General features: G+C 40.7%; 3 protein-coding genes across 9 annotated transcripts; all 3 read left to right on the plus strand.

The window, feature by feature from the left end:
• Positions 1–8,946: 8,946 nt before the first annotated feature.
• On the plus strand, positions 8,947–23,009 carry LOC102933024 (C-C chemokine receptor type 6). 3 transcript variants are annotated; one of them, XM_037895144.2, is made up of 4 exons: positions 8,947–9,054; positions 15,275–15,364; positions 17,784–17,859; positions 18,527–22,999. In XM_037895144.2, the coding sequence occupies exons 3-4, from the start codon at positions 17,851–17,853 to the stop codon at positions 19,610–19,612; spliced, it is 1,095 nt and encodes a 364-aa protein (XP_037751072.1). In that variant the 5' UTR covers positions 8,947–9,054; positions 15,275–15,364; positions 17,784–17,850; the 3' UTR covers positions 19,613–22,999. The 3 variants fall into 3 exon arrangements, with proteins under 3 accessions (XP_037751072.1, XP_037751071.1, XP_037751073.1); XM_037895143.2 differs by having other exon boundaries at positions 8,953–9,054; positions 15,275–15,375; positions 18,527–23,009; XM_037895145.2 differs by lacking the exon at positions 15,275–15,364 and having other exon boundaries at positions 8,995–9,054.
• Positions 23,010–32,100: 9,091 nt separating this feature from the next.
• Positions 32,101–84,419, plus strand: CEP43 (centrosomal protein 43). 4 transcript variants are annotated; one of them, XR_006289670.1, is made up of 14 exons: positions 32,101–35,094; positions 43,054–43,107; positions 46,256–46,310; positions 47,048–47,136; positions 49,828–49,962; positions 53,790–53,870; positions 65,790–65,849; positions 70,179–70,399; positions 77,006–77,118; positions 77,402–77,470; positions 80,677–80,716; positions 81,337–81,430; positions 82,353–82,783; positions 84,034–84,419. XR_006289670.1 is itself a non-coding variant. In XM_037895148.2 (14 exons), the coding sequence occupies exons 2-14, from the start codon at positions 37,379–37,381 to the stop codon at positions 82,425–82,427; spliced, it is 1,092 nt and encodes a 363-aa protein (XP_037751076.1). In that variant the 5' UTR covers positions 34,783–35,094; positions 37,287–37,378; the 3' UTR covers positions 82,428–83,796. The 4 variants fall into 4 exon arrangements, 3 of the variants coding, with proteins under 3 accessions (XP_037751074.1, XP_037751075.1, XP_037751076.1); XM_037895148.2 differs by lacking the exon at positions 84,034–84,419 and adding an exon at positions 37,287–37,384 and having other exon boundaries at positions 34,783–35,094; positions 82,353–83,796; XM_037895146.2 differs by lacking the exon at positions 84,034–84,419 and having other exon boundaries at positions 82,353–83,796.
• A 34,985-nt stretch (positions 84,420–119,404) lies between these two features.
• On the plus strand, positions 119,405–133,482 carry LOC102942346 (C-C chemokine receptor type 6). 2 transcript variants are annotated; one of them, XM_043543202.1, is made up of 4 exons: positions 119,490–119,538; positions 125,946–126,046; positions 128,455–128,530; positions 129,198–133,482. In XM_043543202.1, exons 3-4 carry the CDS (start codon positions 128,522–128,524, stop codon positions 130,281–130,283), a joined length of 1,095 nt encoding a protein of 364 aa, XP_043399137.1. In that variant the 5' UTR covers positions 119,490–119,538; positions 125,946–126,046; positions 128,455–128,521; the 3' UTR covers positions 130,284–133,482. The 2 variants fall into 2 exon arrangements, with proteins under 2 accessions (XP_027688979.2, XP_043399137.1); XM_027833178.3 differs by lacking the exon at positions 125,946–126,046 and having other exon boundaries at positions 119,405–119,538.
• The last annotated feature ends 3,869 nt before the right edge of the window (positions 133,483–137,351 follow it).

The following is a 137,351-nucleotide window of genomic DNA, read 5'->3' on the forward strand; positions in this document are numbered from 1 at the left end:
TTTTGGAATATTACCCTGATTATATTGATTTCCTTCATATTTGCATTTTTTTCTCATAGACTACATGGTAGAGGTTGTTATAAAACAGGTTCTATATAGACATTTATTGATAAAATAGTTCTCTCATTTCTGCTTTTCTATTGTGATTCTCAGTCATTTTATTTTGTTGTGTGAATCTTTAGTATCCGATCTTTATGAGAAAACTACAGTGATTAGTTATACCCAAGAAAGCACGCTAGATCTCTATTTTATATATTTAATAATTGGGGCAGTAAAAGGGTTTTAGCCCCATGAATTTGGGTTGGGCACTCTACTCATAAATGGTGAAGTGAGTAAATTATGCAGATTCAGGGCTATTCTAAACAGGTTCCAACAAAATCTTTACACCACACCACACCATCATAATGTATTCTGTATATGCTATATATGTTACAAAAAAAACATATTGCAGAAATATTTGAGAGATTATAAAAAATGTATTTGGTCTTTTAATTTATGTCTCTGACAGTACTCCCAGGTGCCTTATTCACCATGAGTCCAACTGTGCAGGTCTCAGAAGGAATCATAAAAGCCTTTAAAAATAACCTACAAGAGTTTTTCTATTCCTGAAAAGGTTATTGAAGTCCAGTAGTGCAAGCCATTTCAGGGCTGGCAGTAAACAGTGAAGCTAGGACTCTTACCCCCCTCAGAAGTATAAAGTTCCCTTCTCTAGTCCTGCAACACATGATATATTTGACTTTGAAATTGTGACATTTTTATCGATTGAAAACCCATCACTGGCCTGAGATTTAATCTTGTCCATCTCAAGACAATGTAGTTTGAAGGGAAATTCCACACTTGTTTCAAATGAGGCTGATTTTTATTATTTGTATTATTGTAGTGCCTCTGGTCCCTAGCCCCATTGTACAAACACAGAACAAAAAGTCAGTCCCTGGCCCAGAGAACTTAGAGTCTAAGCATGAGACCAGAGACAACAGATGATACAGTACAGACAGGTGGGGAAGTACAAGGAAACAATGAGACAATACTGGACAGTATAATAAGCAGTGGTCTCAGCACAGCAGTGGCTAACCATTATCAAGATTTTTTGGAGGCATCATAAAGAAGTAGAGTTTTACGGGAGGTTTAGAAGATAATGAGGTAGCTTTGCGGATATTTACGAAGAGATACTCCCAAGAATAAGGAGCGGCATGGGAGAAAGCATGAAGTGCTTGTCTGAGCATTGAACTGGGCAATGGAGGTTGGTATCATGGACTGATCAAAGGTGAGGGTCAACATCTCAACAGTACAAAAGATGTTAAGTAAGGTGGCTGTGGGGATAGGCTGTGAAGTGTATTGAAAGTGAAGACAAGTAGCTTACGTTTGATGCAGTAGAAAAGGAAGAGCCAGTGGAGAAATGCAAACAGAGAGAGCAACATGATCAAAGCAATGGGCTAGGAAAATGATTTTTGCAGCAGCATTCTGAATGGGTATCAGTGGGGGCAAGGCTGAATGTGTCAAGGCCAGAGAAAAGGTTGTTATAGTAACGGGGGTGCAAGATGAATAGATAAGAGTTTTAGCTACATAGATGGATAGAAAAGGTCATATCTTAGAGATATTGCATAGAAAAGATCTGCAAGATTTAGACATGGACCTCTCTCTAGGTTATCATACCCAGGCTGAGTCGAAGATGATGACAAGGTTGTGGACCTGAGTGACAAGCAAGTTATTGGTGGTGTCCATAGTGATTGAGAAAGGAGGTAGTGCGGAGGATTTGTGGCAGAATATTGAGATCTGTTTCAGCCATGTTAAGCTTGAGGTGGTGGCTAGACATAGAGTTATGGAGTTTAAGGCCAGCAGGTACCATTAGATCGTCTAATGTGACCCCCTGTATAGCACAGGCCACCTACACCCACTCAGCACCCACATGCTAAACCCAACAACTGAAATGAGACCAAAGTATTACAGCCCACAGGAGATTAACTGTTATGTGCCACAGACAGAGAATAGGAGGGACCAAGGTACACCAGTGCCCAAGGCCCCCCACCCGGGCAGGGAAATGTTTAAGTGACATATACCCTGATAATCCTAGCAAGTGATCTGCACCCACATGCTGAAGAGGAAGGTGAAAACCCCTTGTCACGCTCATGACTGAAAATGCCAACCTCAGGACAGACTGTTAAAAAGCATGGCAGACACCCCAACTGGTGGTATGTTCTATAATTAGATTTCATCAACCCAGTAACAAACATGAACTTCCACAACAGTCTTATAATGGAGTCACAGACTGTCCCCTTAGATACTCTAGTCTAATTTGCCACCCAGGCAAGCTGGACTATGAGATAAAAGGTCACTAACACAAAAATCACAAAATATTTTGGTTACACTCAGTCCTAAGGGACCAGTCACTCACCCAGGTAGATTTGCATCCTTGATCTTACACTAAAGACAATGCTGGTAGCCAATTTTATGGTAAACTAATTAAAGGTTTATTAGTTAAGATAAAGGAATGAGAGTTATTGAGACATTAAAGCAGGTAAAAATGTATGTACAGGTGTGTCAGTCTATAATTTCAAAATGTAGCAGAAATGTAGTAATCTGCCAGGTTCCCAAAAGTCTTTTAGGGCTACCCAGAGTAACTCTGGAGATCTCCATCTTCTTGCTCAGTTATTCTGCCCTTTTAGAATCCAAACAGTGCAGAGACAAAGAATTTTTCCTTGTGTCCATATTTATAGCTTCTTCTTCCCACACATGTCCCTTCTTCATGGGATGGCGGAGGAGGGGGAGAGAGGAGGAACGCACTTAAAGTCTCTGATTCTTGATCTTGAACAATGGCTCATTTGAGTTTAATGAACAGGATTTAACACCTTCTTGTTAGAGATCATCATTTGCATTACAGAAGGATTTTTCCCTGTTTGATGATTTACATAGTCACGGAGGTTTACAATGCAAAAGGTTGCTATCACTTTATAACATGAGGTATAGTTGGGTGAGAACAATATATGCAGCATCCTACAAGCATTTTATAAAACACTAAACACATTCTTATCAGTTTAACACCTCATATTTATTTTGATAATGCTACCATACAGGTAAGCAAGACTGGTTTCCAGCTATGCATTTGTAAGCGTTCAGTGAGGCCTTGGGCCCTGGCATGAGCTGGCATCTGGTGTGCCAGCATTATACCCCAGTAGTCACTGCCAATCAGACTTAAGGGAAAATTCCTTCTCAACCCCATATATGGTGATCGGTTAGAAACAAGAGATGTTAGAGAGACAGCCTGAGATTTTAATTTAGATAGAAGACAACAGGTCTGGAAAGAGAGGTAGATGTGTTATCACCAAAGAGCTTGTAGTTGAATTTGTGTTGTGGATAAGATTACCCACAGATATGGTGTAGAGTAGCGATTCTCAAACTGGGTCTGAGAGTACTCCAGGGGTCCGCAAGTCATGTCTGGGACTGCCGGCCCCGCTGATTAACTCCTCCCACTCCCTCCCAGGGCCTCCTGCATGCCACAGAACAGCTGGTCAGCAGCGTGCAGGAGGCCGTGGGAGGGAGGGGGAAGAGCAGGGACTGGGTGCACTCGGGGGAGGGGGCAAAAAGAGGCGGGGAAGAGGAGGGGCAGGGTGGAGCGGGGGTGGGAAGAAGTGGGGTCTTGGGGGCAGGGGTGGAATGGGGGCAGGGTCTGGGGCTGAGTGGGGATTGAGCACCCTCGAGGAAAAATAGAACCTGGTTTGGGGGTCCACGAAAAATCGTAAATCAAAATGGGGATCTTCTGGTTGCTAAAGTTTGAGAAGGAGAAACAAAGGGAGCACAATATTTCAAGAAGAAGAGCACGATTGATGGCATCAAAAGTGGGTGACAGGTCAAGTAGGATGAGGATGGAATACTGGTTCTCAGATTTGGCACAGAAGAAGTCACCAGAGACTTTGGCAAGAGCGGTTTCAGTGGAATGCAAGTGCCAGAAGCCAGATAGGAGAGGCTCTAGAATTGAATTAAAGAAAAGTAACTCGAGAGGGAAAAGAGCCAGAGGAGAGCAAGATGTTAAGGAGAAGAGTAAAGGAGGGGATGAGAGTGGGCATGAGGAGATCAGGGGATGGAATCAGGTCACTGAGACAAGTGGAGGGGTTAGAGGAGGATAGCAGATGAGAAACTTCCTCAACTGTGACGGGGAGGAGGAGGAGAAGAGCACTGTAGAAGAAGAAGTGAGAAGGAAAGGCAAGATGTGAGGAGAGGAAGGTCACATCTTTTGTGAGTTTTCTCTTGGAAGAAATCAGTGAGATCCTGTGCAAAGAGAAAAGTGAAGACAAGAAAAAAAGGGGGAGGGGGTTTTGAGGAATGTGTCAAAGGTGGCAAAAAGGCCGCTGTGATTGCAGGTGTGGGATTCAATTAAGTTGGAGTAGTAAAATGATTTAGTTAGGAAGATGGCAGAACTGAAGGAGGAGAAAACAAATGTATAGTGTAGGAAGTCAGCCTGATCACAGGATTTCCAGTAGAGATGCTCTGCAGTGTAAGAGCAGGAATGGAACAAGCAGAGGTAGGGGGTGAGCCAAGGCTGGGGGTTCCCAGGGTGGACTGTGCAATGGGAGAGAGGGGCAAAAGGATCAAAGGCAGAGGAGAATGAAACATGGAGAGAATCAACAACCATATCAACAGAAGAAAGGGCTGAGAGCACATGAGAAGTAATCAGTGCTGATGGACTGGAAGTCAAGGAAAGGCCGAGAGGACAGGGAATGAGTGGGACTGGTGGGCTCTGGGAAAGAGACCACATGGTGGTCGGAGAAGGAACTCAACAACAGAGAGGTTAGAGAGAGAGCAGTGCTCACAAAATTCAATGCCTAATTTTGGGCTGCAGGGAGGTGCCTATCTCTGCTAGGCTGTTTAGGGGCCTAAGTTGTTTCTTTTGAGAATTACTTGGGTGTTTGCCTCACTCCCCACAACACAACTTCAGGAGGAGGTGTTACTCATCTTATCATTCTTAACACAGTGGTTAGCGCACTCCCATGGGATATGGGAGACCCAGGTTCAATTCCCCCTTGTACCTGATGGGGAGAAAAGAAGTAGGATTTGAACAGGGATCTCGTAAGAGAGTGCACTTACCACTGAGCTATAGACTAGTCTGATTGCGGGGGGAGATCCACCTCAGTCTCTTCTATTGAAGTTGTTCCACTTTGGCTAAAGAATTACAGCCACTGGATCAAAGAGGACAATGACTCTACAGCCTGGTGGTTAGGGCATCCACTGAGCAGGTGGGAGACCAGGAGCTAGTCTCCTTCCCCAATGACTAATTCTTTGTACACAGTGGAACAGCTTCAACAGGGAAGATTGAGGGAATCCCCTGAATATTCTATAGCAGGGGTGGGTCTTAAGCCGGCCCCGTGAGCTGCAACACCCTCAGCTCAGCCCCGCTCCGGCCAGGGCACTGGGTCGGGGGCTGTACACATGGCTTGACCCTGCTCCGGCCAGGGTGCTGGGTCGGGGCCACACCACGCGGCTCAGCCCCGCTCCGGTGCTCCAGCCGGGGCACTGGTTCAGGGCTGCACCATACTGCTCGGCCCTGCTCCGGCCTGGGAGCTGGGTCCGGGGCCATACAAGTGGCTCGGCCCCGCTCTGGCTGTGGTGCTGGGTCGGGGGCCGTACATGAGGCTCAGCCCCGCTTCAGCCGGGGAGCTGGGTCGGTGCCGTACCACGTGCTCCAGCCGGGGCACTGTGTGCTCCAGCCGGGGCACTGGGTCGGTGCCATACCACGTGGCTCGGCCCTGCTCTGGCTGGGACGCCGGGTCGGGGGCCGTACACTACATGCTGGTTGGCCCTGCTCCGGCCGGGGTGCTGGGTCGGGGCCGCACCACGCAGCTCAGCCCCGCTCCACTGCTCCAGCCAGGGCACTGGGTCAGGACCGCACCACGCGGCTTGGTCCCACTCCAACCAGGGAGCTGTGTCGGGAGCCGCACCACGCTTGAGGTAAGCACCGCTCGGAGCCTGCACCCCTGAGCCTCTCCCCACGCCCCAACCCCCTGCCCCAGCCCTGATCCCCTTCCCGCTCGCCAAACCCCTTGATCCCAGCCCGGATCACCCTCCTACACCCTAAACTCCTCATCCCCAGCCCCACTCCAGAGCCCGCACCCCGTCCCACACTCCAACCCCAATTTTGTGAGCATTCATGGCCTGCCATACAATTTCTATTCCCCATTGTGGCCCTTGGGCCAAAAAGTTTGCCCACCCCAGTATAGACTCTGTGTGTGTGTGTGTGTATACATATATATATATAGAGAGAGAGAGAGAGAGAGAGAGAAGCACTATTAAAGAACTTATGTTTTTTAGTGGATCAATATCAAAATGTACCCCTGATAATTACTTAATACATTATAGAAAAATAGAGCCAGAAGCAGGCACACTAACCAAATGGCTGTTCAGAGGCCACTAAAAAGAACTTTATATCGCTGTGACAAAGTGAGGTTATATTCATCTTGGTATGTTGCATGTGAGTCTTACTATCCTATACTAATACTGTGTGTACCTTAGTTTCCCTGTGTACTGCACCAATACATAGGTGGTGGGAATTGGGTGTGTGATTTTTGCTGAGGCCCTCAGGGCAGGTGAGGCTACCCAGCTGTTTGCACCTATGCAACCTGAGACCCAGGAGGGGGTATGCGACCAGGTGACACCTTTTGCCCGGAAGCGAGACAAAGAGAAGGAGGAGGAGCATCAAGGAGGGTGTTGGAGGTCGGGTAGCTGGAAGTAGGCCGTCTGCGTGGGGGGACTGGAAGAGGGGGAATCCAGGGTGTCTGGACTTGGCTGAAATCACTGATGTCTGTAATAGCAAGCTCTGTTCTATGATGTGTTCCTGTTGACCAGTAAACCTTCTGTTTTACCGGCTGGCTGAGAGTCACATCTGACTGCGGAGTTGGGGTGCAGGGCCCTCTGGCTTCCCCGGGAGCCCCGCCTGTGCGGACTTGCTGCAGGAATCACACAGTGTGAAAAGGGGATGCTGAATCCTCCAAGGTCAGACCCAGGAAGGTCGAAGCTGTGTAAACTTCTTGCCCTGGAGACAGTATGCTCAGAGAGAGGAGGCATGCTCCCCCAGAGTCCTGACTGGCTACTTATGGAGTAATTCCAGACCATTGCCTGGTGACTCCGTGACAATTGCCACCTCTGATTTTTTTTGCCTGGGGGGCACGGGGCTGGGGGTCTTTAGGGTCCCTGGAGTTTGAGAATTGAGAACAGACTCACTTGCAGATTATTCCAAAATCTAAGGCATGGGTTATTTTTTTAAATTGATGTGTATGGTCTGTAAATACTTTGAGCCATAACTATTTCTATTTACTCTGCATGCAATTTTTCAATTTATTTGTTGTTAAATGCATTTTACAACTACTGTGGTAACAGTGGTAACCTCACTGGCACCTGATCCAAAATGACCAATAAGGGGGCAAGATACTTTCAAATCTGGAGTGGGGGGAGAAAGGGTTTTTGGCTGTCTGTGCAATGCTTTTGCCGGGAACAGATCAGGAATGCAAGCCTTCCAACTCCTGTGAAGTTAGTAAGTAATCTAGCTAGAAAATGTGTTAGATTTTCTTTTGTTTAATGGCTTGTAAAATAAGCTGTGCTGGAGGGAATGTGTATTCCTGTTTTTGTGTCTTTTTGTAACTTAAGGTTTTGCCTAGAGGGATTCTCTATGTTTTGAATCTGATTACTCTGTAAGATATTTACCATCCTGATTTTACAGAGGTGATTCTTTTACCTTTTCTTTAATTAAAATTCTTTTAAGAACCTGATTGCTTTTTCATTGTTCTTAAGATGCAAGGGTTTGGGTCTGTGTTCACCTGTACCAATTGGTGAGGATTATTATCAAGTCTTCCCCAGGAAAGGGAGTGTAGGACTTGGGGGGTGGGGAGAGGGATATTTTGGGGGAAGACGTCTCCAAGTGGTCTCTTTCCCTGTTCTTTGTTTAAAATGCTTGGGGGTGGCAGCATAGGATTCAAGGACAAGGCAAAGTTTGTACCTTGGGGAAGTTTTTAACCTAAGCTGGTAAGAATAAGCTTAGGGGGTCTTTCATGCAGGTCCCCACATCTGTACCCTAGAGTTCAGAGTGCGGAAGGAACCTTGACAAACCCCCAACCCTTCCAGAAGTATGTGTCTGTGAGAGCCATGGATGGATATGGGAAGGGCAAGAGCAGAATGTGTGTGTATGACAGTGAGAGAGAGCGAGCAAGTGAGCAACCTTTACTCAAGGTTGGGAGTAAAAAAAAAAAGAATTTGAGCAATCTGAGAATAAAAGGCAGCAAGTAGGTGGTGGGAGGGCTATTTTGGGTGATGAGAAAAATGTGAGAGAGACTAATGGGGAAAAGACTGAAAGAATACAACAGAACGAGGAAGGAGTGGGATGGAGGGAGAGAGAAAGATGGGAAAACTATGCACTCTAGAAAAATAAGTTTGAGAGGGAAACAGAATAAGGAGATGGACAGAGGAAAAAGGTAAAAATATAACTGTGAGAAAGTACAGTGACAATATGTGTTAACTTGCATATAATAAACTAAATATGACTGTGTATTTTTTAAATTCTGTGCTCTTAAGGAATGACAGGGAGCCCAGAGCCTGTGATGAGTGCCATTTTGTGTATATCTATTTTATAAATCAATATATGTCAATCTAAGTGTAAATGAATTCAAAACATGGGATGGTACAAAGTGGATGACACGTGCTGAAGTTTTCCTAGAGTTGCAAAAAAAAACCCAGGATCATCCCAGATTAAGCCTATGGGTTTCATCTGCATAACATGCACAGTATTTTTCTTACCTTTTATTTTCTCTTTGTTCAGTTCGTGGTGGCAGACAGCTCACCGGTGGTGAGATTTGACAAACCACAATAACCATATTAGCAAAATGAGAGTAAGTTTCTTTTTGAGCTGAAATATAAGACTGTGTGGGTGCCTCATTTGCATAGCATGCAGATTTTTAGTAAGATGTCTTAAAAAGAAAAAAACCCCTCTCCTTACAACACTTTGAAGAAGTCTGGTGTCTGCTCAAACGGCTGTCTGGACTTAATAAATGGGTCAAAAGAAGATGTGCAGTGGTGGTAAGTCAGACTAGCTACCTTAGCCAGTTAAAATTGAGTTAATTCTTCATTTTCAAAGTCTCCTTTTATTGCTGCTAATTGTGTCTATTACAGACTAAAAGTAAAAGCTACACTTTTTAATTAGGGAATATTAGAATACAGAAAAGAATCAGCAATGGTTTGTATAGTGTCCAAGCTGAACATCTGATCAGTCTACTTAGTGGGCAATAACCATCCCTCTTATTTTACCTAAATGTGTTTAGGGCTCAGATTGTAAATCTGTTATCTTCTCAAATAAATGTGTTAGTCTCTAAGGTGCCACAAGTCCTCCTTTTCTTTTTGTGAATACAGACTAACACGGCTGCTACTCTGAAACTTTTCTTTTTCTGACTTCTTATCTCCACCACTGTCACCGATTCCTTGTGTGGCTTTGGGAAAGTCATGGAACTACTGTGGGTCTGTTTTTCTGTTCGTAGCACAATGATGATGATAATACTTAATTACCTCTCAAGGTAGTTATATCATTGCTTTGTAAATGCTTAGAATGTCAGCCAGGACCTCATAGGGACGATTAAGCCCATTACTAGCAGCAGAATTCTTCATTTGGAAGTGAGCATCTGGACTGAAAACTAGCACATTTATTGAGTTATGTATCCAGGTTAGAAGAATATAAATCATTACCATATCCTGCTTACTTTACTCATGTGAGTAATCCCACTGAAGCTGATCAGACTACTCATACCAGTGAGGTGAGCTGGAGTTGGCTTTGTGTAATGAAGTCGGCTCTGAAAGAATTACAATCACCTTTTCATTCCCAAAGCTGTCAAAAGTTTTCTCATGGCAAGAAAGAAATGTTAAAGGCCCTGATCCTGCAATGCACTCTGTGAGCCAGGTGTCTGCCCGGGTGTGGCTCATGGCAGGACTGGGGCCAAATTTTAATGTGGAAAGCAAGATTGTTATGAATCAAGGGATCTGCTTTAGATATTAAGAGAAACTGCTTTTCTCTTTAGTAAGTTCCTTGAAGACATGCTATCACCCATAATAAAGACATGGTATAAATAACTGTCTGTAACTCCGTTTACAAATGCCTTGTAACAGGCAACAGAATTTCTTATTCAGGATTTTTAAAATATTTTATAATAATTTATTAGAAAGAAAATAATTTCTATCAGCATTATGAAAACATTTGCACATGCTCCTTTTATATAAAGTGTTAGTGAGTGAGGAGGTTATATGCTATAGTTTGATACTTCAGAAGCAAAATAATTTGAAATAAAACTAGTATTTATACCTCCAGAACAGTCCAGAAACCGCATTATAAGCCTGATCCAAAGTCCACTGAAATTACTGAAAGACTTCTATTGACTTCCGTGAGTTTTGGATCAGACCCTTTGGAAATGCAAGTATTCACTAGACAGCAAAACAGAATAAACAATCTAAAGAAAAAGTATTAGCAAATATGATCTTAAGGAAAAGCTTTTTTTTAACCAAGCTGCGTAATTTTTTGATTGTAATAACTGCAGGTTTCATTTGTTCTTAATAAAACAAGTTCAACAGCTGTTAAAACAGGCTTTTGGGGACCTAATTTACTTACAAGATTGTGAGAGTTTAATGATGAGTGCATTTTTATACATCATAAAACAAATACATTATATAGAGTAGATTATTGTATCTACAATTTATTTTTGTTTGCAATAAGTCGAAAGCACCCATCTACAAGTTCTGGGTACCCTGCCAGTTATCTAAACATACAAAACAAAAATGAAATATGCTCAGCTCATGAGTTCTATCTACCACACCATTAACACGTGCTTAAGTACTATTCCTCGTCAGACACTGGACAGTATCTCACTCCATCCACCCCTCTTCAAAAGCCAGATGAAACAAATGGGCCCTGACGCATGCCATGAAAGTCACTAAATCAGACTATTTCAGAGCCCTGGAGCCCTTCGGAATTCTGTTCGCCTGTTAGCCACCTTCTCTGTTATATCAAGGGTGAACTCACATCAGTACCTATACCGACCACAACTGTGGCAGTGTTTCACAGCAAGAGAGACTGTCACTCAGCTGGACTGACTCTCGATCATTTAGGGCTATCTCATTTAAAACCAGCATTGTTAAACCTATCTGTGAGCTCACAAGTAACCAGTGCAGATACCATTACACAGGCGTTACGTGCTTTCTGAAGGACACTGTACTTACAAACCAAGCAGCCACCTGCTGCACCAGGTTGTAGCTTACAAACGGTTTTAAGATGTAGTCTCATGTGAAGCGCACTGCAGTAATCTAACCTGGAAGTGACAAAGGCCTGGATAGTGGGAGCACACTTCCATACCGTCACAGCTGTCAAGCCAGGCATAGATGGTAAAATACCTTTGGAACCGCTGCTCCCACCCGATTTTCTAACTGCAGCTGTTGGCCTAACAAAGCCCTATGTTATAAGCTCAGGTGACTAAAGGCAATTGAACTTAGAAGCAGATATAATCTCTGCCACTTTTTGCAGTTGTTTCTCCCAGCCTACCAACATCACCTCTGTCTTGGCTGAGCCTCAATCCAGACATCTTTCTCTCTTCCATGCCTCAATCTCCACTAGACACTGGGTCAGTCTCTCAACTGTTTTATGACTTTAATAATCTGCCACAGGCCTATCCAAATGGAACTTTGGGTTAGGCAATACAGTGACAAGCATCTAAATTCATCCCCCAAATGATTCCGTTGAAGTCAATAGAGTCAAATCACAAACTAATTTCACCCCTTTTTTGTTCAACATGCATATTCACACACCAAAAACTGAAGGAAATGTTTTATTAGGTCTGTCAATTAATCGCAGTTAACTCACACAATTAACTCAAAAAAATTAATTGTGATTAAAAAATTAATTGCGATTAATCGCACTTATAACAATAGAATACCAATTGAAATTTATTAAATATTTTTGAATGTTCTTCTACATTTTCAATATTGATTTCAATTACAACACAGAATACAAAGTGCACAGTGCTCACTTTGTATTATTATTTTGATTACAAATATATGCACTGTAAAAATAATAAACAAAAGAAATAGTATTTTTCAATTCACCTCATACAAGTACTGAAGTGCAATCTCTTTATCATGAAAGTGTAACTTACAAATGCAAATTTTTTTTTGGTTACATAACTGCACTCAGAAACAAAACAGGGTAAATTTTAGAGCCTACAAGTCCACTCAGTCCTACTTATTATTCTGCCAATTGTTAAGACAAACAAGTTCGTTTACATTTACGGGACATACTGCTGCCTGCTTCTATTTACAGTGTCACCTAAAAGCGAGAACAAGTGTTTGCATGGCACTTTTGTAGCCAGTGTTGCAAGGTATTTACATGCCAAATATGTTAAACATTCATATGTCCTCTGGAATGGTGGTTGAAGCATTAAGGAACATATGAAACTTTATTGCACCTGGCACATAAATATCTTGTGACATCGGCTACAACAATGCCATGTAAATGCTTGTTCTTGCTTTCAGGTGACATTGTAAACAAAGAGCGGGCAGCATTATTTCCTGCAAACGTAAACAAATTTGCTTGTCTGAGCGATTGGCTGAACAAAAAGTAGGACTGAGAGGACTTGTAGGCTCTAAAGTTTTACATTGTTTTGTTTTTGAATGTAGTTATTTTTTGTACGTAATTCTACATTTGTAAGTTCAACTTTCATGATAGATTGCGCTGCAGTACTTGTGTTAGGTGAACTGCAAAATACTATTTTTTATTTTTACAGTGCATTTATAATAAAAGATAAACATAAAGTCAGTACTGTATACTTTGTATTCTGTGTTGTAATTGAAATTAATATATTTGAAAATGTAGTAAACATCCAAAAATATTTAAAATAAATGGTATTCTATTGTTTAACAGCATGATTAATCACCATTAATTTTTTTAAGTGCTTGACAGCCCTATTTTTTATCAGTAATAATGAAAATGTGTGCGTGCATATCTAGGGGAAAAAACTCTATTTCACTTGAAGGCTAATAAGAGAGTATTTGTGCTTGTGTCAGTAATGTTAGCAAAGGATTGGATTCTATCACATAATTCCAGTCAGGGCCTTTCATGCTGATATATGGAGAAAGGGACCTTAGAAACAGATCTAAGATAGTAACTGTAAATTATTATTGACTTTTGACATAATAGTTTGATCAGTTATTTAATGTTTGACACCATGCAATGTGTTTGATTCTGTGGGTTTGTCCTGTAGACAGCAGCCTGGCATCTATAAAATTATTCCAGTCAAAGAAACTCAGGTAGGGAAAAAGAAAAGGAGGACTTGTGGCACCTTAGAGACTAACCAATTTATTTGAGCATGAGCTTTCGTGAGCTACAGCTCACTTCATCGCATGCATGCTGTGGAAATCGCACAAGACATTTTATACACAGACACCATGAAACAATGCCTCCTCCCACCCCACTCTCCTGCTGGTAATAGCTTATCTAAAGTGATCATCAAGTTGGGCCATTTCCAGCACAAATCCAGGTTTTCTCACTCCCCCACCCCCATACTCACACAAACTCACTCTCCTGCTGGTAATAGCTCATCCGAAGTGACCACTCCCCCTACAATGTGCATGATAATCAAGGTGGGCCATTTCCAGCACAAATCCAGGTTTTCTCCAAATCCAGGTAGGGGGAGTGGTCACTTCGGATGAGCTATTACCAGCAGGAGAGTGAGTTTGTGTGAGTATGGGGGTGGGGGAGTGAGAAAACCTGGATTTGTGCTGGAAATGGCCCACTTTGATTTTCATGCAGGTTGTAGGGAGAGTGGTCACTTTGGATAGGCTATTACCAGCAGGAGAGTGAGTTTGTGTGTGTGGTTTTTGGAGGGGGGTGAGAGAACCTGGATTTCTGCAGGAAATGGCCCACATTGATTATCATATGCATTGTGAAGACAGTGGTCACTTTGGATGGGCTATTACCAGCAAGAGAGTGAGTTTGTTTGTGGGAGGGCGGAGGGTGAGAAAACCTGGATTTGTGCTGGAAATGGCCCAACTTGATGATCACTTTAGATAAGCTATTACCAGCAGGAGAGTGGGGTGGGAGGAGGCATTGTTTCATGGTGTCTGTGTATAAAATGTCTTGTGCGATTTCCACAGCATGCATGCGATGAAGTGAGCTGTAGCTCACGAAAGCTCATGCTCAAATAAATTGGTTAGTCTCTAAGGTGCCACAAGTCCTCCTTTTCTTTTTGCGAATACAGACTAACACGGCTGTTACTCTGAAACCTGTCAGGTAGGGAACCAACTTTATTGCTGTATGTTCAACTTCCAAAAAGAACTGTCACACCCAATATCTAGCATTTCTCCAAGATCTAGCCTCCTATTGATTTAAACAAAATTTGTAAGGCCCACTGAAATAGCGTCATCTGGTGAAAGCCAATAATATTACAAACTATGACAACTTTACACTCAGGACATTGAGTAAATCATTCATATTTGAGCGATTTATTTTTTGTTTAATTTCGTGTTACTGCAAACATTTGAATGAACATAAATGAATAATAAAATGCATGGAAATAAACACGGATATTATCCAGAATTCATACAACATAAAATCAAATCCTTCCAAGGCTAATTAGAACAAATGTTAACATTGTGCCTGAGCTATGACTATATAACTAGCAAAAGTGTGCACAAAAATAGGCGACAAAGATTTTCCTGTTTTGTCTGTGCAAGTGCACATTTTGCTTGAGTACAATTCAGGTACATCATTTGGAAAATTTAGAACCCAATATATAGTCAGATCTTGTGTACTTCAGAACATAGTTACTGTTCAGTTAAGTAACTAAGGTGGGCCCTGATCCTACAAACACTTCGATGTGTTTAACTTTATAGCCACTGCCAGTAACTCCATTGACTTCAGTTGGCCTCCCTGATGCATAAAGTTAAGCGCTTATTTGCTTAATTTTTTGCAGGATAGAGGCCATAATTCATGATATGTTCCAAGCACAATGAAACCATTTAATTAGATACAAGCCTATTCTCCATAGTTCCAATGCTAATAGGACCATTTAATAAAAACTATCAAAATTTTAATAGTGTCTAATGCCTGAACAAGTAACATCCAGTTCTGTCATCTACAATACACCTACAGCTGAATCTCTGCCTTTACATGCACAACAGATTATTGTTGTTGCATGTTAGGAGGAAGTGGTGATCATTTGAATTTAATCTGTACTTATAATAATGCTGCTATTTCTTGTTTCTCGAGTTCCTAATATTCGAGCGCATTTTTACTGAAGTTGAGGGTGAACCCATCAGAACAGAATACCTACTTCCTTTTTGCCTGGCGCATTTTTCTGTGAGTAATTGGTGAGTAATAAAATAAAACAAGGCTGTGCAAATATTTGAAAGGGACTCTGACCAAATCTGTTTAATCCATGCATCTGCAAAGTGTAAGAAGTGGAGCTGTGATGATTTTTAGCAATATTTGGAGGTTACTTACTGATTTAATTGAAGTATCTGAAATCTTCTTATCTTTCAGAAATCTATCTTCGTTACCCATGCTTATCATTTATCCACCCCATAAGACTCTTCTGTCTATATTGTTATAATTCCAGGTTATTCACTTGTTTACCTTTGCATCACATTAGTACTTTTGACAACTCATGTATTCGTTGATAGTGAAATGAAATATACTGAGGTACATGCACTGGAAAAATGGCATGTTGCTGGGTTTGTATTACATATAGCATATAGACAGTGTGTGTGATATATATAAGCACTATTAAAGAACTTATGTTTTTAGTGGATCAATATGAAAATGTACCCCTGATAATTACTTAATACAGTATAGAAAAATAGAGCCAGAAGCAGGCACACTAACCAATTACTATTATTAGTAACAAATTTTTGGTCTGAATTAGCTCCTATTGTAGTCAGCATGAAGTGTGGCAAGCCTGTGGACTCAGGATTAAATACTGCAGTCCTTATTCACCCCATTTAAAATGGGGCTTAAATTCTGTATCCTCACCAAACTGACAGAATTTACTTTTTATAATTTATGAGAGTTTTTCAAGTAAATCTGTTAATTCATTTGAGTTATAAACTTTTTTATATCACCACTTCTGATTTTTTGCTGCGGAGGGAGGGCTGAATCTAATCTTTAGGGTCCTTGGAGTTTGAGAATTGAGAACAGACTCACTTGCAGATTATTCCAAAATCTAAGGCATGGGTTATTTTTTTAAATTGATGTGTATGGTCTGTAAATACTTTGAGCCATAACTATTTCTATTTACTCTGCATGCAATTTTTCAATTTATTTGTTGTTAAATGCATTTTACAACTACTGTGGCAAATAATTGATTTCACAATGATTCATTGTGACAGAGTGTGTGGTTTTAATATATAATTGCAAGGTAAATCACCTCGGGAGAAACTGACAGAGATAGCATTGTCTTACATCTAGTTAATTCAAGGCTTCATTGGCTGAACTATAAGCAAGGACTCAGGTACAGCCTGTCTCCTGCATCTTGGTAAAACCATAGGAAGGAGCAGCTGTCCTGCATGCGAGTGCTGATAGCTTACAACAAACAAGAAAATCAGCTGGGACAATGGAGATTGGACAGTGGACAAATGACAATGGCTGGATGGAGACAGAAAGTGCATACTCAAGACTTAAAGGAGTAGCTAGAGACTGTGCGAGGGTCTTGAGAGTGGAGCTGGCCAGGAAGCAGAGTTGGGGAAACAGTAGAGCCTGTTAAACAATCACATCTGCTTGGTTTGAAACTTTATACTTCCAAGAAAGAGCTTTAAATAGTATTCAAGCTTCCTCTACCAGGTGCTCAAATCTCTTCAGGCTTCCAGGCTACTGCAGCTTCACAACTAAAACTTTGAGAAGCAGGCAAAGGAAGTTGGAGCACTGGTTAAAGCTTTCTCTAATGGGCGTGCCAAGTCTGAAACAGAGAAGACCATCTCCTCGGTCCCACACACAGACTAGCGTCTCTCTCCAGCCCCTTGACAAATGCGTCTGCAGTCCCCACAGCTCCATATGCAAAATTTTTTAAACCCAAATAATTCCTATACAAAAGAGTTTGTTAAATTAGAGTTAAGGTGTTTCCTCACAATAATGCAAATACTGAAAATCAAAGAAATCATAAGTTAAGGCAGAATTCACACAACTAATACCAGTCTCCAAGTGTTAGTCCACTACCGCTCTTCCTCACCAACACAAACACACTCAATTTCAGTTCAACAGTACTATCACCTTCAACTACAGCTGACCAGAGAACAATTCTGTTTCGCGGCAACCTGCTGAGGTGTTGAAATTAGTTTTTGTTCTGCACTGGCATGAAAGCAAAACCTTTCAAACATTTTCACAAACATCAAGGGAGAGTGCATGGGTCGGGCACTGGCCTGTGGTGGGGGAGACCCCAGCTTCAAGTCTCTGCTCCACCTGATTCACAGCAGAGTTTTTTTCCTCCCAGATCACTCTGAATCTGGCAGAGCAGGAACTTGAACCTGAGTCTCCTACACCACAGGCCAATGCCCTAACCACCAGACTCCAGAATACTGTACCAGACTCACTTTACCCTGCCTCAAAAAATTTCCTACCTTTTTTCAATGAAGACTTCATCAAAACTGGAACATCTCAATGAAAACAATATATTTTGATGAATTTTGTTAGTCTTGGTTTTCTCTGTTGCCGCATATTTCTTGTTTTGCTCTCTTGACACTTCCTGTTTTCCTCTCCTGATCCAATCCACTTCCCTCCTGCACAGGGACTCAAGAGGACACCAGAACTGTCCTCACCATTTCTTTTCTCATCAGAGGAAGCACGTCACGAAAATGAGTGGGGTAAGCAGTGTATTAGTGAAGTGTATTAATATACCAATGAAACAATTGATTTGGAAGTGGGAGTTCTATGAAGTGCTGGACAAATTGTCATGACCTTGGGAGTGATTGGCTAATAAGAGTTTTATTTGTGATGATGTGATGTTTCATAGACTGTGTTGTCACTGGATATCCTGCTGAAGTTTTTGTACGGAGTTCTGTGCACTATTCCAGAAGATTATTGCCATCTCTTACAGTTCAGTTACAATTTTATTACGCTCATTAGCCACCATATTTCCAGAAACTCAACAAACAATACTCCAAGGAGCACAGCACTAATTTGAATGCTAGAAAGAATGCTGATATTTCATTGGCTAAAGCACAAGAAAAACAACAAATACACTATGCTAGAAGAAAGACTTGTAAATATGGGAAAACAACATTCAAGGTTAGGGACCGTGTTATGTAAATGGTGGAGTCTTTTTAACTTGAAGTCTTTAAACCATGATTTGAGGACTTCAGTAACTCAGCCAGTAGTTAGGGGTCTATTACAGGAGTGGGTGGATGTATCTAAAAGCAGAATTTGATCCTTTATGTCTCATGCCATCAATTCTCCATTGTTTACGCAATAGAGAGAACTTGCAGAAATGAGCACTAATGTTTATGCTAACTGGCTGTATTGTTTTTGCAGGTAGAACCCAACTACACAGAATATCCAGACTACACATTTGATTATGATAAAATTACATCACCATGTGACAAGGGGGAAGTCAGAAACTTCACAAAAGTATTTTTGCCAATTGCATACTCAATTATGTGTGTCTTGGGCTTAGTGGGTAACATCTTTGTAGTGATGACCTTTGCTTTATATAAAAAAACCAAGTCTATGACCGATATATACCTCTTCAACATGGCCATAGCAGACATATTGTTTGTTCTCACTCTTCCATTCTGGGCAGTAAATTATGCTGCTGAAAAATGGATCTTTGGTGACTTCATGTGCAAAATTACCAGAGGTATTTATGCAATCAACTTCAATTGTGGTATGCTGCTCTTGGCCTTTATCAGTATGGACCGATACATTGCTATTGTACAGGCAACAAAGTCATTTAAACTTCGGGCTAGAACGCTAGCATACAGTAGACTGATCTGTTTGGTTGTATGGGTATCGTCAATTTTAATTTCCAGTTCCACTTTCATATTCAGTCAAAGCTACAGCCACGCCGTCAATGAAAGAGAAAAGATTTGTGAACACGGATCCAATACAGAGACCAAAGGCACTGTGTTGAAATTATTGCTGCTGGGTATGCAACTTGCATTTGGATTTTTTATCCCTCTGCTGTTTATGGTATTTTGCTATGCATTCATTGTCAAAACCTTGGTGAAAGCTCAGAATTCCAAAAGAAACAAAGCAATATGTCTGATTATATTAATTGTCATTGTTTTCCTGGTTTGTCAAGTACCATATAACATGGTTCTTCTTGTGACTGCCATAAATATGGGTAAATTAAATAAACAGTGTGATAGTGAAAAGCAAATAGTCTTTGCAAAGTACATTACAGAAGCCCTGGCCTTCTTCCATTGTTGTTTGAACCCAGTGCTCTACGCATTTATCGGGGTGAAATTTAGAAGTTACTTTGTGAATATGATGAGGGATCTGTGGTGCCTGAGATACAAAAAATACAAGACCAAGAGTTCAAGGATAAGTTCTGATACCTGTCACTCAAGGCAGACAAGTGAAATTATGAGTGACAATGTGTCATCCTTTACTATGTAATATGACTTCAACATTATTACGAAGGAGCTTTGATTATATTCATCCAACAATCCAAACCAATCTCATTATTCATGTCACAGCCAGTGATTTTGACTTTCCGACACCCTAAATAGTAGTTTCTATGATCTACAGCTCCCTCCATCAAAACTATTAACATAAACAGAAGAATGACGCGACTATGGAAAACTCGTATTAATCACTGTCTAGCTAATGTTTATGCTGTTTTCAAATACAGGCACTTAAAATCCTCCAGAGAGCTAAATTTATCAAGCAACTTCCTTGATTCTAATGAAAAATTGCAAGTTTGTTTTGAACATGGCCTTGGTATTTTGGTTTTAAAACAGGGCTCAACTCAGTATCTCATATCATAACAACAATTTTAATAGAATAACAACAATTTTAAAAGCATCAGAGAGGCAAATTCACCACCAACCCAACTCCATTTATACTTATGTTATTATTAATTATTTATATTGCAGTAATGTCTCGAGGTCCTGACTAAGACTGGGACCCCTTTCTGCTAGCATTGTACGTACACATAGTAAGAGACAGTCCCCGCACCAACGAGCTTGCATACTGAATAGCCAAGACAGAGAATGGGAAGGGACATGATCAAGCCCACATAGTAGGGCTGTGGAAGAATGGTCTCCTGAGTCCCCGTGCAGTGCAGTGCCCTAACTACTGACTGCTGCCTCCCTATATAATCGTGTCTTCTTATGTCAGCACTGAATTGTCCAGAGCCAATACTACCATGGCTACTGAAGGGACTAGTTTGTTTTTTTAAAACTACACACTGAAAGGTTTGGGAACATCTCCTCAGTTTTTATCATCTGTGGAACAGAAAATAAGGTTTATTTGAGAAGAGATATTTTCCTGATTTGGCAGTGGAACTTCAGGTTTTCGACTCTCCGAAACTGACCATTTTGTAAATTTGTCCTTGCGAAAAGCCAAAACACCACTCTGAATATTTTTCTGTTTGCTTTATTAAATGAAATTTTAAATTCACATGAGTGATTTCTGTTTTTCAATGAAGATGGCCTAACAGGGCAGTATTTGGCTCACTTGATACTCTGGTATTTTATTTTATTTTATTGGACAAACGACATGCAGAAAAATCCTGAAGTTGTTTCTCAGTCCTTATTAGTCATTAAAATTCCTGTTGGGCTCAATTGTGCTACCTGCTAAACTGATGCAAATCTGGACTAACTCCACAGACTTCAGAAATTACTCTGATATGATTGAGAGCAGAATTTGGTTCATTGACTGTAATGTAAAGTCTGCCAGAGTTAATACTGAGTAAGGACTTCAGTATTTGACCAGTTATGAATAAACCTTCAATACTTATACAATAAACTGTAAAATTATTAGTCAGTGCTGGAGAAATAAATTGGTTAGTCTCTAAGGTGCCACAAGTACTCCTTTTCTTTTTGCGAATACAGACTAACACGGCTGTTACTCTAAAACAGTACAACCTAATCATGATCCAGCATAAAACTGGGATACATCTTTTATGCAATTTAGCTATTTCTCACATTTTATATTTACACAAGTTTTCAGCAATAAAGATTCAGAATGAAACTTAACGGATTTTTTTAAGTTATGCACAACACTCAGGAAAATATGTAAATAACACAGCTACTTAAAATGGTTGTTACAGTTTCTTTAATACTTCTGTTTAGTTAATTAAAAGTTCTGTTTGTTATGGGAGCTCATAAAATTGTAACAGCGGTCAGAAGAGAATAAGAGAAGAAGTCCCACCCCTTCATAAATGGGATTGGTAGGAGAATATTCTAGACAGGAGCTTGGAATCTTGGAGGGAATGATTTTGGTTCTGAAGTGTAGCAAGCAATTTCAGTCTGAAATGGAGGGTTGGGGGCAAAGTGTAGAAAGGAGCAAAAGCAGCTGCTTTGCTTCAATCTCTACAAGCACAGCTCCTTTGCAGAACAGCTGAAATGTGGGGAAGTGACTAGCTAGATCCCGACAGGTGTCTGGGGAATAGTTTCTGCATGTGGACTGTTCCCTTCTCAGATCAGTATAAGTTCTGGCTTTGGCAGAGTAACTACCCTCGCATGATTCTAACTGGCTGCAGAAGGGGGAAGCAGGCTGGAGCCAGCAAAGTGCCTGCCAGGGCAGCATGTCAGGGCCAAGAGCTGTGCTGCTGGTGCTGCTGGAGTACTGAGGGAGAGCACAGATGGGACATGCTACATGGGGACTGTTCACGTTGGAGCAATTTATCGACGTTTGTAAAGTAGTTTGAGATTTTCAGATATAAATGTTGTCTATTTTTTTCTGACTTCAAATTTGGAAATTAGACATGGCTTTTATTGTTGATTAACTGTAAATTATACAAACATGATACAAATATATATCAATGTTTGTAAAGTAGTTTGAGATTTTCAGATATAAATGTTAAATCTGTTTTTTTCATAAGAACGGCGATATTGGGTCAGACCAAAGGTCCATCTAGCCCAGTATCCTGTCTTCCGACAGTGGCCAGTGCCAGGTGCCCCAGAGGGAAGGAACAGAACAGGTAATCAAGTGATCCATCCCCTGTCGCTCATTCCCAGCTTCTGGCAAACAGAGGGTAGGGACACCATTCCTGCCCATCCTGGCTAATAGCCATTGATGGACCTATCCTCCATGAACTTACCTAGTTCTTTTTTTTAACCCTGTTATGGCCTTGGCCTTCACAACATCCTCTGGCAAGGAGTTCCACAGGTTGACCGTGCACTGTGTGAAAAAATACTTCCTTTTATTTGTTTTAAACCTGCTGCCTATTAATTTCATTTGGTGACCCCTAGTTCTTGTGTTATGAGAAGTAGTAAACAACACTTCCTTATCTACTTTGTCTACACCAGTCATGATTTTATAGACACCAGTCTGATTTTTCTGACACTCTCTTCAAATTTGGAAATTAGATATGGCTTTTATTGTTAATTAACTGTAAATTATACAAACATGATACAAAAATACATATATATTAATACATATATTTACTCATATATAGCAAAGCATTCGTACTAGTAGACATTCCAGCAAATAAAACTTTGATAACTGATTGGCAGAAAAATAATACAGTTCCGTCTTCATTATCCTAACGTTAAATAGCTGAAACAGGGTCACTTCATTACATTGAAAATGCCTTATTCATCTTAAAAACTTTATTATAGAGCCTATACAATGTTTTTTCCTTCCCTTATCATTAGATACAAGATTTTGAAGTGTGTTTTGCTGTTCATAGTAGAAAATATCATTTAAAATATGTTTAATATTACATCTATGATTTTTGCAAATGAACCTGCAACTGTAACAAATTTCCTCGGTAGCGTTTGAAAAACCTGTATAAATAAGATATACTTCTTATTCTGTATATATTAAAAAAGATAAACTCCTTGTCAATGTTCCCTCTAATTTTTTTACATCCACCTGTGGAATTAATTTTGTTATGTGCACCAATATGGAGGTGATGTGTGGCGGGACTGGGGCCGAGGGGTTTGGGGTGCCAGAGGGGGATCAGGGCAAGAGGGTTGGGGTGCAGCGGGGATGAGGGCTCTGGCTGGGGGTGTGGGCTCTGCGGTGGGGCCGGGGATGGGTGGTTTGCAGTACAGGCTGCTCCAGGGCTGCAGTGGGAAGAGAGGACTCGCCCCAGCAGCCCCTGGACAGGGGAGAGGTGCCTCTTGCTGGCCGTGGCAGCTCCAGGGCAGAAGGAAAAGCGACTTTCACCAGCCGCGGCAGCTCCGGGGCCAGGGGAGAGGCATCTCTTGCCAGCCGCGGCAGCTTCAGGGCCGGGGCAGAGGCGCCTCTTTCTAGCCGTGGCAGCTCTGGGGCCGGGGCAAAGGCCCCTCCCGCCCCGCGCGGCCCTTGATAGAGGGAACTTAGCTCCTTATTGAATGCTGTGTGCTTTTCTTCACACAAATCCCATGATGGTTTGTGTATTATTAAATTGTGGCGCGTGACTGATGATTTTGAAACGGTAGAGGACCTGAGGAAGCACTCACAATCCTGGCACCACGTTTTGTCCCTGTGACCCATGTGCAGAGACCCTTCACATCTGGATCTGCTCCAGTCAGTATGGAGGTGAGGTGGGGTGGGAATGAGGGGTGGACAGACTTTGACACTGTCCCCTGGCCACAGAGGACAGGACTGGGGATCTGCAAGCAACAAGGCAGTAGGAGTGCAAAGACTGAGTAGACACACAGTATCCCTTCCGTAGCCTCTCCCTTCCTTTTAAAATAGCTCTGAAGGCAGTTGCTGGAAGGAGAAACTTTGCTGCCAGTGAGTCTGAGTGAATGGGGAGGGTCCTGGAGTAGGCGTGTAGACACAGAACCTCCATGCAGATGAAGCTGAGCTCCTCAGGATCACCAAAATCTGCACAGATGTCAAGGGATCCTGCAGGGTTTGTGTGCTTATCCTGTGTGAGTGTGTTTAAACTCTACCCCCTCAACAGAAACATTTGGAAGAAACTTTTTTGGGATTTCCTGATGGTGGGAATGATCTGGAGCCTAATGATTAGCATATTAGAAGCTGAAGGCATCACTAAACAGAGTACACAAAATCTATAAAACTCAATGCTATATTCCTTGCCAGACAGCTAAATAAATGGATCATAGTTTGTTTCAAAGACGTCTTTACACAGTGGTCAAGGGGCAGTAACAAAAATGCATACTTAGGTGCTTGATAAGCAGCATACAAACTGCAAGCCACCCAGAAGTCACAGTGCCATTGTCACGTATGTATCTTCATCATTATAAAAACATAAGAATGCCAATACTGAGTCAGAGCAGTGGTCCCTCTAGCCCACTATCCTGTCTTTCAGAGGGAATGAACAGAACTGGGAAACTGTGGAGTGATCCATCGGTCCTCCAGTCCCTGCTTCTGGCAGTCAGAGGTTTTGGGACACCTGGAGCATGGGGTTGTGTCCCTGACCATCTTGGCTAACAGCCATTGATGGTCCTATCCTCCATGAACTTATCTAATTCTTTTTTTGAACCCAGTTTGGCCTTCACATCATCCTCTGGCAATGAGTTCTAAAGATAGACTGTGTGTTGTGTGAAAAAATGTTGCCTTATGTTTATTTTAAACCTGCTGCCTAATAATTTCATGAGGTGACCCCCGATTCTTGTGTTATATAAAGGGGTATATAACACTTCCCTATTCACTTTTTCCACACCGTTCATGATTTTATAGACCTCTATCCTATCCCCCCTCAGCTATCTCTTTCCTAAGTCCCAGGCTTTTTAATCACTCCTTGTATGGAACACGAGTCCAACACCCCTAATCAGATTTGTCATCTTTCTCTGTACCTTTTCTAATTCAAACACACTATTTCTAAGATGGGGAAACCAGAACAGCACTTAGTATTGAAGGTGTGGCCATACCATGGATTTATATAGTGGCATTATGATATTTTCTGTCTCATTAGCTATCCCTTTCTTAATGGTTCTAACATTCTGACTCCTGCTACACACTGAGCAGATGTTTCCAGAAAATTATCCATGATGACTCCAAGGTCTCTTTCTTGAATGGTAACAGTGAATTTAGAACTCATCATTTTGTATGTATTGTTAGGATTATGTTTTCCAATGTGCATTACTTTTCACTTGTCAACAGTGAATTTCATCTGCCATTTTGTTGCTCAGTCACCCAGTTTTATGAGATGCCTTTGTATGTCTTCAGTCAGCTTTGGACTTAACTATGTTGAGTAATTTAGTATCATCTGCAAACTTCATCACCTCACTATTTAGTCCTTTTCCAGATCATTTATGAATATCTTGAATAGCATGAGTCCTAGTACATATCCTAGGGGAACTCCACTACTGAGCACTTTCCATTCTGAAAACAGACCATTTATTCCTATATTTTGTTTCCTACCTTTTAACCAGATACTGATGCATGAGAGGTCCTTCCCTCTTAGTTCATGATTAAGGTTACGTTTTAATCATGGGTATTTTTAGTAAAAGTCATGTTCAGGTCATGGGCAGTAAACAAAAATGTACAGCCCTTGACTACCTGTCCATGACTTGTACTATACGCCACTGACTAAATCTTGTGGGGGGAGAGGGTGGCAGCCGGGGGGCACCCTGGGTGCTCAGGGGTGGCCTGGGACCCCGCTAGTACCGGGGGTCGGGGGGCAGGCTGCCACTGATGCTGGGGGGCGAAGGGGTTGGCAGGGCGGGCAGGCTCCCTACCTGGCTCCTCACGGCTCCCCGGAAGTGGCACCATGTTCCTTCCTCAGCTCCTAGCTCTATGCGCTGGCCCCCACCCCAAGCGCCGGCTCCGCAGCTCCCATTGGCCGGGAACCAGGGCCAATGGGAGCTGCAGGGGCAGTGCCTGCAGGCAGAGGCAGGGGTCTGCTAGGAGCTGAGGGAGGGGGATGTCATCGCTTCTGGGGAGCCTCCCAAAGTAAGCACCGCCCAGAGCCTGCCTCATCCCCACCTGCGCCCCAACCCCCAGCCCTGACCCCCCTTCTACATGCACCCAAAATCCTGCTGCTGGGGCAGGGGGAGGCAAAGGGGCCTGAGGCCCAAGACTGCCTCAGCAGCGTCTGGTGTGGCTGGCCCAGGGGCTGACCGAACTCCTCAGGTGTCTCCGTGACCTGCGTGACAAACTCGCAGTCTTACCCATGACTGCTTATTCTGTTTAACAGCCTTTGGTGTTGGACCTTGTCAAAAGCTTTCTGAAAGTCCAAGTACACTATAGCACAGGGAGGGCAAACTACGGCCCACGAGCTGGATCCGGCCCATCAGGGCTTTGAATCTGGCACGCGGGATTGCCAGCCCCATGGCGCAGTGGGCCTAAGGCAGACTCCCTGCCTGCCCTGGCCTCCCACCGCTCCCAGAAGGGGCCAGCCCCACATCCCTGTGGCCCCTGGGCACTTGTTACTATGCAGGAAAGAGTTATATTTTGTTTCTTCTGTTCATGATAAAAAGAAGAAGGATCATATAATTATACAAAATATAGAAAGTAACTATGTCCTATATACACTTACTTATTCAAATTGTATATGACAGCCAAGACCGAAACATGATGATATAGCACCTTGTTTCAAGCCTACCACAATGCTTTTTTGCATTAAAGCTGTAATTGAATTTTTTTTTTCCGTACCTCATTATTTCCTGAACAGCTCAAAGAGGAACTCCTTTTGAGTTCCCATATTTGTAATCAGGCCTTTCTTGGCTATTGTTTCTAAAACATCTGTGTCACTTTTGTCTTTTCAAGAACTAGAAGTTATTGCAGAATTTTACCAAAAGCGGTCCATGGCATTTTACAGACAAATAAAAATGACATGTCTTTGCTCCAAGGAGTGTGCCATATAAACACAGCAACAAATGACTATAAACCAAGGGACGGTGCCAAGTGTATATGGGAGAACAAATTACAACAGTGTAATATCCTCTGATATTCTTAATGTTACTGATGAATCCTTTTGTTTCCTCTCTATTGTTAGAAAATACTAGGGTTGGTAGATGGTGTCAGGAATGAAGGCTGTCTGGAGTAGTGACAGAAGGACTGTGATGTGGTAGAATTATTTTTAGGACAGTGTCATCTATAGTTTTTATGCTAAGATAGTAATGATCAAATCCCATGTTTACAGTTTTAGGGTGTCAGCTGATCACCACAGTAGTCAGAAAAGGGAAATTATTAAAAAAAAAAAAAAACTTTTGAGGTAGTCTTTACACATCATAAAGAATCAGAAAGAGACACAGTCTTTTGCTTTGAAGTTCACTCTTATCACCACAAAGTGCAGTGAAGTCAAATTATTTTTTCAACTTCAGCTCCTTTGTTGTGATAATTCATGAAGAGCCAAATCCTGCTTGCCTTTCTAACATAAATGGAAGTATTGACTTCAACAGGGTGAGTACGGAGAGCAAATATAGCAGCAATATACTAATATACTAATTAATATACTAATGCTAATATATCAAATGTTTTCTGCTAATGAGAATAACGCGGCCTTGTCTATCTTCAAAAAGGGGAAAGAGGAGGATGTACAAAATTATAAACCAATCAGCATAATTTTGATCCCTAGAAAGATACTGAAACAAATTATTAAACAATTTGTTCAAACCTAGAGAATAATAAGGTTGTAAGTAATAGCCAAATACCAAGAACAAATAATGTTAAACCAACCTAATTTCCTTCTTTGACAGGGTATTGGAATTATTTGAAATTATTCATATTAATATGGGAAACCATCAAACATTAATTTAACCATAAATTCCTTTATTAAATTTAAAGGCCAAATGCTACTTATAGAATAGCTCTAAACATACCTAAAAAGCCTAAATAATGAGCAATTTACTATGTTTAAACAGTAACAAAACATTTATAAGCATTTGATTAAGAAACTTACAAACAGGCTAAACCTAGTGGTGCTTAGACTCATATTGGTTGGCTCCAGCGTGGTCAGGCAGCAGGTATTAAAAATGAATCCTTTAAGAGCTTACTTTTTATATCCTTTAACAAACACATACTGTCACCTCCCATTACTGACACCAGCTAAAAACCAATTTGAGACCATTCACTCTTATTTCCAGTCTTAACACAGATAAGGTTTTACAATCTCCTTTCTCACCAGGCTTTTCCTCCCCTCCTTCTTGATGACCAACAGTTTTTCTTTTGCACTTGGGTTCACACAGGCCCTAATTTTTGAGATAACACTGGTATGTGTGGTGGGAATGACCATGCTGGATCATTTAGAGACAGATTTATTTTGTCTTATTTAAAACCTTCTGCAGTCACCCTTACTGGTCAGAGGCCTTCTTTTTAGAAACTTCCCCTTATTTCATTAGTTATTCTTGGAACCAGACATCCTTACTACTTTATTCCTTCTGACCTTTTAAATTATTATTTTCAAGGCATTCCTTCTACTTCCAAGTCAGGTCCTTTCTTTACAACACATATATAGTTCCTTAAGTTAACTCTTAATTCTTTAATTTCATATTTACCTTACACAGGGTAACTGGCCTAGTGGATAGCAGGAAGCAGTAGATGTGATACAGCTGGACTTTAGTAAGGCTTTTGATGCAATCCCATATGACAGTCTCATAAGCAAACTAGGGAAATACGATCTAAATAAAATTACTAGAAGGTAAATGCTTGTGAACTGGACTCCCGGTACAACAGAGGTACTGGCTGTCTAAGAAGGCTGCGGCTGTGGTGGTTTTTTAAGTGAAAGCCTGGGTTTGGGAGGAATTTGGAAAGACCATGGAGAATGGCTACTGGACGGTCTCAAAGGTGTTCTGGCAAACCATTTGTCACCTTAGGAGAGGTCAGTGGGACATTGCTCAGGCTGTTCCCAGCAAGGGTGGTGAAACACTGGCCTCAACTGAGGAGAATGTTGAAAGGTGGAAGGAGCACTTTGAGGAACTCCTCAACCCGGTGGACATACCTTCCTTTCAGGAGGCAATTCTGGAATTCCCCAGTGAGATTGGATCTATTTCTATTGTAGCGCTCGCTACAGCAGTAAAGTGCCTTCGTAGTGGTAAGGCAACAGGGGTGGACAAGATTCATCTAGAGATGTTGAAACCACTGGACAATGTTGGGGTGTTGTGGTTAATGTGCCTCTTCAATGTTGCACGGAAGGCAGGTGCAGTACCTCTGGACTGTCAAACCGGGGTGGTGGTCCAGATTTTTAAGAATGGAGACTAGCAGGTGTGTTCCAACTACAGGGGGAATCACACTCCTCAGCCTCCCCAGCAAAGCCTATGTCAGGGTGTTAGAGAGGAGGCTATGCCCATTAGCTGAACCTCAGATTCAAGAGGAAAAATGCAGATTCCGTCTCAGCCATGGAACAACGGACCAGCTCTTTGCTCTCTCGCAGATATTTGAGGGGTCATTGGAGTTTGCTAATGTAGTCTATTTTTTTTTGTAGCCCTGGAGAAGGCATATGATTGCGTTCCTCAAGCTATTTTGTGGGAAGTGTTTTTCGGGAGTATGAGGCGCCGGTGCCGCTTTTGCGTGCTATCCAGTCCCTCTATTCTCGGAGTGAGTTGTGTTTGTATTCTTGGCATTAAGTCGAGTTTGTTTAAGGTGGGTGTTGGAGTGCACCAACAGTGTGTCTTGTCCTCACTCTTGTTCATGATTTTCATGGGCAGGATATCAAGGCGCAGCTGAGCTGTGGAGTGCCTCCGATATGGGGACTTGGAGGTGGCATCTCTGCTATTTGCAGATGATGTCCTTCTTGCTTCTTCTGACTGTGATCTCCAATGCACACGCGAATGTTTCGCTGCCAAGTCTGAAGCAGCTGGGATGGGAATCAGCACCTCCAAATCAGAGGTCATGGTCCTTTTCCAGAAGAAAATCGACTGTTCTCTCTAGGTGAAGGGAGAGCAGCTGCCCTTAGTGGACAAGTTCAAGTATCTAGGGGTCTTGTTCACAAGTGATGGTAAGCAGGAGCGTGAGATTGACCTGCAGATTGGTGCGGCAGCGGCAGCGATGAGGGTGCTGTACCGATCTGTGGTGGTGAAGCGGGAGCTGAGTACTCGGATGAAGCTCTCAGTTTACAGGTCAATCTATGTCCACATCCTCACTTATGGTCATGAACTTTGGGTAATGACCGAAAGGATGAGATAGCAGGTAAAAGCCTTAGAAATGAGGTTTCTCCACAGGATGGCTGGGCTTACTCTCTGAGACAGGATGAGGGGCTCAGCTATTTGGGAGAGCCTCGGACTAGAGCTGCTACACCTCCGGATCAAGAGGAGCCAGCTGATGTGGTCTGGGCACCTGATAAGGATGCCCCCTGGAAAGCTTCCTTTGGAACTCTACCGGGCACATCTCACTGGGAGGAGCCCTAAGGCCGACCCAGGACACACTGAAGGGGTTATATCTCCTGCCTGGTCTGGAGACGCTGGGGAATATCTTCCCCGCTTTCAGGAGGAGCTGGAACCTGTTGCGGAAGAAAGGGAAGTCTGGTTCTCCCCACTCTCCATGCTGCTGCCACAACCCTCACCAGGAAAATGGCATAAAGGAAAAATAAAAGTAAATGCATAACTGGCTAAAAGACCATTCTCAAAAGTAGTTATTAATGGTTAACTGCCAAACTAGAAGGATGTATCTAGTGGGCTCCCACAAAGGTCTGTCCCTGGGTTTGGTATTATTGAATATTTTCAGTAAGGACTTGGAGAGTGGAGGGGATAGTATGCTTATAAAATCTGCAGATGACATCAAGCTGAGAGAGGTTGCAAGCACTTTGGAGGACAGGATTAGAATTCAAAATGATCTTGATGAATTGGAGAATTGGTCTGAAATCAGTCAGATGAAATTCAATAAAGACGTGCAAAGCACTACACTTAAGAAAGAAAAATCAAATGTACAAATACAAAATGGAGAGTAACTGACTAGGCAGTAGAACTGAAAAAAGGATCTGGGGGTAATAGCGGATCACAAATTGAATATGAGTCAACAGTGTGATGCTGTTGTGAAAAAAGACATGTCATATGTAGAGTCATATGTAAGACATAGGAGACTGGTGAGGTATCAGGTGTACTGTGTACACAGCACTTCAAGACAGATGTAAACAAATTGGAGAGACTCAAGAAGAGAGCAACAAAAATAGTAAGTTTAGGAAACATGATCTTTCTAACTATAAGTATAATTATATACTGCAACAAGTTACCTAGGAAGGATACGGAGCCCCCATCTTTGGAGGTTTTTAAGAACAGGTTAGACAAACATCTGTCAGGGATGATCTAGATCAGGGGTTCTCAAACTGGGTGTTGGGACCCCTCAGGGGGTCGCAAGGTTATTACATGGGGGGTCGCGAACTGTCAACCTCCACCCCACACACCGCTTTGCCTCCCACATTTATAATGGTGTTAAATATATAAAAAAGTGTTTTTAATGTATAAGGGGGGTTGCACTCAGAGGCTTGGTATGTGAAAGGGGTCACCAGTACAAAAGTCTGAGAACCCCTGATCTAGATCTACTTAATCCTGCCTCAATGTAGGAGGATGGAATAGACCTCAGGGGCCCTTCCAGCGCTACATTTTTGGATTCTGTGTTTTGCTTATGGCAATATTTTGCAAAACTAGGTTAAAAAACATTTTTTATAATTTTGAAGGAGAAGGGAAAAAAAAGGTAAGTTTAAGCATTGATTTTAATGGGGTTTTACATTACGGTAACGGTTTGCCCACGCAGAGCAGCTTTCAGGATCAGGACTTTAGACTGCAATACTACATTCTTTGCATCACTCTAGGTATGAGCTCAATCATTCAGCAATACATGCAGCAGGAAGGACAGAGAAATATTAACATGGTGAAACAGGCCATGGCGTTGCTAAAATCAGACTTCTCAGATTTCTTTTTAAAATAGTCTTAACGTTGAATTGTGTCAAGGGAAAATAGTATGTAGCTTATTAGTGCCACCTATTGCATGTTTCTGGAAACAATATACCAATCAACAATACATGTATACTAGTGTACAGTATCTGCATCTTATGGTTAACCACTTTGAATTTTCTTAACTCATCTTTTAAAATTTTTAATTATATATTTCATTTGGGGTTTCTTCATTTCCTGAACTTCCCCCTCATTTCTATAATTTACTACAAATAGATACAAAGTTTTCTTTACAAACATACTGCAAAGAAGAATCACATACTGTAAAGCATTTGCATGTCTTAATATATAGCATTAGTAATGCCTTACATGTTCAAAGCACTGCACAACCATTAATTAATTAATCTTCACAAAATCTCTTTGAGGTAAATAAATAGTCATCTATAAAATACTTATCTTAACAATATTCCAAACATAATTTCATCCAAACCACTTGCTCCCTCATTTTCTTTGGTCGAACAGTATTTTTTCAACAGTATTAACAAATGTTAAAACATTTAGAGAATCCTCAGTCTCTTTTTTGTTTTAAATCTGTGGTAACTCTGCATATAGAATTTAATTTGCATCCCCCTCCCTTAGTTGCATGTTTGCTTATCAACAGGTGTTGGATCAGGCCAACTCCTGTTGGCTTACTCACACAAATAGTCCCATAAATTGAGTAATTAAGCAGAGCAGGATTTGGTCCCAAGAGCATTTTTAAAGTGATTCTCAATTTTTGCTGTGGGTAATGTGCTGTTCATCTGCATCAGATCTCATGTTTACAGTTTTAGGGTGTCCACTGATCACCACAGTAGTCAGAAAAGGGAAATTATTTAAAAAAAAAACAAACTTTTTCCTAAAGTTCTGCTGCTTTTGTTGTGAAACGTTCTACTGAAATGAATGTTACTTAGTGAAGTTGAAACAACTGGGAGAACTACTCAGTTATATTAACAGTAGAGCGGATCAGAAACATTTTCACAAACTTTTTAATGAAAAATACCTGATTACATTTTAGTGATTTTTTAAAATTTTGATCAAAATTTTTCAAAACTAAATTTTTCTGAAACTTTTAAACTCTCCCCCCAACTGAAAAAAGCAATGTGTGGGGACATAAAAGAGTGAAAGTAGAGAAAAAATACCACTCACTCTCTCCCTTTTCTTTTACTCCTTCCTCTTTTTTCCTCCAGCAGGAAAAAAAAAGCATTGATCCCACTGACACAAAACTGAAATGTAGGGGGAAAAAAGTATTGAAAACCCCAAAAATATTCATAGGAAGTTGTTGAAAGTGAAAAATGCATTTTTAAATATTTCATTGAATATACTTATCTGTTTTCAACCAGCTATAATTAATATGTGAAAGTATCAAATTAAGATAAAAGCAATTTTAATTATCTGAATTTATGTTTTCAGTTTTCACACAGCAGAACCACCCATTATCCTAATTATTCTACACCAGTTTCTCAAACTGTGGTCCATGGGCCACCAGTGGTCCGCGACCTCCATTCAGGTGGTCCATTCAGGTGGCCGCACACAAGAGAAAGAAGGGCCACCCACCTAATTAGTGGAGATACACAGGCGTGGCTCCACTAATTAGGTGCCTGGACCCTGGAGAAGACACACAGGTGAAGTGATGGCCTTGGGGGAATAAAGGGTAGGTGGAAGGGGCAGTGGGGTGAGAAGAGGGGGTGGGGGCAATATGGGACATGTAGGGCTGTGATGGCCAGAGAAAGAGGTGACTTTCTCCAGCTCCAGGGCTGTGGCTGCCAGGGAGAGATGGCCCTCCTCCCAGCCTCAGCTCTGTGGCGGGGGAGACCACCTTCCTTCCCAGCTTCAGGGCTGCCGTGGCTGGGGAGAGAGGGCACATCCATCGCATTAGAAAGGTAAGACTATTGATATTAAAATGAGTTGTGTGCTTTTATTTGTAGTACAAAAAAAGTTAATTATTAAGGGGTTTTTTAGATAGTGCTTTACAATAGTTAGCTAACGGTACAAACAACATTTGGAAAGATCATGAGGTGGTCCACCGAGACCCTCAGCAATTTTCAAGTGGTCCATGGGCGGGGGGGTTGGGGGGGGGGGTTGAGAACCACTCTTCTACACCATTTTGCTGTTATGAGTCAAACTCAGATGGTGATTTAAACTATGTAGCTGGTGTAAACTGATCAGCAAAAAAAGTGGGAAGTGATCAAGAAGCACTCTTTGGATGGATTTCCCATTCAGGCCATTTCAGCAAGACACTTTAAGCATGTACCTAAATTTAAGCACAAAACTCATTCTTATTTGACAAAGCACTTAAACACCTGGTTAATTTCAGGCACGTGCACAATTTCCCTGGATTTCCAGGGATGCTTAACCGCCCCCCCCTTGATTTCCTTGCGGTCCATGGGACCGTGCCTCCTTGAGCGCTTTGTTGAGCAGGGAGAGGATTGCTCACGTGCTCCACGTGAGGCAGCAGTTTCGCTGGGGGGCATTGGATAGGTGCCAGACGGTGAAATAACTTGCTTGGGGAGCTGTTAAGCGTGAATAGCCTGGACAGGAACGACCGGATCCCGGCCCTCTGTCTGACCCCCTCCGTTACTAGCGGGTTTTCCAGCTGCACCCCGGCCCGCGCTCTCCACCCAGGGTTCCCACAACACCCCCCGCCAGCAGGGACGACGTTGAGCCCAGGACACCAGGCAGCCGCCAGTCCGGACCGCTGCCTCACAAACGGGCCCCTCCCGGGAAAGCCCGCCCCGCCCCTGAGCAGCTCCAGAGACCCCCGCGCTTTCCCCGGGCGCCGCTCCCCGACCCTGGCCCGGGCCTAGCCCCGCCCATTCCCTTTAAACCTCCCGCGCCCGCCAGCCAATCGCGGCGCTGCCCGTTCGCAGCCGCACATTCCGCGCGCCGGGCCCGAGGCAGATCCTGGGCAGCTCCAGTCCCGCCCCGCCGCCTCTTGGGTGGCCAGTAGGTCGCCGCGGCCGCTTGCCCCCGTCCCCTCGAGTCTGCCCTGGCGTCGGCCCCTCTTCTCTTCCTCGCCGCGAATCTGCGCCGCCGCTCTTGCCGCTAACATAGTTTGGGCGGTTGTCAGGGAGAAACAAGATGGCGGCGGCGGCGGAGGAGGACACGGAGCTGCGGGACCTGCTTGTGCAGACGCTGGAGAGCAGCGGGGTGCTCAATAAAATCAAGGTATTGGCGGGGGAGGGGCTTGTCCCCTGGGGCGCGAGACACATGCGCGCGTGATGGTGGGGGGGCGGACAGAGCGCGAGGTGGTGCCAGCTGCACTAACGGCCCTAACCGCCACTCCGCCCCGCGCCATCGGGAGGCGGGGTCGGGGACTCGGTTCGCTTCCTCCTGTGCCGCCCCTACCCACGCTGGGAGCTGCTAGGCCCAGCGCCTCCCACGGGAGTCCGGGCCGCGATCGCGGCACCTGTCTGGCCTACGGGGCCCGTGGGTAACGCAGGAGCCGTGGCGAGCGTCTGCCCTGCGTGAAGGCCCTATGGGATGTTCCGCGCCCGGGAAGCGCCGCAGCCCTCGCCTCCGGCCCACCCGGGGCAAAGCGCTCGTGAAACGTCCCTGATGGCGCGGGGGGTTGGCCGGCCCGGTCAGGGATCGGTCTGCCGCTGCGCTCCCTGCGTTGGGGGCGAGTTTGCCCCCCACGCTAGTGTGGCAGCTCCGGGCCCGTGGTGCTCCTGGCAAAGCAAAGGAGTAGCTGGAGCGGATCTGCTCTTTCAACTCATCAGAGGGGTAGCCCTGTTAGTCTGGACCTGTAAAAGCGGCAGAGTCCTGCGGTACCTGATAGACTAACAGACGTATTGGAGCATGAGTTTTCGTGCATGCATCCGACGACGTGGGTATTCAACCTCGAAAACTTATGCTCCAATACGTCTGTTTGTCTTTAAGGTGCCACAGGACTCTTTGCCTCTATTTCAGTTTAATTTCTTATGTAAAATCCCCCCCCCCCCCCATATATCCTTACCTAATCCTCCCATTCTAATGTCCTACAAGTTATAATTGGGCTTGGAAGGTTTTTGATTTTTATCAATAAATGTTGGTAAACATTGATTTCACCAATAGAAACAAACAACAAAGAAATATTTTCATCAATAGTTGAAATTAACAATTAGGCAAAGTAAGAAAAATGCTGCTTGAGAACTTCTTAAAGTAAACATCCTAAAATTCAACTTTATATGTTTTGACACGTGACATTGACAGTTTGTGTTTTAATGGTAATAAAGCTTTGTTTTTATATCCTGATGTTTACTGTCATTCTCTGATCACCCATAATTTCTTGCAACTGTGGAAAATTAAATGGATAAAACATTGGAAAATAAAGTTTTTAAAAATACACATTGGATTTATGGGTCAAAATCATTTGAAAAAAATTGAATTCTGCCACTTTTAGCCCCCCAACCTGAAGCAAATATTCACTAGCAACTACACACCACACAACAAAAACACTAACCCAGGAACCAATCCCTGCAACGGACCCTGTTGCCAACTCTGTCCGCATATCTATTCAAGGGACACCATCATAGGACCTAGCCACACCGTTAGAGGCTTGTTCACCTGCACATCTACCAATGTGATATATGCCATCATGTGCCAGCAATGCCCCTCTGCCATCTACATTAGCCGAACTGGACAGTCTGTACACAAAAGAATATCTGGACACAAATCAGACACCAGCAGTTCTAACATTCAGAAATTAGTAGAATACTTCAATCTCCCTGGACACTCAATAACAGTCTTAAAAGTGGCAATACTTCAAAAATAGACTCTATCAAATTAGGCCTGAATAAAGACTGGGAGTGGATGGGTCATTACAAAAACTAATTTTCCCCTGCTGATACTCACACATTCTTGTCAGCTATTTGAAATGAGCCACCTTGATTACATTGGCCTCTTTAGCACTACAAAAGTGATTTCCCCCACCCCCCCTTGGTATTCACCCTTCTTGTTAATTGTTGAGAGTAACCCTCTTCCACCTTAACTGAATTGGCTTGTTAGCACTTACCTCCCCCCCCACTTGGTAAGGCAACTCCTATCTTTTCATGTGCTGTGAATTTATACCTGCCTCTGTATTTTCCACTCAATGCATCTGATGAAGTGGGTTTTAGCCTTTGAACGCTTATTCCCAAATACATTTGTTGGTCTCTAACGTGCCACAAGGACTCCTCATTGTTTTTGCTGATCGAGACCATCACGGCTACCACTCTGATCTGGTTAAATTAAGTTCGCCTTGGTTGAGATAAAAGTAGCTAGAGACTCCTGGAAGTATACGCTACATCCTGCTCCTCACTTGGTCCATGTGCCCTACAGAGACTTGTAAATGGCTCCTGTAGCTTCTGCTGATAGCGCTTTTTTTTTTTTTTTGCCAGTGGCTCCCAATGATGCCATGCTTCCCTGAAATTCACAGTTTTCATATCTTAAACACGGTATTCTAAATGGCCATCTAGTAGCAGCTGTCTGAATGGGGGTAAGCACAGACTTTTGATAGGTAATGGCAATTTATGGGAGTTGCGCTACTTCTATTGAGCCAATCGATTTTGATAGGCATTTGCACTTCAAGTTGGTTTATATCATGCATAAGGAATTTTTCTTACAATACATTTAAATGTAAGGATGCTCAATGTATTGCTTGCTTGAGTATTGTGTACCTGTTAGGGAAGTTAAGTTAGGGAAAACAAGCTATGTTCTGATATTCCATATTTATGTAGGATTTATACCCCAAAATTAAACAGTGCTTTCCAAGGATGGGTGAGGGTAAAAGCTAGAAAGTAAGGCATAGAAGGATTTGTGTTCAGTATTCTGTGGAGATAGTAAGACATAAATGAGAGCAAACTCTAAGAAGGGTGTGTATGCAGATGAAGTCAAGAGAACGTGAACTTGTCATAAGAGACAAATGTGGAAGGATTCTAGTTAACATAGAATATTATCAATAGAAGACGTATTGTAAAGGTGACCAGCGATAAAACTGGGGAAAATATGCAAAACCTATTTGATTAGTTTTAGGCCTTCTACAGAGACTTGTGAAGGAACCAAAGTGAGATCTTTGTCTTGCAGTAGTTTGTATGAGGTTGTTGTAATAATAATGGTAGTTTGCTTGATTATGGCTTTTCTGTGTATTAATATCTTGTGCACATTGGCATTTGCGTAAATTAACTTGACAATGCAAAATGTCTGTTATCCTTTAAAACTGTTAATGTTTAGAGTAATGCTGGGCAGTTATTTTAGAAGTGTTATTTACTAGTTTTTGAGCACAAGAGAATGAGTAAAATCTTAATTTGTACACTGGCAAATACTTAAACATGTATAATATATTGTCCACTTGCAATTGATACACATTTCTTCTTTTGCTTTTAAACTGAAATATGTAATTCATGAGCATGAAACTAGTTAACATTCAGAAACTACCCAGGTGTGTGTTCTTTCCTGTTATTTCATGTATTCATGTGACATGTTTCTACAAAAGCCTGTTCTTCACATTCATACTCTTATTACTTGTTTCCACTAAGACTGACAATGTGGTGAGTGCTGTACAAACACAAAAGAAGACTTGGGCCCTGTTCTGAAGAGCTTCTGCTTTTTCTTTTCTTATTTCAGGGAGACAGTCTTCATATGAAAAAGGAAGGCCTCTACTCAGGGCCGTCCTTAGGCATGCGCAGAATACGCATGCTGCGTAGGGCACCATGAAATTTGGGGCACCAGATTTCCCCAAATTTCATGGTGTCCTATGCAGCTGCGTGCTTAGTAGGTGGCAGCGCCCCCAGCGGCCAGCCCCATTCCCCAGCTGGCCCCCCATGTGCGTTCCGGGACAACTCCCTCCACCCCTGATCCACCTCCTTCTGCCCCCACCCCGCTCCTTCTCCCAAGCCCCCTCCCCCAGCGACGGATGCGGTCCAGGGGATTAGCGGGGGGGCCTGGCGGTGGCAGCAGGGGTCAGGCCTACCCCTGCACTCACCGGCAGTGGTGGGAAGCAGAGCGCCCTAGCCTGCTGCACTCTGCTGGCTCCCTGCTGTGTTGCTCAGCTTCCCACCTCTGGGGGGGGAGGGGATCCCTTCTCCCTGCTGCCAGTGGGAGGGGCGGAACGGGCTGGGGCCGGGTCATTCCGCTTCCTGCTCCCAGCCCCCTGCTAATCCCCTGGGCCGCTCTGGGCCTGTGAGGGCCCCCCAAAGCAGCTCCCCACAGCTCCTATCTCTTCCAGCCCCGCAGGCCTTGAGCGCAGCCCAGACCTTCCATGGGGTGTGGGGAGCAGGTGCTCGGGCTGCCTCTACTCTTTCCCTTCCCCCTGCCCCATATCCTGCATTACAACCACTATTTTCTGATTGGCTATGACTTGTTCAAAATCATTTTATATTCCTTTAGTTGGGTGAAATGTCACTAGTAGGGAGACCAGATGTAATGGAGAAAATATCAGGACACATGGGGGGGGGGGGGGGGGGGAAAAGCCAGAGTGGCCAAAGCCGCAGTATTGGGACAAATGGCGTCCCGACTGTGCATTGGTCAGGACGCGGGACAAAGACCTAAAAATCGGGACAGTCCCAATTTTATCGGGAAGTCTGGTCACCCTAGTCACTTGTGACATGGGGTTTGCAACACTTGCAACACCTCTTGGTTGTAGCAATAAGCGAGCAAGACACTCTTTGACAACATAAAGCTAACAGCAGCCTTGATAAGTCAGTTTTATTAGTTCAGCCTAAAAACTGTTTCTGTTGGGCAGTTATCAGGATTGCCACAACAGGGGGTTAAAAAAGAATAAAATTATATTAATTGTTAAGATGCTATAAAGTTGATTCTTTATTTTAAAGAACTAATTAGTTTCCACAGCCCCTTCTGTCACAGTTCAGGGCAACTTGCACCTATATTCCCCTCCCTTCGCTCTTGCATGTATTGTTACAGAAGCAGCTTCACTTCAGGAGGACAGCTTGTTCATTAAACTGGAATGACTGTCTAGGTACCATTATAAATAATGTTACTATACTTTTAGCATTTTTTAGCTTCTTTGAAGTAAATGAGTATTTTTAAGAAATAATTGTTCATATTTTAAATTTAAAACTTGTGCTTGAGCTAATTTCAAGGGTCCCCTTCTTTTTATTTGTAGAGTGGCTATCTCCTACTTTGTTAACGACATGAGAGCCAGATCTGCTTGTGGCACATGAACTAAATCACTATGATAGAATCTTAGCAGGGACACTTATTTGCACTGATGTAATGTGGACTTCTAATAGGACTGTGGGATCACTTTGTATGTGGCTCAGGAGGAGGTGTCACCAGAGGCTCTCTCCTTGAGGGATGTTTGGAAGGAGTACCAAGGTGTCCAGGATGAGTAATTCTCTCTATCATGAAGAACCAGTGAGTTTGCCTCTTAACCTACCTGAGGAGCAGAGACTGCGTACCCCTTTATGCACCAGTTCCTGTCTTCCATTCATAAACAATTAACAGAATACTTCAGAGTTCAGTCTCATCAGGGAATGTTTTGTTTAACCTGGCTGTTCCCTTCCTGCTGTAAGTGCATCTGGCTTCTATGGCATTAGTAGAGTGAGAGAGAAATCCATTTGAAACCAATCAGGAAGTTAGTTGGCTCGTAAAGAAACAAAATGAGGTAAACTTTAAATGTTAGGTGCAGGTGGGGAAGTTAACAATACTCTTTAAATTTGTAGGAATAGTATTATAATTACGTAGTTGATTTCTTTAAAAAAAAAAAAAAAAAAAAAAGTTGACTGACTGATTCACAAGGGCTGTTTCACAGCGTTCCCTGAGAAAATCAAGCACTTTGTGAACTATTACCGTCAAATGCAATTGTAAACATTGAGCATTCCCACTGAAGGGAAATCTTTGCTGTGAATATTGTGTCCCGAGAGACCTTCTACTAGAAAACTTTTATTATAGTAACTGCTGTGCCTGAAATATTGTCATTTCAACTTCTGTGGGGGACAAAAACCCCATAATGTTGTTGTCTTAACTTGTGCTCAGAAAACATATATTGAGTAACAATGTGTCATGTTAACACCTTCATGCTAATTATAATATGTGTATAGAAGTGCTGATGAGTTGACAAAGTACTGTTTAGGGTCAGTATATTAATATTTTACCTTAAAAAATAGCACCAGAATAAACTGAAACTTTTAATGAATATGGACATGAACAACATATACTAAAGAATTAGATTAATTTCATATCTTGTACTGCTTTGTGAGGTTTTTAAGAGAACTTGAAGAGAAGGTCAGAATCCAGTTAATTCCCAAATGGTTCATTTTGGAGCAGTGATAACTAAGATCAGCTCTCTTTCTTTAAGTGTCCTAGAAAATTCAAGCACTCTAAAAACTGGAATTACTATTTTAATTTAATCCTACAAATCAAAACACAGTTCTTGGAAAACATTTTTGTCACCGTTGCTCAATTGAAAACACTGGCATAACTTTAACTGCTGTTGCTATTGCTCCACTGTTATCTTCAAATATTCCTGCCAGATACTTCATAACAATAATGGCCATACTGGGTCAAACCAATGGTCCATCTAGCCCATATCCTGTTTTCTGACAGAGGCCAAAACCAGGTGCTTCAGAGGGAATAAACAGAACAGACAATCGTTGAGTAATCCATCCTCTGTTGTCCACTTCCAGGTTCTGGCACTCAGAGGCTAGGACACACAGAGCATGGGGTTGCATTCCTCAACATTTTGGCTAATAGCCATTGGTGGACCTATCCTCCATGAACTTATCTAATTCTTTTTTGAACCCAGTTGTGCTTTTGGCCTTCACAAGATCCCCTGACAATGAGTTCCACAGGTTGACGGTGCATTGTGTGAAGAAGTACTTCCTTTTGTTTGTTTTTAAGTTTATTAATTTCATTGGGTGACACCCGGTTCTTGTGTTATGTGAAGGAGTAAATAACACTTTCTTACTCACTTTCTCCACGCCGTTCATGATTTTATAGACCTCTATCAGATCCTCCTTTAGTCGTCTCTTTTCTGATCTGAAAAGTCCCGGTCTTATTAATCCTTCCTCATATAAAAGATGTTTTATAACACTAATCATTCTTGTTGCCCTTCTCTGGACCGTTTCCAGTCCTAATATATTGTTTTTGGGATGGGGTGAACAGAACTGCACATGGTATTCAAGATGTGGGCATTCCGCTACTTTATGTAGTGGTATTATGATATTTTTGTCTTATCTATCCCTTTCCAAATGGTTCCTAAGATGCTGTTAGCTTTTTTCCTGCCGCTGCACATTGAGCAAATGTTTTCAGATAACTATCCACAATATATGAGGGACATAGGGAAACTCAAACATAAGGAAGTATTCATGCAAGACTAACATTTGAATGTTCAAGAAGAAAAACCGATGAATGAAAATGAGATCCATGAGCACAATGAATCCAAAAAATAAAGAAATAGTTTTATACCTTTAATACTGCTCAGATTCCTGAGTTTAGATTCTGTTGCATGTCTCCTGACCAGACACTGAAGAAATATCTGTACTTTACTATTAACCTTTTCCTAGTTTTGAGTATGTTGTTTGTGTACATTTCCTTATCATAGAATTGTATATTAACTGTGTGAGTTTCAAAGACACCTAAGGGACTTAAATGTCCAACTTGTATTCAAAATTAATAGGAATTAGGTGTCCAGTCCCCCTAGGCAGTGTTTTTAAAAAAAAAAAACAAAAAAAACCCCACCCTGACAGTAGAAATGACCTAATGGGCCATGTACAGTGGAACCTCAGAGTTACGAACAACAGCATTTTTTCTTCTGCATAGTAAAGTTTCAGAGCTGTATTGAGTCAATGTTCAGTTGTAAACTTTTGAAAGAACAGCTATAATGTTTTGTTTAGAGTTACGAACATTTTAGTTATGAACAACCTCCATTCCCAAGGTGTTCATAACTGAGGTTCTGCTGTAGTTCACGTTCCTGTTCTTGTTTCTTCCCTTTTTTTCAGATTGAAAATTCTTCTTTCCCAGCCCCAAGCCACGTTGCATATAGCTTTAGTTTAATGAAGGCATTTAGGTGTATTAAATTCAATACAAGTACCTCAGGAAGAAGCTGGGGTCAGTTTTAAACAAATACCTGGCAGGCTACTCGTTGTATGTGAATTGTGGGGAGAAAATAGTGACTGCAAAAATACGGTTTCTTTTTTAATTTGGTAGGCAGAACTACGAGCAGCTGTATTTTTGGCACTTGAAGAGCAAGAAAAAGTAGAGGTAAGGAGATTGTAATTTCTACTTCAGCTTTCAGTAAATGTTTAATGCAATAAAAAGTACAAAAATACAAATAAAAAGTTCATTTTTTGTCACTTTGCCAAAAGTATGTTGCTATCCTTAAATTCTCACTGATTTCAGTTGTAACAGGGTCAAGCTTTAAATATGACAGGAAATATCCCTGAAAAATATTAAACTGTCTGTTTTCTATCTTTTCCTTTTTGTAAGATCTGGTTAGATTCATAACATCTCATTTACAATTGGTTTGCTCTCTTGGGTAAATATTGATCTTGGCTAGTTTTCAATAGCATGTTGTCCAGTTGTCCAGAATGACTCTAAGGAGGATAAGAAAGAGACAAGGTGGACGAGGTAATATGTTTTATTGGACCAACTTTAGTTGCTGGAAGAGACAAGTTTTTGAGCTTCACAGGTCCCTGAAGAAGAGCTCTATGACTCTCAGAAACTTGTCTCTTCTACCAGCAGAAGTTAGTCCAATAAAATATACTAGCTCACCCACCTTATCTCTGTCATATCCTGGGACCGACGTGGCTGCAACAACACTACAAACATCTAAAAAAGATACGCCAGTTCATCAAGTGTGTTCATAAATTCTTTTAAAATGTTTCTTATTGACCCCATCAATATCCTATCCGATCATAAAAGACTTCTGAAATGTAAAAGATGGAAATACTTTCAAAAAGCACATTATGAAAAAATAATTTAAAAAAATTAAGTACTTCTGCATTTTTAAAAAAAAATTTGAAAGGAACTTTATCAGTTTACTCATATATAAGCTTACATTTAAAATTAGAGCCTCTGAATTCTAAATATAAAGTTTAAAAAAACATATTTCTCATTTGCAAATTTCTGTGCTTTTTGTGCTTCTGGTGACTCTGCAGCAATAGTTAACACAGACAAAGGCTGTTCCTGGAGATGTACAGACATCATTATTAGACTGATGCATGAACAGTGATATTTTGGTATGATGGTGATCTTGGTTTAGAATTTGGCATTATCTAAATTATACAGTGATTTTTCAAACCAAAAACTGCAAGTTAATTTCTTCTTGATTTTAAAATGTAAGTTAAACAGAACAGATCTAGTAGGGGAAATTACACTTAAACACTTGCAGGAAGTTATTGCAAAAAATAGAAAATAAAACTATCGTTTAGTAATCCCATGTTAACGAATAGTTTAGTCCATATTTTGCCTGAAGAATCTGCAAATTCTATTTTAAAAAACAAAGCGAGTGCAAAATAGTAAGGCTGTCAAGCAATTTAAAAAACGAATTGCACAATTAATCGCGCAATTAATCACACTGTTACTCAGTAATAGAGTACCATTTATTTAAATAATTTGTGGATGTTCACATTTTCAAATATATTTTAATTACACCACAGAATACAAAGTGTATTTTTATTACAAATATTTGTGCTGTAAAAACAAAAGAAAAAGTATTTTTCAGTTCACCTAATACATGTATTGTAGTGCAATCTACATTTGTATGTTCAACTTTCATGATAGAGAATTGTGTACAAAAAACCCCTGCATTCAAAAATAAAACAATGCAAAACTTTAGAGCGTACAAGTCCACTCAGTCCTATTTCTTGTTCAGTCAGTTGCTCAGACAAACAAGTGTGTTTACATTTACAGGAGATAATGTGGCCCACTTTTTATTCACAATGCTGCGTCCATGCTGATGACGGGTTCTGCTTGATAACTGTCCAAAGCAGTGCAGACCAACGCATGTTTTTATTTTCATCATCTGAGTCAAATGCCACCAGCAGAAGGTTGGTTTTCTTTTCTGGTAGTTCGGGTTCTGTAGTTTCCACATTGGAGTGTTGCTCTTTTAAGACTTCTGAAAGTTTGCTCTATACCTCATCCTTAGATTTTTTTTTTTTTTTTTGGAAGGCTCTTCAGATTCTTAAATCTTGGGTCGAGTGCTTTTAGAAATCTCACATTAGTACCTTCTTCGCATTTTGTCAATTCTGCAGGGAAAGTTTTCTTAAAATGAAGAACATGCTGGGTAATCATCCAAGACTAGTATAATATGAAATATATGGCAGAATGTGAGTAAAATAGAGTCCGAGACATACAATTCTCCCCCCAAGGAGTTCAGTCACAAATTTAATTAACATATTATTTTTTTAACGAGCGTCATCAGCATGGAAGCATGTCCTCTAGAATGGTGGCCGAAGCATGAAGGGGCATACAAATGGTTAGCATATCTGGCATGTAGATACCTTGCAATGCTGGCTACAAATGTCCCGTGTGAATGCCTGTTCTCACTTTCAGGTTGACGTTGTAAATAAGTGGGCAGCATTATGTCCTGTAAATGTAAACAAACTTGTTTGTCTGAGCGATTGGCTGAATGAGAAGTAGGATTTAGTGGATTTGTAGGCTCTAAAGTTTTGCATTGTTTTTGAGTGCAGTTATGTAACAAAATCTACATTTGTAAGTTGCACTCTCATAATAGAGATTGCACTACAGTACTTGTATGAGGTGAATTGAATACTGTATCTTTTGTTTATCATTTTACAGTGCAAATATTTGTAATATAAAGTGAGCAGTGTATTTTGTATTCTGTGTTGTAATTCAATATACTTGAAATGTAGGAAAAAATTCAAAAATATTTAATACATTTCAGTTGGTATTCTATTGTTTAACAGTGTGATTAAAACTGATTAATTGTGATTAGTTTGTCTCTTTTTTTTTTTTTTAAAGTTCATCGGGGGAGTTAACTGATTGATCGACAGCCCTACAGAGTAAAATTGGCAAACTTCTATTTTTCAGTGGTTGTTTCGCTCAACTGCTGAACTTGTAATTTGTTTAACTGTATGGAAAAACATAAAAATCTGTAACCAGCTGATACTATTCCTATCTATAATGTTTTTATAGCCAAACTATAATCCCCTGGGGGTTGGTAACAGAAATATTAAGCCTTAATTATGACCATCTAAATGTGCTGCTTTACTAATTACTACTAGTACACTTAGTATAAAAGTACATTTTTTTTGGTTAAAATCAGTTGTTTAAGCTGTTTGTTATTCTAGTGAGGCCTCTATGGCCAAAATTCTTGATGAGGTGTTAAATGTCTTTGCAGTACAGGGAAATCCTTATTAATTGTCCTTGATTTTTCATCTTTCAACAGAACAAAACACCCCTGGTAAATGAAAGCTTGAAAAAGTTTCTAGGTACAAAAGATGGTAAGCTTTTCCCTGTTTGTTAACTTATACATTCCTCAGATATTGACAAATATTTTGAAGAAAAGTGAAGGTAAATCCATTTGCTCTTGTGTTTGCAGTATGATCCTGATGTTGGTCATAAACAGATCTGTAGTAAAGATAGAAGCCAGTCCTTCTCCCATTAAGTAAATGTCAAAACTATCATTGCACACACTGAAGTTAAGATTGAGTCCAGAGCTTTTAAAGCTAATATTCTGTTGTTGCCATGGTCTTAGTTGAGAGGACTGATTTCTGTAGGTATTTGAATTAATTGCTGCGGAAATTTTTTTCCATTGTTTTATCATTTGTTGATTTACAGTAATTCAACTGAGCCTTTTTAGAGCAGCAGAAACAGCAACCTGAAGCTGTAATATGAAAGTAGACTGTAGAGGTACAGCATTAAAAGTGTGTGGGGGACAGACACCAAGATTAAGGTGTCTTTGAGCTAGACCTTTTTTTTTTTTTTTTTTTTTTAAGGTTAAATGGGGCCTGAATTTTAGAAGGAGCCTTGAGTTTTGTTCCAGCAGCTTTGGTTTAATTTAAATGTCTTCCTGATTTGGACTGAGGATTAGGTAGTTAAATACCTAAACCAGACCTGCAGAATTATGGGTGGGACAGAGGAGACCGGATTGAGGATCTCTTAAAAATCAGGTCCTTAATATAAGAGAATTTTAATTCTGTTTGATGTACCAAATTATTTTTTTCCTTTTTCTTTTTAGGTTGCTTGGTTGCTGGTCTTGTTGCAGAATTTCTTCAGTTTTTCAATCTTGACTTTACATTGGCCGTTTTTCAGCCTGAATCAAGCACAGTAAGGAAGATACTCTTTTTAATCATATGCTAACTTGACTGTTAGAATCTGAAATGAACAAATGCAGAAGCTTTATTGGATTTTGTATTGGTCTATACCAGTTACTCAAATTTATGCTCTAAATATCAGCCGGAACTTAGTAATGTATACCTGTGTCCCTACACTAACCCAAGTCATAGACTGTCACAAGTACAGAAAAGGATGTTTATGTAATTGATGATTCATGGTGGTGGGTTTTTAAAGTTGACTAAAAGCATACATGCTTCATCGATTCTTTTCTACCTTTGTCGCTTAAAATAAATTAGTTTTGTCTGTGGAGCTATCTGTGCTCATAATAGTCGGGGATTCTATTAATCAAATGGTGACATTCCTTTGGACTGTGTGCCAAATTTTACATGTCTCTATCAGTGCAGCAATACTAAATTGAGAATAAAATAACTCACAGCAGAACCACTTTGTGGCATTATACAGTAAGAAAAACTGGAGGAAAAACAAGTGATTGTATGCAAGTGATCCAGACAACACATTAAGCAACAAGGTAACGTGCTTGGGGTGTTGGCCTAAAAGTCTGTTACAAGAGGAGGAGACTGAACTTTTTTTTTTTAAGTAGTACTATATTTTGCTAGGTCTTCAAAACACTTTTTCAGTTATCAAATATTTATATATGACATTGACTATTTCGCATTGAAAATATTTTTCATCTGTTTTAAAAAAGAACATTTGTTCCTTTGCAAAGTTTTTTTTTTTTTATTCTTATTGATCACTTTTCAGTTTAGTTTGCAAGAAGTGTTGCTAAACTAGTTATTTGAGCTTGAATTTGAGCAAGGACGAATTTTTTTCACTTGAATGAAATATTGATTTTATATCCATTTTAAAAAGTGGCTACATATAAGGCATTTGTTAATTCAATCTAGATAAACCGATAAAAACTGGTGCTTCATATCCTATCCTAGTGGAAGGACTTTTGCCCTGTTTCACAAAAGAAATTTCAGAAAAATCATCTGCAACTGACTTAATCCTAAAACCACCTAGACTCCATGCTGTGCCAAACGTCCTCAGCTCCATGTGTCTTCAGAATCAGCTCCCATTAAGAGGAGCTTGTATGCTAGAGAAATATTTCAGATATTCCCTATTCATTGCATAAAATGAGTATCTGTCTGTTCTGAAAATGGCACTTCCTCACTAACAGATTTCTCCCTTGATGTCTCCAGAGTCACATCTGCTGAGTTCAGTAGCCAAAAATGCGGTTTCAACACTGTTTCTGTTAGCCCTACAGAACCAACATACAGGAGAGTGCAGGCTGAGTTCTCTTTGTGTGTTATCAACAGATTTTTTTTACTAAGATGCAGTCAGTTATACCTATGCAAACTTAAGGAAGAGCATAGTTTGATATTGATTAATGAAAAGAAAAATGACTCTGAAAATCCAAATTGAGATTATGGGGCTGGCATTTTTGTGGTGTGGGAAAGGTGGGAATCTTTGTTTGTAAACTGAGCATATTTGAAAAGGAGCTGTATTGGAATAAAATAAATATGGCACATTTACAGTCATTTTTCAGATTATCATCTATTTTGAAATCTGTTTATCTTTCAGTAACTTTCCATAATTTATTTCCTGTATTTGCTATTGATTTTTGTTTCCTCACAGCACACTCTCTTATACAATCCTAGAGTGAAGTAATACATTCACTGTGCAATCTTACAATTATTTCTGTAGTAGTAGACCATTAATTTAATGGGATTGAGTGATTCAGAGGATTAGACGGTTGTATAGATGTTTTCAGCTCAAGGTTTTTGGTTTAAGTAAAGCCAGGCCTTTATGGACTAAATGAGTATATAGTTGTGATGGCTCATCAAGTTGCCTATGTGAAATATGTCGGCAATTTTAGTCTGTTTTCAATGAGATGATGTCTACATCACAAGTAAAATTTGTTTGATTTCCCTATATTTTTGAAGCGGGCTACAGCTCCCTTTAAGTCACCTTAAGAATTTAAAAGAGGAAGGATGCCATTTGTAGCCATTCTATACTCATGTCAGTGAAAACTGGACAAACCATGCTGTCACATTTTGTGTCTCAGCTACGTGTGTAAGAGTTGAATTTAGAGCTACCTTTGTTCATTTTTTATTGAACTGATCTACAAGTTATTCTATAATCTTGTTGCTGATGTTGAGAAAAAAGGAATTTGGAAAAAAAGAGTAGGAAAAATTTTCATCTGGGTCGTTAGTTAAAATCAGACTTTTTGGACCCATAGAGGCTGGAAGGTAAGGCTTTGATTCTGCATACTGCTCCACATAGGTGAAGCCATGTGCTTGCACAGTTCCATTGAAGTCACTGAAACCCTGCATGGAGGCCGTGGTCCATTTGTGCTGAGCTTGTTGCAGAATCATTGGTTGAAGTATGGTATGACCCAGTTTTAAAAGGTAATAGACTAAAATAACTTGAATATAAAATTTATTTTAATCTTAATTGTGTGTTAAGTGACGTGGAATATTTATTTGTTTTGTTTTTTTGTAAGTTCTATAATGTGGAATATAATAAAGATGCTGTTTAGTGTCAGCTAGTCCTGATGTGTACACGATTACAACTGGGAAATCTTGATTGGTTGGCCAAATTGTTGCTGCGCTAACTCCTAAAAAGTTTATCGCTTTCATTTGCATTGAAGATTAAGATTATATGTTAACTTTTTTCCAGCTAAATGGGCTCGAAGGGCGAGATAATTTAGCCCGAGATTTAGGAATTATAGAAGCAGAAGGTACTGTAGGTGGCCCCTTATTGTTGGAAGTGGTCAGAAGATGTCAGCAGAAAAAGGGTTCCAGTAGTGGAGAAGTAAGTATTGTTAAAATGCATTATACTTTTTTTACAATTAAAATTTTTATGTAGTTTATAAACTGCTTGTCTCAGGGATGAACTGTTTGAATACTTTGTGTGGAAATAGTATCTTTAGAGAGAGTTTCCATCTTCAGGATTTTCATTCCTGGGTCTTAGCTCTTAAGTGCTAGTCTGGGATTTTCCTTACCTCTTAGGGTCTTTTGACCCTAGAGGGCAGTGGTAGATAAACAGGGGCAGGCACCCTACTGGTAATCATTTTGCCATTCCTTGACGCATATAAATACCACCATCTAAATGTTCCAGTCAGTTCCTTTGGTTGCAGTTTCCATGATAATCCAGTACAACACACAAGCAAGAATATACCGCTAATTAAAAATGAAAACAAATTATAAAAATTGAGACACATCCATAAAAATCTTCACTTCTGAGTGGAAGTGAGTGAGAGCCCTACAAGGTCGTATCTTCAGAGAAGACAAATTATTTGTAAGTATTTATTTTTATTTATTTAGCAAGATACCATCTGCGCAGGGTTCTCGCTCTTGGGGAATAAGTAGCTTGAGAGATGTCCCAAAAGAAGAAGAAAAAAAATGGATAAAGCTGCAATGAGTAGCAGCAAGGCCAATGCCAACAGTGTGGATTTTTCTCTATTTTTATTTTACCAATCTATGAATATATGGCTTGATCCTGCCCCATTGAACCCAGTGCGAGTTTTGCCATTGACTTCAATAGGAGCAGGATCAGACCCATGACGAGGCTTTTTAATCATCCAATACAGAAACAATATTTTAGTCTAGAACAGGTGGCAGCAATTAGTGAGAAACTTTGTACGAAAAGAAAATCAGTGAACTGAGGATAAGGGACGTTCCAAAATAAACTAATTTTTTTAGGGGAGTGGAAATAAAAAGGGGTACAAGAGTTTGCTTGAGAAATCTTTTCCAAAGAAACTGAGAACAGAGAGCCTGAAACAGGATTCCATTCTGGAAGTTGTATCAAAGCCGTGCTTTGTAAATATGTGGTGAAGATCATGTTGCTGCTTTGCAGATGTCTGCAGTGGAGACGCATCGGAAGCAGGCTGTGGCAGTAGCATATGGAGTTACAGCTCTTTCATTCCTGATCTTTGAGTTCTTAATTGTGCAAACTTAAAATTCTCAATGTTTTTTATGGCATATACACCTACTATACATGGCACTTAAATACTATGCTCACTGGTGTATTGGATTGTCTGTACGCACAGATGTCCATTTTACTGTAAGCAGTAGTCCAAAAGAACAATATAAAACACTAAATATTTTTAAAAACCTGCCTTCTATATCAGGGGTGGGGAAACTTTTTGGCCCAAGGGCCACATCTGGGTGGGGAAATTGCATGCAGGGTCATGAATGTAGGGCTGGAGTTGGGGTGTGGGAGGGGTGCACGGTGTACCAGGGGGCTCAGGGTAGGGGGTGCAGGAGGGGTGTGGCAGGGGGCTCAGGGCAAGGAGTTGGGGTGCAGGAGGGGTTCGGGGTGTGGGCTCTGGCCCTGCGCCGCTTACCTGGAGCGGCTCTGGGGTGGCAGCGATGTCTTAGCCCTGCTGCACAGGCTCCCTGCCTGCCCTGGCTCTGAGCAGCGGCGCTCCCGGAAGCAGTTGGCACCGTGTCCCTGGGGGAGGAGGAGCAGAGGGTTCTGTGCGCTGCCCTCCCCGCGGGTACCTCCCCCGAAGCTCCCATTGGCTGCGGTTCCCTGTTCCCGGCCAATGGGAGCTGCGGGGGGGCGGTGCCTGGAGGCAAGGGCAGTGCACAGAGCCCTCTGCCCTCTCTCCTCCAGGGGCCACAGGGACGTGGTACCAGCCGCTTCCAGCTGGGGTGTGGGGCCCGCGGCGCCACGGTGGTAGCAATCCCGTAGGCCAGATTCAAAGCCCTGATAGGCCGGATGCAGCCCGCAGGCTGTAGTTTGCCCACCCCTGTTCTATATGGTAAATTCTTATGAAGTGCAACTTTTGCATGGCTTCCAACCAAGAGAACAAAGTCCTCTTATCTTGCCAATCTTCAACTTTAGGTCTATCTTAATTGAGTTAATTTGGTCTAAATTATGTTCTGCTTTGAGATAACTCATGAAGCATTTATATTTGAATATATATTTAAGAAATACTGCTTCCTTTCCAAAACAGCTACAGCATTGCCAGTTCTAACTTCTCCCTCCTCCTTCGGGGCTAGATCTGATGGTAGCTAAGTGTAAGTTATAGGGAAGATGAGAAGTTCTATAGGAATCTCTGCTCCTTTCTCTAGGCTCCCTGTGGCATCAGTTGCTGCTTCCTTTCTTACAGTTGGTTCATGTGAGACACTTCAGCTTCACATCTGCTGCCTTCCTAGTATCATCGCTCAATCAGAAACAAATTCAGCAGTCCCAAAAGCTGTGGGTTTCTATGTGCTTGTTGTCTGGAGAGACTCCTTGTTTGTTTAATCTCTTGCAGCCTGTATTTTTAAAGTCAAAAAACATGTATACAAGCTGATTATTGTTAAAATAGGAAAATCTGAATGTGTAAACTTAACCCTGTCACTAGCATAAACTAAAGATATTTTGGGCAAAAGTATGAAATAAGCCAGGCCCCCCCCCCCCCCCCCCCCCCCCCCCCCCCCCCGGAACAGACAAAAGTTTTACGGATGAAAAGTGCTGATGTGGACAGTGCTCTGTCGGTGGGAGTTGCTCTCCTGCCGACAAAGCTACCGTCACTCTTTGGGGGTGGTTTTATTTTGTCAGAAGGAGAGCTCTCCCGCTGACAAGGAGCGACTATACTGTGTAACTTAAGCGGCACCGCTGTGCTGCTGTAAGGTACGCAGTGTAAACATAGCCTTCGGGTTGTTTTGTTTCTGTTTTTTTTTTTTTATTTTTATTTTTTCAAAATAGATTTAATTACTAGAATGTCTTTATAGAAAATTAGAATAGCTTTCCATTATGATTAGGAATGGAATGAGATTCTGTGTAACTGATTAATCAAAAGTGTTCTATCTACTGAGCTTCATCATAAAGTCTTATGATAACAGCAATTTAATATACTAGGGAAAGTATTCAACATGTGTTAAGAGGTTGCAATGATGAATTCTGATTTTTTTTTTTTTTTTTTTTTTTTTTTATCCTGATGCAATCAACAAACATTCGGTGTGAGATGTAGATCAATACAGTATTTACTACTTTGTTTCTAATTTAGCTTAAGTCAACAACACTTGTGACTGGTTAGTGTTTATGCAGTGTACTATGTGCAGTATAAAGGATATTACTTCACCCACCTTGTCTCTCTGGTTCATGTTTAGTAAACTTTTGGCTCATCCCTAATTGTAATGAAAATCCATACTATCTGTTAATCTGAAATACTGCTTTTCTGCTTAAACCTGTTGTATTTTTCATCAGAAATATTTTAAAAAGAAAACTGAAGCATTTGTATGACAAAATATTCACTGAGATGAATACAGTGAAGTTACAAGAGATCTCCAAATGTAATGGAGTCTGCGCTGTAAGCAGAGAGAATGAAATCCAGATGATAGCATTTATTATCATTCCTGGTCAGGATAGTCATTTAAACGAAAGAATGTTTACTAGACTTTCAGAAGTAGTGCATTCAGCCCTTTCACTTACACCAAGAATGTGTTTGAATATACACTAATAAATTGGCTGGAAGAAAATTTAATTTGAAAATAGTTCTGCCTTAAAATTGCTGAATTGGCTGCACACTGTCAGAATTTGTATGTAGTGAAGGGCAAAGAGTTTTGCACCCTTCGTTATCATTTGGCGTTCTGACACAGTCTTATGGAATCTTAAGTATGTTGTTTCTTTGTGAAACTTTGGTTTAGGTAGCTCCAGTTGTGTCTGACATGCGTTCTTCACCAAAATCACCTGATGGAAGATCAAATACACATCCAATACCAAGTAAGGTAAGTTAGCTAAATAAAAGGAAATGCTAAATAATGTAACAATTTGTGGTGAAGTACATTAAAAAGGGTTTTTAATGCAAAAGATGGTTATTGCAGAAATGCTGACTGATTCATGTATCAGGAATATTTTGGCCATCATACTCAGCTGTTTGAGGCTCTGGCTTTTCTATCCAAACATTTTTGAAATATAGAAGAGCTGTGTAAATCCTTGCTTTAATTTATCAATACTGCCTTAAATGGGAGATGTTTAACCAAGCTCTTAAATAGTCTTTGCTCTGTGCAAATCATCCATCCTTCACATATGAAGCTGTATACTTAATCTGAAGGTGCTCAGTCTGAAAGTATTTAGTTAGTTGCAATGTCTAAACAACTTTCTGCGTGTTGTTTTAATGTAAAATGTTGTGAGGATTGTCACAGGATGTGTTGCTGCATGCTGTTAGATAAGCACTACAAAAAATTTGGTGTCATTGCAAGTTATAGCCATGTGTTAAATGTGTTCGGCACAAGGTGAGGGTCTAATTGTTACAACAAGTGATGATATCACATCATGAGATAAACTCTGATGTGTTCAACAGTGTTAACAAAGTGACCCTGTGCAATTCCTATTCAAAACAAAAAAAGACTACTCTGGACACTTGCGCTTATCCAGGGTTAGTCCACTTCAGTTCCTCCTCAATAACATGGTTGTCCTTTTTTAATTTTTATTTCAGATGCGTAAAAACTGAAATTAGTTTTGTTGCTTCCCATTTTACTCTTTTGAGGAATTGGAATGTGGATATGGAGTATGTGAAGTTTTGTATTCCAGCAGTAGTTTCAAAGTCATACTGTTTCCTTTTTCCCTCTGATACATGTACCAGCAGTTCTGAATGACATATCACATATAGGTAGTCTCTAACCACCCTCTTGCTTCCCCAAAATACTTCAGAATAGAGAACAACAAAAACCTGATTTAGTTTTATTTTTACATACAAGAAATGAGTTTTTAAAAGAAAATTCTTGTGATGAAGAAGGGGGAGTCCAATTGCTATAATTATATATAAAATAGGAAAGAATAGTACAGCTTGTTATGGAGGAAGGGACAGAAAAACTCTTATGGTAGAAGCTGTTTAATTGGAACACCCTGGTGAATTCCCATAATCTTGTTTTAACAGCTGTTTCATTTAAATAGTTTCCCCAAACATTACTTAAGATTATCACCATATGTTTCTGCAACTTGAATCACTTAACTGATGCTTGGTTATATGCCAGCTTATTTTTACTGCATAGATCTTACTTTAAAATTGGTAATTTATTTCAATTATCAAAACATTAAAATTGGCACAAACTATACATCACTGAATGTTTTCTGGCTGCCACTATGTGGAACAGAGCAAAAGTGTTAACTTTCATTAATACCTGTAGTCATCCCAGCAAAGCACCTTTTGAACAAGTAAATTCTTTTAAAGCAACAATATACTTATTCAGTTTAATAGGGAAAACTTGTTTTCAGAACTCGTTCCACTAATGTAGACTTACTAATTATTCACATCTTTTATATAAGTGGCCATTCAAATTTAAAAATATATATATGATCTGAATAAAGCACATTACAACTGAAAACATATTACAACATTTTTTTAAAAAGAACAACCATGTTTGAAATGGCAGAGTGCATAGCAAGAAAAGAATGAAGAAAACTAATAACAAGAGTGGCTGCTTTGCAATTTTTCATTCATTTCTTTTAAGAGAGTGGAAATTATAGAAGAGCATTAGGAAAGTCTGTGCTTATTGGAAGTGTCAGTTTGTCATGTAATGTATTGTAGTCTAGTAAAAAAAAAATAAGTATGATCGATGCCATCTCAGTTTATCACTGTTTTTTACCAGGAGCAAATACGGTTTCTTAATCCTGTTCTTTAAGGAATTTGTGCACTTGTGCATGTCTGTTAAGTAACCTTTGTTCAACGTTTGGTGTTCAAATCCCCCAGAAAAGGGAAGTAGAAGAAATAATATTCATAATTGCAAGTAACAGTTTTTTAACTCTGAAAGCTAACATACTTATTAAAGATTGGCATTTTTAATAAACTTGAGAAGTATTACAGTGATCATTACAAATAAAATGTAAAAAGTGTCTTCATACAGTAAAGTGTAATATATTTTAAAAATCGTATTAAAAAGGACAAGAAAAAGTGTTAAGATCCCTTAGGACAGGGAGGATTTCATTCTGTGACACTTCAGTGTATGTGCCTCAGTTGCTTCGAGATTACATTTACTTAAACAGGCTATAGTTAGAAAGTGGGGACAAAAACAAAGAGGCAAGGGAGATGGCTGATATTGAGCACTTGTATAGAGCATCACATTCAAAGGACTGTTGTTAGGGTTAGTATTTGCTCAATCTTGTGGCATAGGTGATCCTCATTTTATACAATTATCTACATGCAATTTATATAAGGTTGGAGTTTTTACCAGATGAGAGACCCTACTGATGCCAGAACTCTTGTGAGTTATTCTTGCTCAGAAGTTTTAGAATCTAAATAAGACATTACCAAGCATTTATTGAGCAAATATATCCATTTTGGCCATTCTAAAAGGGAATTGAGGGGAGTACAAATATTCATACAAGATCCTTAATCTCATACTGATTGCCAGGGCATCCTGAAATCAAGCCATTTGCCCGTCCAGGGTAACTGCTTCTTAGAGAGCAAACAAGCAAATAATCGGTTGCTTTTGGTTGTGGCATTGCCTTGACAGTATAATTGGCTTTCCTGTTTCCTGAATGTCTACAAACTCCATCTTAGTAAATTTGTGCAATACTTTGACATACTGAACGTAGTGTCGAGTTGTTCCCTGAAAAAATGACAAAATTATCTGGAAAATCCGTCATTCTTACAGAGCTTTTGTGCAGTTTGTGTGCAGTGGACACTTCTGCTGGTTCTTGATTTAGAAATAATCTTTTGTGCCTAATTATCCACTGTGCTTTTTATGATACCAGGCCCACATGGTGTAGTTCCAAGGAGCTTAAGTATGAAGTGTTTGAGCCACTAGTAAAACTCTGCAATCTCTCATTAAAAACAGCTTCTGGACTGGAGGATAGCAAACGTGCCTATGTTAAAAGACTCAGTGGATGATTCGTGGAATACAGAGCGATAAACCCTTTATCTGTACCTGCTAAATAGGTTAAAAATAGACTAATAAAACACCTGGTAGATCATATTATGTTAGGATCTAACTAGCATCGTGTCTGCATAGGAAAATAGTATTTCACTGATCTACTAGAATTCTTGCAACATGTCAAAGTAGTGGATAAAGTTGACATAATTTTTTTAGACTTTCAAAGGTCCTATGACAAGATGAGAAATGAAATAATGGGATGAGAGGCAAAGTATTGGCTTGGATTATAACCTGGCTAAGAGGAAAAATAAAAAGACAAATTTCCCTATAGCAAAAGGTTGACAGGAGGCTGCCTCAAGGTTACATGTCATATCCAATGTTTAATACATTTATAATCTGGAAAAGGGGTGAACAGGGAGTTATCTAAATTTAAATAAGATACAGTTCTTTGAGTGATTGCACATGTCAATTTCACTTTGGGGGGGTGTGTGTGTGTGTGTGCACAGCTCTGAGATTTTTCCCTCAGTGGTACCCATTTGGGTGGCACATGTGCCCTTTGCTCTCTCAATTCCTTCTTACGGCCTTTATGGTTGTTGAAAAGTGTGGTTCTGTTGTTGTAGGTTTTTTCCTATGTTTATATGGTTGTTACTCGTTTTAGTAATTTCAGTAGTTTAAACTGTTTACAGAAATGAGTTTTCTTTTGAAATGTTCCTAAATATTTTGGTTCCTGTTGCTGGGTTTTGCCTCAGTCACTGGGTTTAAAGCCCTGCTTTCCTTCAAGAAACTGATGCCAGCGAGTGACCTGCAGTCCAATTGCCTGGAGTGTCTTGGGGAATCTCACTTCAGGGACTGTTTTCAAATTTGCAGGGACTTTAATCCAAGAACCAAGACCGACAGGGAGGTCAGACTTGAGTTTCTTCTCATGGAGGCAGCTCTGTGTCCACCCTCAGTGTGTTCCCACTTGGGGCGGGTATCGAGTGCGTCCGTGTCACTCAGAAGTGCTCCCCCTCCCACGTGTTGGGGAAGAACGATCAGAAGATGGTCTGTAAGGGCTCAGTATCTGGAGAGCGAGGTCCTCAGCACTGAAGTTTAGCAAGCATTTTTACAAGGAAAACAGAGTGAACTTGTGGCCAAGGTGCACTCCGAGACCGTAATCTGCTCAGCAGGGGCTGTCAGTATTGGCACCTCTGAGGTGGCTTCGTCTGGTTCAACGGTACAGGAGACTATATCCCAGTACTGTCTATTCCGGAAGCTTATGTTCAGCCTGGGACCTACTGAGTGTCTCAGGGTCAGCTTTGCTAACAATCCAGGAGTCTTCTTGCCCAGTACCAGCACCTACTGTAACTGTATCATCCCAGCAGTGGGTACCGTCCATGCCTCCAGTCTCCCACCTGCATCTTTGCATGCCTCTGTTGTCCAAAGGGAAGCTGGCCATGATCTTACCATTACTGCTGTCTCTGGGCTCCCAACATTAATCCCCAGCACCAATGGGAACAGCCCCCTCCTTAGTCAGAAGAGGCTGATTTGTCTTCAGACTCTGAGGTTGTCTCTGTGTCACAGCCACACCAGGAACAACTCCCTTCCACTTCCACCACCTATCATCCTTGGTATCCCCGGAGGCTGTGTCTTAGCCTTCAAGAAAAGACCCATGGCCAGGCGGAAATTGGGCTTCGGAGCCTTATCTGTAGCCTTTTGAGGAGGATTGCTTTATGCCCTCCCTGCTCTCTTTTTTTTCATTGAGTGAGCACCAAGATTTATCATACCAATTGCAGCGGGAGACCACTCCTGTTACTGAGCTCAGTGCCAAGAGGGAGGAAGTTGCTCAAGTGGATCTCCCTTTAACGCAATCAGTGGAGGCCCCACTGCAGCCACATTTTGCTTCCTCCTCTTCATCACCCAGTGAAGCAGTTGTGTTGGAAGGTTCCTCAACTCCCACTGAGGATTACAGGGCTCACCAGGATCTGTGTAAGAGTGTGGCTTCCGCTCTGTATATCCAGGTGGAAGGGGTTGGAGAAAGGTCTCACAGGCTGGTTGACATCTTAGCTTCTGTGAGACTATCTAAAGCAGTGGTTCTCAACCGGGTGTACGCAGAGGTCTTCCAAGGAGTATATCAACTCATCTAGATATTTTCCTAGTTTTACAAGAGGCTACATAAAAAGCACTTGCAAAGTCAATACAAACTAAAATGTCATACAGTGACTTGTTTATATCACTCTATATTATACACTGAAATGTAAGTACAATATTTATATTCCAATTGATTTATTTTATAATTATATGGTAAAAATGAAAAAGTAAGCAATTTTTTGGTAATAGTGTGCTATGACACTTTTTTTTTTTTTAATTTTTTTGTCTGGTTTTGTAAGCAAGTAGCTTTTAAGTGAGGTGAAACTTGGGGGTACGCAAGACCTGTCAGACTCCCAAAAGGGTATAGAAGTCTGGAAAGGTTGAAAGCCACTGATCTGGAGTGGTGGTCTCAATTAATGCAGTTATCTTGGAGCACAGCAAAGTGCTGTGGCAGAGTCTCTCTCTCTCTCCCTCCCCCACCCGCAGCAAAAAGGACCAAGTGCAGATATTTTGTCCCTTTTCAGGGGTTCAGTATTTTTACACCCACCCCCCTCTGGGGTCATTGGTGGTCTTAGCTGCTAATGAGAGAGAACGCCAGGGTCAGCAGGCATTTACCCCAGTAGGAAAGGATGCACAGAAGCAGGATCTCTTTGGCAGAAAACTTTATTTGACAGTGGGCCTAAAGTTTAGGATTGTTTACCAGCAGGCTTTGCAGGGATGTTACAAGTTTAGCCTCTGAGACAATATATTAAAGACAAATTGCTAGAGGATGCAAGGAGGGGATTTCTCATCATGTTGGATAAGGTTTAATGAATGGCCCAAACTTCCCTTCAGATGTGGTTGGACACTGCTGAACTCTGCAATTAGAGCCGTGGCATTGGCCATTACAAACCACAGATGCTTATGACTTTAGTCATCAGGTCTTCACCAAGGTGTCTGACAGACCATAGGGAATCTGCCTTTTCACATGTTGCTCTTCTCTGAGCAGACAGATGACAAGCTGCATAGTCTAAAGAACTCACGGGAGATGTACAAATCTTTGGGCATACACTTTCACCAAAGAGGAAGCAATTCTTCTATTCAGCAGCCTCCCTGTTTTCACATCTTGTCACCAAGACCGAGCCAGGAAAAAAGGCTGAAGTTATAGGAGAAGACCATTCCCTCCTTCTTCAGCAACAGCTCCTGGTTCATCCAGAGAGACTAGGAGTTCTAAGCAAACATTTTGTCAAGGACAGCCTACCAGTTTCCAGGGTGCCAACCTCTCCTGTCCCACTGTTTGCCAACCAGCTATCCCACTTCCTAAGTCTCAGTCCCACTAGAGACCAGTGGTCTTAAGCATAGTGGAGTTGGGATACACCCTTCATCTTCTTTCTATCCCCCTTTTCCCATCCCTTTTCAGGGATCACTCTGAGGAGGAGGTCCTCCTTCGGGAGGTGCAATCTCTTCCTTAGCGGGGGCCATAGAGAAAATTCTTCAGTTATACAGAAGAAAGGTGGGTTTTGTTTTGGTTTTTTTTTTTTAATTCCCACTATTTCCTGATCCTGAAAGCAAAGGAAGGTCTCAGACCCATACTAGAATTTTCATGGTCACACTGATTTCCATTAATCCCTCTCTGGAGTTACAGTACTACCATTTGTCCTGGCTGCAGATCCACAGGTATTCACAAAGTATATGGTGGTTGTGGCAGCATTCTTGAGGAATTCAGGAGTTCATTTCCCTACTTGAATGACTGTTTTGGTGAGGAGATGGTGCAAGGCTCAGGTGCTGCGTAGCATGTCTGTCATCCAGTCAACATTTGACATGCTAGGGTTGCTCATTGACACTGAGAAGTCAATTCTTTCACAAAAAAATAGAGTTGATAGGAGCGGTCTTGGACTCTGTGGAAGGAAGGCCTTCCTTCCACAGATAAGATTCCAGACAATGCTGGCCATAGCTTTAGACTTGAAGGCCCAGCCTACCAGACAGCACAGACTTGCCTCATTCTGCTGGGGAATATGGCCTCATGCACTTAAGTAGTTCAGTTTGCCAGGCTCCATCTCTGGAAGTTGCAGGAGTGGCTGACATCTGTGTACTCTGATCTGCCATCCCTTAGACATGGTGGTTTGGGTGCCCACTCAAATCTTGGCCTCTCTAGACTAGTGGACAGACCTTTCAAATGTGTGTGTTGGGGGGTTCTGTTTGCTCCTCCTTAACCAGCTTTGACCCTAGTTATGGATGCTTCTGCCCTAGGTTGGGGGTCTTACCTGGGATCCCTGGAGACTCAAGGCTTATTGTTGGCTCAGGATTTAACTTTGCATGTAAATGTCAAAGAATTCAGGGCCATCCAGCTAGCTTGTCAAATCTTCTTTCCCTATGTCAGGAAGAAATCTGTTCATACTCTCAGACAACACAGTGGCCACGTCCTGTGTGAACAGGCCAGGAGGGCCCCAGTCAACTCTGCTATGCCAGGAAGTAACATGGCTGTGGGAGCTTTGTATCACTAGCTCAGTCTATCTCAAGGCCTCTCACCTTCCGGGTGTTCAAAACCATCTGGCAGACTGGTTTGGGGTGGGAAAGAGAGGGCTTTGCCCTTTGTACCTTCACGCAATGGCATGAAGCAGCAGAGGGTGCACATGTTGTCCCGATGGGTATCACTAAAGTAAACCTCTCTGGCAACTGTGCACTGAGTGAACACATACCTGAAATGTAATGGACATGTGCAACACATCTTGAAGAAACAGTTTCAGAAGAGGTTAGTAACCATTTCTTATTTAGGTTAGTAAAGTCCAGAGACAACTGTGTGAGGAATTTCAAAGGGACCTAATCAAGCTAGGTGAGTGGGCAATATAGCTGTATTTATTGAACTTAATTTGTTTGTTAATGTACATATGAGGGGGAAATAACAGCTAAGAAAGGGACAGTATAGTACACAAATATTTGAAAATTGTAAGCATCAAGGATAAGAATTTTTAGGAAAGTATACCACAATAAGGATAAGAAAAAGTAAGCATTCTGAGAGAAACTTTCTACAATTAGGTTTATTACAATGTGAAATAATTTCAAAAGGGAAGTGGTAGAAATGCCTTCTCTTGTTCCATTTTAAGTGTTCCTGGACAAAGCTGCAGTAAATTGACAGTAGGGAATCATTTTGCATGATCAGAAATCTGATAGAAAAGACATACAGTATTTCTCTCTCTTCTGTGGAAAATTTTGTTTTGTACACATAAAGTGATTGATTGCTTTGATAGCAGTCTTTACATAAGAAACATTAGAATGACCATACTGGTCAGATCAATGATTCATCTAGCCCAGAATCCTATCTTCTGACAGTTGCTGATGCCAGATGCTTCAGAGGGAGTGAATAAAACAGGGCAATTTATCAAATGAACCATCCCTTGTTGTCCCGTCCCAGCTTCTGTCAGTCAGAGACTTAGGAACACCCAGAGCATGGGGTTGCATCCCTGACCATCTTGGCAAACAGCCATTGATACCTAACCTCCATCAACTTATCTAATTCCTTTTTTAACCCAATTATACTTTTGGCCTTCACAACATTCCCCTGGCAATGAGTTCCACAGGTTGACTGTGTTGTGTGAAGTAGTACTTTCTTTTGTTTGTTTTAAATATGCTATCTATTAATTTCATTGGGTGACCCTTAGTAATGTGTTATGTGACGGGGTAAATAACAATTCGCAATTCACTTTCTACATACCATTCATGGTTTTTATAGACTTCTATCCTATCCCCCCTTAGTCGTCTCTTTTCTAAGCTGAACGGTCCAGTCTCTCCTCATATTAAAGCTGTTCCATACCCCTAATTGTTTTTGTTGCCCTTCTTTGTACTTTCCAATTCTAATATATCTTTTTTTGAGATGAGGCATGCAGTATTCTAGGTGTGGCCGTACCATGGATTTATATAGTGGCATTAGGATATTATCTATTCCTTTCCCAATAGTTCCTAACAATGTTAGCTTTGATTGCCATTGCTCATCGAGCAGATGTTTTCAGAAAACTATCCCCAGTTATGTCAATATCTTTCTTGAGTGGTATCAGCTAACATAATTCTGTATGTATTATTGTTGGGATTGTGTTTTCCAATGTACATCACTTTGCATTAATCCCCATTGAATTTCATCTGCCATTTTGTTGCCCAATCATCAGTTTTGTTAGATCCCTTTGTAACTTTTCAGTCAGCTTTGGACATAACTATCTCAAGTAATTTAGTATCTTCTGCAAACTTTGCCACGTCACTGTTTATTCCTTTTTCCAGATCGTTTAGGAATATGTTGAACAATACTGGTCCCAGTACAGATCCCTGGGGGTCACCGCTATTTACCTCTCTCAGTTGTGAATACTGACCATTAATTCCAAGCCTTTGTTTCCCATTTTTTAACCAGTAACTGATCCATGGGCAGACCTATCCTCTTATCCCATTATTACCTATTTTGTTTAAGAGCTTTTAGTGTGGGACCTTGGGAAAGGCTTTTAGAAAGTCCAGATATGCCTTATCAGTTGGATCACCCTTGTCCACATGCATTTTGACCCCCTCAAAGAATTCTAATAGATGGGCAAGACATGATTTCCCTTTACAAAAGCCACATTGACTCTTCTGCAGCATATCATGTTAATCTATGTGTCTGATAATTCTGCTCTTTACTATAGATTCAACCAGTTTGTCTGGTACTGAAGTTAGACTGACTGGCCTGTAATTGCCATGGTCGTCTCAGGAGCCTTTTTTAAAATTCAGTATTGTATTAGCTATTTGCCAGTCATCTGGTATGAAGGCTGATGTACGTGATAGGTTACATACCAGAGTTAGTAGTTCTGCAATTTCATATTTGAGTTCCTTCAGAACTCTTGAGTGAATACCCATCTGTCCTGATGTCTTGATAAATTGAATAGTATTAGTTTGTTCCAAAACATCCTCTATTGACACTTCAATCTGGGACTGATCCTCATATTTGTCACCTAAAAAGAATGGCTCTGGTGTGGGAATCTTCCCCCACATTCTCTGTAGTGAAGATGGATGCAAAAAATAATTTAGCTTCTCCACAATGGCCTTGTCTTCCTTGAGCGCTGCTTTTAGCACCTCAATGATCCAGTGGCCCCACTGATTGTTTGGTAGTCTTCCTGTTTCTGAGGTACTTTTTAAAAAAAAAAAAATTGCTGTTAGTTTTTGTCTTTTCCTAGTTGCTCTTCAGATTCCATTTTTGTCTGCCTACATATACTTTTACACTTGACTTCCCAGAGTTTATGCTCCTTCCTGTTTTCCTCACTAAGACTTGACTTTCAATTTTTAAAAGATGGCTGTGTCATCTTTGGTGGTATTTTTTTGGTCCTCCTACTGTTTTGTTTTTTTGTTTTTTTAATTTTTATTTGGGGGTAAAGACATAGTTTGAGCCTCACTTGTGATGTTTTTAAAAAATTTCTATGTAGCTTGCAGGGATTTCACTCTTGTGGTTGCTCCTTTTAACTTCCGTTTAGCCACCTTTTTTGTGTGTGTGTAGTTCCCCTTTTTGATGTTACATGATACTGTGGTGGCTTTCTTTGTTACTTTTCCCCCCTTCAGGGATGTTAAATTTAAGTACATTATGGTCGTTACTACTGAGCAGTTAAGCTATATTCACCTCTTGGACCAGCCCCGGTGCACCCCTTAAGACTAAATCAAGAATTGCCTCTCCCCTTGTGGGTGCTAGGACTAGCTGCTCCAAGAAGCAGTCACTAATGGTGTCTACAAATTTTATTTCTGTATCCCATCCTGAGGTGACGTGAACCCAGTCAAGATGGGAGTAGTTGAAATCCCCCGTTATTATTGGGTTGTCTGTTTTTGTAGCCTTTCTAATCTCCCAGAGCTTTCCACAGTCACAGTAGTAACCATCCTGGTCAAGTTGTCAATAGTATATTCCTACTGCTATTCTCTTATTATTCAAGCACGGAATTTCCGTCCATAGAGATTATATGGTACAGTTTGATTCATTTTAAGATTGTTACTATACTCCCTCTATGCTTTCTTTCATATATAGTGCCACATCCCCACCAGCACTACCCACTCTCTTTCCTATATATTTTGTACCCTGGTATTACTATGTCCCATTAATTATCATTGTTCCACCAAGTTTCTTGGATGCCTATTACACCAATATCCTTGTTTAATACCAGATACTCTAGTTCATCCATCTTAGCATTTAAACTTCTGCATTTGTGTACAAGCACTTATAAAATAATTTGTCAGTCTTTAGTTGTCTGCCTTCATGTGATGTAATTGAATGGGACTTTTTTTGTTTGATTGTTTCTCTTCAGCTTCTACATATACTTTATTAACTTCTCCTTTTTACTAGGATAAAGAGTATTCCCTTTAATAAATCCTTCTCTAAGGGATGTATCTGTCCAAACCATGTGCTTCTCCACACCTGTTGGCTTTCCCCCAATCCTTAGTTTAAAAACTCTTCTGTTACGCTCCTCTGGGGAGTTCCTCATGAAACTTGTTCATATAGAAACTACTATCTGGCAGATGTTAGTCAGTATCCATTATTTTAACAACCTATCCTCATCTGGAGGAGGTCTGGCAATTAATGTGCTCATGAAATTTTTCACACAGCCAGAGAGAGAACATCCTTGAAGATGGGAAAATTTAGTTGCAATGTTTTACTGCTTAAAAAAACTTTCTATATATAAATGCAGATTAGAGTGGTTTAAACTACTCATGGTTTTTTGTTTTGGGGGGTTTTTTGGGGTTTTTTTTTTTTTTCATTTCTTTGTGCTATTACTATTTTATTCTCATGCTTAGATACCAAGGTATAAAGGACATCGTAAACAGAAAAAGTGCTTGGACAAGGCTGGTGAGCAGGTAAAATGCATGAGAGAAGAAGATGCTGGCAGGTGCTTTTAGTCTTCCTTTAGGAAAAAACAGATTATACTAAAATATAAAATAAAATTGACAATGCAAACACTAAAGTTTATTATAATTTAGCTATTAATATAGTATAAAGGTATAGAAATGGCACTCTAAGGCACCATACTTAAAATATTGTATACATAAAAAGCTTACTACATAAATCATATTAACAAATTATGAAAAATTAAGCTTTCTGTTGGGCACTTCATTGTTAACTAATGCTGTTGAAGGGTGGAGGGAATGACAACCGCATGAGTTTAAGTGTAGATTGTCTTCAGGTTTGAATTTCTAGGGTTTTTTTTCTTAATGTTGCATTAATTTGGCATACCCTCCCAAAACTAATATGTGAAGCCATTAACCTTCTCCTTCAGAACCCTCCTTAAGATCCATTTTTACCTTGTTGTCGACAAGACATCACCAGGTGATAATGGGTAGACAGAAAGCTAGTAGGGATAAATTATATTTAATTGTAAAATAAATCCTTTAAAAATTATTTGGAACGATTATATATGTGCTTTTACTACAGTCCTGCTTACTCATCCTCTCCCTTTCCTCTTGTTGCATATTGCATTTGTTTCTTGTCTTTAAATGATGACCAGATTCTGCTACCCTGATTTATGTTTAGTACTTTACTTTGCATTCTCCTATTAAAACTGGGAGTGATTGTAGGTTAAGGTACTACTCAATCTTGGTAAGGGAAGTGGGCTCTTACTGTATAAAGATGGTATAAGTCAGGATTATAATTCATAGTTACTGCTGTGTATTTGACCTTTCTGAAAAAAAAATTTCACAGCCACCTTTCAGAGTTTACGATCTTTACTCTTTTCTGTGTGTTTTGTATTAGAGTATATGAATAGATTAATTGTCAAAATTGATTTTATTTTAATGTGCTTTATTAGTTACTAGGCTTGTGAATAGGATCTTAAACAACTAACCTTTTAAGAATCAGCTTTTTATAAAAATATTAGCCAGTTGAGTTTTAATTTAGAAAAAATTGCTCTTGGTTTGCAACCTTGTCTGTCTGCATCAGATTTCCACTAATTTTTACAATTCCTTTAAAAAAGAAATTTAATTGGAAATATTGATAAAACTTCAGTTTTAGCAGTATTGCCATATAACATGAGGTGTTTTGCTCTCCCACTGTAATATATTCCTTGAACGAATAATTTTTCAAACTCACTCTTTTGCCTTGTAATGTGGTTCGAGATTAGCTAATAAACACTTTTGGAAGATAACCTGTAAATCACAAATGATCCAACTTCCCCTGCACATACCACTCTCTACCACTTCACATTTAAAATGTCTGACTTTTTAGGATGTTTAATTTGAAAAAGAGTGTGTGGGAGAGAATGATATAAATGCTAAAACCCCATGTCTGTTAGTTGACTTGCCTCTCAAGTACTTGTAAAATGAATGAGTTTTCAATTCTGTATTAAAATTTGTCATTAAAGAAGGTATTATGGAATGGCAATAGCTCTCTCCATAGTTAAGGTTACAACAATATTTGTATTATAAGATGAATTTTCAACATTCCTCTAAGTCCGTGGTTCACATCCAGGTGCACATGTACTCTTTGGGGGGTACACAGAGGTCTTCCAATGGGCATGTCAGCTCATCTAGCATCTAGATCAGGGTTTCTCAGCCTGGGGCTTGTGACCCGAGGGTCCACAGGACAGGATGTGTTTGAGGGGCTTGCAAGTGCAGGGCCAGCGTTAGAGGGTGGCAAGCAGGGCAGTTGCCCGAGACCCCATGCCACAGGTGGCCACACAAAGCTAGGTTACATGCTTTAGTCCCGGGCGGAAGGAGCTTAAGATACAGTGCTGCGTGGCAGGGCTCTTGCTTCAGGGGTACAGTAGTCTGGAAAGGTTGAGAACTACTGCTCTAAGTTCCTTCAGAGACGTTTCTTCAGACTCGATGCAGACTTGTCTATGGATAAACAGTAACTCTTCTGGCCAATTTGAAGTGAATTGGCCAAACTATTTCTAAAAGGGAAGTTGGAAAAGTAGGTATAATTCAGATGTGGGGAAATTACTATAATGCTGTTTGCTATGTTTAACTTTCAAAATGATGTGCCTTATTCCAAAGATCTTGCGGAAATCTAGTGACACTTTGCAGAATCGAGGCTGCATATAATCATTCTCTTCTGTGTTAGAATTGTCAGAATTCCCTATGAGGCTGCTACTTAGGTCTCTCAGACCATGTAATGCTTACATAGGGTCTGCAGGATGTTGTAAAGATAGTAGTTCAGTGTTTTTCTAACTGTGTAACAGAGTTTCTCATGAATAACCTCACCCTCTAAATAACCAGTCATCCAGTAACTGTTTCAAATTATTTCATTCTGCACACCTCCTGGAAAAGTATCACTGGTGTTCTGTGCAATGTCGTTTGAGAACAAAATACTTCTGAATAGAGCTGGTTGGAAAAATTCCAGTATAAAACTTTTTTGTCAGAATTTGCTGATTAATTGAAATGGAAAAGTTTCATGGAGATGGTTCCATTTTGATTAAATTCCTTTGAAACCTAGGCAAGAAACATGCCTGGCTGTTTGCTAACTTGCTCACCCAGCTCCTTGGCAGCCTGGGCTCCTAGGGTTTCTGAGGTCCGTCCCTCTGGGGCAGTAAATAATGTAGACTTGCCTTGGAGATGGGGCTCCAGTCTCTTTAGCAGAGAACGTAGACATTTTGAGATTTTTGTTCCAAAGGGGGGGGGGGAACTTACACAAAATGGAATTGTCTTTCTCCACCAAATTCTACTTCTGAATTCCCGCCTTCACTGACTACCTTTAAAGTGCGATTCTACTCTGAAAAGTGACTGTCTAAAAATAGCAATTTCTTACTCAATGGATCTGTTGCTTGTATACATTCAGAGTCATAGCTGCTGAATATTAACTAATAAGTTTTGATTGTATTTTATTCCTGTTCAACTTGTAAGAGCCAATGCAACTCAGAGTGAGTAAACAGTATTCCATCCTTTCTTGTGCATCATCAAACTAATTGTTTAAGTTCCAATCATCTACACCTTTCAAAACCCCTTTGATGCCAGTGGGTTTGTGCAGTTGTCACTAACAGCACAGTTTGGCTTAACTGCTTGTGTTGCATAAGAAGGAAGGAACATAATTCTCAGTTTATACTGACTTTGTGCCATAACAATTAGAATAAACAGCATTTTACTTGGAAAAATGAGCATATATGGTCATGGAAGTCATTGGGAAACATGGAGTGCTGTGGTAGCATAGTCACTTTACATAGTTCTGCACATAAATACTTTGCACTGATATTTTGTTTGCAGTGGTGGTGTTGCCTTGTGGGTCCCAGAATATGAGAGACACAAGGTGGGTGAGGTAATATCTTTTGTTGGACCAATTTCCGTTGGTGAAAGTGACAAGCTTTCAAGCTCCACAGAGCTCTTCAGGTCTGTGGAGCTCAAAAGCTTCTCTTTCACCAATAGAAATTGATATAATAAAAGATATTACCTTACGCACCTTGTCTCTTGCATTTATATGGTATCTTCATAAACGTTTATTTTGCAACACCCCTATGGTAGGTAAATATTGATAACCTCTTTTTTTTTTTTATACTGTAGATGGGAAATAGAGAGAGAGAGGTTAAGTACCTTGATTATGGTTGTGCAAGTTAGTCTTGGAACCAAGTTTAGAATACAAGTCATTAGTTCTGTCCCATAAATAATCCAGCTGTAGAGCCCCCATACTTAATCTCTCTATCTCGATATTCCGACACTATCTGTTAACTATGTTCGCAAGGTTAAAAAAATCAATTACTCAGAAATTAGGAAATACCAGAATTAAGGTTGCTCAGGCAACCTTAACTTAGATAGAAGTGGAAGACTGAAACATGCCTAGTTAGCAACTAAATTGCCTACACAAAAAGTAACTTTTTTTACTAATTTTATAGTAAATTTTTCTGCACTACAGTATTTTTAGTTCATTTGACTTTGCTTCTAGATATAACCTATATTATAAAGCCCTACAGAGGGAATGGAATAGAATTTTTTTAAAAAAGAGCTCTTTAGATGGCTTTGAAATAGGATTTTTTTCTTAGATGATACAATTGTATGGGTACAAAAATAGAAATATTACATCATTTAATTTGAAAAATTGATTATGTGGATGACTTGCATAGTGTATGTTCCCAGACGGTCCTTTATGAATAATTGGACTGCAGTTCAGTCATGAGAAACTATTTCCATGACTTCACTCAAGGAAAGGCATTTCCCTGCTGTAAATTTGATTTTTTTTTTTTTTTTTTTTTTTTTTTTTTAAAGGTTGCTGAAACCAGTCAAAGTGATACAAGTATCTCATCAGGAGAAACAAAGAGCAAAAGCAGCATTCACTTTCTTCCCAATGAGACAAAGCTAGTTTCTCAACCGCACAACAAAGACTTAAATACCAAAGAAGAAAGTGATCCGGCTGTAGATGAGGATGACATAGAGGGAGATTCTTTTTTTGATGATCCCATACCCAAACCGGAGAGAAACTATGGCTGGTAAGTAAACTGTGCTCCATAGTTAACACATTTATTTTATGCTTAGCAGGTTTGGGTTAGATGTGCTATTTGCACATAGCCTCTAGTAAAAGGTGGTGTGTAGGTGCACTGTAAAACACCCTGCTTGAAATGCACAATACTTTCTGGGGCTCCCTGGTTGCACTGGTGAGTAATTTTCACCCTTTTGGGGATGTCGCATCATTCCCTTCTGATACTAAGACAACTGATCTGGCTGGTGGGGTTGGAGAAGGGCAGTGGAGCCCTTGGCTCTGTTAACCCCTGCTCTTTCCAACCTATTTGATGCCAGGAGTGAGTATCTGAGGTACAAACCCTATGCTCCTTGAGCCCTGGAGATGCAACTCTGGCCAACCTTAAAGTAGCTGCACAAGTGGGAGGGGAGAACCTTTATTTCTCTGCATAACTTCATAAAGTCTGGCAGAATCTAACCCCCAATACTGGAGTAGGTAAGAAAATATTGGTAGCACACACACCCATACACACCAGCTTCATACAATACAAGTATTAGGAAAGACACTCTTGCTCTTGGAAAAAGTTCCCTTTATACAAATCCAGTGTTCACGTTTATTACCCAGTGTGTCCAAGCTGATTTGTTTTCAGTAGATTAATTGTTCTTCTGGAACACGTCAGCTTTGCAGGCCCAAACGTTTTAGGGCACTTTGTGGTTATGTAGTGTTTGACAATGAGTGAAATGATATTTTGAAGTGCAAGTCTGACTGAAAGGTGCAAAGGTGTCAAAGCCCATGTTCTCAGTCCCTTGATCTTGCTGCACCTCTGAGCAGAGCCATTTCCACTGTGCTGTGTTAGAACAACTTTAAAGTTTGGGTGGGCCAAAAATGCACCTGAGGATTGATGTAGCAGGAGGTTGCCCCATCCATTCCCACTCTTTCCCTTTTACATTGGCAACAGGCAGCGAGGTGGTCTAATCCAGTGCCTCTCAACCTTTCCAGATTACTGTATGCCTTTCAGGAGTCTGATTTGTCTTGCATTCTCCCCCCACCCCCCCCGCGCAAGTTTCACCTTACTTAAAAACTGCTTGCTTACAAATCAGATCTAAAAATGTAAGTCTCACATCGCACTATTACTGAAAAATTGCTTATTTTCTCATTTTTACCATATAATAAAATAAATAAATTGGAATATAAATATTGTACTTACATTTCAGTGTATATGGAGTAGTATAAAGTTATTTTATGAAATTTTAGTTTGTCCTGACTTCACTAGTCCTTTTTATGTAGCCTGTTTATAAAACTAGGCAAATGTCTAGATGATTTGATCTACTCCCTGACAGACCCCTGCATATCCCCAGGGGTACACATACCCCTAGTTGAGAACCACAGGTCTAAGCCCTCTTATGTTGGCCCTTCAATATCAGATGCTCATCCTTACACTAGAAGGATCCTGGTGTGGCACAAAGCAACCACACAAGATCATTCTCCCCTCTATTTCTAATAAACTGGCACACTCCTTTCAGAAAGGGATTACTTATGACTGTTATCTAGTGGGAAATAAAAATTACAAGATATGCTCCTATAATATATTTAAAGAGCAGCTGACTTCTCATGAAAAATATTGAACAACTACATTACAAAGAACTCTGCTATTATTTTTTTGGTAATTTTTTTCTTTTTTTATCAGTAGCCATAGCAGAATTAAAATAACATCTTTGATTTGCTCTTGCTTATTTAAGAGCTTAAGTACACCTTTACCCCAATATAACACGGTCCTCGGGAGCCAAAAAATATTACCGCATTATAGTTAAAACCATGTTATATCGAACTTGCTTTGGCCTCGAGCATTTCCATTATTAATAGGCACTTCCCTCCCCCTGACTGACTCCTAAGCCAACTCTCCCCCCCGCTCCTTGTCCCCTGACTACCCCCTCCGAGACACCCTCACCCTCCCCCAACCACCCCTCCCAAGACCCCACCCCCATCTAAGCCCCCCTGCTCCTTGTCCCCTGACCGCCCCCTCCAGAGACCCGCCCCCCCAATCACCCCCAGGACCCCACCCCCTATCCAATGCCCCCATCATCTGACCACCCCACCCCCAGAACCTCTGAGCCATCCAACCCTCCCTGTCCCCTGACGGCCCCCCAAGACCCTCTGCCCCTTTTCAACCCCCTTGGCCCCGGCCTGGCACCCTTAACATGCCACTCAGAGCAGCATGTCGGAGCCAGACGCAGGAGCGCGCAGCCCCGCCCCCCCAGAGCGCTGCTTTACCACGTTATATCCGAATTCGTGTTATATCGGGTCGCGTTATATCGGGGTAGAGGTGTACTAATTGATTCTAACATCATGTTAATTTCTACAGCCAACTGATTGTGAGGTCATAAATTGGGATATAACAATAGGTGGGAATACCAGTGTCAGAGATCTAATAATTGTGCATGATCTTTAAACTGGCGGCTTTAAAATATTAAAATGAAACTTTCAAAGGAATTTGTTCCTCCAATCATTGACTCTGAGTGGTGATAGTGTCTCTTGAAGGAGGTAGATTGCCAGGATTGTTGCAATTCCAGCATATTTATCTTGTCAGATTAGCTTGGCTTTTAACTGACATCATGGTTCATAAGTAAGGCTACATTTTTGTCACCGATATTTTTAGTAAAAGTCATGTACAGGTCATGGGCAATAAATGAAGAATTCACAGAAGTCCGTGAGCTCTCCTTGACTGTTACTAAAAATACCCATGACAAAATGGGTAACCTGGGCAGCTGCAGGGGGGCGGGGGAGAAGAGGCTGGGAGCTCCAGGGTCCCCCTCTGCTGGTGGCTCCAAGCTCTGGGGATCCCCCTGCCGCCCACCGTGGCCGAGAGCTCTGGGGAGCTGCCGGGAGCTACCGGGGATCCCCCCTGCTGCCCATTGCACCTGAAATCACAGAGATCTTTGGAAGTCATGGATTCTGTGACCTCTGTGACTAAATCACAATCTTATTCATAGATCAGAATTACACATCCAGTGTATCTGTGTTAATTACCGTCCTTGAAAACTAAATATAACAATCTTGAGTGCAAACTCTACAGTTCATAGACCAGTGTTTGTAATCAAATAATTTAAAACAAAAGACCTTAAAAATGGCCGTACTGGGTCAGACGAAAGGTCCATCCAGCCCAGTATCCTGTCTATCGACAGTGGCCAATGCCAGGTGCCCCAGAGGGAGTGAACCTAATAGGTAATGATCTAGTGATCTCTCTCCTGCCATCCATCTCCACCCTCTGACAAACAGAGGCTAGGGACACCATTCCTTACCCGTCCTGGCTAATAGCCATAAATGGACTTAGTCTCCATGAATTTATCCAGTTCTCTTTCAAATCCTGTTATAGTCTTAGCCTTCACAACCACCTCAGGCAAGGAGTTCCACAGGTTGACCGTGAGCTGAGTGAAGAAGAACTTCCTTTTATTTGTTTTAAACCTGCTACCCAATAATTTCATTTGGTGGCCCCTAGTTCTTATATTCTGGGAACAAGTAAATAACTTTTCCTTATTCACTTTCTCCACACCACTCATGATTTTATATACCTCTATCATATCTTCCCCACCCCCCCCTTCTCCTCTTTTTCCAAGCTGAAAAGTCCTAGCCTCTTTAATCTCTTCTCATATGGGACCCGTTCCAAACCCCTAATCATTTTATTTGCCCTTTTCTGAATCTTTTCTAATGCCAGTACACCTCTACCCCGATATAACGCTGTCCTCGGGAGACAAAATCTTACCGCGTTATAGGTGAGACCGCGTTATAGCGAACTTGCTTTGGCCCCCTGTCCCCTGACTGCTCCGACCCCTATCCACACCCCCTACCTCCTGAGAGGCACTCAAAAGTGGAGCAACACGGCCCCAGCCCATTCCACTCTGCCACCTCCCAGCCGCGGCGCTCTGCTTCCCGCTGCTGGTGAGTGTGGGGGTTGGGGAAAGGATGCCCTCCATACTCACCTGCGGCAGGAAGCAGAGTGCCGCAGCTGGGAGCTGGCAGAGTAGAGCGGGCTGGGGCCAGGCTGCTCCTCTTCCCGCTGCTCCGGAGGTTGGGGAAAGGATGCCCCCCATACTCACCTGTGGTGGGAAGCGGAGCAACGCGGCCCCAGCCCGCTCCGCTTTCCTTGCCTCGGCCCTAGCCGTGTCGCGGGGGGGGTCCCGCACTCATCTGCAGCGGGAAGCAGGGAGCTGTGGGTGGGAACTGGCGGAGTGGAGCGGGCTGGGGCTGGGCTGCTCAGCTTCCGCCGCTGCCGGTGAGTGCGGTGGGATCCCTTCCCCAAGCCCCCTCCCCCAAGCAACGGAAGTGGAGCGGGCTTCTCCCGGTCCCGCGCTAATCCCCCAGGTCACTCTGGGGGCCCCGCAGTCCCAGAAGTGCCTCCCCCAGCTCCTGTCTCCCAGACCCTGGGGGGGAGCGCCTGACCGCCCCCGAGACTCTCTGCCCCTTATCCAACCCCTCGGCCCCGGCCTGGCACCCTTAACACACTGCTCAGAGCAGCGTGTCAAAGCTTTACTGCCTTGTATGCGAACCCGTGTTATATCTGGGTAGAGGTGTATATCTTTTTTTGAGATGAGGGGACCACATCTGTACTCGATATTCAAGATGTGGGCGTACCATGGATTTATAGAAGGGCAATAAGATATTCTCCGTCTTCTTCTCTATCCCTTTTTTAATGATTCCTTATATCCCATTTGCTTTTTTGACTGCCACTGCACACTGCATGGACATCTTCAGAGAACTATCCATGATGACTCCAAGATCTTTCTCCTGATTAGTTGTAGCTAAATTAGCCCCCATCATATTGTATGTATAATTGGGGTTATTTTTTCCAATGTGCATTACTTTACATTTAGCCACATTAAATTTCATTTGCCATTTTGTTGCCCAATCACTTAATTTTGTGAGATCTTTTTGAAGTTCTTCACAGTCTGCTTTGGTCTTAACTATCTTGAGCAGTTTAGTATCATCTGCAAACTTTGCCACCTTGCCGTTTACCCCTTTCTCCAGATCATTTATGAATAGGTTGAATAGGTTGGTCCTAGGACTGACCCTTGGGGAACACCACTAGTTACCCCTCTGCATTCTGAAAATTTACCATTTATTCCTACCCTTTGTTCCCTGTCTTTTAACCAGTTCTCAATCCATGAAAGGATCTTCCCTCTTATTCCATGACAACTTAATTTATGTAAGAGCCTTTGGTGAGGGACCTTATCAAAGGCTTTCTGGAAATCTAAGTACACTATGTCCGCTGTTCAGGAATTTTACTACTACAGTATTACATTTAGTACATAAGTGGTCATCAGTTGTTAAAAGGCCAGTGACTTGAATGGTAATACTTGTTTATAATTGCTACCTGAAAATGCTTGAAAGATAAGAGTTCAAGAAAAGAAGCCTTAGTTATGCAGCAAAACTAAATTGCCTTATACAGAACAAATCTCCATGGCAGAAAAGAAACAAGGTTTGTCAAATTACATGGAATATGCTAACGATCTATTTCCGCATCAATTTTACATACATTTTTAGACTTGTGTATCTTAATTTTGTTTAGGTAGCATGCAGATATTGATAGCAATTTCATAGTAAGGCATCTTTGTGTGTGCAGATTGTGGTAAATGAATTAGCAAAATGCTAATTAGCAAGGTTCTACAGATTTTGGGAACTTATTGTATGTGTAGTAAAATAATAGTTTGTAATCTTCCTCCATGGTGGATCAAATTTCATGTGTATATACATGTAATGTGGAGTCATTATAAATGTATATAATGTCCTTATAAACTTGTTTAAATATACATTAAACTCACCAAAACCATAGAAAGTTAATGCAAAATTAGATTCTGCTCATACATCATCTCATTAGATGAGCGTAAAATACATTACATGAAACCAATTGCCACTTGGTCACTGAGGATATTTTCTGGGAATGGTGAAGATTAAACTTTGACTTTCAATGTGCTTGTTGCATCTTTTATTTGTAAATAATGTGTTAATTTATATTCCATTCCTAAATGTAATAGCAGCTAAACCAGTTTATCATGTGGTAATGAAAGAAATCCATTTTGTTGCAATCTCAAGGGGCATGCTTTCTACAACACGACTGTTACTAGTTTTGTTGAACAAAAGTGATCATAGTTCAAAAAGAAAAGGAGTACTTGTGGCACCTTAGAGACTAACCAATTTATTTGAGCACAAGTACTCCTTTTCTTTTTGCGAATACAGACTAACACGGCTGTTACTCTGAAACCTGTCATAATTCAAAAACTGGTTGATATATTTATTTATGCCTGAATCTTTTCCTCTTGGCTGCGTGGTATTTGTGGGGATAACTAAAGGCCCTCTGATAAAAATAGTGATACTGAAGAAGATGCAAGAGATCTGTTTGTGATAGAAGGCAGGCAGAAGTCTGTGAATAGGTGAGAAAATAACTTTCTTATTGCATGTCTTGCTTGACACTTCTACCACCGACTTCCAGTAGAAAGTTTTTTGGCCTTTTTTAGATTGTAGAGCAAATATTTCCTTCACTTGACCTTTTGCTACATACAGTATTGTTTCTAGTTGCATACATATTTAATGGATGGTAGAAGAGAGAGTCACATATCTAGTTACAAATTATTTCCCTTTTTAGGAAAACAGAGTCCAACAAACAAGGAGGAAGCCTTGCATCTCTTTCTGATGCACCCCCACTAAGGAGTGGGCTAAGCTCCCTTGCTGGAGCACCTTCACTAAAAGAGCCTGACAGTAAGTATAATATTGAAATCCTTTTGCATCTTGAATAGGGCAGGAGAGAAGGGGGATGGACTTAGATGATCTTGAGATCCCTTCCAGTCCTACATTTATAATTATATGTCTGTAAGTGTTCGCAGGATTGGCTCTTAAAATTGGAATATAATTTTAGCCTATAGAAAAATATGCTAGACTTAATTGGTTGATGGATGTATTTAAGTATGCTCTTTTTTCTTTTCTTTTTTTTCTCCAAACAATAACCAAACGTATTTCTGATTTAAATTTTTTTTGGTTACAGATGCAAATAGAAACTCTGTTTTGAAAGATCTACGCTTGGTGAATGCAAAATTTGGATCTCTTGAATTAGGCAAGTGGTTGTTGAGTATGAGGGAACGTAAACATACTAGTTTTGATATGCCTACATTTGAGTTCCATTTCAGCTCCTCAAGGAAACTGAGACACTGAAATATACTCATACTGGGCCAAAACCTGCTGTCTTACTTGGTAAAAGCTCCATTGGAGACAGCAGGAGTCTTGCTTGAGTAAGAAGCAAGATTTGATTCATTATTCTGTGTACAAAATTCCTAACTAGCAGGAATTACTTGTATGTTTCTACCAGAATTATTTTACACACACAACAGGAACTCAAGCCATCCCATGCATAAATTTTGGTGATAATTTTGTAGTTGGTCTGCTTGTCAGTAAGGTATTGTTGACTAGAACACCAGAGGGAAACCTACTGTAAGAAAAAATAAAATGTCTTGTCTTGTAAAGCAGCTTAAGTCCATGAAGCATTTCCCCATATTGCTATTAGTGTTACATAGTTACTTTTTCGGAAATTGTAATCTATTCCTGGATATATGCTTGATGACATCAGTGTCCAGTTACCATTGTTTTCAATTCTATGGCAAAAATATATAAGACTTTGTAAATTTATCCAGCATGGAAATACATCTCAGAATTAGTGTTCACTTAAGATCTTTATTGAAAATGGTAGCATAGGCTTTTAAGGGCAGATTTTTAAAGGCACAAGTAGAAGTTAGGCATGCAACTCTCATTGGCTTTCAGTGCGGTTTAGGCATCTCTAATTGCTTTTTGTGTCTTTGAAATTCTCCCAATTATAATATCAACATAGAATCATAGCAATGTCCAGCCCCTTGCACTGAGGTACATCTAGACTATCCTTGACCGATGTTTGTCCAACCCGTTCTTCAAAACCTTCAATAATACAGATTCCATAGCCTCCCTGGAAGCCTGTTCCTGAGCATAACTACTGTTATGGTTAGAAAGTTTTTCCTAATATCTAACCTAAACCTCCCTTGCTGTAGATTAAGCCCATTACTACTTATCCTACCTTCAGTGGACATGGAGAACAATTGATCGCTGTTTTCTTATAACAGCCCTTAACTTATTTGAAGACTGTTATCAGCTGTCCCCTCGGTCTTCTTTTCTCAAGACTAAATATGCCTCATTTTTGTAGCCTTTCCTCATAAGTCAAGTTTTCTAAACATTTTATCATTTTATTTGCTTGCCTCTAGACTCTCTAATTTTTCCACATCTTTCTTAAAATGTGACACCCATAATTGGATACAGCACTCCAACTGAGACCTCACCAGTGCTCGGTAGAGCAGGACAGTTACCTCCTGTATCTTAGGCCTTATCTACACTGGGGGGGGGAATCGATCAATGTTGCGCAGCTTCAGCTACGTGAATAATGTAGCTGAAGTCGACATACTTAGATCTACTTACTGCAGTGTCTTCGTTGCAGTAAGTTGACGGCTGACACTCTCCCGTCGACTCCGCCTGCACCTCTCGCCTTGGTGGGGTACCAGAGTCGACGGGAGAGTGCTTGGTGGTCGATTTATCGCATCTAGACTAGACGTGATAAATTGAGCCTGCCCCCCCCCCCCCCCACTGGATCAATCACTGCCCATCGATGCAGCAGGTAATGTAGACAAGCCTTTACATATAACATTCCTGTTAGTACACCCTAGAATATTAGCCATTTTTCAACTGCATCACAGTGTTGACTCATACTCAGTTTGTGATCCACTCTACCCCCCTCAATTCTTTTCAGCAGTACTACCACCTAAATAGTTATTTCCCATTTTGTAGCTGCACATTTGATTTTTTCCTTCCTAAGTGTAGTACTTTACACTTGTCTTTATAGAAGTTCTTCTTGTTTAATTCAGACCAGTTCTGTTTGTCAAGGTCATTTTGAATTGTAATCCTCTTCCCAAAGTGCTTGCTACCCCTCCCAGCTGGGTGTCATCTGGAAATGTTACATGCATACATTTCACTCTGTTATCCAAGTCATTAATGAAAATGTTGAATAGTACCAGATCCAGAGCTGACCCCTGCAGCCCCACTTGATACACCCTCCCACTTTGACAGCGAACCGTTCTGGGGAGGGATAGCTCAGTTGTTTGAGCATTGGCCTGCTAAACCCAGGGTTGTGAGTTCAATCCTTGAGGGGGCCATTTGGGATCTGGCGCAAAAATTGGGGCTTGGTCCTGCTTTGAGCAGGAGGTTGGACTAGATGACCTCCTGAGGTCCCTTCCAACCCTGATATTCTATAACTACTTTTTGAGTACAGTCTTTCAGCCAGTTGTGCATACACCTTAAAGTAATTTAATCTAGATCACATTTCCCTAGTTTTCTTATGAGAATGTCAGGTTGGACTTTGTCAAAAGCTTTAATAAAATCAAGATATATCACATCTACTGCTTCCCCCCCATCCAGTAGGCCAGTAATCTTGACAAAGAAGGAAATTATATTGGTTTGATATGATTTGTTCTTGACAAATCCATGCTGGCTATTCCTTATAACCCTAGATTCCAAGGCCAGAAGGGACCATTGTGATCACCTAGTTTGCTCTCCTGTATAACACAAGCCATAGGACTTCTCTAAAATATTTCCTACATGCTTATAAATTGACAGTTTAATTTGTTTCGGTATCTTTCCAGGTATCAAAGTTAGGTTGACTCATCTATAATTCCCTGGGTCATCTTTGTTCCCCTTTTTAAAAATAGGTTCTATGTTTGCCCTTTTCCACTCCTCTGGGACCTCACCCTTCTTCCATGAGTGCTCGAAGATAATTTGCTAACCGTTCTGAGGTTGCTTTACTTCATTCTTTAATATCCTAAAGATGAATTTCATCAGGCCCTGCCAACTTGAATACATTTAACTCACCTAAATCTTCTTTAATCTTTTTTTCCCAATTTTTCATACATTCCTTCCCCTTGTTATTAACAGGACTGTCAAGTGAGTTAAAAAAATTGATCGTGATTAATTGTGCGATTAATCACGCTATTAATAATAAACGCCATTTATTTAAATATTTTAGGTGTTTTCCACATTTTCAAATATATTGATTTTAATTATAATACAGAATACAAAATGTACAGTGTTCACATGATGATTGTTTTTGATTACAAATACATGCACTATGTTTAAAAAAAAAATTTATTTTTCAATTCCCCCATTACAAGTACAGAAATATAATTTGATCTCTTCATATTTCCTGCAGAGGGAATCTGTTTTGTTCAGTAAAATACTTTTTTCATTATTTAGGAACTGGAGATGAAGATGAGTATGTTGATGATTTCAACAGGTAAGAGGGAAAAATACTTATAATGCTACAGGGTAATATTTAATGGATAGTAAACATGATTCAGTTTTCTAGTTACATTGAACCAGAAATAGGTTCCATCCCATCATGATCAGTTTGACAATGCTGCCATCTGTCTGTTATACATTTGTGAATATACATCTTATACTTTCTGTAGGCAGGAGTGTCTTGAAAACCTGTCCTTAGGATGCTGACAAGCTTTAGGGTTTTTTTAATCAAATTAAAAAGCCTCTTCTCAACAATACATTTTTATCATTTACTTTTTTATACATTTTAATTAGTATTTTTAGCTAACTGTCTGTATACGAGTCCAAATTGAATCTTGCATCTAGAAAACTCAACAGCAAGAAGGGTAGACAATTGAGCAATAACATTTAAGGCCTTGATCCTACAATATACATGGCACAGCTTATTTCTCACAGCTTAATTTAGTTACAGGTGTATTCTCAAATATTTTTATTTAAATTTCTGTTCTGTAAAAATGGCGCTATCTAACCTAAACACTCTTCCCTATAGAGGTGTGTGAGTGTGGTGGGAATTCTTGTAAAGCAGAAAAAGAAAATCTAATTATTTTCACCTTTTATTCTTTTTTCTGTCATTAGTACCAGTCATCGCTCAGAAAAAAGTGACATCAGTATTGGTGAAGAAATAGAGGAAATTTCTGTGGAAACAGAAGACTTGAATGCCAGTGATAAAGTATGACTTTTATTGTCTGGATATGCTTTTAATCTTGTCTTAGATATGGTGGTTAGATGTTCGGTTCTCCTTTCTGGACAATTGTCATCATGTAATAAACCCTTTGGGCACAGGTGGATATAGTCATGCCATTCATTAAAACTGCCTTCTATTTATAACCATTCATTTACTAAAAAAGAAAAGGAGTACTTGTGGCACCTTAGAGACTAACAAATTTATTTGAGCATAAGTTTTCATTAGGGTTAGAGTCTATACTGACTCTTTTTAAGAAAAAAAAACAAAACAAAAAACAGTTATTTGATCTAACTGTGCAGTAACGGTTGAGAGGTTTTCTTGTAATCTTTTAGCTTATGCAAGAGTTTTTATTAACTGCCTCAGTTGTGCTCATATTTTTATTATTCAGCGCTGGCTATCAAATTTCCATACCTCTGTCTGCATTGTTAGAGTATATTCCCTTTCTAAACCAGAAGACTTTAAAGTATTTTTGCTGGGCTTCTGTTGAACTCTCAGATATTACAATTAATAGGTACTGCTTCCAGCTGAATTGTTCTTTGGTGACAGCATGCTAACAGCCTATTGCCTAGATCGCTTTCCAGAAATTTTCAGTACATTTTTAAAATTGTAAACAGGGCAAGTGACTCCAAATCTACTTTATTTTAAATATTTTTTTTCTCATTTGAACCAATTGCTCTTTATTTGGTTGGAAAACTAAAGCAGTGGCATTAGGAGCCCAATTCTATAAGGTACTTCTCATTAACTTAATGGGCAGTTGAATGCACACGGTATCTCATATGTTGGAATTGATACCTTTCAGACAGGGCCGTAGGCTAGCAAGATGCTTTCGGCAGGACTGTATAGTTTAATAGATTTAGAAATCTAAATAAATGTATCTTGTCTGGTTGATTTTTGTTTACTCTTCTAGCTTGAAGACCTCACGCAAGATCTTACCATTTCTCAGTTAAGTGATGTTGCAGATTATCTAGAGGATGTGGCATAGAACTGGACAGTAGAGATGTTTCAAGTGCTGGATTGAGGACTCTTGTGGACTGCTACTTTCAGACAATCATTCTTTGCTGGAATGTCTGTTCCCTATTTGTGCCTTGTGTTTCAGAAAGACTGGAAGTGTAGAGAACGCTTATAAAATCATAGTAAGAACTGAATGAAATAGTTAATTCCATCTTGAGCCTAATATTGGAATTGTTGTTCTTCGTCTGGTTCAGCGAAACCTTTCACACAAGGAGTTGAATTTTTTCCAGCTGGATGTCCATTGCTGGCGATGGATACACAAAACCATCGGTCTATAGGAGAACGTAACTGAAGAAATCAGCAAAACTGCAGAACTTCTAAACAGATGTATGTCTTTATAATGAATTTACACTGTTATGGTAAAGGTCTGATTTTTAGCTAAGATAAGCAAGAAAACTTAAGAGTTACTGCTTCAACTTACTAAAAACTTCAGCAGGAGAGTAAAAGCAGTCTCTGAAATTTTACATAATATCTAATAAATTTGCCTCAGTACCTAGTCACTCCTTGCCTACTTTAAGGGGTCAGGATTTTTCAGAAGTGACTAGTGATTTTTGGGAGCCAAACTTTAGAGGTCTGCAAGGGGCCTGGGTTTTAGCATTTTCTGAAAACCAGGCCCCTTTAAGGTGTCTCCAGCTGAACAGCCCAAACTGAGGCACCTAAAATCAGTAGGCATTTTGAAAATCTTAGCTGAAGTATCTGTCAACTCTGAACTTTCTTGTTTTAATGTATCTGTCAGACCATTAACGTTACTCTAAACTACTTTTTGTGTGTGATAATTTCATTAATGTTAACACCTGTTAAAATCCCAATAAAAATGTGAGATTCCCTTATGATCCATAGATCATAATACAAAATAGCAAAATTTCTGAGAAGAGTTGTTTAATGGTTTGTGGAGTTCATGTTATTGGGGGCGGGGGGGGATCTTAATTTGTATTGACTCACTTTCATTGTTAAAAATCCATGTTCTTTTTTAAAAAGGAGCACCAAAAAAGTATGAAGCAATTAAACTTCTCTGTGTATCAGAATCTAATGACTGATGAACAGATTTAAACCCAAATATTTAAAAATAAATACCAGGCCTAAGATATTGAACACACTAAGTTACAGCCAGGAGCACATTTCTGTACTTCCATTATCAACTCTTGAAAAACAGGGTCAGTAATGGAAACATTGACAGTTCCTTAACTATACTGTCATGCATGGCGCTGCTGTAGTATATAGGTCATGGACATTTGTAATACTGAAACAAGCCTTCAAAATGTGTACTTTTTGAGCATTGTTAAAAAAATACATTGGAAAAGATACATGTCAGTGAATATAAAGATAAATTAATCACCTTTTTGCAGGCTTTGTAACTTTATTTCCGGTAACCTAGCCATTTCAATAACAGTAGCATGCGAGACCATATCCATTGGTACAGCTTACAGAGCTGCTTTACTTTGATTTGAGTCTGACTCAGGCTTTTACACACTGAGCTAGCAGATGTGGGGCTGTATTGGAAGGTTATACTTATACAGTAGGTAGATTATTTGAGGGCAGAGGGGAAAAGTGAGTTATTTATATCTATCCCCAAATAGCCAGCATAAAGCAACAGAACATGAGCCATGGAGTCAACCTCTTACCTTGTGGCATAATGTAGCGGTCTTGAGCACAGAAGAGAGACTATCCCATAATCTACATGCCACAGCCTTGAAGTAGCAAAGATCTTGTAGCACTAACTACTGAGGCTGAGATTCTTTAAGATGTGGGAGATCTTGTGCCTAGAATTACTACCTGTAAAGGAGGACATGGAAAAAAGAAAGCAGCAGCGTGTCTGAAGGTGTATTCTTCCACTAGAACTTCCACTGGAGGCACTTAGAACATAAGAACAGCCATACTGCATCAGGCCAAAGGTCCATCTAGCCCAGCATCCTGTCTTCCAACAGTGGCCAATGCGTGGTGCCCCAGAGGGAATGAACAGAACAGGTAATCATCAAGTGATCCATCCCCTGTTGCCCATTCACAGTTTCTGTTAAACAGAGGCTAGGGACACTATCCCTGTCCCTCCTGGCTAATAGCTATTGATGGACCTGTCCTCCATGAACTTACCTAGTTCTTTTTTGAACCCTGTTATAGTCTTGCCAGAGGCTGTTGTGAAGGCCAAAGAGTTCTACAGATGACTGTGCACTGTGTGGAGAAAAAAATGCTTCCTTTTGTTTTAAACCTGCTGCCTATTACAGTAAAAGCTGTGTTATCTGGCATTTTACCAACCAGAAAGCTCTAGAAACCAGCATTTCTGATATCTTCCAATACAAATCTTCAGTCTAGTAACCGGGACCGATGCTGAAGCTATTCAGGATCTGAGTATTTCCGAGAGCAGTCAAACAACAATTTAGTTAGCCAAGAAGAGCCAAATGCTGTTCTTTCTGTTTGTATCCGCCATTGTGATCGGTCGGTTTATTACTCAGTGTATTGTCCGGTGTTTATCGTAAAATATCAACACAACCATACCATTATGGCATCCAAAATACCAGCAAAAAGCAAAGGACAGAAGAGTAAGAGATTGTTGACATTAAAACAGAAAATAGATATTTGTACATGTCTTGAAAAGGGCGAGAAAAGTTTGTTCATTTTATTGTATTCTAATTCTTTGAAAATTGGTAATCCATTGGTAAGTGTAACTCTTAGTTAACAGGAATTTTAACCAACATGTTAACCAACATGATGGATAACAAAGTTTTTACTGTAATTTTATTTGGTGACCCCTACTACTTGTGTTATGAGAAGGAGTAAATAACACTTCCTTATTTACTTTCTACACAAGAGACATGATTGTATAAACCTCTATCATATCCTCCCTTAGTCATCTCTTTTCCAAGCTGAAAAGTCCCAGTTTTATTAATCTCTCTTCATATGGCAGCCATTCCATACCCATAATCATTTTTATTGCCCATTTCTGAACCTTTCTAATTCCCATATACATATGCATGCAGTATTCAAGATGTGGGTGTACCATGGATTTAGATAGAGGCAATATGATATTTTCTGTCTTATTTATCTCTCTTAATGATTCCCAATATGCTGTTAGCTTTTTTGACTGCCGCTGCACATTGAGTGGATGTTTTCAGAGAACTATCCACAATGGCTCCAAGATCTTTCTTGAGTGGTAACAGCTAATTTAGACCCCATCATTTTATATGCATAGTTGGGATTATGTTTCCCACTGTGTATTACTTTGCATTTACTAACATTGAATTTCATCTGCCATTTTGTTGCCCAGTCACCCATCTTTGTGAGATCCTTTTTGTAGCTGTTCACAGTCTGCTTGGGACTTACCTATCTTGAGTAGTTTTGTATCATTGGCAAATTTTGCCACCTCACTGTTACCCCTTTTTCCAGATCATTTATGAATATGTTGAATAGGACTGGTCCCAGTGAGGACCCTGGGAGGACACCACTATTTACGTCTCTCTACTCTGAAAACTGGCCATTTATTCCTTCCCTTTGTTTCCTATCGTTTTAACCAGTTACCAATCCATGAGAGGACCGTCCCTCTTATTCTATGACAGCTTACTTTGCTTAAGAGCCTTTGGTGAGGGACCTTGTCAAAGGATTTCTGAAAATCTAAGTACACTATATCCAGTGGATCACACTTGTCCACATGCTTGTTGACCCCCCTCAAGGCAATATAGTAAATTAGTGAGGTATAATTTCCCTTTATAAAAACCTTGTTGACTCTTCCCGAACAAATTGTGTCATCTATGTGTCTGACAGTTTTGTTCTTTACTGTAGTTTCAACCAGTTTGCCCAGTACTGAAGGCTGGGATCACCGTTGAAGCCCTTTTTTCAAATTGTCATCATATTAGCTATCCTCCAGTCATTTGGTATAGAAGCTGATTTAAATGATAGGTGACAAACTACAGTTCTGCAATTTCACATTTTAGTTCCTTCAGAACTCTTGGGTGAATACCATCTGGCCCTGGTGACTTATTATTGTTTAGTTTATCAATTTGTCCCAAAACCTCTGACGGGTTGGATCACAGAAACCCCCTCGGAGCTGCCACCTGATGTGCCAAGACTACTTCTGCTCCTGCTTTCCTGCCTTGTCAGCTAGGACTTCAGTGCCCGGCCTGGTTTGAACCAGACCTGCTAGCCTGCTGCAAACCCAGACCCAGGTCTGAACCATGTCCCCTAACAGCTGTAGGCTTAACTGAAAGCAGCTTACAGAAGTGTTCCTGTCTTTAACACTCAGATGCCCAACTCCCAATGGGGTCCAAACCCTAAATAAATCCGTTTTACCCTGTATAAAGCTTATAAATTGTTCGCCCCCTATAACACTGATAGAGATGCACAGCTGTTTCCCACCCCCCTGGCCAGGTATTAATACATAGGCTGGGTTAATTAATAAGTAAAAAGTGATTTTATTAAATACAGAAAGTGGGATTTAAGTGGTTCCAAGTAGTAACAGACAGAACAAAGTGAATTACCAAATAAAATAAAACAAAACACACAAGTCTATGTCTAATCAGATTGAATACAGATAAAATCCTCACCAGTTCCAGTAAGCTCTCTTTTACAGACTAGTCACTTTCTAGTCTGGGTCCAGCAATCACTCACGCCCCCTGTAGTTATTGTCCTTTGTTCCAGTTTCCTTCAGGTATCTTTGGGGGTGGAGAGGCTCTCTTTAGCCAGCTGAAGACAAAATGGAGGGGTCTCCCACGGGCTTAAATAGACTTTTTCTTGTGGGTGGAGACCCCCTCCTCTCCCCTGTGCAAAGTCCAGCTACAAAATGGAGTTTTGGAGTCACCTGGGCAAGTCACATGTCCATGCATGACTGAGTTCCTTACCAGCCAAGACACATTCCTGGGAAAGCCCAGATGTGGACTGGCATCTCCAAGTTCAAGTCTCAAGGCTTAAGGGCTTCTTGACGGGGCACTTACTGAGAATAGTCTTTTCTCAGGAAGCTGACCAACTGCTTCACTAAAACCTACTCAGAATCAAACAAATATGCAGCCAATATTCATAACTTCAAATATAAAAATGATACATGCATACAAATGGGATTAATAGATTCAGTAGATCATAACCTTTACAGAGATATGTTACATGGCATATGTAGCATAACACGCATTCTAGTTATGTCATATATACACTGGAGAGGCCACATCTGGAGTATTGTGTCCAGTTTTGGGCCTCACAATACAGAAAGGATGTGGACAAATGGGAGAGAGAGTCCAGCAGAGGGCAGCAAAAATGATTAGGGGGCTGGAGCACATGACTTATGAGAAGAGGCTGAGAGAACTGGGCTTATTTAGTCTGCAGAAGAAGAGTGAGGGGGGATTTGATAGCAGCCTTCAATGACCTGAAGGGGGGTTCCAGAGAGGATGGAGCTAGGCTGTTCTCAGTGGTGGCAGATGACAGGACAAGGAGCAATGGTCTCAAGTTGCAGTGCGAGAGGTCTAGGTTGGATATTAGGAAAAGCTATTTCACTGGGAGGATGTTGAAGCACTGGAATGAGTTACCTAGGGGTTTTTAAGGCCTGGCTTGAGAAAGCCGGGATGGGATGGTTTCGCTGGGGTTGATCCTGCTTTGAGCAGGGGGTTGGACTAGATGATCTCCTGAGGTCTCTTCCAACGCTAATCTTCTATGATTCTATGATCACAGAAACTTGGTGGAATGAGGATAATCAATGGGAGACAGTAATACTAGGGTACAAAATATATTGGAAGGATAGAACAGGTCATCCTGTTGGGGGAGTGACACTGTATGTGAAAAGAAAAGGAGTACTTATGGCACCTTAGACTAACAAATTTATTTGAGCATAAGCTTTCGTGAGCATGCATCCGATGAAGTGAGCTGTAGCTCACGAAAGCTTATGCTCAAATAAATTTGTTAGTCTCTAAGGTGCCACATGTACTCCTTTTCTTTTTGCGGATACAGACTAACATGGCTGCTACTCTGAAAAATGTATGTGAAAGAAAGCATAGAATCAAATGAAGTAAAAAATCTTAAATGAACCACCCTGTATCATAGAATCTTTATGGAAAGTAATTCCATGCTCTTAATAATAAGAATATAGCAGTAAGGATATAATATCAATCACCTGACCAGGATGGTGATAGTGACTGTGAAATGCTCAGGGAAATTAGAGAGGCTATACAAATAAAAAATATAATAATATGGGATTTCAACTATCTCCACATTGACTGGGTATATGTCACCTCAGGATGGGATGCAGAGATAAAGTTTCTTGACAGCTTGAATGACTGCTTCTTGGAGCAGCTAGTCCTAGAACCCACAAGAGAAGACGCAATTCTTTATTTAGTCCGAAGTGGAGCACAGGATCTGGTCCCAGAGGTGAATATAGCTGGACCGCTTGGTAATAGTGACCATAATATAATTAAATTTAACATCCCTGGGGTGGGGAAAACACCAGAGCAGCCCAACAATGTAGCATTTAATTTCGAGATAGGGGGGCTACTCAAAAATGAGGAAGGCAGTTAAACAGACATTGAAAGGTACGGTGCCAAAAGTGAAATACCTGCAAGATGCATGAAAACTTTAAAGACGCTATAATAGAGGCTCAACTTAAATGTATATCTAAAATTAAAAAACAGAACCAAAAAAGTGCCACGGTAGGTAAACAACAAAGTAAAAGAAGAAGTGAGAAACAAAAAGGCCTCCTTTAAAAAGTGGACATTAAATCCTAGTGAGGAAAATAGAAAGGAATACTTGCTTTTAACATTGCATTTTTTAATATGTGTAAGATCCATGTAGAGGAAAGCAATATTTACATTTTACATGTCTCTAGTAAAATGCAACATTTATCTCCTCACCTTTTAGCTGTATCAGATTTGCTAGTTTTTGTCGTACCAATGGGAGATAAATTAAATGTGTTTTATAAATATCATTGGAGAGTGTGGCCTTTTTAAACACCTAATTAGATATTTTAAACATTAGCATTTGAAAAAGGAGTATTCTCCTCGGCATTGAGGGGAGATCTGGAGTTTAGACTGTAACTGAAGCAAACACCAAATGTGGCAAGTCTCCATGCTCTTTCTCCTGTGGGACTCTTACTGAATTGCACATACAGTAATAGTTTGAGCTGCAAGATAAAGCTACAGGGCTGGCTGGATTGTATGTTGTGAGATTTCTTCATCTGCAAAACTTAAAGTTTGGGAATAGAAGGAGGTTACCAGGGTTTGTTTGCTTTTATTAAAACATATATTTACAAACCTCAGCCCAAATTGTGTACTGGGAAATATAGTTGAATATATGAGTCTTTCTTAAGAACAAAATAAAAAAAAGCCCACAGAATTCTGCACTTCCAGACAGAATGCTATTAATCATAGTATGACTTGTCAAAGTTGAGAATTAATGAACAAAAACGATGTAGAGAGGTTTGCCAAACAGTTGCAATTCTGTTTCAGCAAGACTGTCCCTGCTTCTCAAAATCAACTCGTTTTGTGTGTGTTGATTGTTTAAATGAGAAGTGGGAAACCAGAGAACAGCCATACATATAGAAACTAAGCACTTTTCCAAAAGTGACTCTCTTCTAGCTATACTAAACCCACTCTCAGCTTTGTGCTTTTTGAAGATTTAGCCTGTGAAACCTCAGCAAACATAAATGCACTTAAATAGTGATACTGAGTACTAAACAGAACTTTTAAATTCTGTTTAAAACTGATTTTGGGGTAAATAGGAAGAAGATAGTTTAAAATTCTTAACCGGCACTGACTAAATACTTTTCACCTTGGGGAGTGGAATGAGCATTTTAGGAAGTATCTCCGGTTATTTCATTAAAAGCATTTCTGTTCAGCAAAAGGTGGAAGCTGGCTTAAATATCCACTTTCTGCATCATCTGTAAGCATTCCCCATTGATTTCAGTAGCTACCTGAGCCAGACATCCCAGCCATAGACGTCTTATGTAAGTGTCTTTGTGTGCCTTTTTGATTTTGACTTTTTCCTTTTTAGTCAGTTTGAAGCTGAAAGGGAAATTGTTTGTTTCTTAAGATGCAGCTTCACTTGACTTCAGCTCGAGCTTAGTCTCCTGCATCCGGGGCAAAATTCATCATAAAGCAATAGTCCAACATAGCTCAGTGGTTTGAGCATTGGCCTGCTAAACCCAGGGTTGTGAGTTCAATCCTTGAGGGGGCTGTTAAGTTGATCTGGGGCAAAAAATGGGGATTTGTCCTGCTTTGAGCAGGGGTTTGGACTAGATGATCTCCTGAGGTCCCTTCCAACCCTGAGATTCTGTGATTGTAAAATGTTGGGAATCACCACTGTCACTACCTCTCCAAAAGAAGGGGACCTGCCCATTCAGGCTCAATGCATAACCCCACATCAGATCCTCTTAGAGTATGTCACTATTTGGTGAACATTTAAAGTGCCAGTTCCTCGATTCAACAAATGAATTCCAAGGAAAGCACTGAATTCTCCATATCTTTTTAAAACCACTCTCTGACGTTTTATTATCGCTATTGTCTTAAGCACTGAGATACTAAAAGCCATGGAACAGCTGAGATTTTCAATGAAAGTGAGGAATTTTAAATCTGTAAGCCTTATGAATATGTGCAGTACTTTATATCACTTTCTTTGATATTTACAGTGTATTAAAACCAGCCACAACTTTAAGCTTCCTGCCCTAGAGCTTTTTTCAAAGAGATGAAAAGAGAGGTACAACCCAATAAATTGTACAACTACCTGAACAAAAAAGTGGCATGAATGCAGCCTTTTTTCTCGCAAGCCTTATAAATTCATTTTAAGCTGTTTTGTTCTGTGTCTGGGCATTGAGTTCGATATGGATCCTCACATTGGAAAGGTGGCCAGAAAAATGACACAAAGCTTTTAAGAATGGAAAGAGTAGAGGAGTTCTCTTTTTACTTCTGAAAGACTACACTGTCTCATGGTAGAGTCGTTCTGAAATGCCATATAGGTCACAGCAGACATAAGTAGGTGAGTAAGAGGATGCTGTGATGGGGGAGGAGCTGTTTTATTAAAAACTAGTGAAAGTTGGTCCCTATTTTTTTAACTTTTTATTAAAGGAACATACGTTTATACCACCTGTGAAGAGAAGCCTGGAAAGAAAACACTCTCTATGCAGGATAGTTACCAAAAAGACTGGAATTGGTCTGTGTATCTAGTTGTGTGTGCATGCATGCTTAATTTAGTTACCTTGATTGCATGCAGAAATGGCCAGTTATGGTTCACTTAATCATTTACATTCATGATTTGTGCATGCAGTAGCTGTAATTTTACCTGCAGATTAGGGCCATTTTCAAAAATAGCAGCCTAATTTGACCTTAGTGGGAACTGTTAGATGCTCAGCACTGATAAAAATCAGGCAGGTGTCTTAAGTACACATTTAGAAACCTAACTAGCCTCTGACCTTTGACAATCTTGACACTAGACCGTTGTTGGGTGCTGGCTGTTGGGCATCTAAGCATATGTCTGTATATTTAAAAATAACCATTTGCCATCAAAAGTTGGTGTTTTTTTAATTGTATTAGTAGAAAAATTCAAGCAAAGCAATGAAACTACTGAACAGCTGAAAAACAATCAGATAACCACAACGGATATTGGTAGTAAAATCAGGTCATCTGCACAGCTCCCCTGTAAGAGCAGCACATGCCTTCTGATTGCCTCAGCCAAAGCTGTGTTCCAAGGGGACACTCCTATCTTTTTCAGGTGGATGTTCAGGGGAGTCTCCCTGGCCAGAGGTTTGGATCCATCCTCAAGGACTTATCCATGAGAAACATGTTGAGGTGGAACTCTGTCGGCTGCCTCGTTCTCCAGTAAAACAACTTACTCTACCTGGAAGGAATATGGGGTTACCCCAGGCAGTGCAAACAGGCGTTGGTTACCAGGAAGGGCTTCTGGCAGTCCACTCATCTCTTGAAGCTGGGGCTCTTTTTGGCATATGCTCCCTACCCCCAGAGAATAGCACTGGGGAAAGGGGTTGAGTGGGGTCCCAAGGAGAGCACTGTACCACAAAATATACCAAGTTAAACGAGAAACTGTTTCTCACTATTTACAGGTAAGGCTGTGGAGCCACAGTGAACACTCAGGCTCCTTCCCAGCCCACAACTGGTAGGAAGGAACTGAAATGGCGGTGATCTGGCAGCTCCTTTTACACCCTCAGTGTGGAACATGAAGAGAGCAGGGGCACATGCGCAGCCCAGCCAGACTCTGCTAGGAAGAATTCTCCAATTCCAGGTGCACGTCTAACCTCACATTCACTAGACATATGAACAAGCACTCAAGAAAGGTGGCTTGTTTTGGGGGATGGTGTCTGGGGAGGTGTGGAGTGGGAGATGGGATATCACGTTGGCCTGCAGCTGGATTTTGTCATGGGTGAGTGTTGTCTGAGGTCTGTTTATAGCTAAATATCAGTAATATTTGAAATTAATCCTAGAAACAGCTGAGAATAGGTTTAGAGTCTCTCGGGGCCAGTCTTGCTATCCTGTTTCAGGCAAAATTTCCTTAAATTCATGGGAGTTTGTTTGCATAAGAGCTGCAGGATCTGTTCTTTTAGGGAAAGGTCACAACTTAACTGATATAAAATTACTTTCTGGCTACAGTGCTGAGACAAAACTGCCTTTATTTTGCTTAAGGAGCCAAAGACAAGCACTTTCAAAAACACTGTGGTAAAGAACAAGTGAGGAAATATTTGGGAAAACGTATATCTATGCAAACAAGCTGCACCAGAGAGTGTGCAGTTAAAGGTAAGAAGGGAGGTGGTATGATCCGAATGGCAGTGAGTTAGAAAAGTCACAAGTAAATTAGTACAGTGTCAGAATCAAAGTACTGATCTTCAAAAGAGAAAGTGATTCTTGCACCTACCATTTCATAAATTGAAGTTTTGTCCCCTTGTAAAATAGGACAAATATGAAAAGGGGAAAAAATCATGAAACTTTTAGAGGATAATAATTCTTTCTACAAGGAATAAATCACATGAGTTTATAAAGAACAGATCTTGCCAGAAATATCTGATTGCATAATTAGCTTATCAAATATATTTAGTGTTTTATTAAGACATCAGATAGTGTCTCAGAATCCTACACTCCATTAAAATAAGAACCTGAATTGAAAATCAGCAATCCAAGGTTGTGTTAAAGTATCAAGTTGAGGAAGTCTAAGGCACTGCAGATATCTGTCCGTTCCAGTCTTATTTAATTTTTAATGATCTAAAAAAGAAATTAAATGACAGATAAAATTCACAGGTGGCATGAAATTGGGAGGAGTTACAAACACCCCATAGATCACAGAAATCAATACAATGGAGCATAGAGAAATTAGAAACTTGGTCAGAAACTAACATGCAAATACACCTGGGAAAAATGCAAATTAATACTGTACAACTGGGAAAAATCCAAACTACACCCATTCATAAGGGAGACATTTGGAAAGTAGTGAAACTGACAAAGCTGTGGGTGATATGAGCAGCAAGTTACACAGAACTTTAATGCAACAACATCACACAGTCTAGTATACACAGAGGCATATCAGGGCAGAAAACATGTTTATGCTGCTCTTGTACAAGGGCACATAAATACTGTGTTCACTTCTGTGTGTGATATTATTAATGGAAAATCGGTTAGAGACAAATCGCAGGGAATTTAGAGGAAAAACTACAAAAATGAGCAGGAGGATGGAGAAAGGGATTTATTTATGAGTGAAGTGAGACCAAGAGGGTGAAATAACAGCGTGAACCCACTGTTAGCAGCAGGGATGGATAATTACTTAAGGCAGTAGGAATAACTAGGAATAATGAGATGTAATTTTTAGAAGCATGAATGTTGGCTGAAAAACACCCAGGACGTGAGGTTTATATTTGGCTGTGGAACAGGCTCGCAAGGGAAGTGCTGAAAGCCACATTTGGGAAATGTAACCGTTGCCTGGACAAAGCACTAAACATAAAGAATAATCCTGCACTGGCAGCGCCACCCAACATCTATTTAGGCAATTTCCACCTCTTGTTGGTTGGTTGCTTTAAATGCTGTAACCCAGTTGTGGCTCTGAGGGCTAAGGGGCACTGCATGTTCTAGGCCCCACCAACGTAGATAGCTAGTGTGTCTATGGGTTTCTCTACGCTGCTATGTTTAGGCTCTCACGAGCTAGTTTGCTGAAGGCAGAGGTGAAGCTGCCGCAGTCCAGGCTCATCACCTGAGTACGTACCCATAGTCCCAAGCAAGCTTGGACCCTGGTAGCTAGCCTAGGCCACTGCAGCTACACTATTTTTAGTATGCTAGCTTCACACCTCCCAGTAGCAGTGTAGACATAGTCTAAGGCACAGTTGCCTTGGGTTCAAGGGTCGCATGGTTTCCTGCAGCAATTACTATACAGGTGTAGCTTGTTCTCCAACCCAACCCCAGCCCTGCCTTGTAAGGCTAGCGTTTGGTTAACAGGGGTCGAACCATGGAGATGCCCCCTTCGACTGTTTGACATCAGAGGCAGCACTAACCAACTCCCCCTACCTTTGGACTTTGGCTGCACAAGCTGCTAAATTACAGTTGCCTCTTTCTTAAGTGTACTGGAGAGGGAATGGCCCCTTTGTCTCCTCTCCCTCCCCTCACTGTGCCGGCGTAGGATGGTTGTGCTGTGATTCAGATTAGAGTGGTGCTTGTTTCAGATTCAGGGCTGCGTGATATTTATAAGGCAAGCTACATTTGGGGGAATAAGGAGAGGAGGTATCCAGCCTGACCCTTTCTTGTCACCCAACAGAATGTTGGCTCTTTATCCAGCACAGATTGATCCCCACTTCTCCCCAAGGAGCAAGGTACAATGCATATTTGAGCCAAAGGAACATAGCTTTGGACTGTAAGTAACAAACCTGAATGTAAAATGGGGTCACAAATGTAGGCCAACTGCACAAGCATCATGGAACAGGAAATCTTGCAGAACGCTTTTCTTTCACACTGCTCCTCTCCCATTGTGGTTTGTTATATGTGGTCTTTGAAAATAAAAAAAGGATGCAGCCTGACTCATATAGTTGTGTAATAACATGGTTACTTGTAGCTAGCCCAGAGCTGGAGATGACTCTGGGAGCTGAGCTGGTTCTATGCAAACTAGAGAATCCCCAGTCCTACAGGCCCTCTGTCCTCGTTATAGGGTGAACTGCACTTTGTACTCCTTTAGTCCCTCTTCAGTGTACCCTGCAGGTGCCAGACCTGGCTTCCCGCACCTCTGAGTAGCACCCGGGGGCGCAACCACCTGGAACTGCGTCTCCGAGTGTGTCCAGCCCCCCATTTTACAACCATATTAATGCAACTGTTTGGCCTTTGTAAGTCCTTTCACTCTGGAGACTGTGACCAGCGAGGTGATTAAAGCGACTCAAAAACAGCTTCTTCGGAACAAAGCATTATTCATTCACCAAAGATGCAAAGCATGGGGAGCAAAAGACAAAACAATAAAAGGCCTGTGTGCCCGGGTCTTACCTACATCTTACTCTTTCTTTGCCAGTTTTGTAGGTTCTGCTCAAGCCAGCTAACACGCATCTCTGGCTGGACGAAACAGACTTTGCTGCTCGCAGCATGCTCTGCATGCCCCCAGGCCAGCCTGTCAGCTCTTGCTGTCACTTCCTGGGCAGTCTCTGGTCACTGACTCAATCCCCACCCTTTTCTAAGCCCAGGGTCCTGTAATGTTTCAGCGTTTCCTTTGATCTTTTTCTTGTCAGCCGGGTTGGGGCCCGAGGAGTCATCTCTTCATGGCTGTTAACTTGGCCATCATGTTGGAGCACTTGTTGGGATTCTCTTTATCTAGGAAAGGCATTTGATGTTTCCTTTCCAGCTTGGTTCCTTGAACAACCCATTTTGATCTAACTCCATAGCCAGTAATGCACCATAAACAAACACACAGAGGCATGCACCATATTTGTAAAAAATAATAATAAAAAATACAGCTATTTCCCAGTTTGCCACACCCTCCCATACTAAACAGCCAGCAGACACTCTATTGTCACTAAGGCCATGTCCACACTGCCACTTATGTTGGTATAACTTTTATGTTGCTCAGGGGTGTGAATTAGCCACCACCTGAGCAACGTAAGTTATACCAATGTAAGTGGCAGTGTGCACAGTGCTATGTCGGCGGGAGAGCTACTTCCACCGCTCAGTGGGGGTGGATTAATTACATCAGTGCGAGAGCTCTCTGGCAGAGAACAACTTCTCTATCACTCAGGCTGTGTGAACACTTAAAACACTACAGAGGCACTAGAGTGGTACATGGACACTTTTTTATCTTTGTAGTTAATCTGATCCTAGAGAGACTCAATTGGACAGATGAACAGGAATTTTAAGGGCAAGTCTGTTGTGTTTTGAAAACCCATTAAATGCAGTGGAATGGACCTAAGGAAAGACATGACAGATGATAAGGCTGGTATCACAAACCTCCTCAGTAGGCTTCAAATGTTGTTCTAAAGTGCAGGTCATCTGTAATTTCAACAGTTTCACTACCAATACCTTGCATAGTGACAGGTTTCAGAGTAGCAGCCGTGTTAGTCTGTATCCGCAAAAAGAACAGGAGGACTTGTGGCACCTTGGAGACTAACCAATTTATTTGAGCATAAGGTGCCACAAGTACTCCTGTTCTTACTACCAATACCTTTGATCTATTCTTTCTATTATTAAATAGCACAATGATAATAATTAATAATACCCTGTACTTCCATTGTGTCTTCAGCCAAAGATCTCAAAACATTTAAAAAGATTAGCCGATTAGTCCTCAAACAGCCACATCTAACAATTGGAGAAACTGAGTCACGGAGAGGTTAGGTGACCTGCCTCACAGAGCTAGGAACAGGCATTCTGGGTTCTGTCTCCTGGTTCCCCACTCTCACCACTAGTCACATTTGTAAAACAGTTTTGTTTTAGTAGCTAACAAGTTACCTGAACGTTTGGTTTCCTGACCCTCCTATAGGCTACGCAGGCAACACAGTCACCGGAAAGTCAAGTGTATAAGGCAAGGTTGGTCACTGAATGTGAGCAAAGTGCTTTAACCATAGAAAATATGTTACCTATAACATTGTGCACCCTTCTAATAAATCTGATATGAATGTGTCAGTGTTTGAGGACTGCCGTGTGTAATGAGCCACATCACACAGCCGCATAAGAGCTCAAACTTATTTTTAAATGCAGCATCATGCACTGTGAGTGACTACCACATACACTGACATATAAACTGACCCTCACATAAGACCATGGATAAAGAAACTAACAAAAGATGGGTGAGCTGTGTATAAATTGACCCACATCCTCTGTAAGCTTTCCTCTGCGTAGCACTCTTTTCACATCACGTCTCTCTAGGGCTGCCACAACCTTTTTATTCAGCTTCCCAAGTCTTTCCCCGTTTCAGCTTGGATATTGACCTTTATCTTCTCTGGATTTCAGAGCTGCCCTTGACCTTCCAGACCTCCTTTCCAGCCTCCCAAGAATTTCCCCCACCCTTTCCCTCACTTCTGTCTCTTTCGCTATCTGTGGCTGTGTTAAGAGTTACTGTCACTGACTCGCTAAAGCAGCTGGATGTCGTGTTGTTGTCGCCGTGTCGGCCTCAGGATATTAGAGAGACAAGGTGGGTGAGGTCATATCTTTTCCTGGTGTTTTATTTTATTCATACCAGAAGTTAGTCCAATAAAAGATATTACCTCATCTACCTCGTCCCACTAAAGTATATCTCTTTTGAGATGAGGCGACCACATCTGCATGCAGTATTCAAGATGTGGGCTCCAAGATCTCTTTCTTGAGTGGTAACAGCTAATTTAGACCCCATTATTTTATATGTGTAGTAGGGATTATGTTTTCCAATGTGCGTTACTTTGCATTTATCAACATTGAATTTCATCTGCCATTTTGTTGCCAAATCACCCCATTTTGTGAGATCCCTTGTAACACTTTGCAGTCTGCTTGGGACTTAACTATCTTGAGTAGTTTTGTATCATCTGCAAATTTTGCCACCTCACTGTTTACACCTTTTCCAGACCATTTATGAATATGTTGAACTGTACTGGTCCTAGCCTTGGAGGACACCACTATTTACCTCTCCCCATTCTGAAAACTGACCATTTAAGGGACCTTACCAAAGGCTTTCTGAAAATCTAAGTACACTATATCCACTGGAATACCCTTGTGAACATGCTTGTTGACCTCCCTGAAAGAATTCTAGTAGATTGGTGAGGCATGATTTCCCTTTACAACAACCATGTTGATTCTTCCCCCAACAAATAGTGTTCATCTATGTGTCTAATAATTCTGTTCTTTACTAGAGTTTCAACCAATTTGCCTGGTACTAAAATTAGGCTTACTGGGATGTAATTGCTGGGATCACCTCTGGAGACTTTTTTTTAATAATTGGCCTCACATTAGCTATCCTCCAGTCATCCTGTACAGAAGCTGATTTAAATGATAGGTTATAAACCACAGTTAATACTTCTGCAATTTCACATCTGAGTTGCTTCAGAACTCTTGGGTGAATACCATCTGGTCCTGATGACTTACTGCTGTTTATCAATTTGTTTCAAAACCTCCTCTAATGACACCTCAATTTGGGACAGTTCCTCAGACTTGTCACCTAAAAAGAATGGCTCAGGTTTGGGAATCTCCCTCACATCCTCAGCCATGAAGACCAATGCAAAGAATTCATTTAGTTTCTCCACAATGGCCTTATCTTCCTTGAGTGCTCCTATAACATCTCAATCGTCCAATGGCCCCACTGTTTGTGTAGCAGGCTTCCTGCTTCTGATGTACTCAAAACATTTTTGGCTGTTACTTTCTGAGTCTTTAGCTAGCTGTTCTTCGCATTTTTTATTTGCCTTCCTAATTATATTTTTACACTTCACTGGCCAGAGTTTATGCTCCTTTGTATTTTCCTCAACAGGATTTAACTTCCACTTTTTAAAGGATGCCTTTTTGCCTCTCACTGCATCTTTTATTCTGTTGTTTAGCCATGGTGGCACTTTTTTGGTCCTCTTCCTATGTTCTTTAATTTTGGGTAAACATTTAAATTGAGCCTCTATTATGCTGTCTTTTAAAAGTTTCCATACAGCTTGCAGGGATTTCACTTTTGTCACTGTACCTTTTAATTACTGTTTAACTTCATTTTTGCGTAGTCCCCCTTTCTGAAATAAAATGCTACCATGGTCGGCTGCTGTGGTTTTTCTCCCTGTCTCCCCCAGAGGGACGTTAAATTTTATTATGTTATGGTCACTATTGGACTCTTCACCAACCTCAATGTGGGCTGGTCAGGAAAGGTGCATGATGCGCACATCTTTAAGGACATATAATAGTAAGAAAGAATAATAAATATGGCAGGCGACCGGCTTGGTTTAACAGTGAAATCCTTGCTGATCTTAAACACAAAAAAGAAGCTTACAAGAAGTGGAAGATTGGACAAATGACCAGGGAGGAGTATAAAAATATTGCTCAGGCATGCAGGAGTGAAATCAGGAAGGCCAAATTACACTTGGAGTTACTCTTAACATCCCTTGCTAGCTGTAACAAGAAGGGTTTCTACAGGTATGTTAGCAACAAGAAGAAGGTCAAGGAAAGTGTGGGCCCCTTACTGAATGAGGGAGGCAACCTAGTGAACAGACGATGTGGAAAAAACTAATGTACTCAATGCTTTTTTTTGCTTCTGTCTTCACGAACAAGGTCAGCTCCCAGGCTACTGCATTGGGCAGCACAGCATGGGGAGGAGGTGACCAGCCCTCTGTGGAGATAGAAGTGCTTCAGGACTATTTAGAAAAGCTGGACGAGCAAGTCCATGGGGACAGATGCACTGCATCCGAGGATGCAAAGGAGTTGGCGGATGTGATTGGAGAGCCATTGGCCATTATCTTTGAAAACTCATGGCCATCGGGGGAGGTCCCGGGTGACTGGAAAAAGGCTAATGTAGTGCCCATCTTTTAAAAAGGGAAGGAGGAGGATCCGGGAACTACAGGCAAGTCAGCCTCACCTCAGTTCCTGCAAAAATCATGGAGCAGGTCCTCAAGGAATCAATTCCTGATCACTTTCTTCTCCTCTAAGTGCTTCAGAACAGTCAGCATGGATTCACCAAGGGCAAGTCATGCATGACTAACCTAATTGCCTGCTATGATGAGATAACTGGCTCTGTGGATGAGGGGGAAGCAGTGGACATCTTATTCCTTGACTTTAGCAAAGCTTTTGATATGGTCTCCCACAGTATTCTTGCCAGCAAGTTAAAGTAATATGGGCTGGATGAATGGATTATAAAGTGGATAGAAAGCTGGCTAGATCATCAAGCTCAACGGATAGTGATCAATGGCTCCATGTCTAGTTGGCAGCCGGTATCAAGTGGAGTGCCCCAAGGGTCGGTCCTGGCGCCGGTTTTGTTCAATATCTTCATTAATGATCTGCAGGATGGCATGGATAGCACCCTCAGCAAGTTTGCAGATGACACTAAACTGGGAGGAGTGGTAGATACGCTGGAGGGTAGGGATAGGATACAGAGGGCCCTAGACAAATTAGAGGATTGGGTCAAAAGAAATTTGATGAGGTTCAACAAGCACAAGTGCAGAGTCCTGCACTTAGGATGGAAGAATCCCATGCAATGCTACAGACTAGCAACTGTGTGGCTAGGCAGCAGTTCTGCAGAAAAGGACCTGGGGGTTACAGTGGACGAGAAGCTGGATATGAGTCAACAGCGTGCCCTTGTTGCCAAGAAGGCTAATGGAATTTTGGGCTGTATAAGTAGGAGCATTGCCAGCAGATCAAGGGATGTGATCATTCCCCTCTATCTGGCATTGGTGAGGCCTCATCTGGAGTACTGTGTCCAGTTTTGGGCCCGCCACTACAAGAAGGATGTGGAAAAATTGGAAAAAGTCCAGCAGAGGGCAACAAAAATGATTAGGAGGCTGGAGCACATGATTTATGAGGAGAGGCTGAGGGAACTGGGATTTAGTCTGCAGAAGAGAAGAATGAGGGGGGGATTTGATAGCTGCTTTCAACTACCTGAAAGGGGGTTCCAAAGAGGATGGATCTAGACTGTTCTCAGTGGTACTAGATGGCAGAACAAGGAGTAATGGTCTCAAGTTGCAGTGAGGGAGGTCTAGGTTGGATATAAGGAAACACTATTTCACTGGGAGAGTGGTGAAGCACTAGAATGGGTTACCTAAGGAGGTGGTGGAATCTCCTTCCTTAGAGAATTTTAAGGTCAGTCTTGAGAAAGCCCTGGCTGGGATGATTTAGTTGGGGATTGGTCCTGCTTTGAGCAAGGGGTTGGACTAGATGACCTCCTGAATTCCCTTCCAACCCTGATATTCTATGATTCTATAACTTTTCAGAAAGCTGCAAGCAGGGACTTTCTTTCTTGACCAAGGAATTACCATTGGGAATGTTGAAATGTCAATACTGATCCTGGGTGGGCCCAGCCTACCAGTTGCTCATTAAGCCGTACACAGTCCCCTCAACAGCACCAAGGAAATATTTCAACTACCAGCTCAGAAGGTGCAGAATGACAATCGAAAGCGCTTTTGGTCATTGGAAGGGACACTGGAGTCATTTACTCACAAGATTGGACTTCAGTGAAAAAAATATTCCACTGGCTTTCTGGTAGCTGCCTGCTGTGTCCTACATAATAGCTGTGAAACAAAGTGGGAAAAGGTTCTGCCAGCATGGAGGGCAGAGGTGGAGCGGCTGTCTGCTAAATTTGAACAGCCAGACACAAGGGCTATTAGAAGAGCTCAATGTAGGGTTATGCCACTCAGTGGGATTGGAAAGACTATTTTAACAGTGAGCCAGAGTAGCACATGATGTTGTAGTGTGCTGCACCTGGACCTGCTTTTTTGTGGCCTGGTAGGAATTGTGGTGATTGCTTTACATGTAGAAATATAACATTATCAATGCACCTACTGATATTGTCTGTGATGATCCTATGAGTTGTGTGACACTATGCAGTAACAGGTAGTTGGTTGCTTTCAGGACTCCTGAGCATTCAGCAGCATATGTTTGGAACATAATTCATCTTGATTAGTTCACAATAATAGAATTTTATTCTATACCAAAATCAGTGCAAAAAAGGTGTGATTTTATAACAAATCCATTAAAAATGTAATAAATTAAGATAACAGAACTTAGGAAGGGGAAAGAACATTCATGTCCTTTTAAGCTACATATACACCCATGATAGCTTTCACAGGTCAGTGTATGTAAAGCTGTGACTTTCTTTAATGTCCCCTCTGGGTGGAGTGGAAGGGGTAGTGCAGTGGCTCGTGATGCCACATGAAATGTTGAGGGTGGGGTAGGGAGGTCTCAATACTGAATGCTCAATGGGCTGCAGAGGGAGGCGAGCCCAGGATTGTTGAACCTGGAGGTCCACCAGAGTCCGCAGCATCTGTGTTTTGCTGCCTGACCAGCCCAATTATGTCTTGGTTCACCTCCCTCTCCTTTTCCTGCTGGGACTCCTGGCCTTACTCCTCTGCACTCTTTCCTTCTCCAGGCAATCCACAATGTTCTTCCTCCAGGCTCTGTGCTCACAATCCGATGCTGCACTGGCTTGCAGCATCTCATTCAACATGTCATCCCAAATCCTCTTCTTGGGCCTCACTATCTGGCTCAGGCATTCTGTGGGTGCAGAAGGGGAGACCCTGAAGGCTGCAATGGCAGCAGCTGAAGATAAAACACACAAAGGGTTCCATTGTCAGCGTATTCACTGCCGAAAGCAAAACTTAAGATGCCAAACTCATTCCCCTTGCTCCTCTAAAGTTTTAAGCACTACATTATCACTTCTGCTTGGGATTGCTTGTGCACGGTGCCAGTCACAGAACCAGCCATGGCAAGTACGGCCCGCTGGGGGTCGGGGTTGCATGATTCTAGGATTGTAGGGCAATGGCACGGAATACTGGCACCATTGTCCACAGGTGGTGGTGATTTGTAGCTGATAGCTCACTCCTGAGGCTAACAAAGGCAGAGAGAGAGCACAGCTGCTGCTGTTGTCCAGAAGCCACCCAGGACCGACTGCTGCTAGCCTGTGCACTGCAGTGGTGTCTGCTGGAGTTATTGCTGAGTGGCATGGGTAAGTGTCTTACTGCAGCGGCAGAAAAAAGGCAGCCCTCCCTAGAAACCTTTTGGGAGAGGACTGTAGATACCTCCATGGAAGTTTCCTCGAGATCTCTCAGGAGGATTCAAGGCGAATCCCCGTGTACCTAAACAAACTGCTCTGCATCCACCCCTCCCCCCACCAAACTCTAGAGGAGAATGAAAAGCAGATAGCAACGCTACCTCTTGGTTGTCCAGCGTCGTGGTGGGGTCTCTGTCAAGAGCACGCAGCTCTTTGTGAAAGAGGCAGGTCTACGGCTCGACATCGGGCTGATTGTTGGCCTCCCTGGTTTTTTGGTACACCTGCTGTAGTTCCTTGGTTTTCACATGCTGCTGCTGCTGGTCCCTGTCATACCCCTTCTCCTGCATCCGCTGAACAATCTGTTCATAGATGGTGAAATTTCTATGGCTGGATCAGAGCTGTGCTGTAACAGCCTCTTCTCCCCACAGGCCAAGGAGATCCAATATCTCCTGTGTACTCTAGGCAGGAGCAGTGTGTGGAGCGTGCAGCTGCAAGGTCATCTGGGCAGTTGCACACAACAATGGAGAGCTGCTAAGTGTGCTTGGCAAGTCAGGGAATCAGGAAAAAGAATTTCAAAAATTTGTGGAACTTTAAAGGATGGGTGGACTTCTGGTCTCCGTGACCCCTGGGTAATGGAGTTCACATTGGTGACCAGAGCAATCAGTGTGGTGCATTGTGGGACAGCTGCTGGAGGACAGTCTACATATGCACTGCATCAACCTAAGTACATAGACCATACATAGCTCTGTGCCACTCAGGGAGGTGGTATTACAATGTCAGTGTAACTGGGAGCTTACAGGGGTGGGAGACAAATTTAAGAGTAGACACGTGCACAACTAGATCAACTTCAGCTGCCTTATGTAGACCTAACTGCGTAGAGCAGACCAGCCCCGATGGTTTCAAACTTACTTGAACTTCTCCTTCACTGCCCTGCCCCCCCCCCCCCACCCCCACCAATGATATGACGTTGTGAGAGTTGCTCAGTTGTGAAGCTGAGATGAGCATACGCCATGTACCTACCGAGTTGGGATGAGGCACTGCCTTGGAGTATTTAATGCTGCATCACAAACCTGAGCAGTTCTTGAAATTAAGCCTTTTTTAAAAAATAAAGCAATCGAAAGTTCGCCAAGACTTTATGGAAATCCAGGGAGTTTAGAGTTGAAGCATCCTCAGCCTTTGAAAAGTCCTAAAAGTGAGCATGTCACCCACAAAACACCAGATTCCTGAGCTATACACAATTGTCCCAGGTTAATTAAAGGCATGATGTTAAACTGATTTAGCTGAACTGGTGCATCTTTGTACGTAGATACTGACATCAGTATTAGTTTAAATATTGCTGATAGCAGTTTAGCTTGAACCTGTAACAAAAAGCACCTCTAAATAAATAGCATGCCTTATGTTAAATGGTGCAGCTATGAGCGTAGATCAGAGCTGATATGCAGAATGGAAAAAAGGAGTGGGAGACAAGAAGGGTGGAAGATCCTTGCCTGTATATTTGGTGCATAAACGATCACTAACTAACGCTGTAATCCCTCCCAGCAGAGAAGTGGTGAGAGGCCAACAAAGATTTGAGGTTATAGAGGGTAGAATGGGGCCTTATTTGTATTCAGGATTGTACAGAGAATTTAGAAAGGGATTTGGGGTTGTCGTCCTCCTGACCATTCATTTGGTGGTAGGGGTAGAGTAGACAGTGGTATTCTTAGGAATGCCTCTTGCCACTAGCCTTTGAGGTCCTTTGTAAGGGGGCTCATATGTGACGTGTCCATTTGGTAGCTACTATTTGGCGGTTTAAAAAATCCCTTGGTTGGTTGTTCCTTACCCTTTCCCTATGCATCTGGTCTGCTGCTTCTTCCATGTCCTTTTTTGTTCCTTCCTCTCCTTTGTTGCCTCTTCTTCCTCTTTTTGTCTCCCACTGCACCTGATTCCAGCCACTGTTACCTCCTCTCTGCTGTCCTTCATTGCCTCTTCTCATCCTCCCTCCTCAGTTCCCACTACTCTGCAGGCCCGCTGCAGACGCAAAGCTTGGTTGTTGTATTTATGTATAAAACATTCTAGCATTTTCTACTGATTTAGATACAAGATTGAAGGTTGGTAGATGAATAAACATTCTAACTTGTTTAAAAAGACAAAACAAAGAACCTAAACCATGTTACTTATAGAAAATAGAACTCATTCAGAGTTGTTTTCTCATTTGAGAATAAAACCTTGAGCTGTTTTCAGCAACGTGACACTTTTCACACCAGTAGCTCACAGTATCTTAAATTTAAAAAAATGTCAACCACAGGCCTCCTGACTTGGTTTTTGAATAACCTTTCTGCACACTAATTATTTTTTTCCATCACTTCTGAGAATGACAAAGACTGAAAAAACCCAGGCAGAATATTAACATGAAAGTACAGATTTTTTAAAAGTCATAAGAAAACCTGCATGAACACAAAGGAGAAACAAGTTTTTTCCCACACCTGCTATGTGAAGCTTGTAGTGCCAGACTTACCCTCTGTTTTCCACCAATGCTTTATTTTTATAGAGCCCTCCTGACCCTCCGTATTCATGCTTGTATAGAAATAAGAAGCACCAAAATGACACGAAGGAATCTGGTCCCATGGGATTTCCAGTGCAGTTTTTCAGACACAAGCGGTAAGGAGAAGTTTTGGTTAATATTGAAATTAATGGAGCTATGTCAATTCTCACTTGCTGAGGATTTGGTCCATAAACTTTTTGGTGTTTATCCAGACTGACCCCGAATCTTCAATATTTATTTATTTAATTTGGGGCGGGGGTGGGGGGGAGGGCGAAGAGGGTTGTCCCTCAGTTGTCTGCATGGTGCACTGTAGATGGGTTCCTCACAAGACAATATTATTAGAATGGGGAGCTAGACTCTCTCATTCACTCATTCTAAGAACTTGGACAATCTGGTGCATCAGGGATTTTATCTGGGTAAACAAATGATACAGCTGATCCAGAAAAGGGTGTAGGAGTACTGAAATGACGTTACTTACTGATACTATAGTATACTGCAATATATAGTAGCTTGCATTAATTACTCAGACAAATTCTGCAAATTCTATAGTTACATGGCTCTCTGTCCAGGGTAATTCCTTTGATTTCAGTGCTGTTTATCTGGCTTTGCAGCTGGGTAACTGAGTGCAGCACTTGGGTCACAGTAAAGATGAAACTGAACTCCTGTAACAGTAATTCTGCAACACAGTTAACTGGGACACCGTGGTAAATGCCAGTTTGTCTCATTTGACATTTAGATTAAGTTTATCCAACATTTTATCACCACATGCCTCTGCAATTCAGTTAAGTTTCATATTTCATTTGTAGAAACTGCCCATTTAAAAAATATCAAAACTTTAAAACAGAGAGTCAAATGAGGAGGGCCATTCAAGTACCCAGATAGATTAGAATGAAAATAAATAATAAATTACTGGACGCATCCCGGTTACCATGGTGTAAGCCAGACAGAGAGCAGAAGCAATGCACTATTTGTGACCTTCATGACAAAAGGACCATCATGACAATCCACCTTTAATTGGATTAATAGGCCAGTAAGGTCAAGAATTGTCCAAACAAAATGACTCCATGAATATCAATCTTTATGTTTAAAGGAACAGAACATTCGTTCAGCTGAGGGTAAGAAGACATTAGTTCTTGATGAATGAGCTTTCCCAGTTATCCATGCACCTGTCTCAGCAGAAAGGAGCAGGAGTGAATATGCATACAGAATGCATTCCTCTCTTACAGAGAGAATTTATTCCTCCAGATCAAGACTGAGATACACTGATGGGAGCAGCTTGGGGAATCCTGCCTGTGCTTTATCTGTGCCATCTTTCCTCTCATTAGTGAGAACGTACTCCCCTGAGCAGTCCCATTGGTTTCAAAGGGACTGCTTGTGTGAAAACATATTCACTGATGGAAGCAAGTGTTGCATAATCTAGAAGCTAATATATAGGGAATTTTAGTCTTCAGGACTGTCAGTCCAGCCTTTAACAAGCATCAAAACCCTGATCTAGCAAAGCACTTAAGCATCTGCTTAACTTTAAACGTGTGAGTAGCCCCAGTGGAGTCAGTGAGACTAATGTTCACAGGCTTAGCTTAGCTTTAAGCACATGCTTAAGTTAAGTGTTTTACTGGATCAGGGCCAAAGTGTGTAGTTCCTTGATTAAATTCACTACAGAATTTTAAAATACAAAACGGGATTTAGCATTCCACTGTGGATTATAGTGAAGTAATAAAACTGCTATTTTCTTTGAGCCAAATGTGGTTTAGAATAAGGAGAAGTGGGAGAGGAAGTTGTCCCTTTGCTAATACAGTGTTTGTACAGAAGACTGTTTTCTATCAAGACATAATTGATTTTATCTCCCTTGAATCCTCTTCCCTTTCTGTGAGCTCCCAAATGAGATATTGCTCTTTTTACATGAATGGTGTTCTCTAAACAGATCTCTCTGGGTTAACAGCTGATGTATCATATATAGTACCTAGTATAATGAGTTCAGTTCTTGTATATTCAGTAAATGTTATTTGTTATGTGCTTTAAGATATTACTTAAGGTTTAGCATTAAAGGGCTAGATGGGTATTAACGATGAATTATTTGATTTAGATACAATAAGGACAACCGCTCTCCAGTCTCCCCAAACTTCAAACCAAACTATATATTAGGGGTGTGCTGAAGTTTATATTAAAATATTTTTTCATTCTTTTTTGTTAGTTTTTTGTTCTGTGGCTGTATGTTTCAGCCAGAACAGGATCCATCAGCTCTGAAATGCATGAGAAATCTTATTCTCGTGATACTTTAAGCCAGTTTTGCAAACCAAAGAGATTCAGATACATTTTGGATAGGCATCTGAATTTTGGGTTGCATCTCTCAATTGAGCCCCAGTCCTGTATCTATCTTAGACCTGTCCATCCCTTTGCAGCTTGATGTACTGTAGAATGATCACCAACATATCTGAATCAGTAGCTAGTTGCTTAGATTTAACCAATCTATTGTGTATCCAATCCAGTTTGTGATATATATGGTTCAAGTTGTGTGATATGTGATTCAGAAGAGAATGTAGAGAAAGGGTTCTGAAAGTGGGGGTTGGGACCCCTCAGAGAGCCACAAGGTTATTATATGGGGGGTTGCGAGCTGTCAGCCTGCACCCCAAACCCCACTTTACATCCAGCATTTATAATGGTGTTAAATATATAAAAACGTGTTTTTTATTTATAAGAGGGGGGTCACATTCAGAGGCTTGCTATTTGAAAGGGGTCACCAGTACAAAAGTTTGAGAATCACTGATGGAAAGCAATGACCTGAGTTAGCATGAAATAAAAGCGCAGTAATGTGCACCAAGTATGTGATGAGTCCCCGAATCACTCTGTACAGGAATACATGAGGCTCAGACTGGCCCACAGTGATTCACAAATGCGTGACATCCAGGCTTGATTACTGCAATTTATATCTACAAACAAAACCACGTACTTTGACTGAGCTCCCGTTGGTACAAAAAAGAAGAAGTCCATCTGCTTTGCAACACAGATTGTCATGAACAATTTACCTGGTGCTCTGCTCTCTGCACTGGATCTCCATTGCAAACAAAAACCAATTCATGGTTTCTGTCCTGAAATATGGGATTGGCCCCAGCTATCTGAGAGAGTGCTTCTCCCTTCAGGTCTCCCATGAGAGCTATGTTCCTCTGGAGCAATGATAACCAAGAGGCAGGATTGTAGGAGGAGGAGACGGAACTTTCACAGGAGTTGGACTTAGACTATGGAATTCCTTCCCACAAGAAATTCAATCATTCACAATTAAATGCAAAACTCATCTCTTCTACTTGGCTTTTCTCCATGTACAGACAGAAAGGTATAGACACACACAAATAATGGGGGGCGGGAGGAAAGATTTATCCCCCAGGCTGGGAAAGAGAAAAGGAAAGATTGTTCCTATTATTTCTATTTTTAAATACTTGTGAGGTGTTTAAATGCCACGGTGATGGGAGCCACATAATTAGCCAGATTAATAGACAGTTGCCTCAAATCTCTGCAAAAAATGTGAGTCTTCAGCATCTTGTTTACCTCTGGTACCTCTGTGCTGAGCAACTGATGATAGTGCTGAGCTGCTGTTCTGAACAGGAGGTAACCTTTGTTTCACTTCTCTCCAGTCTAACCCATTACACTGAGTCACGTACTTGTGTGAGCTGTCGTCTAGCGTGTTTCCCTCCTCTGCTGCTCCTCTTTAGCCCAATCTTTTCCTGTCTTTGTCACTTTCAATTGTAAGCTCACCAGGTCAGCGACCTTGTTGTCCTATGTGTCAGTACAGCTAGCACAATGATCCTGACTCCGACCTTTGGGCACTACCAAAATAATAAACATTTAAAAAAAATCAATAAAAATTGTCCTAGAGAAGTTGCTAAATAGTCTTTATTTATATTGAAACAGAGAAATAAAGTAAAGAAACCAATTACAGTAACTTCATGTAATCATATCACTTTAAAGTAACTGGCTAAAGTAAAGGATCCTTTTTTAGAAACATGATACTAAGAAGCAATCTCTTTCCTTGAACACTTGGGCTATGTTTGTTTATTTTTCTTGGCAATCCTGTCCCTTGTCCTGATTCCCTGCAGTGACGTCATGGTGGCCACAGTCTCGCTGCACAGCTCTTCCCCACACACCCACATCTTCGTGTGAGCCTGTGTTAGCATTATGGCAAGGTTAAGTCCCAGCAATTCAGGAAGAAACAAAGCCAGTACATCTCAGGAGTAGTGATCATCTTACATTATTATAGGCGCCTCAACTCCATGTACAATGTAGAATTAATCTAAAACAATCACTACCTACTCCTCCTGAGACAAAGTGATGAATGATGTGCAACTCGTTACTTTTTTGAATCATTATTTTCATATATCTTTTTGGAGTTACTGTAACCAACTCTGGAAACAGTAGTTATTAATTTAACTGCTAATCCCCAGTAACTACATGCATTAAAGGCTAGAGATCAAAAGATAAGACAAAATCAGCAACAGCCTACTTTTAGAAGTGACATGAAAGGGATTTTAACAGCCAACATCTGAGTTCAGAGAAATGTGTTAGTTGATGACTGGCCCTAAATTCTTTGGTTCTTCCTCAGGCATATCTGCCCATTAAAGCCACTGCTGTTGAAATAAATTAATAGATTTATAGGTTCCAAGGCCAGAAGGGACCATTGCGATAATCTAGTCTAAACTCCTGTATAACACAGGCCATAGAACTTCTCCAAAATAATTTCAAGAGCAGATCTTTTACAAATGCATCCAGTCTTGATTTAAAAATGGCCAGTGATGGAGAATCCACCATGATGAAATTATCTTCACTGTTAAAAACTGACGCCTTTCCCATCTGAAAATTTGTCTACCTTCAACTTCCAGACATTGGATTGTCTTATATCTTTCTGTTATACCAATAAATTAAAAACCAGCAGGATCTTATTAAAGGGAAAAAGGCAAAATACCACATTTATTGTGAATACAGAAAGAATCCTAGTAAGCAGTTAGTTACAGCTATAACGTTCCATTCAGTCTCATATTTATTCACACATTCATTCATACACACACACACACACAGGTTCTGCAAGGTAGTTATCATAGTTACCAGCCTTAGAGTTGCTCATGCCAAGCCACTGGCCAGGTGGCCTGGACATGAGGAGGGAGCAGGGCCTTGTCAGATGCTCATCTGATGCTCCTGGAAGTTGGTTTGCAGAATCAGACCCCAAAGTTCTCACTTTTTAGAGTCTATTTTTATAGGAATTTCTTCCTATGCCAGTCTATGGGAATTGCTTCATCATGCTGTTGCTGAATCAATCAGCAGATAGCACATTCGTGACGGCTCCGTGCTGCTCGATGTTATCTTGTTCTTTGGTTCTCCCATTCTTGAGGCTGTTGGGTGGATTCCAGTCTGCCCTCCGGGGGTCCTACTGTCACAATAGAAATTGTGTTTTGTGTTTTGTTTTGTTGCTAGCACTGTGGTGTGTTTAAAAAAAAAATACTAAAGACCTGCAGGTAATTAAAAATAAATTAAGCTCTCTGTCCCAGCTACAGGACAGCCTGACACAAAAACAAGTACATGTCAATGTAGACTTGGTCCAAATTGGTCTAGGTAACCTAAAAGGCCAATGGAATCTTTGGCAATGGCTTAATACTACCACATGGCTTATCCATAAGAAAAAAAATTTAGAAATAGGAAACTACACAGCCATAGCTATGGGATGCACTGAAATGCAGATACTTGCACTAGCTACTTTGGAACACAAAATGTTCTGGGTCATATTGGGAAATATTAAGGGTTTGACGCATTTGTTAAAACAAAGAAAGAGATCATTGTTTGACACTTATCAATATGAATGAATGCAATATGTTTCCAATATTGTAAAACCAGACTTGTTAATGGGAGAAATTATTGTCAAAATTGCACAGCAACAGTCCCTGGAGGCAAAGGTATTGAAGGTTAACCCACTCCCCATATTACACATGGGATCCTTCTGGCTACCCTGGACCTCGAGCCAGTGGGCTGGGGAGGGAGGGAAGCTATCGGACACTAGAGGTTGTACCGAATGGACTCCTCAAAAGTGGGTGTGCCTCACCTTGCCTGTTGCCCCAGAACCTTGTAGTAAAGATACATCACTAGGATCATGTATGTGGCATGAATTGGAATCACAAACTCAAATTGCCTCACAGTACTTTCTCTTGAATAGGCTACATAGGAAGTGACACTGACGATTATAAATCTTAGTGTCAAAAGGGGGATTATGTTGGATCATATTAAAGAAGTTCTGTATTAAAATCACAAATGAGTTTGATTCCCCATAGCTTAAATTTCAGGGTATTACTAATTAAGAGGTCTCTTGGTTTTTGGTACTGTTTCTCTCCCTCTATGTGTGAAACTTGCAAGCTGCTAATTGCGTTAGTACATTCTAAGACAGAGTCTGTTCTCAAAGCAATTCACAGAGACAGAGACTCAAAGCAATACTCTAACAACAGAAACAGCACCCAGAGACTCCCGACCCTTTTGTTGTATTAACAATTGTGATTAAAATAGAGCTAGAGGATGTATGTGGATGGATGCTTGGTGTGGATAATAACTGAATGATCAGGGAGGTGCCAGCCTAAGAATCCAGTGTCCATCGGCTGAAGAAGGCATCAAGTGGAAATAACCAGAGGACCCCTGGAGGGCAGACTGGAATCCACCCAACAGCCTCAAGAATGGGAGAACCAAAGAACAAGATAACATCGAGCAGCACGGAGCCGTCACGAATGTGCTATCTGCTGATTGATTCAGCAACAGCATGATGAAGCAATTCCCATAGACTGGCATAGGAAGAAATTCCTATAAAAATAGACTCTAAAAAGTGAGAACTTTGGGGTCTGATTCTGCAAACCAACTTCCAGGAGCATCAGATGAGCATCTGACAAGGCCCTGCTCCCTCCTCATGTCCAGGCCACCTGGCCAGTGGCTTGGCATGAGCAACTCTAAGGCTGGTAACTATGATAACTACCTTGCAGAACCTGTGTGTGTGTGTGTGTGTGTGTATGTATGAATGAATGTGTGAATAAATATGAGACTGAATGGAATGTTATAGCTGTAACTAACTGCTTACTAGGATTCTTTCTGTATTCACAATAAATGTGGTATTTTGCCTTTTTCCCTTTAATAAGATCCTGCTGGTTTTTAATTTATTGGTATAACATTTCTCTGCAAGATAGAGGATCCCATTATCAAATATTTGTTTTCCATGTATGTAATTATAGACTGTAATCAAGTCACTCGTTAACCTGCTCTTTGGGAAACTAACTAGATTGAGGTCCTTGTGTCTATCACTATAAGGCAGATTTTCTAATCCTTTAATCATTCTTGTGGCTCTTCTCTGGACCCTCTCTGACCTATTATCATCCTTCTTGAATTGTGGACCCCAGAACTGGACACAGTATTCCAGCAGTGGTCACACCAGTACCAAATACAGAGGTAAAATAATCTTTGGACTCCTACTCAAGATTTCCCCTGTTTATGCAGCCAAGGGTTGCATTAGCCCTTTTGGCCATGGAGTCACACTGCAAACTCATGCTCAGTTGATTATCCACCACGACCCCAAATCTTTTCCAGAGTCACTGCTTCTCAGGGTAGAGTCCCCTGTCTTGTAAGTGCAGCCTATATTCTTTATTCCTAGAAGTATACATTTACCTGTATTAAAATGCATATTGTTTGCTTGCCCAGCTTACCAAGCATGTCAGTGACCTGTCTTCATCATTTATCATTTCCCCAATTTTTGTGTCATCTGCAAACTGCCTGTGTTGGTTTTTGTGTTTCCTCTGAGGTCATTGATAAAAATGTTAGCCAAGACCCAGCCCCTGCGAAACCCCCTTAGAAACATACCCATTTTGATTATTCCCCATTTACAATTACATTTTGAGACTTTCCAGTTAGCCATCTTATAATTCATGTAATCAAAATGTTGTGCAGTACCAAGTCAAACAGCTTACAGAAATCTTACAGCAACATTATTAACTTTATTAAACAAACCTGTAATCTCATAAAAAATACCAAATTAGTTTGACAGGATCTATTTTCCATAAACCCACATCATTTTTACAATAAAATGTAATAAATTAATATAAAGTGAGCACTGTACACTTTGTATTCTGTGTAGTAATAGAAATCAATATATTTGAAAATGTAGAAAAACTTAAAAAATATTTAATAAATTTCAATTAGTATGCTGTTTAACAGACGATTAATTTTTTGAGTTAATTGCATGAGTTAACTGCGATTAATTAACAGCCCTAATATTATTTTTTATAGCTGCCTTCACTTTCCCGCAAACTCAGATCAGTTTTTTAACCAGCATGGCCTTTTTTGTCGATTGGGTCTTTTTAGGCACCGAGAAAAGTGTTCTTAAACAATTCCCAATTATCTCATGCATTTTTCCAATTAAATTCCTTCTTCCATCTGATCTGGCTCATAATTGTTTTTAGCTTTGTGAAATTGGCCCTTTTAAAGCACCAAATATATATAAACTGGCCTAGACTTTATTCTATTTGCACATTATAAATGTGATCAAGTCATGATCACTTTTACCTAAGCTACCATTAATTGTTAGTTCTATGATCAGTTCCTCTTTATCGGTCAAAAGAAATCTAATATGAATTTCCCCATGCTGGCTGCAAACTTTTTGAGATAGGAAATTATCATCTCTAATATTTAGAAATTCCAAGGATGTTTTTGTACTGGCAGCATAACACCTCCAGCATGTATCAGTCAAATTGAAGTCCTACACAATATACATAGATGCTTAAGGAGCTGGTCTTCCTGTTTCCTAGTGTGATTTGGTGGTCTGTAGCAAACACAGACTAATATCCTGTACTCCATTTTGTGCTTTATCTGTTAGGCCGTTGATCCATAAGCATTCTAGATCATCTTCTGAGTTATCAGTGATTCAAAAACAGGTAATGCCATTTTTTACATACAGTGCCACTCTTCCTCCCCTTTTGCCCCACTCCATCCTTCCTAAATAGATTATAACAATTGACTGTAACACTCCAATAATGTGAATAATCCCACCAGGTTTCAGTAATACCAACAAGATAAAATGTATGCTCATGAATGAGCAATTCCTCTTGTTTGTCACCAGGCTCCTACCATTGGTATGTAGGTAATTCGAGATCTTCTTCTCATCATATCCTTTTGGTACCTTGATTAATTTTGTGGTCAACCTCTCAATTTTGTGTTAAATGAGTGCTCATATCTTCCCTCTTTTGTTGTTAGTTTAACCCCCTCCTGACTATTCTAGCCAGCCTGTCCCCACAGAGATTGGTTCCCCTTCTTCTGAAGTGGAACCCATCCAAACTATACAGCCCCTATTCCCACAGAAGGTGGACCAATGTTCCACAAAACCAACCCCTACCCACCATTTACCTAGCCAGCTGTTCACTTCCAGGATCATCTGCTTTCTCTTCGCTTGTGGGACAGGAAGGATCTCAGAGAAGATTGAGTAAATATTCTTCTCCTTCAGCATGATTCTGAGTTCCCTGAAGTCATCTGTTATGTAGGAGATATCCCAATATGCATTATCATCAGTGCTGATATGAACCATCACCCAGGGGATCCTTGCTCATCGACTTCAGAAGCCTATCCAATCTCAGAGACACAACTCATGTCTTGGCTCCTGGAAGTCGCCACACTGTCCTGTTGTCTGCCTACCCCTTGCAGACAGTTCTCTTGTTTCTTCCGAGTATTGAATCCCTAAAAAGGATCATCTATCTTCCTTGGACAATTGGAGAACTCTTTGTGGGCAAGCTTGATTATTTTTTTTTAACAGTTTTGCCAAGCTGCCATTCACATGTGTGTTCATACATCTCTTTGTTCCCTTGGTCTAGATGGATATTGAGAGGTACCTTCCACAGTTTCCACACTGAGGCCCTGATGTTGAAACTTGTAGCTGTGTGGAATTCCTCCTGGTCCTCCTCTTTCTGGCAGCCATGGTCTGCCCATCCTTATCTGTCTCCAGCCATGTATAAAGCCACAGTGAACTTCTGCTTCTGGTGGTTACAAACTTCTAGGGCTCCTCTCTCTCCATCTTCTTGGTGGCCAGCTCCTTTTCCCCTTGAAACTGGAGTAATGATATTTCCTGAACCTGCTGTCTAGAGACCACCTCTGCTTCTCTGATTCTCAGTTGCATCTCTATTTGTCCCTCCAGTTCAAGAATCGTTTTCCTTCAGTGCAGCCACCAATTTGCACTTCATGCACAGGAAGTCCCTTCTGGCTTCAGGCAGGAAAAGTATGGCACATCCATTGCAAGTCACCAGAACTGTTCCATTACTAGCCATATTGAAGTTGCATGCAGAGCTGTACCTGGAAGGAAAGCCCCTCACACTCCTGGTCTAAAGTCCCTCCAAAACTTTCCTGTTGGCTGCCTCTGCTCAACTGGGGCATTCCAAGAACCAGATTTCTTGTAGAAACAGAGTAATACAAAGAAAGCATAACTCTGAGCAGAAATCAGGTCAGTGTATTCAATGTGCTTGGCTAGAAATGTCACCATTTGGGGGTTTAGTTAAATGATGAGAACCTTTGAGAAACTACCAGGGTACTTTTTTCAAGGAGGCATGAAAAACAGACAGAGAAGAAGAAAAAATTAACACAAGGTTCATGCTCTGACTAAACCATCAAAAATGTGGAAATTGTTGTTGTTGTTATTATTATTATTATTTATTTCACATGTAACTCTCCTCTAGTGCCTGAAGTTTGCAGCATTTATGATGTGGAGACTCATTCAATGGACACACCGCTACCCCTGTATTTAGGCATGCTCAGGTGAATTAAAGATGACAATTCAGCAGATTTTCCTTTCTTTAGTCAGTTTAGTTCTGACCATAACAATTATTTTGATACATTGTCATAACATGTTGTTTGTCTTTTCTGCAGAAATGTTTTGGTATTCAAATTTCTGACAAAAAATCAAAATTTTCTGTTGGCAAGTTAGATAAAACTTTTTGTTTTCCTAAAAAATATTTGTGGGAAAATAAAACATTTTTTCACTAACTCCACTGAAAAGTTAATTACAAGTGTGAGGACACATGTACTGTTTCTTTAAATCTGTTTTGGGAAGCCGGGCAGCATGGGAGCTGGAGAAGGTTCTAAACAGAAGTTCTACAGTGAAGAAGATTGAGAGAGAAAAGCTTAAGAAATAATAATGTTTTCCTCATTCTGTCGCTTCTTTGTTCAATGTAGAAGAAAGAGAGACTTTCTGTAATTCTTTATCATTGCCACACAGGTCACTTCCGATTTTCCCACTCATACTGTGTTTGCTTTTGCCTTATTTGTTACCTTCCATGGTAAATGGTGCATGCATTGGTAACAGAATATCACCAATGTGATGAGATTTTGCAATCAGAGTAAAATGTCAAGTATCTCATGAGCTAAGAACAAGAGCTAAGCACAGGGGTCAACCATGCAGTCCCTCTGTCTCACTTTTGCCCCATGTGCAATCACACCCCCATCCACCTCCTGTATCTGAGACCTGCAACTCCCTTTCTCCTCCATCCCCAGAAAAACCCCTGCCGAATAGCTGATGAGGGCTCAGCTTTCTCTGCCTGGCTTGAGACTAGATCAAGTAGATTGAGCTAAAATCTGAGCTAACCCTCAACACTGAAAACCTAGCTCTGTCCCTCTCACTTGCATGGGAATTAGAAATACCCTCTGCTGATCTTATCCTGAAGAAGGAAGAACCCTGTCATAAAAATAAAGGGAAGGGTAACCACCTTTCTGAAATACAGTGCTATAAAATCCTTCCTGGCCAGAGGCAAAACCCTTTCACCTGTAAAGGGTTAAGAAGCTAAGGTAACCTCACTGGCACCTGATCCAAAATGACCAATAAGGGGGCAAGATACTTTCAAATCTGGAGTGGGGGGAGAAAGGGTTTTTGGCTGTCTGTGCAATGCTTTTGCCGGGAACAGATCAGGAATGCAAGCCTTCCAACTCCTGTGAAGTTAGTAAGTAATCTAGCTAGAAAATGTGTTAGATTTTCTTTTGTTTAATGGCTTGTAAAATAAGCTGTGCTGGAGGGAATGTGTATTCCTGTTTTTGTGTCTTTTTGTAACTTAAGGTTTTGCCTAGAGGGATTCTCTATGTTTTGAATCTGATTACTCTGTAAGATATTTACCATCCTGATTTTACAGAGGTGATTCTTTTACCTTTTCTTTAATTAAAATTCTTTTAAGAACCTGATTGCTTTTTCATTGTTCTTAAGATGCAAGGGTTTGGGTCCGTGTTCACCTGTACCAATTGGTGAGGATTATTATCAAGTCTTCCCCAGGAAAGGGAGTGTAGGACTTGGGGGGTGGGGAGAGGGATATTTTGGGGGAAGACGTCTCCAAGTGGTCTCTTTCCCTGTTCTTTGTTTAAAATGCTTGGGAGTGGCAGCATAGGATTCAAGGACAAGGCAAAGTTTGTACCTTGGGGAAGTTTTTAACCTAAGCTGGTAAGAATAAGCTTAGGGGGTCTTTCATGCAGGTCCCCACATCTGTACCCTAGAGTTCAGAGTGCGGAAGGAATCTTGACAAACCCCCAACCCTTCCAGAAGTATGTGTCTGTGAGAGCCATGGATGGATATGGGAAGGGCAAGAGCAGAATGTGTGTGTATGACAGTGAGAGAGAGCGAGCAAGTGAGCAACCTTTACTCAAGGTTGGGAGTAAAAAAAAAAAGAATTTGAGCAATCTGAGAATAAAAGGCAGCAAGTAGGTGGTGGGAGGGCTATTTTGGGTGATGAGAAAAATGTGAGAGAGACTAATGGGGAAAAGACTGAAAGAATACAACAGAACGAGGAAGGAGTGGGATGGAGGGAGAGAGAAAGATGGGAAAACTATGCACTCTAGAAAAATAAGTTTGAGAGGGAAACAGAATAAGGAGATGGACAGAGGAAAAAGGTAAAAATATAACTGTGAGAAAGTACAGTGACAATATGTGTTAACTTGCATATAATAAACTAAATATGACTGTGTATTTTTTAAATTCTGTGCTCTTAAGGAATGACAGGGAGCCCAGAGCCTGTGATGAGTGCCATTTTGTGTATATCTATTTTATAAATCAATATATGTCAATCTAAGTGTAAATGAATTCAAAACATGGGATGGTACAAAGTGGATGACACGTGCTGAAGTTTTCCTAGAGTTGCAAAAAAAAACCCAGGATCATCCCAGATTAAGCCTGTGGGTTTCATCTGCATAACATGCACAGTATTTTTCTTACCTTTTATTTTCTCTTTGTTCAGTTCGTGGTGGCAGACAGCTCACCGGTGGTGAGATTTGACAAACCACAATAACCATATTAGCAAAATGAGAGTAAGTTTCTTTTTGAGCTGAAATATAAGACTGTGTGGGTGCCTCATTTGCATAGCATGCAGATTTTTAGTAAGATGTCTTAAAAAGAAAAAACCCCCTCTCCTTACAACACTTTGAAGAAGTCTGGTATCTGCTCAAACGGCTGTCTGGACTTAATAAATGGGTCAAAAGAAGATGTGCAGTGGTGGTAAGTCAGACTAGCTACCTTAGCCAGTTAAAATTGAGTTAATTCTTCATTTTCAAAGTCTCCTTTTATTGCTGCTAATTGTGTCTATTACAGACTAAAAGTAAAAGCTACACTTTTTAATTAGGGAATATTAGAATACAGAAAAGAATCAGCAATGGTTTGTATAGTGTCCAAGCTGAACATCTGATCAGTCTACTTAGTGGGCAATAACCATCCCTCTTATTTTACCTAAATGTGTTTAGGGCTCAGATTGTAAATCTGTTATCTTCTCAAATAAATGTGTTAGTCTCTAAGGTGTCACAAGTCCTCCTTTTCTTTTTGTGAATACAGACTAACACGGCTGCTACTCTGAAACTTTTCTTCTTCTGACTTCTTATCTCCACCACTGTCACCGATTCCTTGTGTGGCTTTGGGAAAGTCATGGAACTACTGTGGGTCTGTTTTTCTGTTCGTAGCACAATGATGATGATAATACTTAATTACCTCTCAAGGTAGTTATATCATTGCTTTGTAAATGCTTAGAATGTCAGCCAGGACCTCATAGGGACGATTAAGCCCATTACTAGCAGCAGAATTCTTCATTTGGAAGTGAGCATCTGGACTGAAAACTAGCACATTTATTGAGTTATGTATCCAGGTTAGAAGAATATAAATCATTACCATATCCTGCTTACTTTACTCATGTGAGTAATCCCACTGAAGCTGATCAGACTACTCATACCAGTGAGGTGAGCTGGAGTTGGCTTTGTGTAATGAAGTCGGCTCTGAAAGAATTACAATCACCTTTTCATTCCCAAAGCTGTCAAAAGTTTTCTCATGGCAAGAAAGAAATGTTAAAGGCCCTGATCCTGCAATGCACTCTGTGAGCCAGATGTCTGCCCGGGTGTGGCTCATGGCAGGACTGGGGCCAAATTTTAATGTGGAAAGCAAGATTGTTATGAATCAAGGGATCTGCTTTAGATATTAAGAGAAACTGCTTTTCTCTTTAGTAAGTTCCTTGAAGACATGCTTTCACCCATAATAAAGACATGGTATAAATAACTGTCTGTAACTCCGTTTACAAATGCCTTGTAACAGGCAACAGAATTTCTTATTCAGGATTTTTAAAATATTTTATAATAATTTATTAGAAACAAAATAATTTCTATCAGCATTATGAAAACATTTGCACATGCTCCTTTTATATAAAGTGTTAGTGAGTGAGGAGGTTATATGCTATAGTTTGATACTTCAGAAGCAAAATAATTTGAAATAAAACTAGTATTTATACCTCCAGAACAGTCCAGAAACCGCATTATAAGCCTGATCCAAAGTCCACTGAAATTACTGAAAGGCTTCTATTGACTTCCGTGAGTTTTGGATCAGACCCTTTGGAAATGCAAGTATTCACTAGACAGCAAAACAGAATAAACAATCTAAAGAAAAAGTATTAGCAAATATGATCTTAAGGAAAAGCTTTTTTTTAACCAAGCTGCGTAATTTTTTGATTGTAATAACTGCAGGTTTCATTTGTTCTTAATAAAACAAGTTCAACAGCTGTTAAAACAGGCTTTTGGGGACCTAATTTACTTACAAGATTGTGAGAGTTTAATGATGAGTGCATTTTTATACATCATAAAACAAATACATTATATAGAGTAGATTATTGTATCTACAATTTATTTTTGTTTGCAATAAGTCGAAAGCACCCATCTACAAGTTCTGGGTACCCTGCCAGTTATCTAAACATACAAAACAAAAATGAAATATGCTCAGCTCATGAGTTCTATCTACCACACCATTAACACGTGCTTAAGTACTATTCCTCGTCAGACACTGGACAGTATCTCACTCCATCCACCCCTCTTCAAAAGCCAGATGAAACAAATGGGCCCTGACGCATGCCATGAAAGTCACTAAATCAGACTATTTCAGAGCCCTGGAGCCCTTCGGAATTCTGTTCGCCTGTTAGCCACCTTCTCTGTTATATCAAGGGTGAACTCACATCAGTACCTATACCGACCACAACTGTGGCAGTGTTTCACAGCAAGAGAGACTGTCACTCAGCTGGACTGACTCTCGATCATTTAGGGCTATCTCATTTAAAACCAGCATTGTTAAACCTATCGGTGAGCTCACAAGTAACCAGTGCAGATACCATTACACAGGCGTTACGTGCTTTCTGAAGGACACTGTACTTACAAACCAAGCAGCCACCTGCTGCACCAGGTTGCAGCTTACAAACGGTTTTAAGATGTAGTCTCATGTGAAGCGCACTGCAGTAATCTAACCTGGAAGTGACAAAGGCCTGGATAGTGGGAGCACACTTCCATACCGTCACAGCTGTCAAGCCAGGCATAGATGGTAAAATACCTTTGGAACCGCTGCTCCCACCCGATTTTCTAACTGCAGCTGTTGGCCTAACAAAGCCCTATGTTATAAGCTCAGGTGACTAAAGGCAATTGAACTTAGAAGCAGATATAATCTCTGCCACTTTTTGCAGTTGTTTCTCCCAGCCTACCAACATCACCTCTGTCTTGGCTGAGCCTCAATCCAGACATCTTTCTCTCTTCCATGCCTCAATCTCCACTAGACACTGGGTCAGTCTCTCAACTGTTTTATGACTTTAATAATCTGCCACAGGCCTATCCAAATGGAACTTTGGGTTAGGCAATACAGTGACAAGCATCTAAATTCATCCCCCAAATGATTCCGTTGAAGTCAATAGAGTCAAATCACAAACTAATTTCACCCCTTTTTTGTTCAACATGCATATTCACACACCAAAAACTGAAGGAAATTTTTTATTAGGTCTGTCAATTAATCGCAGTTAACTCACACAATTAACTCAAAAAAATTAATTGTGATTAAAAAATTAATTGCGATTAATCGCACTTATAACAATAGAATACCAATTGAAATTTATTAAATATTTTTGAATGTTCTTCTACATTTTCAATATTGATTTCAATTACAACACAGAATACAAAGTGCACAGTGCTCACTTTGTATTATTATTTTGATTACAAATATATGCACTGTAAAAATAATAAACAAAAGAAATAGTATTTTTCAATTCACCTCATACAAGTACTGAAGTGCAATCTCTTTATCATGAAAGTGTAACTTACAAATGCAAATTTTTTTTTGGTTACATAACTGCACTCAGAAACAAAACAGGGTAAATTTTAGAGCCTACAAGTCCACTCAGTCCTACTTATTATTCTGCCAATTGTTAAGACAAACAAGTTCATTTACATTTACGGGACATACTGCTGCCTGCTTCTATTTACAGTGTCACCTAAAAGCGAGAACAAGTGTTTGCATGGCACTTTTGTAGCCAGTGTTGCAAGGTATTTACATGCCAAATATGTTAAACATTCATATGTCCTCTGGAATGGTGGTTGAAGCATTAAGGAACATATGAAACTTTATTGCACCTGGCACATAAATATCTTGTGACATCGGCTACAACAATGCCATGTAAATGCTTGTTCTTGCTTTCAGGTGACATTGTAAACAAAGAGCGGGCAGCATTATTTCCTGCAAACGTAAACAAATTTGCTTGTCTGAGCGATTGGCTGAACAAAAAGTAGGACTGAGAGGACTTGTAGGCTCTAAAGTTTTACATTGTTTTGTTTTTGAATGTAGTTATTTTTTGTACGTAATTCTACATTTGTAAGTTCAACTTTCATGATAGATTGCACTGCAGTACTTGTGTTAGGTGAACTGCAAAATACTATTTTTTATTTTTACAGTGCATTTATAATAAAAGATAAACATAAAGTCAGTACTGTATACTTTGTATTCTGTGTTGTAATTGAAATTAATATATTTGAAAATGTAGTAAACATCCAAAAATATTTAAAATAAATGGTATTCTATTGTTTAACAGCATGATTAATCACCATTAATTTTTTTAAGTGCTTGACAGCCCTATTTTTTATCAGTAATAATGAAAATGTGTGCGTGCATATCTAGGGGAAAAAACTCTATTTCACTTGAAGGCTAATAAGAGAGTATTTGTGCTTGTGTCAGTAATGTTAGCAAAGGATTGGATTCTATCACATAATTCCAGTCAGGGCCTTTCATGCTGATATATGGAGAAAGGGACCTTAGAAACAGATCTAAGATAGGAGGGGTAGCTCAGTGGTTTGAGCATTGGCCTGCAAAACCCAGGGTTGTGAGTTCAATCCTTGAGGGGGCCATTTAGGGATCTGGGGCAAAAATTTGGGATTGGTCCTGCTTTGAGCAGGGGGTTGGACTAGATGATCTTCTGAGGTCCCTTCCAACCCTGATATTCTATGATTCTATGAGAGAAGTTAACTGTAAATTATTATTGACTTTTGACATAATAGTTTGATCAGTTATTTAATGTTTGACACCATGCAATGTGTTTGATTCTGTGGGTTTGTCCTGTAGACAGCAGCCTGGCATCTATAAAATTATTCCAGTCAAAGAAACTCAGGTAGGGAAAAAGAAAAGGAGGACTTGTGGCACCTTAGAGACTAACCAATTTATTTGAGCATGAGCTTTCGTGAGCTACAGCTCACTTCATCGCATGCATGCTGTGGAAATCGCACAAGACATTTTATACACAGACACCATGAAACAATGCCTCCTCCCACCCCACTCTCCTGCTGGTAATAGCTTATCTAAAGTGATCATCAAGTTGGGCCATTTCCAGCACAAATCCAGGTTTTCTCACTCCCCCACCCCCATACTCACACAAACTCACTCTCCTGCTGGTAATAGCTCATCCGAAGTGACCACTCCCCCTACAATGTGCATGATAATCAAGGTGGGCCATTTCCAGCACAAATCCAGGTTTTCTCCAAATCCAGGTAGGGGGAGTGGTCACTTCGGATGAGCTATTACCAGCAGGAGAGTGAGTTTGTGTGAGTATGGGGGTGGGGGAGTGAGAAAACCTGGATTTGTGCTGGAAATGGCCCACTTTGATTTTCATGCAGGTTGTAGGGAGAGTGGTCACTTTGGATAGGCTATTACCAGCAGGAGAGTGAGTTTGTGTGTGTGGTTTTTGGAGGGGGGTGAGAGAACCTGGATTTCTGCAGGAAATGGCCCACATTGATTATCATATGCATTGTGAAGACAGTGGTCACTTTGGATGGGCTATTACCAGCAAGAGAGTGAGTTTGTTTGTGGGAGGGCGGAGGGTGAGAAAACCTGGATTTGTGCTGGAAATGGCCCAACTTGATGATCACTTTAGAGAAGCTATTACCAGCAGGAGAGTGGGGTGGGAGGAGGCATTGTTTCATGGTGTCTGTGTATAAAATGTCTTGTGCGATTTCCACAGCATGCATGCGATGAAGTGAGCTGTAGCTCACGAAAGCTCATGCTCAAATAAATTGGTTAGTCTCTAAGGTGCCACAAGTCCTCCTTTTCTTTTTGCGAATACAGACTAACACAGCTGTTACTCTGAAACCTGTCAGGTAGGGAACCAACTTTATTGCTGTATGTTCAACTTCCAAAAAGAACTGTCACACCCAATATCTAGCATTTCTCCAAGATCTAGCCTCCTATTGATTTAAACAAAATTTGTAAGGCCCACTGAAATAGCGTCATCTGGTGAAATCCAATAATATTACAAACTATGACAACTTTACACTCAGGACATTGAGTAAATCATTCATATTTGAGCGATTTATTTTTTGTTTAATTTCGTGTTACTGCAAACATTTGAATGAACATAAATGAATAATAAAATGCATGGAAATAAACACGGATATTATCCAGAATTCATACAACATAAAATCAAATCCTTCCAAGGCTAATTAGAACAAATGTTAACATTGTGCCTGAGCTATGACTATATAACTAGCAAAAGTGTGCACAAAAATAGGCGACAAAGATTTTCCTGTTTTGTCTGTGCAAGTGCACATTTTGCTTGAGTACAATTCAGGTACATCATTTGGAAAATTTAGAACCCAATATATAGTCAGATCTTGTGTACTTCAGAACATAGTTACTGTTCAGTTAAGTAACTAAGGTGGGCCCTGATCCTACAAACACTTCGATGTGTTTAACTTTATAGCCACTGCCAGTAACTCCATTGACTTCAGTTGGCCTCCCTGATGCATAAAGTTAAGCGCTTATTTGCTTAATTTTTTGCAGGATAGAGGCCATAATTCATGATATGTTCCAAGCACAATGAAACCATTTAATTAGATACAAGCCTATTCTCCATAGTTCCAATGCTAATAGGACCATTTAATAAAAACTATCAAAATTTTAATAGTGTCTTAATGCCTGAACAAGTAACATCCAGTTCTGTCATCTACAATACACCTACAGCTGAATCTCTGCCCTTACATGCACAACAGATTATTGTTGTTGCATGTTAGGAGGAAGTGGTGATCATTGAATTTAATCTGTACTTATAATAATGCTGCTATTTCTTGTTTCTCGAGTTCCTAATATTCGAGCGCATTTTTACTGAAGTTGAGGGTGAACCCATCAGAACAGAATACCTACTTCCTTTTTGCCTGGCGCATTCTTCTGTGAGTAATTGGTGAGTAATAAAATAAAACAAGGCTGTGCAAATATTTGAAAGGGACTCTGACCAAATCTGTTTAATCCATGCATCTGCAAAGTGTAAGAAGTGGAGCTGTGATGATTTTTAGCAATATTTGGAGGTTACTTACTGATTTAATTGAAGTATCTGAAATCTTCTTATCTTTCAGAAATCTATCTTCGTTACCCATGCTTATCATTTATCCACCCCATAAGACTCTTCTGTCTATATTGTTATAATTCCAGGTTATTCACTTGTTTACCTTTGCATCACATTAGTACTTTTGACAACTCATGTATTCGTTGATAGTGAAATGAAATATACTGAGGTACATGCACTGGAAAAATGGCATGTTGCTGGGTTTGTATTACATATAGCATATAGACAGTGTGTGTGATATATATAAGCACTATTAAAGAACTTATGTTTTTAGTGGATCAATATGAAAATGTACCCCTGATAATTACTTAATACAGTATAGAAAAATAGAGCCAGAAGCAGGCACACTAACCAATTACTATTATTAGTAACAAATTTTTGGTCTGAATTAGCTCCTATTGTAGTCAGCATGAAGTGTGGCAAGCCTTCGGACTCAGGATTAAATACTGCAGTCCTTATTCACCCCATTTAAAATGGGGCTTAAATTCTGTATCCTCACCAAACTGACAGAATTTACTTTTTATAATTTATGAGAGTTTTTCAAGTAAATCTGTTAATTCATTTGAGTTATAAACTTTTTTATATCACCACTTCTGATTTTTTGCTGCGGAGGGAGGGCTGAATCTAATCTTTAGGGTCCTTGGAGTTTGAGAATTGAGAACAGACTCACTTGCAGATTATTCCAAAATCTAAGGCATGGGTTATTTTTTTAAATTGATGTGTATGGTCTGTAAATACTTTGAGCCATAACTATTTCTATTTACTCTGCATGCAATTTTTCAATTTATTTGTTGTTAAATGCATTTTACAACTACTGTGGCAAATAATTGATTTCACAATGATTCATTGTGACAGAGTGTGTGGTTTTAATATATAATTGCAAGGTAAATCACCTCGGGAGAAACTGACAGAGATAGCATTGTCTTACATCTAGTTAATTCAAGGCTACATTGGCTGAACTATAAGCAAGGACTCAGGTACAGCCTGTCTCCTGCATCTTGGTAAAACCATAGGAAGGAGCAGCTGTCCTGCATGCGAGTGCTGATAGCTTACAACAAACAAGAAAATCAGCTGGGACAATGGAGATTGGACAGTGGACAAATGACAATGGCTGGATGGAGACAGAAAGTGCATACTCAAGACTTAAAGGAGTAGCTAGAGACTGTGCGAGGGTCTTGAGAGTGGAGCTGGCCAGGAAGCAGAGTTGGGGAAACAGTAGAGCCTGTTAAACAATCACATCTGCTTGGTTTGAAACTTTATACTTCCAAGAAAGAGCTTTAAATAGTATTCAAGCTTCCTCCACCAGGTGCTCAAATCTCTTCAGGCTTCCAGGCTACTGCAGCTTCACAACTAAAACTTTGAGAAGCAGGCAAAGGAAGTTGGAGCACTGGTTAAAGCTTTCTCTAATGGGCGTGCCAAGTCTGAAACAGAGAAGACCATCTCCTCGGTCCCACACACAGACTAGCGTCTCTCTCCAGCCCCTTGACAAATGCGTCTGCAGTCCCCACAGCTCCATATGCAAAATTTTTTAAACCCAAATAATTCCTATACAAAAGAGTTTGTTAAATTAGAGTTAAGGTGTTTCCTCACAATAATGCAAATACTGAAAATCAAAGAAATCGTAAGTTACGGCAGAATTCACACAACTAATACCAGTCTCCAAGTGTTAGTCCACTACCGCTCTTCCTCACCAACACAAACACACTCAATTTCAGTTCAACAGTACTATCACCTTCAACTACAGCTGACCAGAGAACAATTCTGTTTCGCGGCAACCTGCTGAGGTGTTGAAATTAGTTTTTGTTCTGCACTGGCATGAAAGCAAAACCTTTCAAACATTTTCACAAACATCAAGGGAGAGTGCATGGGTCGGGCACTGGCCTGTGGTGGGGGAGACCCCAGCTTCAAGTCTCTGCTCCACCTGATTCACAGCAGAGTTTTTTTCCTCCCAGATCACTCTGAATCTGGCAGAGCAGGAACTTGAACCTGAGTCTCCTACACCACAGGCCAATGCCCTAACCACCAGACTCCAGAATACTGTACCAGACTCACTTTACCCTGCCTCAAAAAATTTCCTACCTTTTTTCAATGAAGACTTCATCAAAACTGGAACATCTCAATGAAAACAATATATTTTGATGAATTTTGTTAGTCTTGGTTTTCTCTGTTGCCGCATATTTCTTGTTTTGCTCTCTTGACACTTCCTGTTTTCCTCTCCTGATCCAATCCACTTCCCTCCTGCACAGGGACTCAAGAGGACACCAGAACTGTCCTCACCATTTCTTTTCTCATCAGAGGAAGCACGTCACGAAAATGAGTGGGGTAAGCAGTGTATTAGTGAAGTGTATTAATATACCAATGAAACAATTGATTTGGAAGTGGGAGTTCTATGAAGTGCTGGACAAATTGTCATGACCTTGGGAGTGATTGGCTAATAAGAGTTTTATTTGTGATGATGTGATGTTTCATAGACTGTGTTGTCACTGGATATCCTGCTGAAGTTTTTGTACGGAGTTCTGTGCACTATTCCAGAAGATTATTGCCATCTCTTACAGTTCAGTTACAATTTTATTACGCTCATTAGCCACCATATTTCCAGAAACTCAACAAACAATACTCCAAGGAGCACAGCACTAATTTGAATGCTAGAAAGAATGCTGATATTTCATTGGCTAAAGCACAAGAAAAACAACAAATACACTATGCTAGAAGAAAGACTTGTAAATATGGGAAAACAACATTCAAGGTTAGGGACCGTGTTATGTAAATGGTGGAGTCTTTTTAACTTGAAGTCTTTAAACCATGATTTGAGGACTTCAGTAACTCAGCCAGTAGTTAGGGGTCTATTACAGGAGTGGGTGGATGTATCTAAAAGCAGAATTTGATCCTTTATGTCTCATACCATCAATTCTCCATTGTTTACGCAATAGAGAGAACTTGCAGAAATGAGCACTAATGTTTACGCTAACTGGCTGTATTGTTTTTGCAGGTAGAACCCAACTACACAGAATATCCAGACTACACATTTGATTATGATAAAATTACATCACCATGTGACAAGGGGGAAGTCAGAAACTTCACAAAAGTATTTTTGCCAATTGCATACTCAATTATGTGTGTCTTGGGCTTAGTGGGTAACATCTTTGTAGTGATGACCTTTGCTTTATATAAAAAAACCAAGTCTATGACCGATATATACCTCTTCAACATGGCCATAGCAGACATATTGTTTGTTCTCACTCTTCCATTCTGGGCAGTAAATTATGCTGCTGAAAAATGGATCTTTGGTGACTTCATGTGCAAAATTACCAGAGGTATTTATGCAATCAACTTCAATTGTGGTATGCTGCTCTTGGCCTTTATCAGTATGGACCGATACATTGCTATTGTACAGGCAACAAAGTCATTTAAACTTCGGGCTAGAACGCTAGCATACAGTAGACTGATCTGTTTGGTTGTATGGGTATCGTCAATTTTAATTTCCAGTTCCACTTTCATGTTCAGTCAAAGCTACAGCCACGCCGTCAATGAAACAGAAAAGATTTGTGAACACAGATCCAATACAGAGACCAAAGGCACTGTGTTGAAATTATTGCTGCTGGGTATGCAACTTGCATTTGGATTTTTTATCCCTCTGCTGTTTATGGTATTTTGCTATGCATTCATTGTCAAAACCTTGGTGAAAGCTCAGAATTCCAAAAGAAACAAAGCAATATGTCTGATTATATTAATTGTCATTGTTTTCCTGGTTTGTCAAGTACCATATAACATGGTTCTTCTTGTGACTGCCATAAATATGGGTAAATTAAATAAAAAGTGTGATAGTGAAAAGCAAATAGCGTTTGCAAGGTACATTACAGAAACCCTGGCCTTCTTCCATTGTTGTTTGAACCCAGTGCTCTACGCATTTATTGGGGTGAAATTTAGAAGTTACTTTGTGAATATGATGAAGGATCTGTGGTGCCTGAGATACAAGAAATACAAGACCAAGAGTTCAAAGATAAGTTCTGATACCTATCACTCAAGGCAGACAAGTGAAATTATGAGTGACAATGTGTCATCCTTTACTATGTAATATGACTTCAACATTATTACGAAGGAGTTTTGATTATATTCATCCAACAATGCAAACCAATCTCATTATTCATGTCACAGCCAGTGATTTTGACTTTCCGACACCCTAAATAGTAGTTTCTATGATCTGCAGCTCCCTCCATCAAAACAATTAACATAAACAGAAGAATAACACGACTATGGAAAACTTGTATTAATCACTGTCTAGCTAATGTTTATGCTGTTTTCAAATACAGGCACTTAAAATCCTCCAGAGAGCTAAATTTATCAAGCAACTTCCTTGATTCTAATGAAAAATTGCAAGTTTGTTTTGAACATGGCCTTGGTATTTTGGTTTTAAATCAGGGCTCAACTCAGTATCTCATATCATAACAACAATTTTAATAGAATAACAACAATTTTAAAAGAATCAGAGAGGCAAATTCACCACCAACCCAACTCCATTTATACTTATGTTATTATTAATTATTTATATTGCAGTAATGTCTCGAGGTCCTGACTAAGACTGGGACCCCTTTCTGCTAGCATTGTACGTACACATAGTAAGAGACAGTCCCCGCACCAACGAGCTTGCATACTGAATAGCCAAGACAGAGAATGGGAAGGGACATGATCAAGCCCACATAGTAGGGCTGTGGAAGAATGGTCTCCTGAGTCCCCGGGCAGTGCAGTGCCCTAACTACTGACTGCTGCCTCCCTATATAATCGTGTCTTCTTATGTCAGCACTGAATTGTCCAGAGCCAATACTACCATGGCTACTGAAGGGACTAGTTTGTTTTTTTAAAACTACACACTGAAAGGTTTGGGAACATCTCCTCAGTTTTTATCATCTGTGGAACAGAAAATAAGGTTTATTTGAGAAGAGATATTTTCCTGATTTGGCAGTGGAACTTCAGGTTTTCGACTCTCCGAAACTGACCATTTTGTAAATTTGTCCTTGCGAAAAGCCAAAACACCACTCTGAATATTTTTCTGTTTTCTTTATTAAATGAAATTTTAAATTCACATGAGTGATTTCTGTTTTTCAATGAAGATGGCCTAACAGGGCAGTATTTGGCTCACTTGATACTCTGGTATTTTATTTTATTTTATTTTATTGGACAAACGACATGGAGAAAAATCCTGAAGTTGTTTCTCAGTCCTGATTAGTCATTAAAATTCCTGTTGGGCTCAATTGTGCTACCTGCTAAACTGATGCAAATCTGGACTAACTCCACAGACTTCAGAAATTACTCTGATATGATTGAGAGCAGAATTTGGTTCATTGACTGCAATGTAAAGTCTGCCAGAGTTAATACTGAGTAAGGACTTCAGTATTTGACCCGTTATGAATAAACCTTCAATACTTATACAATAAACTGTAAAATTATTAGTCAGTGCTGGAGACATACAGTGCAACCTAATCATGATCCAGCATAAAACGGGGATACATCTGTTATGCAATTTAGCTATTTCTCACCTTTTATATTTACACAAGTTTTCAGCAATAAAGATTCAGGATGAAACTTAACGGATTTTTAAGTTATGCACAACACTCAGGAAAATATGTAAATAACACAGCTACTTAAAATGGTTGTTACAGTTTCTTTAATACTTCTGTTTAGTTAATTAAAAGTTCTGTTTGTTATGGGAGCTCATAAAATTGTAACAGCGGTCAGAAGAGAATAAGAGAAGAAGTCCCACCCCTTCATAAATGGGATTGGTAGGAGAATATTCTAGACAGGAGCTTGGAATCTTGGAGGGAATGATTTTGGTTCTGAAGTGTAGCAAGCAAGCAATTTCAGTCTGAAATGGAGTGTGGGGGGGAAGGAGTAGAAAGGAGCAAAAGCAGCTGCTTTGCTTCAATCTCTACAAGCACAGCTTCTTTGCAGAACAGCTGAAATGTGGGGAAGTGGCTAGCTAGGTCCCGACAGGTGTCTGGGGAATAGTTTCTGCATGTGGACTGTTCCCTTCTCAGATCAGTATAAGTTCTGGCTTTGGCAGAGTAACTACCCTCGCATGATTCTAACTGGCTGCAGAAGGGGGAAGCAGGCTGGAGCCAGCAAAGTGCCTGCCAGGGGCAGCATGTCAGGGCCAAGAGCTGTGCTGCTGGTGCTGATGGAGTACTGAGGGAGAGCACAGGTGGGACATGCTACATGGGGACTGTTCACATTGGAGCAATTTATCGACGTTTGTAAAGTAGTTTGAGATTTTCAGATATAAATGTTAAATCTATTTTTTTCATAAGAACGGCCATATTTCAGACCAAACGTCCATCTAGCCCAGTATCCTGTCTTCCGACAGTGGCCAGTGCCAGGCGCCCCAGAGGGAATGAACAGAACAGGTAATCAAGTGATCCAACTCCTGTCGCTCATTCCCAGCTTCTGGCAAACAGAGGGTAGGGACACCATTCCTGCCCATCCTGGCTAATAGCCATTGATGGACCTATCCTCCATGAACTTACCTACTTCTTTTTTTTTAACCCTGTTATGGTCTTGGCCTTCACAACATCCTCTGGCAAGGAGTTCCACCGGTTGACCGTGCACTGTGTGAAAAAATACTTCCTTTTATTTGTTTTAAACCTGCTGCCTATTAATTTCATTTGGTGACCCCTAGTTCTTGTGTTATGAGAAGCAGTAAACAACACTTCCTTATCTACTTTCTCTACACCAGTCATGATTTTACAGACACCAGTCTGAATTTTCTGACACTCTCTTCAAATTTAGAAATTAGATATGGCTTTTATTGTTAATTAACTGTAAATTATACAAACACGATACAAAAATACATATATATTAATACATATATTTACTCATATATAGCAAAGCATTCTTACTAGTAGACATTCCAGCAAATAAAACTTTGATAACTGATTGGCAGAAAAATAATACAGTTCCGTCTTCATTATCCTAACGTTAAATAACTGAAACAGGGTCACTTGATTACATTGAAAATTCCTTATTCATCTTAAAAACTCTGTTATAGAGCCTATTCAATGTTTTCTCCTTCCCTTATCATTAGATACAAGACTCTGAAGTGTGTTTTGCTGTTTTATAGTAGAAAATAGTATTTAAAATGTGTATAATATTACTTCTATGATTTTTGCAAATGAACCTGCAACTGTAACAGATTTCCTAGGTAGCGTTTGAAAAACCTGTATAAATAAGATATGCTTATTATAGTTTATATTCTGTGTATATTAAAAAAGATAAACTCCTTATCAATGTTCCCTCTAATTTTTTATATCCACCTGTGGAATGAATTTTGTTATGTGCACCAATATGGAGGTGATATGTGGTGGGGGTCGGGCCGAGGGGCTTGGGGTGCACGAGGTGGCTCAGGGCCAGAGGGTTGGGGCGCAGGCTGCCCCGGGGCTGCGGTGGGGGGAAAGGACTCTTCGAACCCTCTCTCGCTGCAGCAGCTCCGGGGCCGGGGGAGAGGCATCTCGTCCCGACCGTAGCAGTTCCAGGGCTGAGGAAGAGGTGCCTCTCCCGCCTGCACGGCCCTTGATAGCCTGCTGTACAGCTGAGCAGCTTAGAGGGAACTTTGCCCTCTATTGAATGCTGTGTGCTTTTCTTCACACAAATCCCATGATGGTTTGCGTATTATTAAATTGTGGCACGTGAGTGATGATTTTGAAATGGTACAGGACCTGAGGAAACACTCACAATCCTGGCACCATTTTTTATCTCTGTGACCCATGTGCAGAGGGGAATCTCCACATTTGGATCTGCTCCAGTCAGTATGGAGGTGAGGTGGGGTGGGAATGAGGGGTGGACAACTTTGACACTGTCCCCTGACCACAGAGGAGAAACTTTGCTGCCAGCGAGTCTGAGTGAAAGGGAAGGATCCTGGAGCAGGTGTGTAGAGACAGAATCTCCATGCAGATGAAGCTGAGCTCCACAGGATCACCAAAATCTGCACTGATCTCAAGGGATCCTGCAGGGTTTGTGTGCTTATCCTGTGTGAGTGTGTTTAAACTCAACAGAAAAATTTGGAAGAAACTTTTTGGGGGTTTCCTGCCTGTGGGAATGATCTGGAACCTAGTGATTAGCATATTAGAAGCTGAAGGCATCACTAAACAGAGTACACAAAATCTATAGAACTCAATATTCCTTGCCAGACAGCTAAATAAATGGCTCATAGTTTGTTTCAAAGACGTCTTTACACAGTGGTCATGGGGAAGTAACAAAAATACATACTTAGGTGCTTGATAAGCAGCATACAAACTGCAAACCATACAGAAGTCCCAGTGCCATTATCACGGATGTATCTTCATCATTATAAAAACATAAGAATGCCAATACTGAGTCAGAGCAGAGGTCCCTCTAGCCCACTATCCTGTCTTTCAGAGGGAATGAACAGAACTGGGAAATTGTGGAGTGATCCATCGGTCCTCCGGTCTCTGCTTCTGGCAGTCAGAGGTTTTGGGACACCTGGAGCATGGGGTTGTGTCCCTGACCATCTTGGCTAATAGCCATTGATGGTCCTATCCTCCATGAACTTATCTAATTCTTTTTTTGAACCCAGTTATACTTTTGGCCTTCACAACATGGCAATGACTTCCAAAGGTAGACATAAATGGACAGAAATCTGACCTCAGGAATCATAACATTCAAAAACCGGTAGGAGAACACTTCAACCTCTCTGGCCACTCAGTAAAAGATTTAAGGGTGGCAATTTTGCAACAGAAAAGCTTCAAAAACAGACTCCAACAAGAAACTGCTGAGCTTGAATTAATATGCAAACTAGATACCATTAACTTGGGTTTGAATAGAGACTGGGAGTGGCTGGGTCATTACACATATTGAATCTATTTCCCTGTGTTAAGTAGCCTCACACCTTCTTGTCAACTGTCTAAATGGGCCATCTTGATTAGCGCTACAAAAGTTTTTTTCTCCTGCTGACAATAGCTCATCTTAGCTAATTAGCCTCTCACAGTTTGTATGGTAACTTCCAACTTATCTGTATGTGTGTGTATATGTATATATAATTGTATGTTCCATTCTATGCATCTGATGAAGTGAGCTGTAGCTCACGAAAGCTTATGCTCTAATAAATTTGTTAGTCTCTAAGGTGCCACAAGTACTCCTTTTCTTTTTGCGGATACAGACTAACACGGCTGCTACTCTGAAAGGTAATCTGTGTGTTGTGTGAAAAAATGTTGCCTTATGTTTATTTTAAACCTGCTGCCTAATAATTTCATGAGGTGACCCGTGATTCTTGTGTTATATAAAGGGGTATATAACACTTCCCTACTCATTTTTGCACACCATTCATGATTTTATAGACCTCTATCCTATCCCCCCCCCTCAGTTCTCTCTTTTCTAAGATGAACAGTCCCAGTCTTTTTAATCACTCCTTGTCACGAGTCCAACACCCCTAATCAGATTTGTCATCTTTCTCTGTACCTTTTCTAATTCTAACACATCATTTCTAAGATGGGGAAACCAGAACAGCAGTTAGTATTGAAGGTGTGGCCATACCATGGATTTATATAGTGGCATTATGATATTTTCTGTCTCATTAGCTATCCCTTTCTTAATGGTTCCTAAAGTCCCATTAGCTTTTTTGACTCCTGCTGCACATTGAGCAGATGTTTCCAGAAAATTATCCATGATGACTCCAAGGTCCCTTTCTTGAATGGTAACAGTGAATTTAGAACTCATCATTTTGTATGTATTGTTAGGATTTTTTTTTTCAAGGTGCATTACTTTGCACTTATCAACATTGAATTTCATCTGCCATTTTGTTGCTCAGTCACCCAGTTTTGTGAGATGCCTTTGTACGTCTTCAGTCAGCTTTGGACTTAACTATGTTGAGTAATTTAGTATCATCTGCAAACTTCATCACCTCACTGTTTACCCCTTTTCCAGATCATTTATGAATATATTGAATAGCACCGGTCCTAGTACATATCCTGGGGGAACTCCACTACTGCCCACTTTCCATTCTGAAAACTGACCATTTATTCCTATATTTTGTTTCCTACCTTTTAACCAGATACAAGAGAGGTCCTTCCCTCTTAGCTCATGATTAAAGCTAAGTTCTAGTGATGGGTATTTTTAGTAAAAGTCGTAATCGCGTGACCAGAGAGATTGAAGTGTTCTCCGACTGGAGAACATTCATAACATTTATAACATTCATAAACCATAAACCAGTCGGAGAACACTTCAATCTCTCTGGTCACGCGATTACAGACATGAAAGTTGCGATATTACAACAAAAAAACTTCAAAACCAGACTCCAGCGAGAGACTGCTGAATTGGAATTCATTTGCAAATTGGATACAATTAACTTAAGCTTGAATAGAGACTGGGAGTGGCTAAGTCATTATGCAAGGTAACCTATTTCCCCTTGTTTTTTCCTACCCCCCCCCCCAGAAGTTCTTGTTAAACCCTGGATTTGTGCTGGAAATGGCCCACCTTGATTATCATACACATTGTAAGGAGAGTGATCACTTTAGATACGCTATTACCAGGTGGAGAGTGGGGTGCGGGGAGAGAAAACCTTTTGTAGTGGTAAACACCCATTTTTTCATGCTTTGTGTGTATAAAAAGATCTTCTATACTTTCCACAGTATGCATCCGATGAAGTGAGCTGTAGCTCACGAAAGCTTATGCTCAAATAAATTGGTTAGTCTCTAAGGTGCCACAAGTACTCCTTTTCTTTTTGCGAATACAGACTAACACGGCTGTTACTCTGAAACCTGTCTTCTGAAAGTGTTGCCTTAGGACTGTACATAGGAAAAAGTGTCTTTATGCAAAGGGATCGGCTCCTTTATAGCATCTGTAACCACGTTCCCTACCTCTAACAAGCACCAGGCATCCAAGAACACCCAGCCAGATATGTGAGCGCTAAGCAGCGACTCCCTGCACCGTGGGGAACTGTCTGTACACTGCGGGGGAGAGGTATTTCCAGGGGTGCAAATAGGGTGGTACCCTCCATTATGCAGTACCGGCAAGAGATTTTTAGCGAGTATGGGGTACGGGAAAGACTTGGGGCTAGCCCCCCCTCTGGGAGGTTGAGGGGCCTGCACTCTGCTCCTTAAAGGAGCAGACCACAGGTGAGGAGGACATTTATTCTTTA

This window comes from Chelonia mydas, chromosome 3 (assembly GCF_015237465.2).
Source record: "Chelonia mydas isolate rCheMyd1 chromosome 3, rCheMyd1.pri.v2, whole genome shotgun sequence".
Taxonomy (NCBI): domain Eukaryota; kingdom Metazoa; phylum Chordata; order Testudines; family Cheloniidae; genus Chelonia; species Chelonia mydas.

Coding starts and splice junctions, on each gene's coding strand:
- CEP43 (XM_037895146.2), top strand. CDS start 35,008: ATGGCGGCGGCGGCGGAGGAGGACACGGAGCTGCGGGACCTGCTTGTG. Junction 47,137..49,827: donor TTCAGCCTGAATCAAGCACA/GTAAGGAAGATA, acceptor ACTTTTTTCCAG/CTAAATGGGCTCGAAGGGCG. Junction 80,717..81,336: donor TATGTTGATGATTTCAACAG/GTAAGAGGGAAA, acceptor TTCTGTCATTAG/TACCAGTCATCGCTCAGAAA.